The sequence below is a fragment of the Thunnus albacares genome, chromosome 3 (assembly GCF_914725855.1).
Source record: "Thunnus albacares chromosome 3, fThuAlb1.1, whole genome shotgun sequence".
NCBI classification, from domain to species: Eukaryota; Metazoa; Chordata; class Actinopteri; order Scombriformes; family Scombridae; genus Thunnus; species Thunnus albacares.
Genome location: NC_058108.1, coordinates 15,134,035 through 15,278,213, shown reverse-complemented (window position 1 = coordinate 15,278,213; position 144,179 = coordinate 15,134,035). Strand labels below are relative to the sequence as shown.

Genomic DNA, 144,179 nt, shown 5'->3' with positions numbered 1-144,179 from the left:
AACACCTTTCCCAGAGCAGGCCTGTATTTTGTGAAAAAGAATTATATGATGTGTAATGTATTAATTAATCTCTTGAACAACATGATTAATGTGTGTGAATGCATCAGTATTGGTTCTAATATATCATACTCTCAGAAATAAGGGACAAACCACCTCATCAAGCTTATTTGCCAAACACATACAGCAATCACATACACTTTGTATTGTTGTAAGCCCGTTTCAGCAGAGAGAGTATTCTAGACTGCATAACACACACTTTCTCAGGATGGAGACACTGCACAAGGCAACTTTCCTGAATGCCAAATTGCCACAGGTGATATCTTTAAGCAGGAGGTGTGAGTAGCCTTTTGGCTGACAGATGTAGCAATTTTCCCTTAAAAGAAACCTGTAGGTTTAAGTCTATTTACTTTACACCAGCGTTTCCCAAACTTAGGCTCGCAACCCAAAATGGGTAACAGTTCTATGATATGTGAATTCATTTTGAAAATTAAAATAGAAGATGAGTGTTCAGCTCAGATGCTGTGTGTGTCCCCCCCCCCTCACGATCCTGGACGATCCAGAGTTCATAAACTTTGGTTTCACCAAAGCCATTCTAAATGCAGAGCAGAGGCCTCAATGTATTTTATGTGGGGAGATGCTCAGTAATAAGAACTTTAAAATGAACAAAGTCAAAAGAATGTTTCCTCTGCAAAGAAGAGATGTTCAGGAGACAATGTGTTGAATTTAGTGGCATCTAGCAGAACAGACTTAGCAGAAATGGAGTATAATATTCATAAGTATGTTTTAATTAGTGTATAATCACCTGAAATTAAAAAGCTTGTGTTTTCGTTACCTTAGAATGAGCACTTTATATCTATATAGGGAGTGGGTCTTCTTCCATGGAACCCACTATGTTGCACCGCCATGTTTTTACAGTAGCCCAGAATGGACAAACCAAACACTGACTCCAGAGAGGGCCTTTAACATTTTTCGCAAGTTTCACAGCCACCATAGATTCTCCTACAAGCGTGGAAGAGGGGGTCAGTTTGTTGCAATCTGCGACCTCACTGCTAGATGCCACTAAATCCTACACACTGGTCCTTTAAGGTGACAGTATTTTGACAGTGGAAAAGTAAGTTGTGTTTGTGTAGCATTTGAATTGTTTTGTGTGTCTGTTACTTTCACTGGTTAGATGGTGACTAGTATGTATGTTGCTAGCTAGCTAACATTACTTGTCAGTGTTAGCCATGATGGCTGACGTTATCTTGCTAGCTGCAACTGACATTAGCCTGCGAATTGGAGATGAAATAAAGTTAGCTAGCTAGCCATAAAGTTTATTTTTTTTGTAATGTCACTTTTCGCAAGGCTCTCCTGTATTTGCTCATTTACCAAACTGGCTCCGTGTCGCAGCAACAGCCAACACCACGCAACAGTCATGCACGACATTCCGCCCCTAACTTGCGGACTTGTCCCTAATGCGGATTAGACAACAAAGTGCATTTATTCAACATTGTTTTGACAGTGGAAGAGTCAGTTATGTGTTTTTTTATGTTTGTATTAGTTAAGTGTGTATGTGTGTTAGTTTCCATGCCAGTCAAATGTCAGAAATTCTTCGTGTGTGTGTATGTGTGTGTGTGACTAATGTGATGGTGACCAGTGAGAGTGGTGATTTTTAACGATAATATCCCCTCTTTCATCTACTAGGCATTCAAAGGGAACAGAGCAGCACTGAAGGAATCATACCAAGTCAGCCTCCACATTGCCAAGACAAAGAATCCCCATTCCATTGGGGAGCAGCTGATAAAACCATGTTAAAAGATGTGTGTGTGTATGTGTGTCTCTCTCTTTTGGGTGAGAAAGCAGCAAACAAAGTTGAGTCTGTCAAGGACATGGCAGAAGATATTCAAAAGTCGGTTACAGAGGGAATATATTGAACACAAAACATTTTCACTGCAGCTAGATTAGTCATATGTTAGCATAACATAGCATAACATTGCACATGGCTAAGCACAAGAATATTTAATGTTGTTGGTGTACATGTTTTGATTTGATTTAACGGTGTTCATTGAGCTTAATTGTACAATGTCTGTTCATAATTTAGATTTTGGATAGTGACGCCGCTGAGGTGATGTTAGTTTATACTTCACACATGTATTCATAGGACTGGAGTTACTAACACATTTTGCATTCACACTAACTAACATATTTTTTAACTTGGCACCGTGTCCTACAGGAATTGGCTTTAAACACAGACAGAGAGGAAACTCAAAGTTCCCGCTTTATAAACTCCTTTGTTTCTGACCTGGGAGGCAGGACAAAGACACACACACACACGACCTGAGACGTCATTTTGGACATGAGTCCATCACTTTGTCAAACATTTTGAATCTTTTGAGTTTTGCTTGCAATTCACACAGACACACACACACACATATTGTGATTTTGGTTGTAGTTATTAAGTTAATTGTTAATCAGAGTTCCCTATTGATGGTTAGTATATTTAATTAGACTGAAATAATTAATTGGTTATCAATTTTCCCTGTCTTTTACAGTAGTGCCCTGAAGAGGACTTAATGTAAATTAAGTCATATTACTTAATAGAATTATGAATTATTTCTGATAATTATTATTTATTTCTGATAGCCAAATTTAATCTAAATGCCCTACATAAAATGGTGCATGATCCCTACAACACAAAAACAACAGGAGAGGATATTTTCAGAGTGGTGGACTCAAATTTGAAAGACTTCAAATTGGAAAGGATTAACTGTATTGCATTGCAAGCATTACAGCATGACCTAGGAGAGGTTTTTGATGTAGTTGTGAGAGTAGTGAATCTAATCAAAAAGCAACCACTACAATCAAGGCTCTTCGCAGAGATATGCAGGGAAATGGGGGCAGAGCATGAGCACCTGCTCGTTCTGCAGAGAGTGTGGACACAGAGGGAAGAGTTCATGGCCTACCTCAAGAATGAAGACCCTAACCTTGCCAAGCATTTTCAGGAATGGCAAGATTTGCCTATATCTTGAAGTCATTTTTAATACGCTCGACACACTGAACACAAAGGAAAGGAGAACAACATTTTGGAGCTGGAAGATGGAATTCAAGGATTCACTGCACGCCTGAATCTGTGGCAGTCCCAGCTGGGTACAGGAGAACTGGCAATGTTTCCTGTCCTCTCTGCCTACTAAGAGACCACAGGTGTTCCCCTGAGTGGTAAACTTTTAGTGGGTGAAGTATCCCTTACAAGCTATGTCATCACTATAGCTGGTTTAAGTCAGACAGAGTTAGAGGCACTGGTCACACTGCAGCTCAACTATGGCAGTAATGCCTTTTGAGACAATCACCCTCTCACAGTTTTGGATTGCTCATTTCCAGGTAGAGTTCTCCTGCTTAACTAGGAAAGCTGTAGATGTGTTGATTCAGTTTGGCACCGAGATACTAAATCTAGGTTTTCCAATCTAGCATACCTGAAAAACAAATACAGAAATAGACTAAATGCACAGCATGACCTCAGACTTTCAAAAACCAAGCCCAGAATAGATGTGCTGGTTGAAAACTTCAACTAACCACACACCTCTCATTAGATTTCATTGTGCCATTGAGGAAATATTACAGCCCTTCTAGCATCAGAATGTTGCTCAGTGTTGGGGTTTAAGGTTGAGGGACGGAGGGAGGGGAAATGGAGAAATGGAGAGTTGAGAAAGGAGTGAGAAATAGAAAGGTGAGTAGAACATGTTTGTTCATTTAAAAGTGTTACAAAATTGTATGTACATGTTTTGAGGTGGTGAGAAACTTAACATTACACTCAGCAAATTTGATTATTGTTGTCATGCACTTTTATGATGAAATAAATACATTTCATATACATTTTAAATTCATGGTTTGTTGTGTTCTTTATCAGTAGTTTAAATGTAGATGTTATGGCAATTCATGATGTAATTTTTTTTCTTTTTTTCTCTTTTGGGTCTCAAGCTGAAAACGTTTGGGAACTCCTCCTTTACACCAGTGATATGCAGTAAATGGAAATACAGTATCTGTTGAAGACAATCCAGTCAACAGCATTGAGCTGTCACTGGATAATAATTCATATTCATATAATGTTATTAATGTTTACAAATAGTTCTGCCTTGTTTTACTTAATGGGGCTCAGAGACCAAGAGCTTCTATTCTGTTTATGTTGAAGCATCTCAGGTGTTCAGATGTTTGCCATAGTTACTTTAAAATATTGTTTTGAAGTTGGCTGTCATATCTTGGTCATTTGCCCAAAGGTTCATCTGGTGTTACTGGATTTACACACCAATCTTTGAATGTACTTTCATTCTTCATTTGTTCTTTTTATGTCCAGATGTCAGTTTTGGAATGTTGATGTTGATTTTTTAAAGCAACTTTAATAGAATGATGAAGAAAAACAAAATACTTATACACAATATGAGTGTGATTGTCAGAATAGCACATGTATGTGCTGAATATCATGTCACATGGAAGGGATATGGCGCCATCTTGTGAAAGCAGACTGTGATTTCAGTGCTGCTTCGCATGCAAAAGAAATGATGTTGATGGGATGACAAGTAATTTCAACATGTTTTAAATGAATTCATCTTCACATTCTCAAAACATATGCTCTGACATCACTGATTGTAATAATAGAAGAAGTGCGACATGCTTGTTTCAGCATATACACATTATCCATGTATAACTGCACCTGAAGTGAGATTGAATTCCAGAACCTTTGGTAAATACACTGTCTCTCTTGTTTTGTGTGAATCTATTTCCATTTTTTTTCTCCTTTCTTTAGAAGGAACAACCACAGAGCAACGTGAAACATTACCAGCTGGTTTCCTGCTGCCCCACAGTGAGGACAAAGAAGAATAAAACAGCATAAAAACAAGACAAACAGAGACACAATAAAAAATTGACAAGTTAGACAAAATCATTCTTCATATATAGGGGCTAAACAACAGACCCATTTTAAGAGTGAATATTGAATAACAGAATACAGCATTTGTCAGGAAATAGCAAGAAAAAGTAAATGTATACAGGCAGGTCACACAGAGTTCAAAGGGAAGAATTTTGATTCTGTATAAATCTGACGTTTATTCTCCCTTATTTCTTTATGCCAAAATAATTATTGTTAATGCTATGAATGTAAAATGTATTTTGTAGATCAGATAAAACTTGTGTTTTCCCAATAGAACTAAAAGTCTCATACACCTACTTGACAAGCAAAGCAAAACACTGCACGCTGTTACACTTTGGACTTTGGACACTAACACACTAACAACACCTTTAGGTGGAGGACTTTGACAGACCTAAGTTGACTCATTAGTTAATCTCTGGTGTATTTGTGACTCTCGCCAGCATTCAGGAGTCCTATTTTGACAAAATAGTTTTTTAAAATGACTTCCTGTCTCATTTTGCTTTTTCTAACCACTTTTCACTGACACTGATGGAAAACATCATGAGTTGAAGGAAAGATAAAGAGATAATTCATAGAAATAAACAATGGCAAAGTCCACGTAAAAAAACTATACACATTTAAAAAAGTTATACTAATAAATTGTACTCAAGTAAATAAGAACTAAATACCAAATCAAATTATATACACAAAAACACTAGATACTAGAGGTCAAAATCTTCATATTCATGTCTTCAGCATAGCCTTTTAAGAACATAAAGGTCAGGCTGAAATTTGTCAAAATTTCTTTGAGAAGCCCCGTGTATGGCAGATTGGAGTGATGAGGTTCATGGCTCTGAAATCTATAACATGTATTTACTGGACAAAATCAGAAACACCTGCATTGTGAGCTGGAATTAATTCTTTCCTTTTACACAACAGGAGACTCCTGTTTCAGGCTCTAGAAGCACTGCAGCTCCTTCCTCGTCCTCTCTGACTAATTCAACCAGCTTTTATCATGGCAGCCACTTAGGCACTTTCAGGTCAACTCACTCTGTTTGGAAGCCTCCAAATTGACTGTCCTCACAAACACCCTGCCTCAGTGTGCATCATCACATCCTTTTGGGACCCACCTTAGCTGGAACATGGTCATCACACACAGCAGCATTCATAACAGTACACAGAGTCTAACATCCACTTAGTTACACCACACTTCACTTTCCTCACTGCAGCTGAAGTACTTTCAACTACTTTGCCCGTCTGCACCCCACAGTTAACTTTCTCCACCACTTACGGCTGATTATGTGTTCCCTTTTTTGAAGTCATGTTACTCATGTTATCATTCTAAAACACCTCTTCATGTTACTTTTTGTTCTTTGGATTATTCAATATGTACAGCATGTGTAATATGTGCACAAGTGAAGCCTGCATGCAAGTTCACACGGATTACTCAAGAGGCAATGCGTCATGCAAATGCATCCGCTGAGCTTACATAAGACCATCTCCAATTCTGGGGTCTATTTAAGCTGTCAAACTCACTGCTCATGTTCTGCTGCTGCCGCTCGCCCTGCTGCTGCATACACGTCACACACATCCACCACCACCACACAGCATCCACCTGTGGGCTGTTTCTCCATGATTCCCCATGACAGGCGCTGCACTCATCTCTCCCTGCTTGTGCTTTCTCTGGCTTTATGTTTAGCTTCTCAGGGATTCTTGTTTTCAGCCGTTGTTCTACCCAACCTCTGATATATTTTGGGCCTACAGTTTGGTGAAGAGCATTTCAGATGCACCATTCTGTGTAAGATGGGGTCTATTGTAACTAATTTAACTAATTTAATCCAAACTGTAACTGGAGGATAAATGTATATGAAATATATCAAATATGAAGTTTAGTGTTACAAGATGAATTAAAGGATAATCCCTTTTTTTTAGCACTGGGCCTTATTTTGTTCATCATTCCTATTGTATCCATCAACCTGATGAGGCAAGAACCAGTCAGACAGGCAGACGTAAACAAAGCCCCAGTTTAGACAATGCTTTTTTTGGAAGAGAAAATGATAAAGGACTACCGACCTGTCCATCCATCATCCATTACAGTTTACAGACAAACTTCCTGGTTTAACTTTGACCTTCTACACAGCCACACAGCTGTGTAATGATCGATTATTGCTGACATTTTGGATGGGCTTTAGTATTGAATTTCCACCAGGTTGGCAGGCTTGCAAGAGACACATTACAAAAATAAGCAGATGTAGCAGATATTCTGACTTTTAGTCCCTAGTATGGATCTAACTCCAAAAAGATTTTCCCATAATGCATCTTAATAGCTTCTTCCATTAGACTTCCCTGCCTAGTGAAAGCAATTGAACTTGTGTTCCCAGATCTAGCTTGGTGAGTGCAATGTTATTAAAACCAAAAGAAATTATAGCAAAAACTACAAGGCAATTGTAATGATGAACTGGAAGTGCTGAAACAAGATAACATTAGCGTACCTCCCATATTCTGGATCTCCAGTCGACCCACTCCATTGCTGCTGTGGGGAAACAGAGACAAGCACACTGGCTTCCATTTCTGAGAGGAGAGAGACAGAGGAAGAAGATGCTGGTTATGACAGAATAATACTAACTACAATATAGCGTGAATGTGTCACCGACTAGTTACATAGTTGAAGCTTATGGTGGATTAAATACTTTTCTCCTCTTCCTGAGCTATCTAAACACACACCCTCAACCTAAACATTTCGTCATGGATATGATAGTTTTGATCCTCCCACGTGTTACACAGAAAGTAAATATTAGTCACATCCTACTGTATCTGTGTAATCTCTGACACAGTCCTCCTATCAACATAAAAGAAGAAATGCATGCCTATTCTTATAAGTTTTGTAGTGCTGTTAAGTAACAAATATCATGTTAACTTTTAAACTTATATTATAGCACTAGAAGTCACTGACATATCCTTTATTTTATCTGATGCATTTAAATACATTTACAGTGATTTGTAATTGATTATGTGAAATGAATTCTTAGCCTTTGCATCTCTAAAATTACTTTAGGTGTGATGGTTGAGACTACAATCAGTCAGTGCACTGATAGCACATTTTGTGAATGCGTGCTTTGTGTCGGTGCAGCGCAGGAATGTGTTACATGGATACTGAGTTGTGTTCCAACTTGTCCACTTGCTCTGGTTTCTCGTTAGAGCAACACACAGAAAGGCTCAGAGCTTTTCAACCATAAGTTTCGGCTCGTGTTTCACGAAACTATGACAAAAGCATCGAGCAATGTAGTAATTTACTGTGGGCCAGTAAAACGGTATATCATCTTTCTGAGTCACTTATTAACTATTTATGTTGCGTCAAGTCAGTTTACTGAGTTTTCCTATCAGGTTGATATGATAATGTTCCCATTACTGTACTCTTAATACTTAACAATTATTAAGCGCTGTTAGCAAACAAGGTTCAACGTCATGTCATCTGCTTGACTCTGGAATGAGCACTAAAAGCAACTCACTGAAAAAGAACAGCAGACTAGATTATAATATCTCTGTACTCACTTTGCCAGCTTTGAGTGGTTGGAGGTAAACCTTCCCTGTTTTGGTCTGAGAGTCCATCTATGACGCTTGAGCACTTCACTGCTGGCCTTTGGATTCAGAATCACATATGAGGATTTCTTTTTTTCCCTTTTGGTGAATAGCAGGGTCGGGGTGTGTCCATAGTCAAACATTCTTGAAATATGATCCTCATAGGTGTGCACACATACGCACGTATAGGTGTAACCATGATTGCAACAGTGAGGGAGACAGATCTAGTTTAGGATAGATAGATAAACGTATTCACAATTTACATGTAAATCATTTTATTTATTTAAATTAACACATTTAAACATAGACCAAAATGAGTTAAATATAAACTTAATGTAGTCCCACTTAAGGTCTAATCATCATAATAATCACAAACTTTGATCTTTCTCACATTTAAATATACTGATTAATTTAATATAAATATATAGGGTTGCTCTTGTCTTACACTCGTAAGTACAGAAAAGAGAAACAGTTTAACAGTATAATACAATGCAATACAACAGAAAGGTTTTCTCATTTTGTCCACATTTTTACTTTACTTTTAATAATTTCAATTCTTTCAATGCCTTTGAGCATGAATTATACAAAATGACACCAGGTTATGAAATGTGCTGCAGAGAAAAGGTCACTGCTAAATATAATGAGGATCGAAGTTCACATACAAAGGAACAAAAATCGACTGCTATATATATTCATGCTTCCAACAAAAACACTTCCTCTTTTCTGTGCAGATTTTCACAGCAGCAGGAAGATAAATGTCAACACTTTTTAATTATTGTTGACACAGTGTAGATTTTACTTTAAAAAATACCCTTTTCCCTTTTGAAAGATTGTAAAGTATAAAATCAGAGTTTTTAATTTTTTTAATTTAATCGACTTTTGGTATTTAATAGCTGATGAAGAGTTGGGTCTTGGGTTTGCTTCTTATTTGCCCACAGATCTGGGAAAAACATATCTGGTTGCAGTCAGATGTGAAGGACTCTGAGATGACACACAATTCTTGCACTGTCAAACCTTTTCTCCTGGGAAATTTACTGTGGGCTTGAGTATTGATTCTCTGCGTGTCCACCTCATTCCTGACCATCGACCATCTGATGAAATGATCAATTGAACTGCATGAATACTATTCCAGTCCTTTCCAACTGCCTGTTTTTATTTACACATCTACTTGTGTGACTGAAAGCTACACATCATTTTCCACAAGGACACATGTCCAGGCTGGTTCTTTTACAGCTTCCTTATTCAGGGATGGTGTTTGAGAACCCTGAAGGTCATAAATCTAACAAACTGAACTCCAGTTGGGTGAAGCATTTACATTCTTTTCTGCAGATGCAAGACACTACTCTTGATTTCAAGACTGGTCATGCTGCAGTAAACTGTGATTACTGCAGTGCAATCTGAGAGGATTTGGGGACACTTGTGTCATCATACACAGCTACAGCAATGTTTTTATGGACTTGGTAATTCGTTTAGATATTCTGGTTGTTTCTTTAGAATATTAGGTTTCAGTATTTTTGTATAGGTTTTTATTGAAATAACTTCACCTTTGAAGAATTGTCCTGTTTTTTTGTTATTTGTAGTTCAGTTGGTAGTGTGTTGTTTGTGTATTACCCCTTTTTGTGTCAAAATGGTCCGATCAGCCATTACATATGTTTCCCTTTGTGTTCAGTTTGTTAAGTGGCATAGCCTGAGTTTAGTTCTGTTTAGTTCTTTTATGGGCCCAGAACCTTTGTTACATATTTCTTGTAAATTTTTTGAAAACTACCTGTGACTCCTCATGCCTGCCAGCTCCGTCCCTTGCACTTCTTGTAAATCTTAGCTTAGCTTTTTTTTCATCAGTTAATCATTTTATTATATAATGTTGCTCAGATGAATGGTGAGGAAAAAAAGATGTACACACCATAAAGCAGATATATATATATATATATATATATATATATTTGTTGCCTCTTTGGGGGGCAGTAAAAACAAGCTGTTAACAGCATTGTCACTATCACCTTTATAAAGTTGCTGTGGTGAACAAACAGTCGTGTCTCTGGCCCCCTGGCAAATGTAAATCCATGCACTCTCCTTCTTCTATGGTCTCCATCAACTCCTGAGGGAAATATCTGCAGCTCTTTAGCTGCTAAATGCTCCTCTATGTTCACCAGCTAGTTGATTACTGTTTCTGTCAGCTGTTTGGTGCGGGGGCGGGTGACATATAGTGGTTTTGTCAGAGCTTTGTCGCTGAAAACAGCTGTCCGCTGTGGCTGAAAACGAGGTTGATGAGAGCAGTGAGTGTGAGCCGGTTTGATCCATTGTTCATATAAAAATGTTGATTAGTGTTGCTTTAAAGAGGACAGGGTGATAGGAAGATAAGAAAGATGATGATGGTTATACCTCCATTATCAGGGAAGAATAAAGATAGCACTTTACATTGAGTCCCTCTAGCTAACATGTATAATCAGTATACAAACATTTAATAACCATAATGTAGTTATAAGCAGATATAAAGACATTATAAGTATTTATTAATGTACAGCAGTTACATAACTTCACCTATGAAGACGTATTTTATATTATTACAACTGTTTTACTATATTGTCATTCATTATCTGTTTAGCATCCACTTATGGATTCCCACATAGGAGTCATAGTACAAATACATTAATAAACACTTTTATCTGCTTATAACTACATTATACTGTGTTATAAACCATTTATTAAATGTTTACATACTGCTAATAAATGTTAAAGTGTTACTGAATAAAGCAAACACAGACAACATACACCTATTTCAGAGTTCTGGGTAACAAACTGTCTGTGTCATGTGGTCTGTGCCCCAGAACGATTCTCTTCTCATTAGTGGTTAAAGTGTCTGCTCTTGCTGGCAGATTGACTTTTTCTAAGCCATGGAATCTTAATGTACAGATGTGTTGATTTGCATCATTAAAATGTACTGCGCCTCGATAATTTGGGTCATTTTACCTTATGGCATCCTTTGTTAATGTTACCTCGAGGTGACCTATTCATGTGTCAAGATTAATCACAGAGACATCTTATCATGTATAATTCCTTAGGAAGCACATCTGTGAAAGATCCTTTCTAACCAGTATGTGGACAGTTAACTTCCTGCCACTGGGGAGGCAGCTGATCAGGCTGGGCGGTAATTCTATGGGACAAGTCAGCATGGACTAAGCAGTCTCTTAAATCACAGTCCCACTTAGACACACCAAAAAAAAAAGAGGCTAATTCAGTGTCTGACTGCAGAATGTGCCACTTTTGCTTAAAAGCAGATTTGATGGCATGAGAGTGAGCAGAAAATGTGGTAATATGAGAAATTCTTCCCTTTTGACTTTGGATCAGTGCAGGATTTTTTTTAGTGCCTCCTCACAGGCCTCATTGATTCAAAAGGATAGAGAAGAGGAGGGATATCTGCAGGTTGAAGAAACCACTCTTTCATACTGGCACTGACATCCTCAGTAGATGAAATTAGAGGAAGAGATGTAACTGCTGTTATATGAATTCAGAAAAATACATGTTGACATGCTGACATTAACACCCCCCCCCCCGAGGACCCCAGATCTCCTGCACTGCCAAACTCCACCCAGAAACAGATGACCTTCTCTTTGATGTATATCAGCTTTGAGGCTGGTGCAGCTTTAGATGGAATTAATAACAATAAAAGGAGGCTGTGACTGGAAGGCATGGGCAGACTGAACAAGCTACCTGCTTTTAGATAGCAGAGTCTGTACAGTGTGCATTATATAGTAGGTTAGTTCCCTACTTTGGAACACATCAGTGATGTGATGTAACTGCTAATGATGAGTGTTTGTTTATGAACAAAGAATGTTAATAAAGTGTTGGCAGCATGTTCAACTCCTGCAGCTGTGGAGGGGGCAAGGAGAATAAAGGAGAGAGAGAGAAACCACAGAAGAAGAGTGTGTGTGTTGCTGATAGAGAAAGAGAGAGAGAGAGGCATAACCTAGGATTCGTTCAACATTTCACTGTCAGCTGGAGAATGGCCTAAATGAGGGTCATCCTTCCCTTAGAGGAAGGTCACCTCTATAGATTCACACACACACACACACTATGTGTATGAAGTGCCTGCTATTTGGTGTATGCGTGTCTAACATATCATGACTGTTTTTCTCTTCTGGCTCGTCTTTCACAGAGACACAAAGAGGATAATGGTTATGTGATACAGATGAAATAATGTTTCTTAGTGGTGACTGTGATCATTCTGGCAGAGTAGTGCAGAAACCTGATAGAATCTGAGTACACTTGCCACAGCAGTTATTAATGTAGCTGCCTGCTGCTGTGAACCATAAAAATGAGCCGAAAGACGTTAAAATACTCTGCACAGCTGAGGAGAACTGCAGAGCCCGGTGATAATTATTTGTGGATTTTAACGCTGAGTGACATCTTTCACATTATATATATTATTTGATCCACCGTTAATACAAGAAGACTAAGAGCCTACAGCCATGCTAGAGGCTCTGTAAGGCTGCACCTAGGCACAGCAGTGCTTTGAGCTAAATGCTAATGTCGGCATGCTAACATGCAAAAAGAGTTTGTTTTCACGTGAGCCCCATATGTTCACAACAAATGACTAATCTACAGAGAGTTCAGCCTAGAGAGAGCTTCCAAGGCTGAGTGACACTAGATGGTCATGTAAGGCATGATGCTGTAATCTGATGGACAGTTTCGCTGCTGTGCTGTGTATCCTCCTAGCGACGTTCTAAAAAGTTCTGTCCGTCTGACAAGTTGCAGTCACCCTGTGAGAGCTGAGAGGGAGAGAGGAAGAGAGAGAGTGGGATCTGTGGTGACATGACTTCCACTGCTGGTGAGTGAGGGATGATAGCGCAGGTGCACTGTAGGAGCATCATCTGTCAGATTTTGACTACTGACTAATTACTGTTGATTTAAAGAAGTGCTTTCCTAATCCTGTGACACATTGACAGGGGTTTAGGCACTCCATCTCAAAAGCAGTATCTTTTAGAAAGAGCCACCTTGTTTTCCATTCTCAGTCATAATCGGGCTGATTTGAGCAATGAGCTGTATAAAATCAAAAGGCTTGTAGAAAGATATTGATATGGAGTCTCCGTTTCTGTAAGTGCACTCAGCCGTGAGTTTTTGTTGCTTGAAAGAATTTCCCTCAAACATCCATGATAGTTTGGATTAGTGTTGTATAAAAGCATGTATGATAAGATGATTACTTTGAATAACTAACAACATATTAGCCTTACATTGTAATCATATTGTATACTGTAGGTACGTACTGCATATGGGTTTATTAAACTGGGGCATATGCTCTACACAGAAGAAGCAGTGTGTTTGTAGAACAGCATGCATTGATGCATTGTGAGCCCACACTCATTGCTGTACCTTTGGTTTTGTGTTCATTTTGAGTTGATGTGTTGAATTGTTGTGGGACACTCTTTGACTAGTTCTTGGTCCCCTCTGGGCTCCCATTAAAAAAATCCTAGGATCACCCAGATGAGACTCAAGTCACCCTGGAATCAGATGGCATCAGTATCACCGTTGACAGAGTGTACAACAACTTTAAAGGGGCAATATGTAAGAACTGTGAAGCAATTTACATATACTAATGGGTTTTTATTGCAAATGAGTGAACGGATTGTAATGTAACTTAAAAAAATGAGACCTTCACTTTCTCACTTTCTTCATTTCTATGTGAAAGACTCGGGCTGTTTTTTCCATGACAATCAAAAGAATATGATGTTTTTGCGCACTCCTGAGTGCCTCGCCTCTCTCCCGCTGTCAACAAACGACCAACAGCTCTCCTGCTAGGTTGGCTGGTGGCTAGCTGCCTAACCATGCCAGCAATCACTGTTTCTGGCTATAGTACCTTTGTTTTTTGGGGGGTTGAGACGGCTAGCTGCTTCCGCCAACCACCACACATTTAATAAGAAAACCGCAGCACGTTGCTCCCCGGCGACAGCTCGCTGAGCCTACAAGTGTTTAGTGAACACACTAAACAAAGTTGGAGGTTTTCAGGTTGGGCTCAGGTGGTTGATTAACATATATTTTTGCAGGTTGGGCAGTGACGAATGATCTCATAATGGGGCAGGTGTATGCGGGTATTAAAAAACTCTGACCCACACATCACTACCAGCCAGTGGCCACAGCGCAGCAGGGGCCTCTGTGTGTTTGCTCTGTGTGTGTGTGTGTGTGAGCGAGTGTGTGCACGTACAGTGGGGGGGAGAGGCTGTCTGACTGGGAGTGAGAGATGCTTTGCTGAAGCCCAGTGCAACACATTAGGGATCTTTTATTTTATTATGAGAAGTGTAAGCAAGGAAAAAGACATCACCTGTAATATTTTCGCACCGCTGCTCACTCGTGCTGACAGAGTGCAAGCATGCGCGCTAATTTGAGCAACAGGACGCTGACTGCAGCTCACCTAATGGCCACTAATGAGAAGGACTTTCTGAAATTTGCATATAGAACCTTTAAAGTTGATCAGAAGAGAAAACCAATAACATAGGCTTCAGTATTCATAACAATGGATTTGTATTGCTTTATGTGTAGCTGGCTGCATAATTGAAACTGCCCAATTGAGTACAGAGAGTGTTTCCAAATAGGGTAAATGTGCTGTTCTTTCTGTATCACTACTTCATCACACAGATGGATGCAGAGCATAAAAAATATATTGATTTAAATACTTAACATACCAGTTTTACCTGAAATTGTGTTAAGTTGATGAATTATTACCAGTTTCAGTGTTGATTCAACATTAATTATATATTGGTTCCATGTCTTCTAACTAGACATGGAATACATTACATTACTGGCTTCATCTATCTGTTGATGTTATGGCTTTTTGTCATTCAGACATAGCTCTCTGTTACGTATCTGTTTGCTATGACTTTATTCATACATGACAGGACTGATAAGGAAAGAACCACAAGGCTTGCACAATATTTGGCACCATGTACACGTGGTGGAGACTGATAATGACTGACTTTATATACGTATATTTGTGCATTTAAATGATACATTAATTGCAGTGCGCTCAAGAGAGCAGAACATGTGCATTTAATCTCTGTGCATATTTAACCTTGTGCTTTTCTCTGTATGCACTGAACCACCATTGTCTCTGACCAAATCAGTAGCGTTTAGCAGCGGAGCTCCACTTATTGGTGACTGAGAACACTGTTGTCAGTCATGAAACATTGATGATGTTATAGCTCTGTGGCATATAGTTGTCTGATGAGCTAATAACGTTGTAAACAGTGTTTGTAGAGGCCTAGTTTTGTACTACTGAACTGAAGACAGAATCATATGGATGGTGACTCGTTCACTAACTGATGTATGGACTGAGGTCCATTTGAACAGAGATGTGATCACTTAGTGTAGGAAATAATGAACGAACTACACAGGATAGGTTGTCCAAGCTAGGTCCATACAAATATAGTGCAAATTAGCCAACTTTCCAGATAATCTGAAAAAGAAAATTTGAACAAATGCATGTTTCCATCCACTGCAGTTATGTGAATATTAGGAGTTGGGTCGTTGAGCTGGTGGTGCAAATTTCTCAGTCAGGGGCCATTAAAAGAGCACTAGTCCAATATTCACTTGAGGAGCGTTAGTCTTTTTATTAATCTACACAGATCTGATGTTTTCATCTTCTGCTTTTTTTTTGACTCTTCGGTGGAAGCTTGAGCAGATGTTTAAGTCACATGCCTTTTTGCCATATTTTTTTGTGATTTTCTGAATTTCCATTCAGGTTCTTTATGAGTAAATTGAAAATGCAAATAAAAATGGGTGGATGGAAATGCACCTATAATTAGAAAATACAAATCTTTGACCTGAACTGAACAAAACAATTCAAGTGAGCAAACATTTGTAACGTACCCCTCTAGGTCAGACTTGTGTTGTATTGGAAGAGTTAAGGAAATGTAACTAGGTCTGATTGAAAGGTAATCATAGCTTTTACTTGGGCATTTATTCGGACATGAGATCAGCATGTAAAATTGCCATCACATTTATTATCATAAAGAAATGCATGTCTGTAAGGGGCTTACAGTAGGATGGGTTTATGCAGGTACAATGAGGCAGGACTGGTTGCACTGTCACAACAAATATTCATTTGAATCGTATGAGTTTTGAGAATGGATGAGGAATTTATTATTTTCCAAATAAATATCTCTCAAGTCATGGGACAACAAAATATTAGTTTCAGGAGAATAGCCTTACAAATGGAGATTTGACTTTAAAAAACAATTCCAAATTCATCTACATTTCTGCCACAAAAACAAATCTCTTGTTTAGGTGATATTCCTAAATTGGGATAGCATTGAGAAAATGGCCTCAGTGGAACACGATTATTTATGGGTTAAATGCTGAAGGTGAAGATGTAGGATTTGGGTGGATGGGTCACAACAGGACAGGACTGTGGAAGTACAGGGAGTGGATAGAGCAGGAGGTAATAATTGCTTGATTGCACGAAGAGTTGACAGGAAATGTTAAAAGTTTCACCATATTGCGCTGTAATACCCGGAACCTAATGTCTAATTCATATCTTGCACATTAGTGAGAGGAGGATGAGGGATGAGTGACAGCGGTGCAGAGTGCAGCCATCCCCAGTGTTCCTCGTCGCCTTTAACATATTGGGACACCAGCGCCTATGCCCTTACACTCCTCTCCTCCCTCTCTCTATGTGTGTGGTTTTTCTTATTTTTCTGGTCCACTTGTACCACACCTGTCTACATCCTTGAGTTTCATGCTTCTGGTCATCACTTAACATTTTGGCTGTTTGGTACAAATGATTTTGTTTTTATTATTTATTATAACACTTTATTTAACTAGGTGAGTCCCATTGAGATCGCGAGATCTCTTTTTCAAGGGAGCCCTGGCCAAGATAGCAACAACACAGTGTTTCAAACATCATAAGAGAAAACAATTAAAAACACATAAAATAAAACATACAGTAGCAACTCACAGAATCATATGCCTAAAAAGACCAATAAGAGGAAATGGATCTAGCTAAGGAAGCAATTACAGATTCCAATTGAATTTGCCTCTAAACCCTTCACTACATTTTTAAATGCCCTAATCGGGATCAGCTCATCTAGCTGCAAATCTGTCTGCAAGTGGCTCCAGGCTGCAGGGGCAGAGAACATAGAGGAGTGTTTCCCAAATTCATTGTAAGCCTTAGGAACAGACAGTAAGAGGGTGTCATTTCAGCGCAAACTATAATTACTAGTTTTGAGTGAGATATACCCACAAAAGTAAGAAGGGAGCAGACCAAAGATGGACTTAAACTAAATATGTATCAGTGAGTAAGTCTGCTTAAGGCCAGTGAAGGCGACTGAACTCTGGCATATAGGGTGCAATGGTGAGTGAGAGCTATGCAGCCTGTGACAAACATCAGAGCGCTGTGGTACACAGTGTTTCCAGTTGCTGACCACGTTTACTTACAGCATTTTTGCTGCTCTCAACTCAGTTAATTTTGCTATATTCTTCATTACTGTGGAAAATTACCCACTTTACATTTAAACTTGCACTAGTTCTGCTCAAGCACTCTTAGCTCTCTCCTTTTAGTGACTTTTCTCACCCCACAGTTGTTATTTTAGCTTAGCAGTTAGCTTAGCAGCTAACTTAGCTAAGCAGTTAGCGATGGCTTCTCTCTCTATCCCTCTCACTCTCCTGCTCTCTCTTGCTCGGTGTGTTATATATTTAGCTATTCCTCTGCCTCCTCTAGTGATAATAGTATGTGTAATAAATGTAGTTTATTTGCAGTGTTGGAGGCAAGGCTCAGTGAACTGGAAGCGCAAGTCTGCACCATGGAAAACCCATCATTAGCTAATGTAGTTAGTCAGCCCCCAGTAGCCAATGCGGGCTGACCTAGCATAGCTCCTACTCCCCCGGTAGTTCCTGAGCAGCCAGGAAGCCTGGGTGGCTGGGTGACTGTCTGAAGGAATCATAGCCCTAAGCAGAGGCCCACAGGTCACCACGGTGTGTACATATGCAAAGACAATGACGGACTTTGTTAGTTTTCTCTGGGCCCCTGCCAAATCTGACCAGTGATGACATGTATAGCCACATGTTATTATTCAACCGCTGGCTGTTGAGGTGGTGTCCAGCAAATGACGTGGGCTTCATAGACAATTGGCAGACTTTCTGGGGAAAACCTGGTCTGATTTGGAGAGACGGCATACATCCCACTTTGGATGGAGCTGCTCTCATATCTAGAAATATGGCTCAGTTTATTAGTAGACCAAAACCATGACAACCCAGAGTTGAGACCAGGAGGCAGAGCTGTAGTCCTACACGCTTCTCTGTGCTTCCATTAGTACAGTTACCCACCCAAAACCACATAGAGACTGTGTGTGTCCCCCGACCACTTAAATCAATTTAATCTTAAGTAAACAGAAGAGGATTCATTCATAAAAATCTAATAAAAATTAACACCACTACTGCAATAGTACAACAAAATAGGATAATTAAATGTGGACTCACATTAGATCACTATCATCTAAAGCCTTATTAATAAATGATCTAATCTCAGATTATCATATTGATTTATTCTGTTTTACTGAAACCTGGCTGTGTCATGAAGAATATGTCAGCCTAAACGAATCCACTCCCCCCAGTCATATTAATACTCACATTCCTCCAGACACAGGTTGAGGAGGTGGAGTTGCAGCCATTCTCAACACAAGCCTAATTATCAACCCTAGACCTAAATGTAATTATAACTCATTCAAAAGCAAGGCTTTTGAGTTCTTAGTCTCTCTCACCCAACCTGGAAAGCTTCACAGCCAATTCTATTTGTTATAGTGTACTGTCCTCCTGGCCCATACATATATTTTTATCTGAATTCTCAAGTTTTTATCAAACTTAGTCCTTAGTACAGAAGAGGGATGAGGGATGAAGAGATGAGGGTCGAGGATGAGGGATGAAGGAATGAGGGTTGAGGGATGAAGGGATGAGAGATGAGGGTCGAGGGATGAAGAGATGAGGGTCGAAGGGTTGAGGGATGAAGGGATGAGGGTCGAGGGATGAAAGGATGAGGGTTGAGGGGATGAAGATGAAGGGATGTGTGTGAAGTGGGAAGATGTGCAGCTCATAGATGCAGGGATGACACAAAAACACGAGGCAATTAAGATGTAGGGAGCAGGCACGTGGGGAAATATAACCTGGCCCTAGCTAGGGCTGAAGCAGCCGCGCCGTGGTGGCAGCAGGATGGAATCATTGGTGTGCCAGTGCGGGGGGGCGCTGGGTAGGGAACTCGCAAGCGAGTGGTCGGCTGGAGTGGTGGTGGAACTAGAGGCTGTGCAGAACTGGAAAGCCTGGCTTTGTAGGCTGTGGAGGGGCGGAGTGGCGGAGGCCAGAGTGAAAGTGCTCATGGGCAGAGGGTTAACGACGGCTGGAGTGAGGGGATCAGCAATGGGGGGTGCTGAAGACACAGAAAAAAACTTTTGGGTGTTGGGGAAGGGAGGGGAACAGGGATAGAACAGTAGGAAATTGAGTGGGTCCATCAGAGGGAGCACCGTGGCTCGGTGCAACAGTTGCTGTGGTAACAGCAGGACCGGAGGTGGCTGAGGCAAGAAACATAGAAGGAGCTGCTGGAGCTGAAAGTGTAGAGGTAGCTGCAGCTGAAGGAAGGAAGAGGAAGAGGAAAGGATGAGGGGATGTATGTGCAGGGGTTGATTGTGCAGTCTGCGGACACGAGGATGAGAGAAAAGACGAAAAACATGAGACAGATCAGACAGGGAGGGAGCAGGCACAAGGGAAGATACGACCTGGCCCTGTGAGAGGGCTGAAGCAGTTGGCTGCATTGTGACGTCATTGATGTGCGGCGCACGGGTAGCGCTGGGCGGGGAACCCGGAAGTGAGCGGCCGTCAAGAGCAGTGGTGGAGGTGGAGGCAGAGAGGAGCAGGAAGAACCTGGCTTTGTTGTCGGTTCTGCGAAACGGGATTTGTATCTGGAGATCAGCCTTGCCTTCAGCCGGGGCTGAAGAAGTCTGGGCTTTGTTGTTGTAGGTGGCGTTGTGACGTCATTGGTGTGCGTCGGCCCGGCGGCGGACAATGAACCCAGAAGAGCGGGAGGATTTGAGCTGGCGGCGAGAGGGTTGATGGAAGTAGAGTCTGCATAGAGTTGGGAAGTTTGTCTTTATCATCGTTTCGTTGGAGTGGGACGACCATCTCCCGAGTGGGCCATTGCGTGGATGAGTGTGGAGCTTCTGGATCCCAGCTGATCAGAAGCACGGTGTCTGGAGGAGAAGGGTTCCATGTGGATGTGGTAGTGAAGGAGATATCATGTTGGTACTGCTGTATCTAGTCGTGGGCAGTATGTTGCCGAGGAACGTGGATCATGAGGCATGGGCGGGAGATAAGCGTTTGCGATGAAAGCGTGTCGTAGGTCGCGTGAGAACTGAGACCAACGGGAGAGAAAGGGGTTAGACACACTTATATAGGTATGCATGGATGACTGAATTAGTGAGGCACAGGTGATTGAATTTAGTGAGAGAGAGGGGCGTGGTCTTGTTCCTGAACGATGGTTATAATAATAACTCCATTTAAAGGGGAGTTTGTCCTTGCCCCTGTTGCTAAGTGCTGCTCATGGGGGAATTGTTGGGTCTCTGTAAATTTAAGAGTACAGTCTAGATCTGCTCTATGTGAAAAGTGCAATGAGATAACTTATGTTATGATTTGGCGCTACATAAATAAAATTTAATTGAATTGAAAAGTATTCAACCAATGCAAGCATTGGGTAGAGGCATGCATGTACAGTTGATCACCATAGTCAAGTAAGGGAAGGAATGTAGCCTCAACCAGTTTTTTCCTGACACCATAGGAGATGCAGGATTTGTTTCTAAAATAAAAACCTAGTTTGAGCTTCAGTTTCTTTACTAAAGTTTCAATATGAAATTTAAAGGTTAAATGATCATCAATTAAAAAACCTAGATACATGTACTGTGACACTAAGTCAGTCTGACTGTTCTGTAAGGTTACAATTTTAGGAAGAGAAGCTAAAGTCTTCCTGGTATTAGAAAACAACATCAATTTGGTTTTTGTAGCATTTAACACAAGTTTCAGATCAAACAACTTGTGTTAAATGCTAAATGATACAGGGTTGTCATCAAATTGACCCTGTCTTAGGTTAGTGACCTGGTAAAGGGGTCTGCCATTCTTTGGTGCACAGGAAGTCCAGCTCCTTGCCAAATTCCCCAAATGATCTACCAGAAGTGGGGAGCATCTTTGTTCACTGTGCTCACTTACTGATATCACTACACTTCAACAGATAACCATAGATGCTTTTTACATGTTAAAGCAAGGTAAACACAGCTGCAGGTAATAACATTAATTATGTCAATGCTCACTCATTAGCTTATCTGAACAAACTGTAATTTAGTTTATGAGCTGCAGCTGTGTTTCAATGCTATGACACCTCTGTGAAAAAACTCCTCTGAGAAGCAATTGTACATATTGTTACGGTGACACATGTTAACTCACAGTTTATTTATTTTTAATGACTTTTCAGACCAAATTCTGAGCTCTACAATGTGAGGTATGTGTGTAAGAGGGATATTGTATGGTCCGATCATTGTTACTTCCAGTGTCATGTGTCAAAAATTACTGCTGTTCAAACGAGTGGAAGTAATAAGAAATATTATTAGTTACTTTAATAATCTTATTAAATGCTGCAAGAAAAAGTGTCAAATATAAATATAAAACACAAATGAGAATGATCTGAAAATTTCATTTCGTACAACTGACAATTACAGCATGCTAAGTGGATTATATGGATGGGATGTAAGCCTATTTGAAAATGAGGGTTTGCAGAACTAAATTGCTGAGAAAAGATGCATGCACATAAAAATATTCCAAAACACTCATCTATGTGTGCATAAAGCATGTATGTAAGTGTTTGGACGGTTTTGTGTTGGCTCTCTACTCCAGCTCATTGTATCTGTATGCCTCTCCGTTTTAACTTGAGGGTGTTTATATCCACATCTGATAAACCGTGTAGAAATTTTAACTCTTTTTATTCTCATCCCCAAAGTGTAAAAGGCCCAATTAGTCCCACACTGTTCACACAAATATGGATGTAAACACCCCCAAACACCCTTAAAGCTGGAAGTCACCACTGTCATTGTTTCACTGGAAAGCCAGTGTGCTGGTTTAGAGCCAAAACAATGACAAACACATCTCTCCCCAAGTATACTGTATTTAAGGACTGCACTGTACTTGCCTCAGGGTGCTGTTGATTTAAATCTGAACTTTAATCAGCATCACTCCTCTTCCCACGCCTACCTTGGCCACATATGGCAAACTGACATCAACATAGGCTACTTTACAGTCGGGAATCACAACCACATGCGTCTCTATGTGATCCTGCCTAACAGAGCAGAATGACAGAGGGAGCTAGAAACAGATGGAGAAAGAAACTGAGACGGAGAAGAAGGGAAAGAAAATGAGGAGGATGCCAGGATAGCAGGATGGAGAGCTATATAGGGACATATAGACACAGAGACAGGAGAAAGCTTAATAATGCATGGGTGGGTGTCAAATTTGATCCAGCTCGCTGGACTTCTAATTTCAGATGCGATTCAGCTGGAAAAATTAACAACACTGTAGATGATTGGTTGAACTGTCTGTCAGTCATGCCAATCCGGAGTGGTGGGCGGGTCTCTCTGCCCCCGTGCTTCACGAGGGCACAGAACGAGCCCAGAGCAGAGTCTGAACAGCTGGCGCGCGCTCCGTTCGTTTTTCCTTTTTAACCTTTTTTCAGTTATCTGTTTTACTTTTGTATGATGCGCAGCTTCCATGTTGTGTTTCGTCCTAGTAATGGGGATGAACAGACTGCTGGGTTGTTTTTGAGTCTCTCTGTTGCCACAGTATGCTTTTGAGTTGCCCCCCGCGTGTTGTGTGACCACAGCTGGAGCACGAGCGCTGTTCGCGGTGCTGAAAGCGCTAAGAGCCGCGAGGAGAGCAGCCTCTGGAGAGAGATGAGGAGGAAGAAGCACTCTGTGGCGGGCTTTTTACTCGCCTGGAGACTAGCACTGTTACTGAGGTAAGACATGGCTTTATGTTTAACCTACCTGACTGTTAACTTGTCAGACAGACAAACAGAGTCGGGAAAATGGTGGACCCCAAAAAAGTTGCTGCCATTATATTCCACTCATACCATAACACACACGCACAAGTTATAAGGTAACCTAGCACCTTTTTAAAATATAAATTCCAGCTATAACTTATCATTTCTATGTATAACTAAATTGTTTCAGATTGATGTGAAAAAGCATATTTATCCAATGATATCAAGTTTTTGTCAAAATTTAGCGATGTTAATGATCTGCACCTGGGCCCAATTGCAGCAGGGCGTTTTGGAGGGTCATTTGTCTCACTGTTATCGGCGATGTTATCGGCCAAAATGAGCTTGGCACAGATAGGCTCAATGTCAGTATTGGCAGAGCTAAATGATGGGGGAATTGCAACATGACAAAGCATCACATAGCCTATATGTTTAATACACCTCATTTTACTTTATGTTTTCTTAATTTTATTTGACTGTGTTTGTATTTAGCAGCATTTAATTGAATTTACAGTGAAATATTCAATTGTACTTTATTTATCCATCGATTTATTTATCTATTCATTTTATAATTTGCTGTTCATCTGCACTTTATCTTGTATAATTGTCACTACTCTTGAAGGATCCTTTCCAAACATGTTTACATTTATTACATCTTTATGGTAAAAATGAACAATATCAGCTGATACTATATTGTCTTCAGATTTCTTTAACTTTCAGAACTGATATCTGCCTAAAAATCTTTTGTGTTGTGTTGTAGTTTTTTTTTTTTGTTTTGTTTTGTTTTACCTACAAGTACATATTCCAACACCTAATACTCTGTCAGTGTGGCTTTTAAGATTGGGGTATGTTTGAAACAAACTAGTTTGTTCAATGCGTCATTTGACAACGTCTAACCTCAAAGATGTTAATAGCTGTTCTGAATGGACATACTCTTTCGGTGGGGTGAAAAACCTGCCGTCACAGAGAGGGGCAAGACGCGATGAATTATACAAATGGGGAGAATGCTGCAAGCATCCCTCCTCATTCATTCGTATACATGAAGTGACAGAAGAACACTTGATGGCCACTTTAATTACACCTTTCTAATGGGTAGGACTGTCATTTGCCCCCAGAACAACCTGAATTCTTCATGGCATGGATTCAGTTAAGTGCTGGAAACATTCTGCAGGGATTCTGGTCCATGTTGACATAATGGCATCATGCAGTTGCTGCAGATTTGTCAGTTGCACATTAATGCATCTGTCTTATCGCATCCCAAAGGCACTCCATTGGATTCATATCTGGTGGAAGCCATTGGGGTACACTCAACTCACTGTCATGTTTGTGGAACCAGTTTGAGATGGCATGTGCTTTTTAACTGGGAGTAGCCGTTACAACATGGGTAGACTGGGTCCATAAAGAGAGGCACCTGGTCAGCAACAATACTATAGGCTGTGACATTTAAGCAGTGCTTAACTGGTATTAAGGGGCCCAATGTCTACCAAGAAAATAGGACTTGACCTATACTGCAGCCAGTAACCAGGGGGCTGATTGAGATGTTTTGGCTTTACTTTTGGAGGGCTGTCAAGACGTCCATACTTATATTCAATCAGTAGTATTGAGCCATGGATTCATGTTGTTTATGCCAAATTCTGACCCTGCATGTCTGTCAGACCAGGCAGCTTTTTTCCACTCCTCTGCTTTCCACAGTCTTGGTGAGCCTGTGTCCATTGTGAGGCCTGTTTTCTTTTTATCAGCTGGCATGAGTGGAACCCAGTGTGGTCTCCTGCTGCTGTAGCCCATCTAGAACTAACTTGCTGGTCTATAAACCTCAGAAATAGTAAAAAAAAAAAAAAATACATATGCATTACAATTTCCTAGAGCCCAAGATGGTGTTGTCAAATGTCTTCTTTTGTGCAACCAACAGTCCAGAACCGGAAATTATTCCATTCACTATAATGAAAGATGAGGAATAGCAGCAAATTCTCACATTTGAGAATCTGTAACCATCAAATATTTGGCATTTTTGCTTGTAAAATGACAAATGATTAATCAATTATCAGAATAGCTGCTGATTATTTTTTTGCTGATCAGACTAATCATTGCAGCTCTCAACACACCCACTTCTAGGTTCAATGTGTTGTCAGTTCAGACATGCTCCACTGCATTGCTCTGTTGAAATGTCAGCTCGTCTGGCCATTCTCCTCTGACTTCCTCTGACAGCACTGCTGCTCGCTGGATGTTTTTCGCACCATTCTCTGTAAATTCTAAAGACTTGTGTGTGAAATTCCCAGGATATCAGCAGGATACTGGAACGTCCCTGTTTGGCACCAACAACAATTCCAAATTCAAAGTCACTTAGTGTAGATCACTTTTCTGATGTTTGGTCTGAACAACTGAACCTCTTGACCATGTCTGCATGCTTTTATACATTTGATATTCGATATTTGCATTAATGAGCAGGTGTAAAGGTGTACCTAATAAAGTGGCCACTGAGTGCAGTTTTGTGATGAATAAAAAAACAGAGCTTGAGCTTGAGTGAGAAGTTCAAATCCTCCATATTTTCACACCTCTGCACACTATTGAAGTTTGCTGCTGATTTTTGTTGCTCTTTCCCTACTTTATTTGCCTACATTAACCATAAACCACAAAATAGTTGCTTCCTACAGTGGAATTTGTGACCACACAAGGATTTATATCATTAAAGTCTGTTTTATATAACCCTATTGATCCTTATACTTGACTACAAGTGCCTATTTGAAGATGGCATCAGAACTTAGGAGGTCAAGGGAGTAGAGATCAAATTGTCAAATGTCATATGTTGATGAATGCCATTGGTCAGTGGGGACAAAAAATAGCTGAAAGCTATACTTGGGTTAGAAAGTATGATGTCCATAATGTTCACACATGATGTGAAGCTTCAGGCTTATGAGTTTTTGTCTTTGAAACTCATAACAGTAACCACAAAGTCCCAAAAGGCAGGTCGGTGCTTGGTAATATTAACAAGACTCTATGTCCTGTCATATCTACTCTTGCAGCACACCCCCCTCGGCTGTACTATCTATATTAACGGGCTAACTTTCCATAGGAGTGCGTGGTGCATTTAACACGGTTGAGTGAGTATTTTAATTTTAGGCTTTTTAAAAGTGAAAAGTGTGATTTCCGAGAAGTTTGGGCAAGCTTTAGCATAAAAAGCAGCTGAAAAGATCAAAGCCACAGTAAATCTTCTTAGAGGGTCATGGATGGATTCAAAGACAAAATTTAACAGGCTTATAGTCTGTCATTCAACAGGAGCTGGACTGGTTCTGCCTCCAGCTTGTCATTCCTTTATAATACTCAAAGTCTTTGTTTTTCCCTCTGTTCTCTCTGGTTGTATTTTTTTCTGTTGTTTTTTGTGTGAATTCAGAGGGACATTATCCGTGGTCACTGGTCACATTGCACTACAACACTGGCTACACCGCGATGTATTACATTAAGCAGGCATATGCATTCTTCCAACAACACGCTTGTCTGAGTATGTGTTGTATTTTCCACATGAGTGAAGACATAGAAATTCATAGTACTTTTATGGTTTTCTCTACTTTATTTTTATTGAAGTCCTCTGCTATGTGTGTAGAGCAGGCCATTAGGAGGTTCCACTCCGTTGGTATCAGCCTTAATGAAGCTGTATTCATTGTTGCACTCTGGGTACAAGTTTGAACCACCTTATGTTTAGGTAAGTATGTTAAATGTTTATTCTAAAAAATATTCTCTTTTTAATTAGGGTAATGATTGTAAATTTCTTCTGAAACTAGAATTCATTTCAACTTTGTTCAAAAACATCATCTCAGTTCTCATCATTTTATTTTATTTCTAAGGGTTACTTTTGCTCGTTAGTATGAGTGTAACACTTTACACTAATTCAAAAGTCCTGTAGAAAGCCATGTTTCAGAAAATTTAGAGAAAATACATTATTTGATTTGCATAAGTTTCCTGCATAATGCAGTACACGCGTGCACACAAACAAACGTGTCTCTCTTTAATGTTTTAGTATTTGCCTCTGTCTCCTCTCTCCATTACAAGCCATTGTAAGCCTCTGGCCTCAATTTTATGTTTTCTGGTATGATCATGGCAATGTTGAATTTTAATATTCTGTGTGCTAAATGCTGTTTCAAAGGCCTTTCCAACCAGAACAACCCTCTGGGCACGCACACAAATACTTCACAAATAAAAGCTTGATAGATCTAGATTAAATCCAAAACATGTCATTCTTTTCCACAGAGACAGAAATCTTATCTGGTCTTATGACTATGCATGGCTGAATGAAAAGGCTGATAATTATGGCTTAAATGTTAATATGAACAAAAATAAACATTACATATACAAAATGATGTCATGTACAATCATTTCAGCTGTTGGGTAAGCAAGATGTCATAAGGAATTAAAACCATTTGCAGTAACACTTTATAATACAGCCTGCCATTTACAGCATCATTTTGTTGTATGTATGACTCAGGTAAAATACTGACGGGTTCCTACTGGTACTTAATGAAGGTACAGTGGAAGAAAATAAGGCCCAAAATGATGACAGTGGTACTCACCAATGCTGGGGCGTGGTGTAATGTAGTTTTAGGGCATGAAGCTTGAATGATGAGGTCAATCATTTATGAAGTACAGCGACACTCTTATAGTTGATTTTAACTGTGAAATTAATCACAATTACTGTAGTTTATAAGCTCTGCAGAGTATCAGTGTTATTGACAACATTTTCCTCAAATTTCAGTACCCAGTATTTACAAAAATAGTATAATTTATTTCTTCTTTCCACTAAAATGTCCAATTCCCCGTCCTCCCTTCTTCCCCATAGTCTTGTTTTCTTCTACTGTACCAGCAGAAACCAGCAAGTATTTCATTGGTACCTGATTCATTCAAACATTCAACAAAACAATACATTAAATCGCAGGCTGTATTATAAAGTGTTACCAATTTGCTGCCCCTCGTTATTGTGACATTGACAGTGTTTGACTATTCCTCTGAACTGATTCTTTCATTCTGATATCAGGCAAGAAATCCTCTGCATTTGTCCTAGAGATGCGACACCTCCTGGTGAATGTGGACCCACTCACAATCTGCCTTTAATTACCTGTTACCTGTCACCAGTGAAATGTTATCATTTTAACAATACCAAGTTTATTTTAATTTACTCTGACATTATGCTTTTTCATCCTTCCTAATAAAAGGCTTTATACTTGTTATGACATACTGTATACTCAGTGTACATACTATGATATGTCATGAGGGTTTATGTCAGCCTAAGGAGGATGTCACAAAAAGTAGAGAAGATAGTCCACACTCCAAAATCTCCAAAGGCTCCATATTCTTTCATCTCATTTATGAGCACAGGGGAATTAAAGCAGTACAAACATTTCAGCCAGAGGCCCTCCTCAGTGCGCTATCAGTTCATGCAGCGTATATTTATCTACCAGATCATAGCTGCTGGCATTTGACAATTCAGTTAAAATGATACAAAGTATAAACAGATAGAGAGCTAGATAATAGTCTAGATCAACCACTGCATCAAATAAAGTCAAACACATTTAACCTGGAGTCACAGTTTTCAAAATCTGCCTACAGATTGCATTGTAAAAGCGAAAGCAGGTGTACATTTTTATGTATGCATACCTGCAAGTTTATCCTGTTCATCAAGTAGTAACTGTCATGATTACAAGTTGAACTGTAAGCTGAAAATTTAATTGCATATTGATAGATGAATATAAAGGTCTGTGTGTAATGTGTGCACAGACATATGTGATAATTATTATGGACCCAAAAACAATTCTTTCTGCAACATTATTTTTTTGTTAAAAAGCCGCCTCTCAGTCCTCCCCGCTGGCATAACTGGCAATGATACTGTGTATTTAACACTGTATGTTACTGTATGGATGATATCATCACGTGTGTGACATTCGTTTTGTTAAGTAGGTTTTAATATTATGCTATTACTTTGTAAACATCTAAATTTCCTACATTGAACTAAAGTGTAAAGGATGTCAATTGCATTTGTTGTTGTATTTTTACTCTTGCTTTTGTGCAGAAGCTCTGTAATAGTAATCATTCAATGAAAGGTTCACATTTTCTTAAAACAATACTTACAAGTTCATATGCACATCATTTAAAGTTATTGACTAATCACTTTAATCATTCCTCTGGTCCATAGAGGCCACACAGTGATCCATTCCTAGTGTGACTCCAATGTAACAGATGGGGGGTCAAAATCCACAGTCCTTGTTCTGTGCAAATGCACTGTAATGTTCAGCGTAAGCTAATATGAGGCTTCTGCAGTCTGAGTTAGTCAAATCAAGTCTTATCTTCCAAAGTTAAGGTCTTTCTAGTGTGAACTTCCCTATTTGTGTTACTGTCGCTCCACTGCAGCTCATAAAGAAAGCACGCTTTATTTGCTGTCATCTTCATACTTTCAGAAAGAGTCCTGTAGCTTCTAGTTAAAGCATTGTCAAGTCAAGGGAATTTTAACCTATTCACAAATCACAAATTTGCCTGAAGAGGCTTTACAACAGCAATACAACATCCTCTATCCTTAGACCCTCTGTTTGAAGGAAAAACTCCCAAAAAAACATTTCACCATTAAAACATTTCAACATGCGCTGATGCCTCTGCACCTTTAGGCATAGTAACAAATTTTGTGCTAACCCTATCAGCTGGTCAGCAGTAGGACAGACAGTCTGCTTACTTAAACATCTGTTCTGTCACCTCCTGTTCTCAATGATCACTTGTATTTTGTTATATCACAACCACATTAAGTAGTTGTCGTTGGCATATTTATCCTGTTGATTTTGTATGTTGTCAAGTAGTGAATATAACTCAGAAGTTTTACCGGTTAACCAAAAAGAATTGTTACTCCCACATTGTTGCATTGATGTTGATCAAATCACTATTTGATCACTATTCTTATGCTGCAAAATTGTCTTATGTGAACGGCTATATTGGCATTCAGACAGAGCAATCATAGTAATAGTTGGAGGCAAAGGAAAGTTTAATTCTTGACATGACAGCCATGCAGCACATGACTGTATCCATCACAATCTAGAACCTGAAAAAGATGTCATATCAGTGCAAGTTGCCACTTCTGTATTAATAATTTATACAACAACAAAAAAAGGAACTACGCAGTATCCATCATATCAGACTAGGATTATGTTTGTGTGTGTGTGTGTGTGTGTGTGTGTGTGTGTGTGAGCGTCTGTCTGTCTGTCTGTCTGTCACTGCCTCTGTGACCAAAAGAACACTTGTTACTGCTGAAGAAACATGTGGCTGAAAAGCACAGTTAAGTGGTGCTCTGCCTGGTTGTGCATATGTGGTGCTGGGGAAGTGATGGGGGGGATGAAGCGGGGGGGGTTAGTCTCCACACTAAGTTAACATTTGGCTGAAGGCAGTAGTCGACCCCGTCCCTGTCACAGCACTGGGCTGTCCGAGGCTGTAATGCCAAAAATACCCCAGGGGTAGCTGGGAAATATAGTGTTTCTGATGTATGTGTTAATCCAGCAGCTAATTAGTCTAAACAAGTACCACAGCAGCAAATAGACTAGAAAGGCAACATATTAACACAAGAGAAATCAAAAAAAAGAGGGGGGGCAGGCAAGAACTGTTTTCATCTCAAAGTCGGGTCAAGTGTCTTCAACCCTTAAATGGAAATATGCACACATGAGTTGTCCCATCATGACTGAAAATGAGTTACTTACCAATTTATATGTTGAATAAAGCTTTCATAAATTAATCCACAAATGATGACTAAAGGATTTTTGAGTTTGATGGACATTTTCTTGGGGAGGTAGCTCTCTTTACAAAATGAAATTAATGAGGTGACAGTGCATACACATCTACAAAACATTTTAAGGCCTCCCAGTGAAAATAGTCCATAATAATAGTATAGTAATAGTAATAATAGTAGTAGTCAGTAGTAGTAGTCAAATAGTCTATCTGTATGTTGTGATATGAAATACACAGGGGGCACATAGAAAGAAGCAAAAATGTCTGTTGGTTTTATGTGTATTTTCTTAAGGCCCATCGTTCCCATTTTTTTCCCCCTCAATAAGAAGGTGATCAGCTGTTTGCACTTGGCCAGGCTTTCTGTTTGCATGTCTGAATTCCCCTACGAGGAATATCCTTGAACTATGGCACATTATGCAATGATACATTATGCAGTTTAAAATCTGGCCCAGCAGAACGGCCTGCATTTGAGGTAACAGTAAAAGGCCCGAAGCAGACGATCACATATTACGAATCTGGAGAGCAGTGATTGGAGACTGTTATCATGTTAGTGCACCAGCTGATGACTATGTTCTCACTGAGCACTGCATTTCCATTCACACAGAAGAGACGCGATGACGAGCCAGATTGCTTTGTCTGAATGCCCCAATTAAGTTGTTTTGCTGAAGCATAACGACACGCATCCATATTTCAAGTTAAACATCAAGTCTTGTTTGTTTTTTGGGCCAGAGATAAAATGATGGAAAGATATACTCCAGGCAAGATAGTCATTGGTCTCTTAGGTTTTCTTCTATGTGTCTTCAACTGTACAAAAAAACACTTTCACCTTCAGACGGCTCAAAATGGAGTTTTGGTGTTTGGAGAACCTGCTTGACACCGAAAGCAGCTAAACAGTACTAAATAATTTGTAATCCTGCAATTAGACTCAGCAGCAATAACAGGCTAACAGTGAGGTCGACACTGTTGGCTTGGAGTAGAGCGTTAAAGCAGTTCAGAAACTAAGAGTGAAAGACATGCAGTTGAAATTGTCAGTATTTTAGTTTAGATCGTTTTATTGCATGGTACTATACTGGGCCTCATTCACAAATGTTTTCATATTTTCTCTTACAATAAAACATACATTTAATTAAGAAAACCCTATGACATATTAGTTAAATATGTGCTGGTCATTTCCTTGTACTCACATGAAAAGGTGGAATAGGTGAGAAATATGTTTTTACATAATTTGGGTGAACGTCCCCTTTAAGTTAACATTGGCATGACTATTAATTCTTATACCGAAATGTGTTGATCTAAGCATGTTCTGGCCTGCATGCAAACGATCCACATTTGGATGCGTGTGGTCATCAGTGCAGTGTGTGACAGCAGTGTCTCTCTGAGTGCTGTTGTCCCCTCTCCTCCCCCAGCAGCAGTAGCTCTGCTTTTGTGTTCTAATGCACTTTCTGGTCTTATTTTTAAAATCAGACCACTTTTTCTGTATTTCTTCCAGCTTGTGCTCATAACGTACATGACTAACCGCATCAGTGACCCTCTGCCACTCTCCTTTTTTTCTTTGAGTTTGAAATGCCACTGCACAGGCCTCCAGACAATCGAGTTTTCCAAAGCCATAATCACTGAAATTGTACTTCTTCAGGGTTTTCACTCACCAGCCATCATCTGCAATATTTTAACAAATTACCCTTTTCCTACTCACACAGTGCTACTATAGTTTTAACCTAGGTCAGGAAACATTAGATTACCTAATGAACTAAAAATGTCACAACTATTAATGTGTTAATTATGGACATTAGTTTAACATGAGTAAGTAAATATGGGACTAGACACCTCATGTGCATGCAATTCCACACCTGCCAGATTTATTCAGATGTATGCAGAGAAGTGGGTGACAACAGTTTTTTTTTTAAATCTAAAGAAAATAGTTTTGAATTTTATTTTGTGATCTCTTTAACATAGTGACATATTTTTTTAATTTGAGGCATGTAAGCAAAAGGTAACTAAATTAAATGAGGTCCAACCAAGCGGCAACCCCCAGGGCTGAAAACTGAAGCCAATGCAAAAGTGCCAAAACCTACAAATGGCCACTTGAGGCTGACTCCAAGAGCGAGTCATTCCCCATAGACCCCCATGATAAAATGCCCAACTTCACAGTAGAAATAAACATGTTTACAGCCTGGTACAAGTCTCTATAGCTAATTTCCCTTTCATGACAACTGTACCAGGGGTGAATTTTTTAATAACTTACTCGTTTAAATTTTATTAAGCCGTAAAGTTGTGCATAATAAAGGACATGGCTGCTTTGAATGACAGGTCTGCCAGCCGCTAGGTGGCTTGTTTCAGCCATTTGGCCCACCTCTTTTCCCATTTTTGATTGGCTGGGAGTGAGGCAAGGTCACGCACTGCCAAGATGGCAATGGCAGGAGCCGCTCACTTTGAGTTTCAAAACCACTCTTCAGAAACCAACGGGTGACGTCACGGTAACTGTGTCCATATTTTTTATACAGTCTATGGGCCCAACCCACAGAGCTGCAACATGAGCTCTGATTGGTCAAGTGTAAGGAGTGTGGATACAAGTGATGAGAGAAACTGGAAGATAAACAGACACATTTGTAAACAGAAAATGAAAAAAAAAAATTAAAAGCCTTTTAAAATACATTTGTGATCCATTTTATTTAAAATTACTTAATTAAAATTGAATTATGCATTCATGATTTAAAAACAGAATAAGGCAATGGCACATTTGTTTTTTTATATATGAATAGATGTATTATTGTGTTTATAAATGTATGATGTATTATATTTATGAATTAATAGTGGCTGCAACACCTGGCCTTTGATTTTTCAGCTGACAATAGAAACAAAAATCAGTCACAAATATTTTAGTCCCTGTAAAATGCCCAAAAAGACAAGTTTCGTTCATTATCTGGTTGATACAACTCTGATGCCTACTATGAATTAAAATTATGAAAACTCTTACTAGTCCAAAACAACTGAGAAATTTAGTCTAAAGGTAAATCTTTCTTAAACTCAGTTTCACGCTGAGCAGAGGATAAGGAGAAGTTGTGTACGTCTCTTGTGATAAACTCTTGCTGACAGTTCAGTCTGAACAGTCCTGTGCTCCAATATATTTACCTCACACTCACACACACCCACAGAGCATATACTAGAATAATGGATTCTTGAAAATTTGACTTATTCTGTTAAAGTTTTGTTGAGATTGGGTTGCTTGCTTGTCAGCGTGCTGATAGAGATAGGCTGTTACATAATGGGAGGGATAAACCAAGGTCTCCTAGGCACACTCGGTATGGCCAGATGTAAAAGGCCTCTTCTCTCTGTCTCTTTGTGTCGGCTTCATGGGAATGTTTTGTTGCATAATCAGAGAGCTAGTTATAAATAATTCTGTCAGCACTTCAAACCAAACCTCTCCCAGACAGGGTTGGGCTTTTTAGTATCTTAGTTGCAGAGAGCAGGTGATACGCTGTTTGTTCAGATGGATGCTGATGCTGAACACTGTTGAATTTGTGAGTCCAATATGACTGTGTTACTTATCACACTAAAGTTTAGATAAATAACTTCTGTTGTTTCCTCATAAGGAATGTTTCAAATGGATCCTTCCACAGGTCTGTGCTCAGTTCTGGCACTGCACACTTTTACAGGATATCTTGAGCAGCTCCTTGATTCTCCGTCAGCTGAGGAGTAGAGAGTTATATGTGATAAATATTGTTATGAAACCACTGTGTGTTTTGGTGGCTCTGATGCAGGAACCAGGTGTTGGCTTACAGGGTTACCTATCCAGGGTTAAGTATCTTTTCCAACCCTGTTGTGTAACTATGATGCTGACAGGCTGGAATAGTAGTCATGTGACGTCACTGTCTCCCAAATTTCTGCATAAAAGTCAATGAAACAGTGTGGAATGGTTTTTGTCTCTCTCAGATCAGTGTTTTACAAGAAGCCTGTGTTGCTGAAGATAAGTGCTATGCAGTAACTCAGTAAGCAGAGCTGTCTCCCACAACCTGAGAGTGGCAGCTGCTGGTTGTGTGATGGGCTTATGGACCAGTTATTGAAGGTGTTTCTACTGTTTTAGTTGCCCCCACCTCTCAATGGTATGAGTGTGTTATGTGGAGTGTTGTTGCCTCCCTCTGTAGTGTAACTCATGGATTTTGGCCTCTCGTCCAACGTAAACATGGGTAGAAACTTATGGAAGTTGCTGTGGGTTGGGCTAACCTGCATGGTTTAGTTAACAGATAACAACAGACACATTGCCTATTCTTTCCAGGTCGAACTCTCAAAGCTATGTTTCACACGTACCGAGAAAAAATGGAGAGGCTGATAGAATGCACTGTACCGAAAACAGGTTCAGTACTGTGCATTTTGCTATGAATACAGAGATCTGTAATACAAATGGTATGGTACTCATGTTAATTATTTATTAATATGAAATAAATGTTATATTGGGATAACTTTAAAAAAAGGGTTACTGAGAGGCAACATTAAACCCTCAGTGGAATGACACTTTATGGATACAGCTCTCTGTGAAACTAATTATAGATGTACAAATATTGACATAATGGCTTACAACAGATGAAGTGGACAAATTCACTGCAAATGAATACTTTGTTTTTGCTACAGTATGGTTATGGAGCCAGGTGCCCCGTCCTCTGGCACATTGTCAACCACACTGTTACAGCTGTACCAGCTTGTCAAGTGTTTCAGTTTATTTGGCTCACATATTCATATGACTACTTTTAAGTTTGCTTGAAAAATGGGGGGAATCATTCACATTTTATAATAATGTCAGCACAATGTGATTGCCTTTGCAGCATCTGTCACTACTCCTGTGTTAGTTTTTCTTCCTCTCACTGCTGGCGTCTGCCTCTGACTGGCTCATACATGTTAAGACCTAAGATTAATAAGAAACTGGGATCATGTCAACTTTATCTTTCTGATCTTTACCATGTATTTATTGTACATTTTTACAGTTTCTGCAAATGTAATTAAGCAAGTGTTTCACATAATTTGAAAATAAACGTGAATGGCAGAAGGTGGCTGGAATTAGGTTGTGTAAGCCAACCTGGATTTTAGTACAGTGATAAAGGTCATAGGTCTGTTTTCAACCCGTTGTTTCAAAGAACTGAAGGCCGTTAGCTTATTCTAAGTGAGCATTGTCTTCACTCATGCATCTTTTATAAGGATTTTAAAGGATCATATCATGTTTTTGTATGCTATATCCTGCTTATTACTTGGTTTTAAAAGTCTGCTGTAGGCTGTTCTGTGTGTGCGCGCATGTGTGTGTGTGTGTCAAGTCTAGACAGTCAGCCATTGAACAGCAGACTTTTAATAGATGCTCCAAACTTCACAATGTTGTTTTGATTATGTCCATTTTTGCTTATTGTTCATCTTCTTGCTTATTTCACTGAAAATGTAGCTTGTCAATGAAATGCTGTTCAGTTACTGACACTTAAGTGTTGGATGTATGCTTGGCCACATACAGGCATACACAAAACACATGTAAGTGTGACACATTTGTCTCTGCGCTAATCCACACCACATGTGTAATGTGGCAGCACAACAGAAAGGACCCACAAAGGCACAACCTATTAGCATTCCAGTTTAGATTAAAAAAACATTATAGGGTGAATCTCTTTAACCAATTAAAGTGCGGTTAAACTATGCTAGGCTCAGTGGCTGTCTTCCTTAAAGTAAAGTTTCACATTTTTGATTGTGATGATACAAGAACGTGACATTTATGGCCACAAGCAGTCACATTAATTGGATTTACTATCAGAATCTTTGTCCTCATGTACTTCAAACAAACATCGTGCTTTCAACTATATGACCTTCACTGTTGTTATTATGAGCTCTTGATGATCACCTGTAGAAATCTGTGTAGAAATCTCAAAGTATCAACATGGTGATTGACTTGTGTGCTGCACATCCACACATCAGTAGCTTGGTGTTTTATGCAATTTAAATCTAAATGAGAATTAACTAGTGCGTTCACTTCACCCCTCCACTTAGAATCCACTAGTGCATTTGTTATTATTGGTAGTATGTAGTAGTAGTAGCAGCAATAGCTCTACTCGTAGTAATGGTCATAGTAGTAGGAGCAGATTAAAACAAGAAAGAAAAATACATTAAATATAATCCCCTCTTCCCTATAGATGGCCTTTTGTGTGAAAGAGACAGTAGTTCTAGATTAAAAGCTCATCCATTATTGATAAGGATCGGATGTTACGCTGTGTCTCTCTACATCGCTTCCTTTTTGTTCTCTCATGTTTTAAAGGAGGAGAGTATAGGAGAGGAAGGAGGTAGAAAGAAGAGGAGGACAAGAGATTGTAAGAGAGGAGAGGGAAAGAGAGGGGAGGAGAGCAGAAGAAAGGATGGGGAGAGGTAATGCTACAGCAACCTAAGCAGCTTAGCAGCTGATTTAAGATGCTTTGAGCTGACAACTCTGCATGAGTGTTACTGTTAACTGTACAGTCCAAAGGAGGAAACTGAAACAAAATGGATACAATGGAAACACTGAGAAATTAAATGATAAGACTAAAGCATTTAGTTTGATTTTCTCTCATTTTAAGATGATGATGGGCATTGATTGCATTGTAAGACACTAAAAAAGCTATGAGATTAGTTTAGAATTGACAATTCGTCATGTTTTACATACAAAAGTTCCTCCTTGTCCATGTTTTTTCGAGGTTACAGGCAGTGTGGCTTCAGAGTTCAGGCAAAAGTCAAAAAAGCTCTCGCACTCTGAAAGATGTCTCAGAAATCTCTCTTTTTATGAACTTACATGGCTGAGCATAGAGTAATAGAGATTTCTGAGAAATCTTGCAGAGTTAAAAAGCTTTTTTGGCTTTTGATTGTTTCCCTTGTGGTGTGCTCCTGACAAGTACCTGGAGTGCAGTTCTTTTGAAAATTAGTTGAACTTCATAGTCCAGTAAAATTATTTTTTTAAAGAAAAAGAATTTTTTTAATATCCCATCCCTATTAAGAGAAATTAGACTCCATAAAGGTGACAAATGTGTGATTGCAAGAGACAAATAAAAAACAGATTTTCAAATGTGTATTACAATTTGTGCGTAATTTATGGTGTTCACAAATGCATTGTCCAATTGTGTCACTCCTCTTTCAATTTCATGCATTGTCAGTTTCACTGATACCGATCACCACATTGAACACATCTCAACCTTTGGTTTAACTATGTGTTATTTCATAGAGGACGTCTTCTTTTGGTGCCCACAATCCCACAATAAAAAAGTTAATGTTTTTAGCAGAAAACTGCATATGACAGTGGCCGCACTGATCAATGTTAATCTTTCACCTGTTGTATAATAATTTCATAGTCCTGGATGCAATGTTTACTTGAATGAAAACTTGGTAATTCTGATATGCATTTTCATGCTTTTTTCATTGATTCATAGACAATTAAAGAATATAAAAACCATGATACTAGACTGTTCAGAGCTTCCTCTTTCATAATACACATATGCTGTTATATAGTCCAGTGTCTGACAGATGACTTTAACTAGTTTTAAATGAATTCATCACTACAGAGAAAGCTGATGAAAACTGAGGAAAAATTACAAGCTTCTTAGAGATACTAAACTGCAGTTTTGTAAAGTATTTTGCACCTACTTTGAAAGCTGTTAACACATACCAGCAATGCAACTTAAGAGAATCTTAATTTTTTTTAAAGATCCTGGACTAAATTTTAAAACGTGCACAAATGGAGTAACAATTACTTGATTAAATATCTAAGTAAATCAGATAACATTTTACAGAAGGATGCACAAAACTATTAAATTTGTCACTTTGTTCACTGAGTTAAATTTGTCATTGAGCTGAACAGTGGATGCTGATGGATGCACATAGAAAACGTTGTATCTAAACCAGACTTCTTACTCCTTATACTTATGTTATTCATAACACACATGAGTCTGTAACATAAGCAGGATTGGTACTCACCCTTGTACAAAGCCACAACTCCAGTGAAGAGACATGTCAAAAAAAAAAAAAGAATTTCGTTAAGCTATACCTAGGATACTAATCGAAGTTCCTTCAAAACAAATTCACACCATGTCTTGGTTGTTTGCTTGTATTTTGGCAAGAAACTGTTAAATTACTTACTTATTATCTGTTAAATAACAGATAATAAGTGCATTAGCTAAAGCTGAAAAGTTCCCACAAACATTGTGTTAAATGCATTAGATACTGTCACAAGAGTTAACATTTATTCACTTTACATTACTGCAGTCCACGGTATAATGAATTTTTAGCATTACCTGCACTCACTGGTGTAGCTTTGTGGAGGGAAGAAGCACGCTGTGGTTAGGAAGCAGGCAGGATGTGGACAGTTGTGTGTAGAAGTATGTTCCCACTCTGAGGTGCGTTTCCCTCCCGTTTGAATTTTGTTTTGGTTGAGGTTAGGGCTTAAGTTGTGGTTAAGGTTAGGGTTGGCAGAGATGACTGGAGAAAAATTGTTTAAACAGATGCTCTTTAAATCATCACACACAGCAGACTGAATCTCTCTTCTATGGACGTGAGTCAGTGAATTTGAAGTTGCTAAAGTTAAAGCCACGACACTGGAATATTCCATGTAAAAAATACTTGGTTAATTGTTGTCTAATGAAAGGGTGACGAGCTATTTAATCTTTTTCGAAAAATTTCTTTCCCATTTTGAAATTAGGCATGAATGCGCTGAAAAGCCGCATGTCCGAGTTTTCCACCAGCACTTAAACGCAGCATATGTTTGTGGATTGGAAAGTTTCAATATGGTCTCAGAACCCCACAAACAGACAACAAATGCAAAAGAACTTGTAATACACATTTATAAATCTGTTTTTATTTGTAAATCATGTAACACACATTTCTCATCTTTATTGAGTCTAATTTCTCTCCATACATCCCTCACCTATTTACTCATGTGCATCATTTAAATCATAGGAAATTGAGTCCCACTCTGCCATGATGTATGTATGTATGTATGTTTGTGACACTGAAGAAAAGCTCAGCTCAGCAAACCTATTAGGATTCATCCTGGATTCATCCTGAAAAACATGAATATTTCGTGGCAGTATGGCCAGCGGTAAACAAGGACAAAAAGAAACATGTTTGTTACAGGTACAAACACCTGCATCGACTGCTAGTGTTGGCAATGGAATTGAACCAGTGCCCACATCCACTGCCAGGTAGAAACAATGTGTGGGCTGTTGTCTCAGAGAGACAAAAATAAATACACACACACACATACATGATGTGGCGCATGACTCACACACTCCTAGCAGACACATCCACATCCATGAGCACAGACAACGAGTATGTGGTGATGCAACAACCAGGAAGCAGATCTACACTCAGTTCCCAGCGGCTGTGTCAGTGCTCTCTGGCTGAGAGCAGAATGAGAGATTGTATCACTCCCAAGCTAGATGATGCTGAAGTCAGACAAGACAATGAGAACAGATGTATGTCTGAGTTTATATTTGATGGTATTTTCCTCCCTAATCACAACAGGGATTTGTATCCAGAGATGATGAGCTTGACAGGGAAACGGTCTGCTGTCTCCTGCTGTTTTTCTTGATTCAAGGGCCAGAAGGGCCAGTGTCATGAGATCTGAGGACATACATGATGCTTCAAGTGATGAAGGAAAGTCAGAATAACTGTAACATAATCAAACTTAGTTTTTCATTCTTGTAATATTTTGTAGGGCAGCAACTAATGATTTTTTTCATTATTGATTAATCTGCTGCTTATTTGATGGATTCCTTTATGAATAGTTTGGTCTATAAATCATCAGAATACTGTGAAATATGTCCATGATAACACAAGGTCATGTCATTAAATGTCTTGTTTTGTCTGACCAACAATCCAAAAGCAAAAAATTTTCAATGTATAATGTGAGACCAAGAAAATCAGAAAATTTGAGAAACTGGAACCATCAAATGTTTGCCACTTTTTCTTGAATAATTACTAAAATGATGATTAATTATAAAAATAGATGATTAATTTTCTTTCAATCAATGGTTGCAGCTCTAATATTCTGTATTCTGTCTATTCTATTCAAGTAGGTTTTGACATACAGTCTCAATGCCAACACACTGTCAAGGTCTCACTGGGACTATTTCTTAGGTAGAAAGTACTTCCAATAAAAACTGTTATCACATGCTGGAGTCATTTGCGTATGCGTAGAGTATGATAGATGTGATATCAAGATTTTTATAGTGTGATGCTTGGTTTTCAGATAGTCACATTAAAGTAACATGAATCAGGGGACATTTGAAAGTCAAGGCCAAAGTAATTGTGAAGCCTTCTGATGTTGCTGCGGAACAAAGCATAAAAACACAGGGCCACACATGCCAGTTCTTTTATTTTCAATTCACAAGTACACAATATCCAAAAACTAGAGTACTGATATATTTATTTTTTAAGAAGTACACAAGCCATTAAAAAAAGATTTAGTTGAACACATCTGCCCTTCTATTAGTCATCACTACTTGTTTCTACTCACTTGCATGTAGTAGAATTCTACTCAACTTCCTCTTGTCTCCAAGTCGCTGAAATCGCTCCTCCAGCTGTCGCCTTCTGTCGCTCTTTGTCTCCCAGAGCTCATTTGAAATGAATGAGTACTCTTTTTGTCTCTTTCTGTCACTGCCAGTGTGAGTGCACATTTAAAAGAGGTTAAATGAGTAATCAAACTCATGATAAACACCCTTTTTCTGTTCTCAGGATTGTATAAGCCTACTCCCTGCTGGGTTAAATGGTAGCAACCTCCAAATGCCAAAGTATAGGTTGATTATCCTGAAACTACACATGGATGTTGCTGAATAGGGTGTGTGTGTGTGTGTGTGTGTGTGTGTGTGTGTGTGTGTGTGTGTGTGTGTGTGTGTGTGTGTTTAGCAGTGCAACTCTTGCAGTGAACAGTTATTTTTGGAAATGTTCTCTCTTGTCCCAACCAAGTGGCAACAACCACAGCTTGAAATTGAAGTCAGTGCAGAAGTACCTTAAAGGTGGCACTAGGTGCTGGCTCCAAAAAATCCCTGACTCCGACTGACTCCCTTTCAAAAAGCATCAACTTCTCTCATGAAATACTAAGTCAATACATTTTTCAATGAGTTATTCTGGTCTCCATCGCTAAATTCAGGCCCTCTAATAAGTGTGCTGGTGGTCATTTTGGAAATTATTGCTCCATTAATAAGATTTGAAGACTTACAGCAGCTTTGATGTATTCAGTGTGGACGTTGATTGACAGCTGTGATTGACACTTGGCTCACCTGCTGCTCTCCTGGTTCTGGGACTCACACTGAGTTGGGCTATTGTCGCAATATTTTGCTAAGTTTAATGTTACTTGATAACGATACCAGTCATGTTAGTTAGCTAATGTCAGCACAAGTCTGTACCACTAGTGTTCCCAGTAAGTTAGCATTCACTTCAGTCCAAATTAACAAGGCATGTTTCCACACTCCTTATTTGAAGGTCTTCGCTCTAAACGAAAAAGATGGCGCCGACTGTAAGCAGCAACTCTGGGCTTCAAACCGGCGCCAAGGAAACCAATGGGTGTTATATACAGTCTGTGCCCACAACTCTTTCTCTCTCTCAACCCAACCGGTCAAAGCAGATGGCCGCCCACCAAGAGCCGGGGTCTGCTTGAGGTTTCTACCCGTTAAAGGGGAGTTTTTCCTTACCGCTGTCGCCAAGTGCTTGCTCATGGGGGAACTGTTGGGTCTCTGTAAATTAAAGAGTACGGTCTTGACCTGCTCTATGTGAAAAGTGCCTTGAGATGACTTCTGTTGTGATATGGCGCTATATAAATAAAGATTGATTGATTGATTGATTGAACTGACAAACACACATATCCACAAGTGTGGTTTCAGGATCATCAAGCTTTACCTTGACCTTTAGAAGCTACTACCCATTCATCCCAGGACACATACACACACACATTGTTGTGCCATGTCTGTACAAAATGTTGTTGTTAATTTAATGCCAACGATAATGACTAATGTTACTGACATGATGATCACAGAGACTGTTTGACAGTGAGCAACAGTAAATGAAGTAAAACATGACATAAAATAGCCTGATATACACATGTACACCAGTGGTGGCTGACTCAAAAAATTGGGGAAGACAGGAGGAAAACCAACACGGAATCTTACAATCTTATACATCATTTACATGTTTCCTATGTATTTTCTTAGTATACAGAAATATATAAAGTACAACAAAGCTTATGAACTGATACAGGTACAGATCAGTGCTGAATACTAGAAAGATTGAACACTAAAAACATTCACAGATCTAAAAGTGTAGGTTCACATCAGGAAGTATTATAGTCTGTCCATAACTTGTACTTACAGCTGTTTGTTTACTTTGTCTTGAACGAGACATTAAATTTTGCAATTAATCCACAGTTCACATGCGTGCCGAACCGTTGGGCGCAATCCGTACGGATCACGGATCAACTACAATGCGTTACACCACTAGTTAACACTTGTTATTCTAGTAACTTTAAGCTTATTACTCAATATACGACTCAGCTTAAAAACGAACTGAAGAAACTGTCACAGGCAAGCAGCCAGACCTCCTGCACACTTATTCACTAATCACACATCAACAGGTGACTGAACAATCACTCAATTAAAAACTGGATCAATTCCAAATGAATGAGACGTTCAGACAGCTCACTGTAAACAGCACATTATATGATCTCTGCTGTATTCTTGTTAAGGAGATAAATTCACACAGCCACAGAGACATTTAACCGTCAGAGATGGAATTAGCGACCAAAGAGACAGAGAGAGAGAAGCTGTATCTGACTCACGTTCTCTGACGTCTTCTTCTTTCTTTCATGGAGATGAAGTATTCATGTCATAATGTCCATTTGTGGCTGTTGGTCATCTTGTTTGTTAGTTAACAGAACTTTGTGGCTGCTGCTTAACCCATCTGATATCATTAGCAACAATGACAAACAAGCTGACTCTCCTGGTTGTTTCTCCAGTGGCTTCTTTCTCCAGCCTCCCCAGAGGCGTCCTGCCACTGCTGCATCGCACAGTCCAAATCCATTCTCCCGTTAGCTTAACAACAGTCCTTAACAGTCCTTCCATGGATGTATAAAGAGTCCCTCAGGCTGCTACAACAAGCCAACTGTTGTATTGGCTAACGCAAGCAGCCATCTACTGCTGCTACTCTGCCTTACAGTGGAGAGAATTGAAGATGAATTCTAGAAACTATCATTGGACCAACATGATGTCAATATTGCATTCGCTGTTGAAGCATTTTAAACAGAATTTCAATAATGGATTTTTTCCATAGAAGAGAGAAAAAAATATTTCATAAATAATACTGAGATTTGCTAATGGTGTATTTCAACCAAATATTCTTTTTTATATTTTGATCTCCCTCTTGCCTCTCAAAAGATAGAGGAGGAGCAACCTCCTCTGCCTTTATGGACCAGCCTCCACTGATGTACACACACACTGACAAACTGCACCGAGCACAAAGCACACCTCATGAAGCATAATTTTGCTGATGAAGCATCACACACCACAGTGTAGATGTTGCAGTGTTAGGTAATAAGAGTTAGTGAGTATTTATCTGTCAAATAAGTAAACAAATATTACACAACTATGTAAGAAATATTAAGATTAATTTCATTATTACCCTAGAGGGAAATTGGTTTGCAGTGTGTACACAAAACTTAACATACACATTAAAAGAAACACACACTAAGGAGAAGAAGTGGACAACTTTGGCTGATGTGGACATTGTGGATGCTGGATTCACTTTTTTAGAATATATTTATGAAATACAGTGGACAGCATACAGTATTAATCAGTATTGAATGTTGTATGACTTTTTGAAGGCAGAAATTTCCCAAATGTTTCAAGTATTTAAGTCCAGATACATGAATGATTCAGACTCACATGTGATCAGTGTTATTCCAGGCCATGTTCTTTCTACCATGATTCAAACAAGGCATAATATGATGGGCAATGGAAAACAAAAGATAGAACTGTCAGCTTGATTCCAGGTTTTTACTTTATACCATTTAAATCCCAACATTTAAAATGTGTTTTGATTCATTAGAGCTTTGTGGTGTCTGGTGAAATTCACTGGCACATCCTCACAAAACAGGGCTAAAAACTTGGTGACTTAGTGACAATTTTGCCCAGTAAAAATATATTTCTACCATCCACTCCTGTGTCATAACTGACTGCAAACCAAGCCTCTTTTATGTAGTTAATACTACAGCAGAGCAGCTATACAGCTAATACGACAGCTTCCTCCATTTTGGATTTTCAGATTTTCTTCTGTTCCTCAACTCTCAGAGTTCCTGAGAAACGTTTCTTAAATCATACAACTCCTTGGTTGGGAGTTTTAGATTCAAAAGTTGTCTTTTGAAGATATTATCCTCAGGGTGTTTGTGAATCTGGTCCCAGGTGTTTTGAATAGCAAACATCAAAGCTGTCATGAACTGTCGATAACTTGACTCATTTTTTCTTACATTAGTTGACAAGGAGAGAAGCACAATATACACATCCTGCTGTGGAAATGTCACAGACAATTACTTGTATTATATGTGTCTGTTTTGTTTCTGTGACAGTGTGGGTCAAAGTAAGGAGGTGGACAATGCTGCAAGGACACGGCAGGCCCCAATGTCTCCTTCTGATTTTCTGGACAAACTGATGGGGAGGACATCTGGATATGATGCCAGGATAAGACCGAACTTTAAAGGTACCTACCAAGCCATCTAATGTATGTATTGTGTTTTCTACAGGAGCAGACAGGGCAAAGTGGAGTTCTGTGAGGCCATGTCCACAGTAACATGGACAAATGTAGAAACTAGGGATGTGCAGAGAGCCCAGTATTTGTCCTCTGACTTGTCATACTTGATTGATGTTTGTGTCTGTACTTTAGGTACTTCTATTTCTGTAACTTTTTAGAAGGGCTTTTGTTTCTGATGTAGTGTTGGTCCTTTGGCATTGAGGTTTCCTCTAGTTTGTCGCATTTGATTGATTTGTGCTTGGATTTGCTGTAATTTATTAATTAGGAGTAGTTTGTGCTCTTTTGTTCCTGATATGGTGTTGGGGGTCTGGCACTTGTGTCAGTAGCTCAGCTTTATCTCTGGGGAACACCCCCAACTCCGAGAGTGATGTCCAAATAAGGAAATGTGCGTCATGTAGCAGGTGGATGTGATTTCCCTCGTTGAGACCTGTTGATAGACATAACAGCGGAGCAGGGGAGAGAGATAGTGATGTAACCGACCTGCATGCTGGTATTTGACATGTTTTTTTTGTATTCAGGCTCACCCCTAGCAGAAACTCTTGTGTAACAACGAGATAATGATTTTTTTTCAACTCCATTTTATTTTATAATTTTTGAGAGGCAGCCTCCCGTATTTTTGATCAATAGAGCCCCATGTAAACACTTGCTAGAGAACATAACCTTTCACCACTACTTGAGAACAGCCCCGCCAACATATTAAATTTGTCAGGCACAGTTCTTCATACCAATACTGGTACTGTGCCCAGAATCAGATCCCTTACAAACTTTAAACTCCAGTTGCTAACATTGAACTCTTCTTATTAAGATCCGAATCCAGTTCTCTTCCTTTATTGTTCTCTCATTAATCATACATCGTACAACATTTGGTTATAATAATGTTAGCAAACCTCAGTGGCATTCTCAACAAGTGGCTTCACAATAAAGTGCTTCTACATTAAAACACATTTAATGCTCTTCAAAGACACTGGATATAGAAACTGAAAAATTAGATATTCAGTACCTCAAGTCATATCACGTAAAGACAAGTCAAGAGGAAGAACAAGAGGAAAGCAGAGTGCATTTTTGTTCTTTGGATGGCCCCTAATAATGTAAAACTAGATAGCAAAAACCTAATATGCCAAATTTTCACCATTTTCTTGTTATGACTCTCATATTTCTGCTATTTCACCTCTTGTCTACAACCCCTCCATCCTCCCTCCTTGCTCTGCTGTCCTAAGTAAGTTTGAGCCTGTGTCCCTTGCTCATATGAAAGACATAGTCTCTCACACTAAGCCAACTACTTGTCCCTTAGATATTGTTCCTACATGCCTGTTAAACGAAGTGTTTGGCACTTTAGGTCCTATTTTCTCTCATTATAAGCAGTAGTGTAGCTAATGGTTGTGTTCCCTCTTACTTTAAACATGCGGTAGTACATCCCATTATTAAAAAGCCTAACCTTGATGCAACTGTTCTAAATAATTTCTGGCCTATTTCTAAGTTGCCATTTTTATCTAAAATCATGGAAAAAATAGTATATTCTCAGCTCTTGTCCGTATTTAGAAAATAACAATATTACAGAGAAATTTCAGTCAGGTTTCAGACCACATCACAGCTCTACTTCAAGTCTCCAAAAATCTACTGCTGTCTTTTAACTCTGGTAAATGTGCCATACTAATTCTACCAGACCTTAGCTCTGCCTTCAATACAGTTGACCATACTACTCTCCTGAACCGTCACGAGCACCAGGTCAGTATCCAGGGTAGTGCCCTCCAATGGTTCCCCTCCTACCTAACAGACAGATCTTTTTCTGTCAAAATTGGAAACTTTTTCTCCCCGCCTGCTCCCGTTACCTGTGGAGCACCTCAAGGCTCCATTTTAGGGCCCATATTATTCACCTTATACATCCTTCCTTTAGGCTTCATCCTCCAAAAATACAATATCTCCCAGCATTTCTATGCAGATAACATTCAGCTATACCTCTCATTAGAACCTGGTGATAATAATAATAACACAGTTAGGTCCTTCCTTGACTGCCTTCAGGATGTGAAATATTGGATGGCAAAAAATTGTCCAATTAGATGATAGTAAGACCAAAGTGGTCTTATTTGGTTCCTCCAACTCCATTGGGGGTATAGCTAATCACTTAGGGCCCCTAGTGTCTAACCTTCATGCTCATGCCAGAAATCTTGGTGTCATCTTTGATCCAGTTTTAAAATTTGACAAAAAATTAACACTGTTGTGAAAGGTTACTTTTTCCAGCTAAGAAATATTGGCATACTCAAACTATTCCTCTCATTTAGCGACCTGAAGATTGTCACAAATGCTTTAATTTCCTCTCGGCTGGATTGCTGCAATGCTATTTAATTGGGTATTAGCCAGTCATCCTTGTCTCACTTGCAGCTGGTGCAGAATGATGCTGCTAGATCACTAACTGGTACCAGGAAGGGAGACAGCATCACACCTGTACTAGTGTCCCCGCATTGGCTACTGGTCAAGTATAGGACTGAGTTTAAGGTTCTATTATTTGTTTTTAAAGCTTTACACAGCCTGGCGCCCCAGTACATCTCTGAACTCCTCTGCCCCCTTTCCAACCCTAGATCTCTCAGATCCTCACACCAGCTGCTCCTGGCTGTCCCTCGACTGAGGCTAAGGGGCAAGGGCAATCATGCGTTTTCAGTAGCCGCCCCAAAGCTTTGAAACAGTTCACCATTTTCGATTACATGTTCCCCCTCTGTAGACATTTTTAAGGCCAAACTTAAGACCCACATGTTTTCTCAGACCTTTAAGTGTCCTTAAGGTTTTATGCTTCCCTTTTACTCTTCTATGTTTTCCAACTGTTCCTTTACTTATTTATTTTTGTATGCTTATGGGACAGTATTGTTATGTTATCTCTACTGCTTTTTTTGCTGTTACCATGTTATGTTATGTTATTGTATTGTACAGCACTTTGGTCAACTCTAGTTGTTTTTAAATGTACTTTATAAATACACGTGATTGGATGATTTGATTTATGTGTATAAGGTCTTATAGGTTATGTAGTTCAAGGGTGATACCCGACAGTGAAAAACATTTGTAACACAAATATCACCTGCTACAAACTGTGTTGTTATAGATGAAACTCTCAATCCAGCCATGACAGTGATAATGCACACTGGTGGTTTAATTCAAGACCACAATCATACAAAAAACTCAATAAACACAACTAAAGCACTGGCCACACCACTAAACGAAAAAAAACTCTACTCAAAAGAAGTTGTTAGAATGCAGTCAACAGGCGCTCAGTTCCAGCCTCACAGCAGGAGAGCTAAACAGTTGTGATTACTGATTACCAAATACCTGCAGCCTCTGCCACCTGCTGTTGTCTCTCCCACCTCAGACAGATGGAGAAGCCCTACTTTCTCCTCAATCCAATACATATAAAGACAGTTCTTGCACTGATTCTAGTAAAGTCAATAGTCATAGTTCTTGCTAGGCATCCTGTACATATTCATTATTGAGTGCATTTACATGGACATTAGTATCCCAGTTTTGATTGAGTTTTTGGAATTTCCTGATTAAGTGTTTGCATATATGAACATCCTATCTTGGTGTCAGAAAATCCCTGTTTTTAGAAATCAAAATATCCTACTAGAAGTGCTTGTCAACTACTGTAGTTGCAAGGAAACATAGACTCACTGAACACTTTATTAGGAACTCCTGTGCAATCTAATGCAATCCAATACAACAGCTCAGGTATTGGTAATAAAGTGCTAGGTGAATGTATTTTGATTATTTTTGCCTGTAGTTTATTGTTAACTATTCAACATCTTTAAAAATATAATTTGAGTATGAAGAGAAAAATGAGCTTTGCTTCAAGAAAAAACATCCAGAGACCATTCATTTATGCCTCTTCAGGAAGCCTCCTTGACTCTGATTTGGCTGGCTACACTTAGAATCTGTTATTTTGCCAGAGCCTTGTGCCATTTTTTAAGATATAAGATTAAAGACTGAAGGCATACACACTGGATGCATTTGTAATTGTCCAGCACTTGGAAACTGTGCAGTGCATCCTCTAAGGCAGTGCGAAGCAATTATCATCTGCTGAAGGGCCGAAAGTTCACTGCAAAACAACTTCAAAGAAACAAGTCTGATATACTCTTGCAACTTTTTTGTAAGCTATATTATATTATTTACATTACAAATATCTAATCATTCTGCCTCTCCCTCTGCAGGTCCTGCAGTCAATGTTTCCTGTAACATTTTCATCAACAGCTTTGGCTCCATTGCTGAAACCACCATGGTATGTAATAAAGATACTGCATGAAATTACAGTAAATTAGCATAATGCTTGAATTAGCATAAAGACAGTTTATACAAAAGCTTTGCATAAACCTTGTTTTATCAAAAAGCATTCATAATAAATATTCAAATATGCATAGTCATGTACAGGAATCCACTTGCTGTGCTTTTATTCTGTGTGGAGTGGTTCCAGCATCTTTGATTGTTGATCTTTATTTATGCTGCATGTAACACATTTCTGATCCCAAAATGAATTTTTCATTGATGAGGCACTGAACATGGCAATGTTATGTGCATTAAGCAAGTAAGTAAGTAAGAAGCGCTAGTCTTCCTGCTTATGAAAATTGAAAGGCTTTCCACATTTTGCAGATTGACTCAGACAAACTTAAATAGACAAACTAGATACATTTGTGCTTGACAGGATGCTCAGTTAAATAAATAAATCTTGAGAGTTTTGTAAAGGGCTGAATATTCTGCGTTATGCTCAGTGCACAGAAAGGCTGCTGTCATGCTTTAGTCCGGTCAGACATCATTAAATCAAATTGTGGACCTTTGAGGCATTAAGGGCAGCAATGGAGATTTAAGTTTTTGATCACTGCTCCTTTTATTAGTGTGTAGGGTGTAGATTCTTCTCATTCATTTTATATATAAATGCAGATTCACTTATATTTTAAAATTCACATAACCTCCTGACACATTATACTGCTTTCTTTTAAATAGCCCTATTTACGGTATCATTTCTATACAAAAGCAGTGGAAATGTGGACAGGACTAATCTAGTCTAATTTAATCTTAGGTACTGTAGAAGCCAAGTTCACACTTTAATCAATTATATTTTAACATTTTAAATTGTTCTGCATTGAGAAACTCAGTGCTCACCTTTGCTTTATTTGGGTTTTCAAAACCATGTAAAAAACAGATTAAAAAAAGAACATCAAAAGCTGTGAGAGTGATGTCACGTGCAGATAGTAAAGGCAAAGTATTAGTCTGTCAGTCATTATCAAACCTCAAGATCTGCTGTAAATTATTGAATACAGTTTCAGAGCTTTCACATCATACCAAGATTAAAAAGGGAGTGAGGTGGGCAGAGCCAAGTTCAAAAAAACACTCAAGGCAACAGTTCAAGGTAAAGTAGTAAAAGGTTCCATCAGCTAGAGCACTTCTCTCTTATTAAGACAACACATTGACTGGTGGGACGACTGAAGAGTATCTAGTAAATCCATAGTGATCTTTTAAAACAAACAGGTGGTATGATTTAGTTAGTTAGTATTACTGAGGTAGTATTAGACTGATTAGTATTATTATTGACCAATTAACAGGGATTTCTTTGTCCTGGATATGTTCAGGGCCACTCATTATTAGCACCTACCTGAAGGGCAAATCATTTGCAAGAGGGGGAAAGAAAAGCTTCAAACTGTGACCAGGCAGGAAGACACCCTGACAAATAGAGATAATGACAGAGACAGGCAGGCAGACACAGACAGAAATCAGAAGAGACAGACAAGCAGACAGGAATAGCAGATGTGCAGTGAAGACATTTAGTGACTCTGACAGCAAATACTTTAAAGTGACATGAAGTCAGCTGAGGCGGCACACAAGCTACTTTGTTCATACAACAGGATCAGGAATCTTATGGGTTTCATGGTAAATTTGCCCTGATGTTTACAATAAGCCAAAATTATGAAAAATGTCTTAACTGTCGCAAAATTCTCACAGTGATGCACATTTAGTCCAACTTTCAGACGCAGGGGTGAAAGCAATTTATCAACTTTCTTAACCTGTGAAAGTCACTCCATCTCCTCTAGGATTTAGGAGAGCTGCAGAGCTGCAGAGCTGCAGATTCCCCTGGCCAGGCACAAATGACAGAACAAACAAGAAATGGAAATTTCAGTATGTGTGGAAAAACAGAATACACCTCAAAGATTGAGAAAATCAGCTGCGGTTCAATCCAGGATGTCCAGATGCAGAATTTAACTGACTTGTTAAACATATTCATGCACTCAAGAGGAAGAGATCTTTAAGATCTGGTAATTTTATCAACTGCTCAGTAGGCCAAATGTGTAATATGTGGCCTTTAGGGGTTGCAACAGGTATTAGTCTTCTAATACTCATATTATAACTAAAACTCATTGACACCTCTGATCGAAAGATAAATAAACCTATATATTCCTGTGTGTCTGTAAGTCAGTAATGATTGAACATGTTTGCGATGCTTCACTACACTCCAACACCACTTCACTTTCTGCCGCACTGTGTCTCTTGCATAATTAGCAGAGCAGAACTGATTGTGATCAGTCAAGCCTTCTCTAAAGATGGATGGATGATTGAAGCGACAAGGTCTAAGTGGTTTCTGCACCGCTGGGAGTTGTTCTGAGTTGTGTGTATGTGTGTGTGTATGTGTTTGCCTGCCACGCAAGAACTGTCATGAGAAATTTCAGGATGTACAATATTGCTTTCATTTGATTTGTATTATTTATTGGAGCCAAATGAACTTTTCATGACTGTGTGCGTGTGCATGTGTGCATGTGTGTTTGTGTGTGTGTGTGTGTGTGTGTTGTGCACAACACTGAGCTGGGTTTGTGAACGTGTCCTGTTCCTCCCTGTGTGATTTCTGTTTTCAAGTCTGTCTGTACTATCCTGTTCCTCCCTGTGTGATTTCTGTTTTAAAGTCTGTCTGTACTACATTACTGCTTTCTTAAATTTTTGAATTTGGATTTCAATTTTAGTCAGTTTTCAAGATACATTTTCCATTTTTGTTTTAGCTTTTATTTGAGGATGTCTGTAGTTATAAGTATGTTAAGCTATGCTAGTGGCATGGCTCCAGGGAAGGGAAGGTCCACCTCTTTGGTCCAGACCGAATAATGTCAACATCTATCATCACTTGAGCACCTAGTTGACAGGTATTCTCTCTTGTGGCTGCTCCATATGTAATACTGCTTCTGCACAGTTGGTGTTATTTAACAGATTTATGATGGAATCAGTCCTTATCTTCTGACTGATCTGTTGGTATGGGAATTTAAGCGTATGAAACAGGAATCAACTGGGAAACATTGTCAAGGCAGCGGCTGTCAGACATTTATAAGAGGCAAGTCAGACAAAAAGCTAAATCCATCATATCAAGTCCAGACCATACACTCTCTCAACAGGTTCAAGTTTTCATTCATCCCATATGTAATAAGTGCTGTACATTCTTGATTCCTCACACAGCTTAGCACTTTATTTTTTTCCTCTTTATTCATCTTGATGTTTCGTCATTCTGATGTTCCTTTATTCTGAATTGTGTGTATAGTAGCAGCACATTTAATGTATTCAATTGTTTTATTGTGATTTATTGTGTTTATGTTTCATGTGTTTGTGTATTTATGCTACCTTGCTGCAAAAAGCTCTAAACTGAAGTGAACTTGTTCTTGGCCGGGGAACAGCTAACAGGCCAGTGTTTGAGAAGGATGTAGAAGGGTCATACCTTACAAGACTTACATATCAGACATGTGCTGAAGGTCCTAATCCACTGAGTGATTTGTAAACTAAGAGCAGGATCTCAACCTCATGTCGGCCAATAAGGGGACTAAAAACGGTCATAAACAGTGAGTATGAGTGAGGGGTCAATGCAAAGGCAGAGGTTGTAATGCACAGTTTATAGTGAGAGTGGTGGAGTGAGAGAAGCACAGAGAGATATATACAGGGGCCATATGTCACATTAGGATTAAAACCTTTCTCTCTTCTCACCATCTGTCTTTTCATCTACCCACTCCTCTTTTCAAACAAGAGAGCCCACTGACGTAACCTCAACACATCACCAACACACTGAAATATGTTTTACTGCCATGACAGGAAATTTAATTGTAGCCGGATAGAACGTCAGCTGACACAGATATTAAGACAACTAGAGTAGAGATAGTGAATGGATGGATGGACTGATAACTGGTGTCAAAAATAGCCTTCTTATGTTATATAGTTTGAATTGTTTCTGTCACCATGAATAATGATAATAATGTCATTGGGAAGTTTGTGGCTGCAGTGAACTACCTGCTGTAATGTGGAGGAAGACTGTAAGCTTTTCATATTTTTTTGTTTGTTTGTTGATTAAACTGCCTCAGAAAAACATTGTTGTCATTCTAGGGTGTGGGTTTTACACCCACTTGCCTCCAGGTGGCTGTTACTTATTGATTTCCATCCCACTGCTACTTAATATGGCTTCCTACTTCATACTTTTTCTTATGCCAGTGTTTGAGAAGGATGTGCTCAAATTGCAACAATTACTTTCTAGGCTGCACGTGCACACATACACACACACACTTGCAGGGAAATGGCAGCATTTTTTTACTTAAAATTAAGCCAAAGTAAACAACCAGATACATTCTGTAATTTGCAATTTTAGCTGTTTAAACAGTGAAAACAGTTATATCCCTAAAGACTGCATGTTGCCAAAACTAATACACCTGCTGAACACAAAGAACACAGTTGTTATGAAGGTACTCTTCCTCAACACCTGATGAAACAATGAATGAAAGAGATAGATTCCTGAATTTCTGTGAAATGCGTTTGAAGTGTTATTATGAAAAAACAACATTGTGTGAGTAGATCTTGCGATATAGTGAAGGTTAATCACTTAAATTCACTTTAATCCCTCTTGTTTTCAGAGCTTAACTACCTATACATTATCAGAATGTACATTTATGGTGAATGCAAGGTAGTGGTCTTAAACACATTAGCTTTAAATAAAGATCACATTTACTCAAAGAACATTTTAATTTTAATATAAGCATTTATAATGCTGATCATTTTGTGACACAGTTTTCCCTGCTTTGTTTTACCACTACGTCACTGAAGGAGAAGAGAAAAACAGAGAGGAGGAGAGATTTAGAGTTCATTTTGAAAGCCCGGTGCCACACATGCAGTATGCACACACATACACACATAGACACACAGACACACACACAGGGCTTAGAGCCAGGTTGGTTCACTCTGGTCTGTACACGCTATCTATGTTAAACAGATTTACTACTGTTAGACTCTTTTTTCATTTGTTCACTCAATCTCTCCATCCCTCTTAATCCATTCTCTATCTGTGTGCGAGCAGTGTTGAGTTTATCTGACACAGGGAGAAATGATAACCAAAGGTTGTCCTCACAGAAAACCATTTCAAGTTAAAACCTGCTGCAATTTAGCTGTTTTGTTGTTAGCAGCGCACCTGTATTCTTGTTGGTTATGCTAGAGCATTAAAGCCGCATTCATGGATCTTTGGCTCCCGGGGGCCAACAAGTTATAAACACAACATTTACAGTAAGAGACCGTATTAATATTGCTAACAACTTTGCCTTAATGGCAAAACTGTTTGTAAAAAAATTCCTATTTACAAATTCATTCAGAAACATAAGTCCAGTATTTATCTCTGCTTTTATGACTTCTTCAGTCTCCACTGACTACTGAAAAACATATCTTTTTCTTTCATTCTTTAAGTGCTAAATGCTCCACTTTACCTCACCAGCTAGTCTCTAACTTTGTCTGTCTGTCTGTCTGTCTGTTTGGTGCTGGACAGCTCGTGCACAGTGGCTGTTTAGAGATTTCTGCTATTAACAGCTGTTGCAGCTGGAAACTGAATCAATGAGAGCAGAGTTTGTGTGTCATAAAACCAAAACAATGAGCTCAAGAGACTAAAAAGCTCTGTAGAGCTGAGGGGAACTCCAGAGTTGGGTTTGTCACTATAAGTGACATCATACACATTACACACTGGTCATTTGATCCATTGATAGGGATTAGTGCAGCTTTAAGCTACATAAACTGATAAGGACAAAGACATTCAAGGCTCAGCTTTAAGATAGAAAATGTATTTATATGTTTTTTTTTTCATGTGTAATTACTAGTATTATCCAACCATTTCATAATGATGGTGGTAATGGACAGTTTCTCAGCACAATAAGTCTCTCAACAGAAATAAAAACACACAGGAGCTTGGGTCAGTTTTGTTCATTCTGGTCTGTACATACTATCAACGTCCATGCTTCATTCACTCCCCTTTTACTTGAATGAATACTGGAGTGTCTTCAAAACCAAACTGCAAGTCCCTTTACCTTTCATGTTCTACCTCTAGATATACTCGGATATGCTGGGTGTTCAGACACAGCGGTTATCGATAGACAACCAGACCATAAGTGATAACTGAATAACTGGAATGTAGGCCAATACCTGTCAACAAAGATCACATCTGTAGGTATGGAAATTCATGATAACCTCAGGCAGCAGTGAATCACTGTACAGTGAATTGTATTTCCGGCTCTGATTAGGTTTCTGCATCAGTGATCACTGAGACACTGATGAATCTCCTACATGATAATGACATCACAACAACAACATATCTACAAAGGGTTTAGACAACCTATAGTGTAAAAGGTAAAAATAAAGAATAGAGAGTAAAGTAAATTTACATTTGTAAATTCAGTTTGGTCATTTGCTCTACAGTGCTTTTCAAGGGGACTCTTGTTGCATCATAAGAGCAGAGAAGACACAGCTCATTAAATAGGGATTGCATGTTTGGCTCATGTAGGCCAAAAGCATCGGTAATAGTTAGAATTACTGTCACACCTAAATCAAACTTAGTCGTGTTTAATTTCATTAGTCGCATCTGTGTCCATCGTGCGATGACTCTGAAAAGGCTCTGCTGGAAGTGTAATGAAGTGGAAGAGTAGTGATGTCACTTCCAGTCAGTGAGCATAGTGAGCAGAGATGCTCACTGCTTTTTATAGTGCATTCTGGGAATTTTCTAGGGAGCTAAACTTCTAGTGCAATGGAGTGATACTGGCATCAGGACACTCGGTTCACTATCTAGGGACAAGTCTGAGACACCTTGTGTTCACCCCAGATGCGTATGCTGCTTTTATTCACATGGACAACTGAAATAATTTTTTTTAAATGGCCTAAATTTTCACCAAAGCTTTTCCTGCTCCACAAAGAGGAACATTGAACCATGCATAATACCATTCCCGAGTTATGCAAAGAAATCCCCGTCCCCCACCTAAGCCAGGCTTATCTCCTCTTATTGTTTTTAATTCCCACATAGATAAGTATCATTACAATAAACAGGTTCAAGCAGCTGGTGGGACAGTTAGATGTCCTTATATGATATGGCAAATGTGGTGTTGTCATCAAATGCCTTAATACTCAATATGACCCCAGTTGGTTTGTTTAATAGTATTTAAATCAGAAAGAGGAGTAGGCAAGTCACTGTGGAAGGAAATGATGTGATGCTTTTACTAGGAGTTCAGCTTTATTGTCAGTTTTCTGTAACTTTCCATAAATATCATCATTAATTCTTGGTTAGCCCTTAACTGTTTCACTTGAGACAAGGTGAACCATCAGACACCTTAGGGACAATCTGGACTAAATTATGGTTTGCTTACCCAGGGGAAATAAACAATGGCTTGGGGGCATGACCCCATGACAAACGGGGTACTATGAGCTACTTGATAGGGTCCATGCCTCCATGTGTCTGTGCACCATGTATACTGATGATAATGTCGAGGCTGCAGCTGCCTACAAATGTGGTGTTGTGTCTGTGCATACAGAAACTGAGAATCCAGTTGGAACATGTGTACTCATATACAATATGATCCCACCACTGCTGACATGTTTGCAGGCCTAAATCACCAGGTCCCGAACAGCTGATACACAGCTCTCTAAATAATTTGCATGCCTCTGCCTCATTAGTGCCCACCTTGAGCAGGTTGCAATCAGGATGAAAATATTACACACTGAGCAGCATGGATGACTAATTATGGGAATTAAGATTCCAGAAATTGCATGAAATGAAGAACATAGCTTTATTTATATTCACCCTGTGGTAAGCTGTTCCTGGAAATTGTTCATCCTGTTAGTGCAGTAGGAAAATTTCAAAATTAAGCATTACATATACAGATGGATAAAGGTGATCACTCAGTACAACTTTGTATTGATTTGCAGTGACCCTTCCTCTAAGGGGACAAGTGGACCCAAACCATGCCAGCAAAATGCCCTCCACAGCATAACAGAGTCACCAGATCCCCTCACTGTAGGGGTCAAACATTCAGACCTGGACCAGTTTTTCCTTTAATTTGTCACCCGTCTGTACATGCAGTAAGCTTCAAACATTTACTTAGACTAACCATGTCATTTCCAACTGTGCACATCACTGTCATTCAAATCTATTCTATACACTTTTTGACAGTTGTCACCCACATTTAGAGAATCTTACATGACACTTGGACTGAGCCAAACTTGTCTCATTATACAAATTTATTGTTATGAATCAACCACTTTTTTCAAGTTTCATAAAAGCGTTCCCACAAATACCTGTGTCTGATATATTCATGTTATGTTTTGTGTCTGTAGGACTACCGGGTGAACATCTTCCTCCGTCAGCAGTGGAATGATCCCAGACTCGCCTATGCTGAATACCCAGATGACTCTTTGGATTTGGACCCCTCTATGTTAGACTCTATATGGAAACCAGATCTGTTCTTTGCCAATGAGAAGGGAGCCCACTTTCATGAGGTCACAACAGACAACAAACTGCTGAGGATATTTAAGAATGGGAACGTTTTGTACTCTATAAGGTACGTTTGAGGGAGGACGCTATTTAGCTGGTGAGTCACAGGGTTGGCAGTGAAATAGTGTTTCACGAAAAGGACAAAGAACATCCCTTTGTGACACAAATGTGGTCAGTCATAAGTGAGTGAATGCAGTCCAATGATAGGACAAGATTGTTTCGCATTTGGCATTTGTTGTCACAAAAAGGGTACTGACACGACTTTAACCTCTGATAAAGTCTCTTTTGAACTTTTTTTCTCTTGAATTTGACCAAACTGAAAATATTGGGCCATTTATTCACGAATCAAGGAGCAGTGCATAATGTGCACACATGGTGATGCACTTTTAGCATTTTCATGGCTAGAGGCATACAGCGGACCTACAGTACAGCTGAAAATAAGTGGAAAGAAGATGAGATTTGGAGGAATACATAATTTGTGCTGTGAATACATCAACCTCAGTTATGTATGATGGTACACCATTAGGATTTATCTTTTCACGGGGAGCTTGCTGAAGAATAAAGAATGTATTTGTATTTTGTTCAAACACAGCATTGTGTGCAATAATTTTTTTATTTATTTTATCTAGCGATATTATTCATTTTTATTTACAGTGAATGCATCAACAGCATGTTTACTCCCAACAAAATGCACAATGAACAGTACAACCCAAAATAATGCAGAGTAGACTATATCGAAGACTATACTTATTTGTAATATAGTAAGAATTTCATTTAAAATTTGGTTTAGAATTTTTGTGGCCAAAATCTAAAATGTTCTTTTTTCTGTGTCTGTATCAAGCCCTGACACGAGATTCTTCTGAAAATGCCCAATAATGTGTTCAAATGTCTTATTTACCCCTAAATGTACTGTTTATACTCACAACTCTTTGGTTTTCTAACATTAAATGCTGAAAGTGTTTCTCTATAGCTGTATTAGATATTGCAGAGAGGTTGTGCTTCTGTTTTGGAACTTTGACGATATCCCACCAAGTGCTGCATTAATATAAAATAAGCACAGATGAAAGTACTTTTATACTGTACATATGTACAACATTTATGGATGACTTTAAACCATGTCACTGTCTTTGGCTCATTTCTCACTTGTTCTCTCCTCTCTCTCTTTTTACTTTCAGACTAACATTAACTCTGTCATGTCCCATGGATCTAAAAAACTTCCCTATGGATGTTCAGACATGTATCATGCAGCTGGAGAGCTGTAAGTACAGTATAAACTCACACATTCACACACAGTGTTGTGACGTTACTGTGCCAAAACTTTTTATGCATATTTGCATATTAATATCTTTGCACAGATTTTACACCTATATAATACAACCATAATGAACTGATACTGTTTGTATTGCCACAGAACTGCAGCTAACTAAAGCGATCTGCTATGGCTGGAAATTAGGGAAAATATTTTCCTTATACGTATTGTTTCAATTACACTAGATACCTGTTACAACGTTTTGTTTTGTTTTTGCATTTGCTTATCGTAATTTGCACAAGGAGTGTTGTGGTGCATATATGCTGGTAAACAACATATACCCACCTCTGAGCAGGTAGAGTTACCATTTACCATTAACAGCCACAGATCAGTAAAGGCTGCAGGCATCCATGTACAATCTGTCATGTAATCTGTGCACAAGAGACTTTTGTTCTCTGACTTTAGCCTTTAAGGCAGTGCCTCCTCTCAGGCAACATAAGAGTCCCTGTAAACTGGCACCAAGTCTAGGACTTAACGCAGTTAACCCAAAGTCTGGTTTTTAAAAGTCTCTTCACTTGCACTCTTGTTCCTTAACTCACAAGCTTCATGAAGGGTATGAAATGGAAGAGCATAGTTATGACACCAGTAGCTAGCTAATTGGATGCACAACTACAAATATGAAGTGAACACACCAAGGCAGATCATTCAAATTTGTCAAAACAAAAAGAAACAGTCTACCCATCTGTCAAGACTCCACTAAACCACATCAGCTTAGTTCCAGATGATATAAACAGTCTTCAACCTTTGACACCTGAGCAAGGTAGTCTGTTTGACGTCGGTATCACATTCAACTGCATGCTTCTGTCACTAGATTTTTTCTGCATCACTATTGTCTCCGCTTATTCTGATTTATTATTCATCATATTTTACCACTTTTACAGCTCTCATGAATAATTTTGAGGAAAAAAAAGTTACTCATATCAGTGTCCCACAAATCAACAATGTCAGACACATATTGTCGATTAATAAGTCAACATTGCTCAGCCCTCATTCCACCACTCCTGCCTCCTCCTGCTCCAGTTTATTATTCATCATAATTGCATTGGCTTCTCGTCTTCGTGCCGCATGTATATTCCATACCTCAGTGATGTGGCTGCTGGGGTCCGTATACCCATGGGGACATGAACTGTGCACGGCACTGAATGCATGCTGCTTGGATACATACAAGGAGCAAAAATGTGTAGATAGGAACTGGATGCTGCAAAGAATAAAATGAATTTGAAGTGTACGTTGTATAAACTCAGGTACCTTGGTTCCCAGTGAACTATAAATGTGTATAAAGATATGCAAACAATTACAGATACCATATTATGAATAGTTTTCCATGCAATCCTTCTGTTTATTTTGCCATGTATTTCAAATACCCCGTTCGCAATAGAAGGCCAAACAATTCAAAAGCTTAACCAAACTAGACACCACCGATCCAGCTGGTCTAGGGCAACACAGATGACAAATGACAATGGCAGAATGGTGCTGTCCATATTTCTACTGGTTGACTCCGCGGGAAGTGAAGAAGCAGTTCAGTTCATGACTAACTTCGCTGAAAACTTAAGCCAAAATATGAGATATTCATGTCTTTTTATGTTTGTGGTGAATGAAACTCACAAGAATTTTCTTTATTTTAGCTGATATTCATCTGTTGGCCTTCAGTAAGAGGTTACTTCCGGTTACTCCCTCAACACCTATCCGTGGCACGTGCAATCCATCTGAATGGTACCGCAACCTGACTCCACAGCACAGCTGTACAATTTGACAGCATGTGATTTGCTGTGGTTGGCGCAGCTCGACTGAATAGTACAGGGCAGCTGGATAGGTGGTATCTCTACCTACCTGACCCACCATAGTTCACCCCTCGACTTCCCCACAGTATTTAAGCAGACATGTATCTTTTTAAAGAAATTCAATGTCGTGTTTAATAATGTCGATATGGGTATGATGACTAATACGTCCTTTGTCCAATCAGAAGCACAGCCTGCCCCCAGGGAACAGAGAACACTTGGACAGATTATTTGTCTTCATTGGTAGTTTTATTCTGCTCTAGCCCACTAGCCAGAGGCATTACCATACATAGATCAACTTGCTTTTTTTATGTTTATATGTAAGAGATTATTTTTATTGCTCTGTTGCTGCTCTCTCTGATGTAATGCAGGAAACATAAAGACACGCACATACAGACAGAGAGAGAGAGAGAGGATGAGAGGAAATGATTCCAGTCATGACATGATTCATGTTTGATCCAGCTCCATCTCCAATTTAATTTCATATTACCCATTACAGATAGATGTTTGGTCTAAATTACGTATGGATTTGTTGTTCATATAGGTTTCATTTTGATGTGGCATTCATGCAACAATGATGCTTTGATTTATGCATTGTGTTTTAATGGATTAAGGGTAAAGAAGGGTGATGGGATTTACAGATTGTCCCTGCTCAGGTTATTTAATTGGATTATGATATGATATGATGTTTTTTTTTGTTTGCTAGACTGAAGCAGCTGAAATGTAAATTTGTTTTTGAGTTGATGCAGTTGGTGTGAACAGCAGAGGTTGTAATTGCTCTGAGTTGACAGGCGGAGACATTGTTACCACCAGCGGTGATTGTAGATTTAAAAACAACCAGAGCCAAGCACAGATGCTTGTGTGGAAGGCTGGGGGCATGGTCTCCTTTTTTTTCTTATTTAGTGTTTTTTTTTTTTTAACAGTTATACATACATTTTTCACACACTTTTAGCCGAAGCTTAAGAGGCAAGATGAACTAAATCTTTTGTGTATGGCTGTAGGCTTGTACCAGCATGTACCAGCTGGTTTCTGCTTTTATCAAAACGCCCTACAGTGCACTGGCTGCATGCATTTTATGTTGCTTTCACTTAGTGTGTGGCTTAGTTATTTCTTCCCCTACTCTTACCCATTTTTAATCTTCACCAAGCATGGTCATCATGGTTGGGAGATGGAACATAACCATTTAGCTGATTATAAAGATATGAGCATGTGAGTACTTGAGACAGCATGTGACTCAGAATCACAGTGTGTAGAGAAACAGCTTGAAATGAAATATTTTTGTCATCACAGTAAGCACAATAGTCCCATTCGTGCCAACATAAATGCAACCTCGCCTTTTTCAAGAATAAATGATTTGTCTGGGTTTAGCAGAAAAGAGATAGTAATTGTAAATGGGCATTTCTGTTTGGAAAAATGTTATCAGACTGAATTTAAACCCAGTAACATGTCACTATAAACCCTCTGTATTCAACTAGGCCGCCCTTATATGTTGAAAATGTTGCAATTGACCAGTTTTATGAATGAGTTGCAAGACTAGAGTAGAAAATTGGTTTCCAATACTCCTAATTCTGTTTTTAAGATTTAAAAACTGTACCATTTTTCATCTTATAATTTATTGGATTTAGAAAAGTTTTTTAAATTCAGGGATGCAAGAAATGCTAGAAATGCAAAAATGTTCATATACTCAATACTCAATACTCAATCATTATAAACACAGGAAGGTGAGGGCCAGCATACATTTCCTACCCTGAGGTACTTGATAAATACAGGCCCAGGGACAGAATTACTAATAAAATAATTAATTAATAATAGATTTTTAAGAAAACGATAAATAATTAAAATGTCAAACAATCATGAAGCCTTTGCTCAATATTTCAAAAATAATTTCTACCCCATTAGCTTGATGATTATTGCTCATATGTTTCCTTTTCCTACCAATTGCTTTTTGCAGTTGGCTACACCATGAACGATCTGATCTTTGAGTGGCAGGAGAATGGACCGGTCCAAGTTGCCGAAGGGCTGACACTCCCACAATTCATCCTCAAAGATGAATCAGACCTTAGATACTGCACAAAGCACTACAACACAGGTAAAATACACACACATTCATACACACACACACACACACACTGCCGTAAGCATTACAACACAGGCAAGATGCACACCGAGTAAAACAGTTGCCACATTTCATCAAGCATGATTGTGCTGCTGGGATCAAGTTGAAACTGCAAGAGGAAGAAAAAGAAACAGACTGATATTTGGAGTGATATTGTCTTTTCATTAAATGGGATATAACCACAGGCGGTACAAAAACATGGATGTGGTGTCTGTGACCTGAGCAGGAGATTCAGGGGGTGGGTGGAGACATTACATGATTCAGGATGCTCAGAGACGGACAGGGATTATAGATATTTATAGATTCAGACCTCAACTCCACTCATGAAGAGGCCCAAAATGTGTAGCAACTGTTAAGTGAATAAAGAATGCCTCTTGTTAGTTAGTAGAACTAGAAAATCCAAATTTGGGGAATGGAGTCTGAAGTGGGCTGAATGAACTCTTGATTGAGACATTGAGAGGTGAAGAGAGTCGACAGTGTTCTGTAATTGTTATTATGCTGTATCTGTGCCATGTTGCAGGTAAATTTACTTGCATTGAGGTGCGGTTCCACTTGGAGCGTCAGATGGGCTACTACCTGATTCAGATGTACATCCCCTCTCTGCTCATTGTCATTCTGTCCTGGGTCTCCTTCTGGATCAACATGGACGCTGCCCCAGCCAGAGTGGCACTGGGCATCACTACTGTCCTCACAATGACAACACAGAGCTCAGGCTCCAGGACTTCACTGCCTAAGGTCTGTGTGTGTTTATATTTCATTATTCATCTGCAAGGGTTTCCTTCAGGTACCTCACTCTCCTCTCACAGTCCAAACACATGCAGGTTAAAGCTCTAAAATGCCCATAGGTGTAGATGTGAGTGTGAATGATTGTCTGTCTGCATTTGTCAGCATTGTGATAGTCTGGTGACGTGTCCAGGATTTACCCTGCCTCTCACCTAATGTGTGCTCTAGCCCCCTGCACAGGATAAGCCAGTGTACTAGATATTGGTTGGTTGGATAGATGGAAATCTACTCAGCCTTGTGACCCTGATGATACGCATGAGCTGGTTAAAGAGCGTTAGTGTTAACCTGGCCATTTCAAAACATTACTGCACAATAGTATCAGTTTGAAACAGTGCAGGAGGCTGCATGTGCACACCCCTGTTTCTCAATCCTAAAACCAAACCAAACGATAAAACTAATGGAAGAGCAGCCTAATAGACCACCCATTAAGCTGGATAGTACCAGATTCCACCCAGGATAACAGTATTCAAACAGCAAAATTCTTTATAAATATTCTGCTTAGATTGTTGCTGGATTTGAGATGTACTAGAGTATAATGGTGAAATAGTGTGAGGCAGAGGAACAACAACAACACACTGTGGTACAGAACAAGAAAGAGGAAATGGCAGTAGTGATGAACGATTTTGAGCAGTTCAAGTGAGAGACAACTATAGTAGTTCCTAGAACAACACTTTCCTCTTTGGAGACTTCACATCTCTGAACAAATAATGGAGTTCAAGTGCATTTCGACAAGGTACTGCACTGAAACCTTAACTGGGTCAGACTGAGGCTGTTTTTGCTTGGTTTTCACACATTTTTATAGCAAGTTTATGGCATTGTCACTATGTGTCTTAGCTAGGCATGTCATGTATTATTTTCACATTGAGTTTGGCTAGTCTAAAATACCATCATTTGACATGTGTTACACATGTCAGTGTCCATGAGCTCTCAGCATACAGGAAATATCTGAATATGAATGGATAGAGGAGAGTTATTACTCTTCCAGCAAAACAAGATCCAAGTTGATGGAAAATTCTCAGCCTTAGGAATGTCCATAATATACAGATAGTGTGAAACCAAACAGCTCATTTGATTTTGTTGCTCCTGTTGTTTTTTCTTTTATAAGAGAATATAATTTGATTTGATTTTGCCACCAGTGTTCCCATCAGAATGTGGGTAAGGTAAACAGGAAGTGTATCCTTGGAGTCTGTTAGCTGTGGGCTACACATGGGGCCTGTACCATGAAGCAAGATTAGTAGGTTAGCCAGCTATCTTTAACTCAGGTTTTCCGGTATCACAAAGCTGGGATAAATCACCATGGCAACTTATGCTCTACAGCTAACCTGCTCCGAAGCAGGTTAACTTCAGAGGATCCGATCACAGCCTGTCAACACCCAGACCACTGACCAATCAGATCACTAGAAAAAATGCGTCATCATTCCTACAGGATGGACAAAAGTTTACATTAAAATGACAAATAAAAGAGAGTATATATTCAGTGGAAACATTTTATTGTTCCAGACTTTCTATTTCCACTCTGGTTTTAAAACAGAGCTTCTAACAAACAGAGAGATTGTTTACAACACTAAACACATGATGATGATTTTAGCTGCATTTAATTGTGCAAAGTTAATTTTATCCCCGGAGTGATAGCTGACAGTGTGGATGATTTTACACTCTGATTCATCACTGCAGCTCAAAATAACATGAGACAACTGTGTGATGATAACTGGAAATAAAACAAGAGATTATCTTTTATTAGAAAAATAATCCACACACTGTTAATTGGCTCCCATGATTATAAATGCAACATTTGGGTCAGATAGACCTCATCAGTCATTAATTACTTTTCCACTCTTTGCTTCGGTAGCAGAAACAGTCTGGCATTACGTACATTTTTTTTTTTAAAATTAAAAACTAAATAGCAAGAAATACTTACTCTACACTTAAGTCATATATAATAATTCCTACATGTATTTTAAACCTTAGCCTGCTTTTAATATTTGGAAATTATTTCTAGTGTTTCTACATCTTATTCTGTTGCATGATTACAGGCTTGTTTACATTTCACTTCGTTGAGTATGACTTTCTGCTGCCCCTAAAACAGAATTTTTCCACTGCTACTTTGTATCACCGTTTGAAGTACATCATTCATGGTTCTGATGATGTCACTTGTAATTAACAACCCCCCCTCTTTCACATGAACATGCTTGTAACTGGAAAACCCAGAGAATGAGCTAGTTGATGACCAGCTTTGTGATACTGGTTATCCAGGACAGCCAATGTTAGGTTCAGTGAAACCAGCTGACCCAAAGAGAGCCAGACTAAGATGAACTTCCTTTGTTATACAGCCCTCTGAACCCCACTTTTGTTTGTCTGTCTTTTAGTGTTTTTACATTTGGTGAATCTGTACCAGAAAAATCCTTGCTGTGTTAGCTGCAAGCAGTTCCTGTTTGTACTGTAACCATAGATGCACAGACAGATTGTGTCCATACAGTTGGAGGATTTAAACTCCCAGGCCTTTGGTACAGCACATATACAGTATATATATACATACACTGGCAAATTTAGGAGGACATACTTTATATACACTATATAGGTAAGTGACTAGAGATGAACGCAGACAGAGAGTGCGTGTGTGTGAGTGTGTGTGCATGTGTGGCAGCATAGTTGATTTATTCTCTATCCCGCGACCTGAATTGTTTTTTTTCTCTCCATCTTTATCGGCGGATGTTTTGCATGAGCAAGCACAAGTATGTGTTGATTACACACATCATGCATCTGCTAGAGCGTGTGTGAGAAAGAACCCCTTAGTCTTGTTCTGGTATCTTGTATGCATGAGAAAAAATCAGACATGGAGCACTTTGTTACATAACCCTTATTAGCACACCCATCTCTCTCACACATACTGTACACATACACCTCAACAACACAGTTGAGCCTGTGTGTGTGTTTAGAGATTAGGAGGTTTCTCATGTTCCCAGTGCTCAACAGAGCTTTGCACTCCAGTATGTTACGCATGTCTGAATAAGTCATTATTTCATAAAGAAATGAGGTTACACCATTTTGACACCACAGGCATCAGTGGCACAGCTACAGGGATGTGTGTAGGGCGGCAGCTGCAACCCTACAATAGTGTCTGTAGTAACTGTAGGATAATACGAATGCAGAATCAATGATGTCACCAGTGTAGTATATAGTGCCACACACTTATACTGATGTGATGAAGTTACCAATTTGGAGTAACACAAGGAGGTTCTTCGTCCAGTTTAACACAGAGTGCATGTAACATGGAATACAAGTGTCTTCAATAAATGTCGAGCTCATGCAGTTTAAGTTAAGTCTCTGAATATTCATCTTATCTACCAAGTCCTCCAGTCATATGAAACTATAACAACCAGAATCTTTCTGAATGGATGTTTTAAAACTCAAATTGTGTTTACTGCTCAGTGCTAACTTTGCCGGTGACTGCCTCAACTGAATTAATGGAATATCAACAAAGTCATTATGATTCATCCACTAATGACCATGCCAATCCATCCAAACCAGCAGTTAACTTACATTGTTGTTCTTAAAGCTTGTGTAGCTAAATGCTAAAGTTCACCAGTGGTCAGCAGTACCTATATAGATAATGTGTATGAAACACAAAATCATTGAAGCAATGTTTCATTCACAGTGCCAGGAGCATCTATACTAAGTTTACAAGAGGCCTCTAATGGGTTAGGGTGTGCAGATTCACACTTAATATGCGCGCGTGTGTGTGTGTGTGTGCGCGCGTGCATGTGTGTTGTTTACAGGTCTCTTATGTCAAGGCCATAGATATCTGGATGGCAGTGTGTCTGCTCTTCGTCTTCTCTGCACTGTTGGAGTACGCTGCAGTTAACTTTGTGTCAAGGCAACATAAAGAGCTGCTGCGATTCAGACGGCATCACAAGAGCAAGAGCAAGGTACTGAAAGATCTTACAGTACACTGTTAACACTACATAATACAGTGTTCAAATCAGACAAAAAAAACTGTGTATCTATACCCCTATACATACTGTCTGCACCTGCACACAGGCATGTACATATTGTACATTCAGACTGACTTTGTGAAAATGTTCTCTGGTTTGAGGCTGCCATCTTCTGGTGACATGTTACTATTGCAGTTTGCCACTCAGGAATAGCATGAGACAAGAAAGAGGAGAGAAGCTGTTAGAGACAATAATTTGGAAAACTACACCATTCCTGATGTGTGGTAGTAGATATAAAGTGTCAATGTTTTTGACTGTGCATGTTTGAGTTTCCAGAACCACCACATCTCATTGACAATATTAATGCATGATACAGCATGGCTGTAGCTGCATCTATGTGGTTTTATGATTCTTTAGTTCACATTTGTGTTATTTCTCAGACAGAATGTCATCCAAACAGAGGATGAGCCTGTTGTCAATGCATGATTAGGATCTTTGTGGGTTTGGAAAGGTTCAACTCAGCATTCAGTCAACTCATATACAAGAAAAAGAACAACAACAACAAAAATTAGCTTTCTTTTAGATCAATATACATAGTCATTGTCTATTCAGGTTAATTTCTTCTTAAATAAATTACAGGGTAAAGTATCACAGATACCAATGAAAACACTGATTGATGCCTAATTTTACAATGTTCTTCCAACTGGACAAAGCTTGCTATGTTTTAGTTATAGTGTAACACCTGTACTGATCTGACTACAATTCATAAAAACAAGTGGATATACTATATACTACTATAATTTCTATCAACCCTACATGTATCTCCTGAATGTATGTTCAGGATAATAATCATAAAGTGGGATGAAATAACTACATTATATAGTATTTTGTCCAGATCCCAAATACCACATGAAAAGGTCTTCTTATCTGGTCAGGAATCAGGTCCTGTGGGATTCACCATCAGGTGTCCACCACTTGTTTGTATATTGTTTGTGGGTATATTTGTATATGTTCAGCAGCAGAGATGTGGCCATATTTTAAGCCCATGAACAGGTTCAGACATAATACACCCAAGAAAAATGAAAAAATGCACAAAAATGTTTATTCAAAGTAGGTTTTGGCAGATATGGATTAAAAGTAGAGCACAGTGGAACACAATACTTGCAAAAACAAACGCATTAAAGGCTGTTTTTATTTTAGAGCATCTTTACCTGACCTGAAGTTTTAATAGTGAAGTTTGTGTTTTCAACATGCATGAGCTAACATTATCTGTCAGTTGTTCTATATAAAGGTAACTGAATTGTTTAGAATTACACCCACCTATGAAAATGGAATTGACATCGTTGTCATTAACATTTAACACATAAGTTGACTGAATGAATGGGTGTCCCATCCCTGTTTTTGGATGCTATTTGTTTTTTTTCTTTTGCTTTCTGTCTGTTTATTATTGGCGTGCATGCTGTCAACTGATAGAACAGTGGAGGTGCAGTTGATCCAGAGGAGCTAGCTGATTCCCTCCATCGTGTTAACATTGACAACGGCCTCAAACCGTCAGACCCTCTCTATGGATCTATGACCAACTTCTACACCAGCAACCACAGGGTAACAGCACAATACATTCAGTGTGTGTGCATGTTTGCATGTGCATGTTTCACTTGCATTATCCAACCAGTGTATTGTAAAGTCTTCCCCATGAGTTTGGTTGTAAGCTGGTTAAGAGGAGAGGTGGACATGGACACTTGGTAGGTGGTTAGAATGATTAGGTCAGGAATGATCATGATCATAACAGTACAATTTAACTACAACAACAATAATGATATTTATGTAGCTCAGTCACAAAGGACAACACAAAGCACATATCAATAAAACAGAAAAACAGAAACACTGCTCCACTACACTTTATGGTAAATCCAAATAGAGCCTGTCTGCAAATTCCCAAACATGGTGAAATGGAAGTGTGACACATAATATATGACACTTGTTTTTTACCGAAATAATGGGGAACTTACAAAAAAGCCTCTTCCAGTAAAGCAGTTTTATTGGGCAGTTCTTGTTTTATTAGGGCTGTTAACATGTTTGCTGTAAAAATAAATAAATAAATAAAGACAATGACAATGACAATAAACATTGTCATTATAGTTTATCAAAGCTATAGATAGTTTTATTAAATAATATAGATAAGGCTTGTAAGCCAATATAAAGCATTCAAAGGGCTTACAGGCAGATCTAGATACAAAAAAGAAGGCACACTCAGAACTGTTATGATCAGTAATGATTATAAACAGCCATTGGTTGGTATATTTTCCAATTTGATACACATATAGTCCTGGTCAGAGACTAATCAGATATGAAGAATGGCACAGATGTGTGACATAATGCTGACTTTAAGTAACAATAGAACTTAAAACAATCATCAATTTTTGATGACCATTTAGGAATTTAAAAGAGGCTGTCAAAAGGTATTTGGTATGGTATGGAACCGTGTTTTAATGAACCAAACTGTGGTTTCCTTTTTTTGTGTGTATATCAGGGTTTGAATGATTTTGCTAAATTTATGAAAGAGGCGTTTTCAAGATAAAACAGGGTGTTAAGTTGCTCTGCAATTGAAGGATTTTTAGAGGTCTGAAGAGGTGAGAGTGTTTCACAACAAAAGGAGAAGAAAATTAATAGAAAATAAAAACATAATTTTGTATAACAGACATGTTATTGTTCTTTCTTGTCCCTTTGATCATTTTCTTGTCCCCTCAAATTTATCTTGGTAGAAAATTGCACAAAATTTGTAGTTGATTATAAACTATGACATAGTAAACGGTCAATTTAATTATCCAGGCTGTAAAAGCCTCTTGAGCTAAATGCTAAGTATAAATTCTAACACATACACATACATGCATACTCCTGAGGGATCATAAGTATGTATAGGTATAACACTCCTAAAGACAACACGTGCAAAATTAGTCAATTCTACAGTAACTATGCAAAAATCCTTATATCTCATCCAAACCAAATCCATTTTCAATAAAAGGTTGATATTGTACTTGTGTATAAACAAAGCAGTACATTAATTTAACCCTTGTTCAGTGCCTTGCTCAAGGGCACATCACAAGCACGTGCAGTGCATGAAGATATTCTGATCTGTGACCCCCCCTCCTCCTCCTCCTCGTCTCTCCAACAGGAAGGGGAAGTGCATGAGAGCAGGCTGACCTCCGCAGCTGCTGTGACCTCCACTCCCAGCAACAGCAAGGACTCAAAGGCCAGCACCAACAATACTGTTACTTTAATGAACACCCCAGGAGGCACAGCAAACACTACCCAGAACCCCCCTGGAGCAGCAACAAGTGGAGGGGGTAAAAGCACTGAAGAGATGAGGAAGTTATTTATTGACAGAGCCAAAAAGATTGACACTGTGTCAAGGGCCGGCTTCCCCCTGGCCTTTCTCTTCTTCAACATATTCTACTGGGTTCTTTATAAGATACTTCGACATGAAGATGTACATAAGCAATAGAAAAAGAAAGAGCATAGATTATTCATATACAGTATGGGCGCACACACACATCCTTGTACTGCTGTTCATATGAGGACACTTCATTGACTGTCTTTATTTCCCGGTCCCCTAACCCTGACCCTGAGTACCATTCAGGATGACCTCACTTTGCAAAAATGTCTTGATTCTGAAGACGGAAAGCTTACTCACCAAAACACATGTACAGAAAAACACAGGCACACACATGTATACAAAAGAATCAAGAGTTTGCAAATCAAGCTGTATTAACTCTGCACTGGCAGAATAATGAGATGACTTTTCCTTCCTTTAAGTGTACAGCAGGGTGCTTCAGAGATTAACTGAAATTTACAAAGTCTGAAAAACTGAGGTTATTATTTACACTTAAGGACATTGCCATCTGAATTTTAAAAAAGCCCAGAGTAGTATACATAATCATATCCAGCATATGGATATGTATAATGCCTCGAGTTAAAAATAATCTTCCTCTAATGAACAAGCTCCAACTGACTCAAACTCCATTAATTGAATCCATTATTTCCACTAGAAGGTGTAAAAGCAAAAAAAAAATAACCCTCAGTAACAATCTGTGACCCAAACCAGTGTTTCCCCTGTGTTGCTTTCTCAAAAAACTGCATTTTGTTTGAATAATCACTGCAGCAGGGGTAATCTCCACCAGTCACAAGTGACCCTATCAGCCAATGTGAGTTTGTGTTTCATTGAGTGGACTGAGCAAATCATATATTAACTACATGATTATTGCTCAGGATTAAAGGACCACATATGCTGTATAAAATCACCATGAAGTCTCAGGCGTTAGCTCAGTTTGATTATATTGGTGTCTGTTTACTGACATGCACACTGTTCTTAATTTAAGTCACTTAAACAAGCAAATTATACAAATGCAAAGTCTTCACAGTAAGTGGTCACACAAACTAGAATTTTCCTGCTATCATACTAAAACTGACGTACATTTAGGTCACCCAACGTGAATAAATATGCATTTTTATACCAGATGTAAATACTACAGACAGTACAAACAGTACAAACATGAGAGCAGTTTGATCCTTTAGAATTCCTGCTATGTGACATTCAGTGACTCATAGATAGTTTCCTCTTGCACAGTTGGCTCCGACCCAGTCAGATACAGTGTATTAGTCAACTTGGAGTGACTGTTTTATGGGTAAGATGATGCCTACAATAGACAGACAGACGAGACTTAACTAATAAGCCAAGTTCTGTAGATGTCCAGTAGCAGCTCAGTGGAGGCATATCATCAGTATATTAATGTACAAGTCTGTACAAACTAGATTCACAATTTGAAATGTAACAGGCAGGGTGCAGCTAAGCTCTTGGTCCTGGTAGAGATGTGGCTACCTTCGATGTTCACTATGTGTAACTCAGCAAAAGAATTCTATAGGTGGCTCTTTTTGAGTTGAGTGAGTTGATACTGTGTGTACATGTCATAAACAACAAGCAGCCTCCTTATCACTTTCAGTCCATGTTGATGGGGTTGTACCTGTCTGAACACTATAATAAGATGTAATAGCCAAACAAAAACCTGTGCTGAACATATGAATGGAACAATGTGAATGGTTAAGATGATCATTACCTAAATATTTATATATAATTGACCTTCCTGAGTCAATAAGGGCAGATATTTATTCATCTTTTCAGTGTACCGAAAGTCATGTGTTTGTTATTGTTGGCTGACAGTGGCTTTCTCCACCCTTTCCACTACCTACGCAGTGATGTATCAGCACCGAAGTGTGAAGCGTAATCAAGTCACAGTTGTTACACAACCCACACATTAAAAGAAACACCCATGCAGGGTGGTACTGTTCTTTGTAATTGGTGGAGATTACCATTATAATCATGAGTCTATGACGAAGGAGACTTGCAGTTTTAGAGAAGCATGTGACATATGAGCACATGGTTAGTCACGTGAAATAGTTCCATAAATAAACCTGGTGTCAGTGGTAGACAGAAAGTCATGATGTAATTCAAATGGAATATGGCATATTTCATAGATCTTTAGGGATAATATATTATAAAATAATTCCAAGTCAGACTCGTCCAAGATGGAAAGGGTTCAATCCCTTGAGGGCATGAACTTCTTCTGTAAATTTATCATTATATACAGTCAGGGGTTGTTACAATATGTTGCTCTGGACTAAATTGATGGATGGAGGATCAAATGGACCAAGTGATTGATCAGTCAGTCAACATCATCATCCTTTGTTCTCTGATGCTAGTGAGGCAAAAAAACAAGACTAGGTCAAAACCTAGTATATGTTTGGACCATGTATGAAACACTAGAGGGTTTTTAATTTGAAACAATCACCTCACCTCGGTGACACTCGGCCGAGGTGAGTAATGAAGCTACATTATTGGTCGGCCAAAGTCTGTCAGTCAGTCCCAGACTTTCACGTTTATAGGTCTGGCCCCTGCAGGCCAGCCAAAATCTATTACAATCATGATAAAGTCTTTGTACTTAAAACTGTTGTTGACCTGCTGTGGTGCTCCGTCTGACCCACAGAGTAATCTGCCAAAACTCACAGTATCCCAGAAAGTGATGTACTGGAGACAACTCCTAAATCCATGATATTGTGTGTATATATTTTAACAAATATTTACAAGATGAAATTCAGTCCTCATACTGTGTTATCTCTACTGTTGTCTTGCTACTGTGAGACATCTGCGCTAACCTGCAACTTTTCAGTCCATTCAAGACTTCCAACACTGTGACAGAGACCAAGAGGAGATGGGATTAACACTCACCTCCATTTACATACAATCTCTAAAAAGCTCCAGATATGGAAAAACAACAATCATGAAGGATTATCATTACAAAAATCACCCATGATTAAAGACTACAATCATGGGTAAATACTGCAGTCAGTGGGAACTGTTGTGGAAGGCAGCAGACATTTTCCTGTAACAGACTGTAGACAAAAAGAGACTCCTCAAAAGAGACTCACACACATGAATAACACACTGTTTCGCCTACTTGTGTCTTACAGCTCAGCTGCCAATCTTGTGTTTTTGTCCCCTACGCTTTCAGCCCCACCTCGAACTTCTCATTAAACCCACACACACGCACACAGCTGTTACCACACACTGTACATGGCTGTTTTTATTATGTTATCAGAGCCTACTGTAAAATCACCACTGATATCCTGTTCTAACTTGTTTACACTCTGAGTAATGCTACAGCTTCTATCGTACTTTTCACTTCACCCTTTTATCTATTCATCTTATGGTGAAATATCAAACACATTTTTTTTCTGACTTAGGAATTTGGGCTGAAAAAGAGATTAAAAAAATATTAAATATTGAAAAGTAAGTGAGAGGAGGACAGGTGGTGTGTGATAAACGGTAAATGGACTGCATCCATATAGCGCCTTTCTAGTCTTCCAACCACTCAAAGCGCTTTACACTACATGCCAACATTCACCCATTCACTGATGGCGCAGCCTTCGGTAGCAATTTGGGGCTCTTGCCCAAGGACACTTCGACATGCGGACTGGAGGAGCCAGGTATCAAACCACCAATCTTCTGATTAGTGGACAACCCGCTCTACCTCCTAAGCCACAGCCGTGACGGATGTAAAGTTTTTCCCTCCAGCAGGTCCATATCCTGTTTTCATGCAAAGTCATAAATATTTGTATTACTAAACCACAGCTACAATGTTGGTCACAAGGTTTTACAGATATAGTCTCAGATAAAGTAATGTTGACAGATGTGTAGGCTGCTATGCCTAGACAAGTCTGTACTTAAAAAGTATTTTGTCACTATACAATTAGCTCAGATCTCTTGCCAAATTAATGCTTTTTATGAAATTTTGACCCTTGAATCTTCACCATTTCATTGGAATTTCATTGGGTTTTCTAGGAAACAGTTTGGCTCCCACTTTAATTACTATCAGCTGTTGACATTACATTGCAGATACTGCAACATTGAGTCTGTTTGTGTTTGAAACACTGGAACAGTCTGCAAAGGTTACTCTGTTGCAGTATTACATCATGCATTTTCTCCCTACCTAGGTAGTCATGAACACTTTAAACTTTTGCCACACAACTTGAAGGGATCAGCACTGTACTAAAAATTACATTTAATCTTCCTGCTGACCTTTTTCCAAAGCATGCTGCAGTATTTTAGTGTTTCAGTTCAGAATGTCCCTCAGTGTGAAATCAACTTGTAGAGACTTGAAACTTCTTGTTTGAGATATGGAATAAAATATGGAGTCATAGTGATGACAGTGATTTGATGGTCACTGTTTTAAGCTTCCACAAGTTGATTTTCTTCTGCTTTATAAAATATATACTAGTAATGTGAGGAAATAGAATTGGCTAAAATATGCAAAAACATGAGAGGAGTGTAATCCTTTAGAATTCCTGCTATGTTACATTCAGGGACTCATGGATAATTTCCTTTTGCACAGCTGGCCCTGACCCAGTATCTACATGTCACACTGAGCGGTTCAATGGCTGGTTTGTGCTCTCTGTGTGGCATGCTGACAGAGGAGCCTCAGATTTTACATATTCTCATGTTGAACACGGGCTTGAAAACCTGTGTCCTCCAGTAACTGACCAGTGGTTCCACTCTTATGCCTTGGAGTCAGTCTTGGACTATGAACTGGGGATGCAGCTGTGTTTACATGGTTAATGTTCAGTTGGTGCACAATTTGTTGCAAACAGTTATTGGGCACAATTAAAGTAAGGAGCAGAAACCAGCCTCTAAGGAACATTTATCGCATGTATTTATCACCACTGATGTTTTCAAAGCTGACCGCACTGTTTTACATTTTTCAGTGTTTGTCCTACTATGCAGGCAGTCATCTGTCAGTTATCTGTTGTGCGATAACAATATTTACATATTGCACATTTCACTTCCCTGTATGTTGATTTTCATAGTATACAGTCAGCAAGCACAGTAAATGGAAAGCTGTGTTAAAACGATTACACTAACGATTACAGAGCATAAAAGTTAGTAGTTCTATGTAGCCTCATGATACTGAATACGACATGCAACAACACAGGTGTGGTCCTGTAAGAGTTGAATGATTAACAGATCAACTTTCCCATTCAAAGTCTGCTGTTTTCTACATACTCTGTTTCCAGTGTTTCCTGGGAGGATGTTCAGTTAGCTTGTAAATATGAAGCTTTTCCATGCAGTTACTGTGCTTTATTTACACCAGTGTTTCCACCCAGAAATATTTTCACGGTTCTAATGAAAACAACTTCTTGCTGTTTCCATTATGAAGTTTATGTTGTCCACTGGTATGCTCCCACCAAGGACTTATGTTTGTTCAAAAAAGAAAGATAATCAGCATTTAGATTTTTCAAATTGAATATTCCCAGATTTGATCTATACATACTGATAATATATGGCATGTACTTCATAGTAGGTCAAAGTATACTTTTATTGCAATTAATATACCAGAAATTAATGTACTGCATCATTTTATACTAGTAGGAAATCAAGTAATATGTGTTGGCAGATGATGGATGACAATCGAATTTTGACTGTCACTGGCAGTTAAACTTCAGATCTTCCTTGAGCTGGCTAATTCAGTCATTCATTTAGTTTCCACTGTGAACACACTACATATTCAAAACCTGCTTGGAATTATGGGACAAAGCTTGTGTTTGTGGGTCTGGGTAAAATCAGCAGAACTTAAGCCATTCAAATTTCCCATTTTAACATATCCATTCCTGAAGTGTCCTATATCTCTGTCGACTTTAAGCACCACAGGGAAATCAACTGGGTTGTAACAACTTTGAACAGGTTTCAAATTGTATTCAGCAAACTAAATGAATGCAAATCGGTGGATGTCTGGCAGGAAAACAGATTCAAAATCTAAAAACTGTTTGGAAAATAATTGGAAGTTATTTCAAGTCTACATGGTTTATTGTTAATGTAATAAAATGAGCATTGCTTTAGTGAAACAGTATTTTATTACATATTAAAGCTCCTACACTCCCACGGTGCACCTGCACTGGTATTTTCACTGGTGTTGCCTGATTAGCGCTCCTCTCAGGACTGTTTGGGCGTCTTCACTCTCTTGTTGGATATGTTCCACCTGTTTAGGCTGGGAAACCTTAAAGCTTTATCATTCTGATCAGTACCTGTGCAGTAGTTAGATGACCTCATGTGATTCCCAGCATAGCACCTCATTAACCTGTAATGAGGTCTAATTGACCAGAAGAACTGAAAACACCTGTATGGGTGTGTTCAGTTTTTCTACTTGGGGCCTTGTACTTGATGAGCTGTGTTACGGCAGTCTTCTTCACAACCTCACGAACAAAACTGTCTCTGTGATGCTGTTGGGAATGCAGGCAGATTTCAGTGGCAAGTTTTTTACGTTTATAGCACTGTTTTTAACTCTGACACACAATGAAAAACTACTCTATACTTACATGTACATTTTTACAGTAGATGAAAGAGTATTAATTTTGTACAAAAAGGTCAGGTTTTAAATGAATTCATTTAATACTGATGAATATTGGTCATGGATCTCTGACATGTGCGTTTCTGTCCTGAGTTCAACATGTTCTTTAAGCTGCTGTTGGGAAGATGCAGCCAATGAACCAGATGAGCATCATCAACACTTTAACGTATGCCTTCCTTTAGCTGTTTTCACAAAGAAATATAATTCTGGTGATGACGTTATGAGTTGATTGGCTCATAGCTGAGTGCCACAGTTTTTTTCAAAAAAACCCCCAACCCAAAGTACTGGAGCCATGGCTTTCCTCACTAGATTTCCATTGCAGTTTTCCCCAAAAGAGTTTCAATATACTGTATGTAGCAGCTATATATACATATGCCGAAAATTGTTTCACAGTTTTATCTCAACAATGGATTTTGAAGATGTTATGTTTGTTTTGTATTTATACTTGCATTGTGGTTGAAATGTGGTAAAAGTGTGTGGATTTGTGGAGAATACTTTGTTAAATTGAGTGCATATCACAAGTCTTAGTTCACTACAGTGTACAAACTCTGTGGAAAATCTTTCATGGGAACACTGGTCTTGGACAAATTTCATATCTCAGATGGAGTTTCTATTTCATCATGGATACATTTTTTTTTTTTTAACAAAAACTCACTCCCTTGATGTTGTAAGTTCTCCCTCAGAGTGAAGCATCACATATCTTTCCAAACACACCACAAGAAATAAGTAATCATATACTGTCATGATCCTGTCGAGTTTAAAGGTGAAAACATACACAACCAAACTCTTCATATGCTGAGTACAGAGTTGAGAGCACACACACTATTTTTTGTAAAATAAGATGTGCATATTTTACATTGTTCTAATTAAATTCTATTGGATTAAATTAAACTTAGTAGCCACTTCTTAATGTTGGTTTGTCCTGTCTGAATTTTTTTGTCTCTCAGTCTGCCTGGATAAGTTATATAACACTGCCTTGCTTAATGGTACAGTAGAGTTGTACACTGGCTCCAGCCATCTATTGCAGAATTCATATTTTATCTTTTTCCATTTGAAGTGTTAATTAATTAAACTCAATATCAGTACGTGGCCTGCACCTGGCTCACCACAAGAGGCCTAAATCTTAATATTAATTTAAGCTATTAATGAATTAAGATTGCAAAAGGCTCTTAACTTATGGCCCAATTAAACACAGCAGTGGTTAGAAGAGACCCTTTGACCAGATTTTCCTTCATTACAATGACACGTTGTCAACAGCTTTCACTGTACTTAGGCTACATCTTAAAAACTATGTAACTTAAGCTGAACAGCAACCATTTGGCCATAAATGTCAATGTTCTACAAGGCTACAGTAAGTGTGATACTCTGCATTTTAAGGATTTGGGGTGGTGTCAGCTTTTCCAAAACCAAAAAGACTGGCAAAAATTTAAGGAAAGGATTAAACAGTGTGTTTATCTGTTCTAATTAGACTAGCATGTCGTGCTAACTAGCTCACTATCTGCAGTAGTAAGCGTTGCTTACAAGGGCAAGGAGCAAATCATTAGGTAACTACATTATTGTCAGATGAAGCAGGTTACATTATAAAAATCCCAGTTCATGACTCTCACCCACTCTAGTATTTCTCCATTGTGTGGAAGTGTGTGGAGTGTGTGAAAATGTTTGCCGCTCTGCTAACGTCCTGCTCTTGATGAGATTTGGGGAAGTTTACACTCAGGCAACCCCAGCTCACATCACCTGAGACAGACTTCTGTTTACCCAACACACTGGTTAGTGTCCTCATCCTAAAAGCTTTTTTTCTTATAATGTTAAAAGTGAAAACATACTGTTTGAGAATACAAACAAGTATGTAAGCTAATCTTACATTTTTCCATATTATACCATACTAGCACTACTGAAGCACACTACACTGCAATAAAAGAATTGAATAATGCTGTTTCTTTATTTCATAGTCTTTACATGGAAATCATGTATGTAACATGCATTTTGTTTTAAAGTGAGTCAGCTTGAAAAAAGAAAAACCTGTTAGCCAGCTAGTTACAGCTGATAAAATCTAAAATCATTTCTGCTGGCAAAGTCAATGTTAGCTGGCTATAAATGAGAAGTTGCTTCATCTACGCCTGAAATCAAGGAACCATTGCTTAAAAAATTACCAAGAATTTCTAGTGGTATAGTATTTGTCACATTTTACATTGGAAACAGCATATGTGATGTGCAAGAATGGAAAACTTGGTAGGCATAGCAACAGTAAGGGGGGGGGGGGGGGGGGGGGGGGATTAACAAGCAGTCAATTTGATAAATGCTGAGAAAATTGACTCTGCTTGTACAGGAATATCTAACAAAACTTTGCTAACATTAGCCACCATAAAGCTACTGATTATACCAGACCAAGAGAGGGTTTGCTGTGACTGGTATCTGCAAAACTGCTGGGTGTATTGCAATGATAAGGGTGTTTTATTGCTTTTGAATTTAAGTTTTTGAATGTGAAAATGTGAAAGTGAAAAGAATTTTAAAATGTTTTTTCTTCTTAAAATCTCACATAAGTTTGCTTTAAAGTGCTTTAAAATACCTCCAAATAAAATGTACAGGAACATAATCATACAGCTATTATGTAAAAGGCAACTATTATAAACTACTGCTGGACAAACAATCATGCAGTTACTTTAATTATGGAGCATGTGTTGGTCTCCCACTTCAGGTCCTCGGTAACCCAGAAACCTGCAGGGGTGATAGCGCTGAGCATGTTCATCTCCAAGTTCTTGTTGGAGGAAGGATGTCAGATGAGGAAGAAGGAAGGAAGGGTGTAAAGGAAGGAGAAGGAGGGAAGTGTAGGGATTTTCCTGAAGATGAATATGATATTCTGCCCAGTATAAATAGGTTTATTTTTAGGTTTATTTAATAGGTTTATTTATATACAAAAACTTGTTCTATCCAAATAGTAAAAAGTATTTTCTTTATTAGAATGACCGTACAGAAATTCCCTAGAAGTCACTGAGGTCTAGCTTGCTTTGAGGGCCAAACCGGTATTTTTACATGTTTTAGCAACTTGTTTGAGGCTAACAGCTACTGGTTTCCATTCATTTCAGTACAGTGTGAAAATCAACATGCAGAGACCTGAAACTTGATGTAATGTATTGCTGAACAACGTTGCACGTTGTGTAACAGCAATTACACAGAGGGCACACAGTAATGTGGATGTGGTAAAGAGGAGAAGCTGAGTATGACAGCTCCTTAAAAAGCTGCTGTCAAAGGCATATTGTTTTCATGTCAAGAAATACTTTTTTTTTTTTATACAAACAGTGACGTGTTAAGAGCCCAGGTGTGTAAATGAAACAGGAGTAAGAGGAGTGAAAGAGTGTAGAGAAGGGAGGAGGTATAAAGGAAGTAGGAGGGAGCATGAGGGCAGGTACAAGAAGCTGGATAAAACCTGTAATTATTATCCTACGGAGTTTACTTAGCCTTTACTCGATCTCTCTCTCTCTTGTCTGACACACATGCAGTGTTTGTATAGACTGATAAGCTCAGGGAGAGAGAGCAAAAGAGAAAGAGAGAGAGAGAGAGAGGGAGGGAAGAAGGGAGGGAAAACACAGCCCAGCTGAAAGAGTGAAAACACACACAGGGGTGAGAAAACCTATGATTGTGTTACAGAGAGAGAAGCAGTCAGATAGGTGCATGAATACACTGAAGCAGACAGAAAAAAGACAGAGGAAGAAAACTCAGAGTAATTGAGACTCTGAGAGAGAAAGAAAGGTAAAGTGTCAGAGAAGGAAGGAGGAAGACGAAGTGAAAGGAGATCATGGCTCTGAATGGGAAGGTGGCTCTGGTGACGGGGGGTGCTCAGGGCATTGGGAGAGCTGTGGTCCAGTCACTACTGCAGAGCTCAGCCAAGGTCAGTACTGCTCGGTCTGCTTTAGCTTCATAACTTTAACATAAGTTTTACTGCTTTGACAGTTACTCTCTTACTTTACAAATGTCTTCATTAAAAGTGCTCAGATTGATTTAGAGTGTTTCAGTTTTACTGCTTTTGTTTTCATATTTAACACATTTCCAACTGTACATTAACAGCTGAAATTCTTATTGAACTGATCTGACTGTTACGTCTGCTGCTCGGACATAACCTGTTTTGACCTCACTGCTTTGACTTCACTTTGCTGGAACTGTCTGCATGTCTGCAGTGGCTTTATTGATTAAATTTTAATGGTTTTGACTTTACATCAACACTGTTTTAAGTGCATAGCTGCCGTAGTGTCCTTGTTTTAACTTCATGACAATTTATTGGAAGCACTTTCTCTGTACTACATTATCACATTTGTTTTAATACTGATCCTTGATTGTATCAGCACTACTGTTTTCCTGCTTTTAAAGGGTGTTTAAGGTCAGGATATACAGTGAGTAGAAATGGGGCCAGTGTTAACTTGTGATAGATGATGAGTCTAAAATAATAGTATAAACACACTGTGTTTTAACCCAGTAATTAGACAGTGAAGGTAGCATGCATTTAAAGGCAAGGCATTTAAAAGAGATCAAGTCTGAGAACTTTCTTCACACCTTGTGAAATGAGACTAATTGCGGTACAGCACTAAGACTAACATGTCATTAGTCTTGTATTTTTTAACGGTGCACCAGTGAAACACACACATATCAGTCACACTTGTCAAACCACAGTGGTGACAAGTGTGACTGATTAGAAGTAAGCAGCACACAGTAGCCAGAATATTGTCTCTCTTCATGAAGACAAACTGCAGTGTGTCTCACTACTCACTCACTAACCAGGTTTTGTCCTTCAGGTGGCTGTTGTCGACCTGAACAAGACCTGCGGTGAAGAGTGCAAGGCAGAGCTGGATGCAGAGTTTGGAGAGGGCAACTGCACCTTTATTCAGTGTGATGTGTCTAATGGAGACACACTGAGAGGTAATCCTTTCTATTGACAAATACCTTTTAAATCCCTTACATGATGAGTGACACAATAATAAAACTTTAAAGATACACTGTAATCAACACATTCAGTCTGCTTATTAACTAGCAGCTATCCAAGCTGTTGTGTAATGTAATATCCACTTATTGTGAGTCTTTATGCAAGCTGCATCGTAGGATAATTGTACTTTGCTTATTCATTTTAGACTTCATGATGAATCAGGGGATGACTTCAACAAAGAGCTTAAAACATAGTGACTATTCCTGGCAGGCATTAGAAACTTTTTCCTAGAGAGAGTCACCGTTGCTGCTCTCTGAGCTGACACCTTCATTCAGCGGGTGTGAAAGGGCAGCAGGTCCAGTCAAAACAGATGGCAACAGAGTATCTGTGACATTTGTCAAAATTGCTGGTTCTGGTCACTCATGTATCTCACCAACAGTACAGATAAATCTAAGCATGTCTGGTCTTGCCTTGTAGTCACATGATTATTTGTTTGACAGTTTCTCAGTTTTTAGTTCAACATACTTCCTCACTACTCAGCACTGCTCTATTGCCCCTCACTTACCTTCTCCTTTTCTGCAGATCTGTCAGTGTTGCTTTGCTGTTTCATGTCCTCTAAAATGATGGAAACACAACTGTGTGTGTGTTAATGTGTGCGTGTGTGTGTGTGTGTGTGTGTGTGTGTGTGTGTAGGCGTGTCGGGGTGAGAAAGAGAGAAGCAGAGAATTAAAGTGTGTTTAAGTGAATAAGTGTGTCTTAGAGAGAGCAAGAGAGAGGAACAAGGTTTCATTGTGTGACATTGAAAAAGTAAATCCCTGCAGGCTAACGGCTGTGGAATGCTGTTTGGTGTTGCTCCCCAATGTGTGATAGTACTGCTGTTGATGTAGATACACAATGTAAGCCTGTATGGAGCCGATGACAATGTGTGTGCGTGTGTTAGTGTGTGTGTGTGTGTGTGTGTGTATGTGTGTGTGTGTGTGTGTGTGTGTGTGTGTGTGTCTGTGTGTGTGTGTTTTCTCCATTTGTGGTAAGAAGAAATAGTGCATCTGTCTCTGCAAACATGCACTGTGCATGCAGTTGTTTACATGTTAGCATATGTGTTTTTCTGTATGCGTCTTCAGTGTGTGTGACTCATGTGTGCATGCACAGGTGGGTGGGTGTGTGTGTGTACGTGCAGGCATGTGTGTCAAGCAGATGAGCCTGTTAAAAGCTGGAATGTTTGTTTCTAATTGAGGGGTATCCAAGTGTGGAATGCGGCAGGTGATGACAAATGCAGGTTTTACCACCTCAGGTTTCTCCCTTCAGCTGTTTATGCAACCTCATCTGTCTGCTCACATGAGGAGATGGTTTGCATTTCTCATTATAGTACCCTTAAAGGAAGTCTTGGGGCGTACTACTGCATATGTGGAAAAAGTAGTACAGTGGAAACTGCTTATACTGATCAAAAAGCTCAGGACAGAATCATTCCTATACAAATGCTGTTTAAATAAATTCACTTATAGTAATCAGGTAGTGTTCATACATAAACATATGGAAAAAAATGAATGGAAAAATGAAAAACTACGGTTACTCTATTTTCTTTTTACCTTACTCCCATAGTACACCTACGATGTGTAATTAGCGAATGCGGCACCATTATCAGGCATTGCGGCGCACCTCCGCAGAGTTATGTGGAGTTGTGGGGTGTGGGCATGTTTATTTGTAACCGCCGTGAAACACGTTTTCTTCCTCTCATTCACTGGCTTTCTCTCTACCATCACTTGCTCTCCTCATCCACTCTCTAGCTCGCTCGACCACTGCTTCTCTCTCTCTCTCTCTCTCTTTCTCTCTTTCTCTCGTCTTTTTTACAATGAGTCGAGAAGTTGACATTAAAGCCTTACTTTACTTTTAACATTACCAAACAAAGAGAAATGTCCTCCCCTCCTCCTAGTAATGTTTTTGTTTTCCTTCATGGCAGGGTTGTGCAGTGTTACAGGTTGTGTTTCTCCAAAAGTTGATTCTGGTTCAACTTTCTCGCTGCGGCCCCCTCCCCCGCAGCCTAAACACACAACGCATAACCCATCTGCTTCAGGCTGGGAGGCTGCGTGCACATTGAAATCGTGACAGGAGAGGAGCAGCGAAACAAGCGTTTAAACAGCTCTACTGTATTTTGAAACAGTCAATCAAATTTATATTATTTTATATTTATTTATAATAATCATCCGCTTATACTGATCAATTTGACCCGGACGGATGTGATCACTATAAGCGGTTTCCACTGTATAGAGTCTTCTGGGAGCTGTGTGAAATCTGATTAATTGCCTCAAGTGATGTCACTTGAGTCAGTGTTGGTTGGGGCTGAAGACTACAAGTTTGAAAATGAAAAAATCTGAGGGTGTGGAGTTAGAAAGACTTGAGGTTAACACGTCAGAATAATGTGGGTAATGTAGGTTTTGACAAGGAAGAAGAATGTGTGAAATTAATCGCAGCATTGATTTAGATTTTTTTTTTCAACTGTTCATCATGAGTACATGCAATCAGTGGATTACTCTTTTAAGGTCATTCACTGATGGTTTTTTGTTTCTGTGGTTTAGACACCTTCCAGAGTACGGTGGACCTGTTTGGTCGCCTGGATATTGTCATCAACAACGCCGGCATCAACAATGAAAAGAACTGGGAGAAGACCATACAAGTCAACCTGGTGAGATGACAAGATGACAGTAGGCCAGATGAAGATTAGTCAAGTCAGTTTTACATATAAAGCCCAAAATAACAAATTTGCCTCAGAGGACTTAACAATCTGTGGAGTATACAACACCCTTTATCCTCAGAATATTTGGGTATTGCATATGTGGGTAGGACTGTTTGTACATGTATTAGTATCTACTTAGTTTGAGGCTCTCAGTGACCCTCAAGACCATGTCACCCTTAGGGAGCGAACAGGTTTACCTGGCTGTTAGCTTAAGCTCCCTGTCTTGTCTGCCTTATGAAAGCAAGCATGTGCCTGCCTGCCTGCCAAATATGCAGACAAAACAATATCACTTAAATTACAAAAACCTTAACTTAATCTTTAATTGTATGTGAATACATTGCAGGGGTCAGTCTTACTTGTAATAGATAATAAATGCTTTCTCTGAGACGAAGAATGTAATGATTTTTAAATGTTAAAATACTGTTTTACTCAGATTCCTCACATGCGACTGCAAAGTTGGATCAGAGTGATAGATAACATCCAGGTTTCATGCCTGCTATACAGTGTCCTGAAATGTGTTGTTAATTGTGAGCAGTTTTTCTATTCGCTCTCAGGCAATAATTTCTGTTTTTTGCACAGTTAAAATTTCTCTCTTCATGCCATTTGACCCATATTTTCCTGTCCAGCTGGGACAAAACCCAACAGCCACTTAGGCAATGAAAAACTAATCTTCATACAGATCATTTACAGTCTTCTTTGAAACTTAATCCATTTTCTGTTTATGTATGTTAACAGTGCCAGTCAGCAAGTGACCACTTGCTTGACATCACAACCAAAGATTTGATGACTAGCAAACAATGCTTTTGTTACAATCAAATATTGTTTTGTTTGAAAGATATGGAGCTTCCATGAGTCCGTTTTGAGTTTCCTCAACCTCATCTTGAAACACAGGCAAATAGAAACCTCAGGCAGGAAGATGACCCTAACCCAGATACCGTCTGACATCAAAAAACCAGGGATAAAAAATACTTTAGCTGGCCCAGTTTCCCAGCAGAAAATGGAAATCTAAGGTCTAGTTTTTTGTCAGCAAGACACTGGTACAATTGGCCATTTTTTCTCAAGCAGGTACTGAATCTCCCATTATGAATATTCTCCTGACTTGCTCAGCTTTGACTACCACCAGTGTAATTTATTGATCCACTGGAAAGGGTGCACAGACTAAGTTAGCAAAAATAACTGCAGGAAAAGCCATGAGGATATGCTAATATACAAATCAGACACTCCAAATATTGTAATGATACCATAATATCAGTAAATACCAAAAACTCACTGCTTAATAACCGCAGTAGAGTTTAGGCAAGCAATATTATAGTATATGTTCTGTATGGTATGGTATGGTTTTAAATAAACAAAAGTAGGACAAAGTCACAAGGAGTAAACATATTACTTAAATTTCATGAAATATAAGATTTTTAGTTTTAATATGTAAATACATATTGTGGTAAACTGAAACTCCACTAAAATAATGTCATGTTTAGCCTGTTAATCTGATCTGATCATCACAACCAGTTCTAGCAAAAGTGCAACAGCTTATTATGCTGATAATATTTGATGCCACTGCCATTAAACTGGAAGGCCTCATTGTGTCTAAAAGACCCCAGTGTACAACACCCCCTCAAGTCTGTTAAGACTGGAGGTGGGAACAGACCACTGGCAATACAAGTACTTGATAGTGGTCTGTTCAGACTACTCCATTACATCAGCAGGGCCCTCTGTCCCTCATGACACCATACCAAGCCACAAGCCTTACAACTACATTCCTGCTAAGGAATCTAGTTGTACTTGAGGTTATGAGGGTATACTGGGAGACTGCCAGCAGGCACCAGACAGGTACACTGGGAGACTGCCAGCATGTCTCCCTGTGGACCCTCATAACCACACCACTCAACTGTAAAAAACAAACAAACAAAAAAAAAACAACAGAAAAAAGTCACTTAAGATGACACAGTTCTTCAGCTGCTCTGCTCTTCCTCTTATTGCACTGATGGACTCCTAAAACTACTCATGTGTAGATCTAGGTCTAAAGACAATTATGAACTGGTAATTGTAATTAGAGATGTAATAAAGACAAAACAAGTGAACAACATCAGTTAGATTTAAGCCCCATATTCCCACCATGTAGATCAAAACCACATCACTTTAAGTACTGAACTCCTTCATAGTCCTACCTGTCTTGTCACAGTAACGTCAGCAGAGCAATACGTTTGTAAATCAAAGCTTATCCAAAATGACATGCAGAGCAGCACAGCACAGGAGCAACTAAATAGGCTGATTTCAATAAGACATGACCAAGCTAACTCCATTGTTGGTCTGGGAAGGGTGTAGACACTGTACCTCTGTACTTGCCAGTGATGAGCATCAGGAGGTTTTAACATGCTGGAAGTTCACATGATCTTTTCTGAGGTTTATGTGTTCATTAATTCGGATCCCCATTAGCTGTTACCAGTCTCCCTCAATGCAGGTGCCCCAACACACCAATAAGACTTGCATGATCCCTCACTGGCTTCCCACCCAAAAACTCCAAATTATGAGGGTTTTTTATAGCACACTTGAATGCATGATTTAGCTACAAGGAATTGAACTGCATGTATTGGGCAAGAATATTTGCCACCTGTGGACCCAAATGTACAATAAAATATATTGTCACTGTCCAGTGAAAATCATGTATCTATCTCAAAACTATTCCACATTAAGCTAAATGAGTCATCAACATTTTTCTCTACCAGAGTAGTCTATGTTACTATTAGGTTGTACTATTGGAACAGCCATAAAGGGAGAGTGCCTACAAGACATACTGTGCTCTATTTCAGGGATTGCTCTCTTCAAAAGAGCAAGCCCTTCATTTTTCTAATACATCTGAAGACTGGCAAATTGGAATGGGGCAGCTTTGTTCACCCATTAGGATCTTGTCACTCTTGAAATGTAGACTTCAAATGAGTCACAGTATAGAACTGTCTGAAAAGGCGATGTGACTTGTGGTTGATATATGTCTATTCTAGGAAGTCTGCAAACTACAGCGAGAGCTGCTTAAAGGTTGTGCACTTCACTTGCAACAGAAAAAAGTCTGTTGAGTATTTTCCCTTCACAGAGCGTAATGTCACTTGCACCTTGTCACTGGAGGGTAATCCTGTCTCCCTCTGGATCAGAGTGCTGGGCTTGTGGAGATTTTGTTTAAAGTTAATGAGGTTTCATTTTTACCAAGTTTTTGTGGAAATACTTGTGAATCCAGTACATGTTCTTTTCACAGAGACCTCATTTCTACAAATACATTAAATTGTATATTCTCGGTTTGCATTGATGTTGGCAACACCTTTTAAATGTTATCATCTTATCTGTCTCTCTGTTAAAGCTTTGACAATTTTTAGAGGAAGAAATTCCTCATCATCAAAACACGTTATCAGCTGTACGTCCCTCAGGTATCTATCTGAGATTCCATCTTTGTTTTCTTTTACAGTATGTGCTCCCTCTTGGTGTCATAGTTGGTCCAGATATAGTCTGATACACTGTGAAGCCTTATTACAATAAGGTTTGTTGTGGATATATGTGATCCCCACAGGATGATGCAATTTTCTCTAGAACATTGGACCTTTTCTCTAGAACCACAATCAGCCAAAAATGTCTACTTCTGCATAAAATAGCAATATCTAAAGGGTAAATGAGCATGAAATTTACTGAGCACATTCAGGCTCCCAATTAGATAAACATTGAGAGTTACAGGAAAAAACATTTGGCTCTGTAACAATAGCTCTAATAATAGCAAAATCACCAGTGCTGTATGTTGTTATTCTGCCCTACACTTGGTTCTTGTGCAGTATAATGAACACTGCATGCTCATGCACAACGTTTAGACATCTTGAGATATATTGTGTAGTGCTAGGTACAATAATTATTCTTCTACCTCATCCAACTTACAACTTACTTTGTTTTGCAGGCAGTATTGTCTAAGTCAGCAACAGATGTCCTCAGTGAAAAATAATGTAGAACTATAAATAAACGCACCGATCAGTAGTTTCTTCACTTTCTGTTTCACTTCCTGCTTGTGTGTGCTACACTTGTTAAACTGTGACCTTGTTGTCTCTTTATTTTTATAGACCTCAGTAATAAAGGGGACCTACTTGGCACTGGAACACATGAGTAAAGAGTATGGCAAAGAAGGAGGCATTATCATCAATGTATCCTCTATGGCAGGTAACACATAAACACACTAACACACACGTTTGTATGCACATATTTATTCAACTGGAACCCCCCCCCCATCTCTCTCTCCCATTGGATGTATCCCAAAAATGTATTTTATAGATAGATTCAATCAGAGAATCATTTCTTTTTAAGATGCCAGAAGTACTTGATATTTTTTTAAAGTCATGGTTATGTATTTACGCTACTTTTTCTTTGCAAACAACAACTGTACCCCAAACTCAGCCACTAATAAACAAAATACTTTACAATATATTATATAGGCACACAGTATTTCATTTTGAAAGGTTATTTAATGATACCAATGCAAACATATTCTGCACAGCATATTTGCTGCCAGACTGTAGTGGGAACATCAGGTCAGTTTAGCTTATGCTTGCTTGTGCTTTAGGAGGAGAACTATAGGAGACATTGGCTGCTTGGATAGGTAGAATTTAACATTGTTCCTCAGTACATTTATTATATTTTGGTCACTTATTACTACATATTTCTCAGATTTAGGTTGCAATCTACCAGCACTGTAAAGGTCTATGGTCCTTTGTTGTGACTTCCACAGAATTTGTTGCTAGTTGTAAAGTAGGTTGACAAGTAGTTTGATAGCACATAGAGGACTGATTTAGTTTTAGGCAGTTATACAGCATATATACTGTAGATATGGGCATGTAATATAGTCCAAAGCTCCACTACTGCAGATTATTTAAGAACAGCATCGCAGAAGTGACAAAACCAGAGCAGGTGAATCTTTAACTGTATGACATTGCAACACAGACACACACACACACATCCCTTTGATGGGATGGAGAGTTCTCTGAAATTTGGGTTACATAACACTACAGAGTTCCGACGATGACAAACTGTAGGAGAAAAACATGACTGTGCAGTGACCTTGAGGATTGACCTGGTTGGAAGGTGGGAAGAAAAATATGCTTCTGTTTCCCTCAGAGTCCAGATCTGGCACTTTGCTGCATGCTAACCATTTAAATGGTCTCAAATCACAGCGTAAAGAATATGAGTCAAAAGTGACAGAAAAAAGCCCACATTTCACTTTTCAGAAAAAATGCAAATATGCCAATTCAAATGATAGTGTTGGATATGAGACTAATGGAAAATTTCATTTGCTCCATCTGTGCTGTCCAGCATTCTGTATCAGCAGCTGTACAAATGTCAAAATGATCATGCGCTATGTCACCTAATTTAATTTGTGTAATGTATCTGTAAGATTTAAATATCTGCAGAGGCCCTGAAACTTCAGTGATATTTCAGTTCTAGTTTGAAGCACATGACTCGGGAATTTACACTCACCACTCTCCAAATATTCTCCTTTCTTGAAAGAGAGACACATGGGGATTTATTTATGTCAAAATGTCACAGATGATGAATTTCTCGAAGCCTCTGGAAGCCAAGCTTATGAAAACAGTTCCCATCTTCCTTGAGAGTGTGTTATCTGGGAAACACACTAGACAAAAAGCAACCATGACAGGTTGGCAGGCATCCACTATAACTGAAACTACTGGATCTGGATCAATCTGCACCTTAGTCTCCGTCATGGAAAAGCTCACGCTCCTCCAAAATCTTCACAGTTACTCACACACTCACACACATACACGCACACACACCCACACACACACACACACACACACACACACACACACACACATACACACATACATTTTGCAAGGTAATTCCTGCTCTTTTATGGTTGTATGTTGTTCTGATGGGCCAACATTTTTCAAGCCATCTCTGTAAAATCTCTAACCTTTTTCTGAACTCAAACAAAGCCCTGCAGAGCCACAGCAGCTCTGAGGAACTATGTGATATATGTCACAATGTGATTACAGTCATTGTTGTAACCATTTTAAAGTCAACATCACCTTGTGGTGTGACCTTCACGGGCTCTATATTTATTCTGGAAATGTCACTACTGTAGTTTTTTCCCCTCATGAAAGGTTAACATGCCATTCTTAATTTAAACAATCAATCACCACACCTACTAGATGAGTAGATAAGAGAGTTATTAGCTTGTTCCTGTTTCCTTAGACACAAAGCCTCATTATACTGTTATGACTCCCACTCGCTCCTTACCAAGTAACATTACCACTGTGACCTGGAAAAGGGTCCAATTACAGACCTCCCTCCAGAGGCCCCAGGATTGTGAGCCAGTAGGATTTGAGCATGAGTCGTAGTGTTCCGTTGTATGAAGTACATAAACGTTCGCTTATTTCACCTTAGCAGTCTACCAAAATCTGTTTCTGAACAAATTTGAGGCAAAAGCAATCCAGTCACTGAATTTTCATTTATATAAGATCTACAAGGCCTAATTTAAGAGTTTGTTTCAACTTTCGGCACTACTGCACTGCCAGCTGCCACTGCTTTTTTGGCCGTGCTTCAAGCTTGTGGGAGACACCAAAGCAATGCAGCAAAGCCTGAAATGACTACACATATAAGTAACGTTAGTCTAATACTACTTTTATGTCATCAAATATTGCAATATTATTTATTATTGCTGCTTTGATTGAAAAGTCACTCATTCATATTAATATATTAATGATATAAATACATGGGTATTTGTTTTTGCACATCAATCATTATTTTAATAACTAATATTATGTATGTTAATATTTGTAATACATAATACAGTATATATAGTCCTCTATATTTATAATTAGATTTATAATATGTAGTTTTCATATAATTATATTTTGTGAACTATGACCTGGCAATTGACTTCTGAAAGAAAATGCAATACATCCTCCAACCAGCAGGGGGTGATAATATCTGCATGAGAGGGGCCTGAGGAGAGAGGTCTGAGGGGTCTGAGAAGAGAGGTCTGAGGGCTCTGAAGAGGGAGGTCTGAGGTGCTGCAGTTGGACCCTCTTGGGACTATCAAGGATCCAAAGTTAGCTTCTCTCTGAAACCTTCTTCCTACAAGTATCATTTTTCCTTTTTCTTGCTGTTGTTCCCCTGAGAGGCCTTGGGTCTGGAGCAGAAGGGGCCATGCAGGTGTTGGTCGGGGGTCAAAGATCCTCCAACAAACAGCTGAGGTGCTGCTACTGTAGACAAAGTAACAATATTTGTCAATTGTGACAAAATCATAGAGTGACTTTGCCTCTAAGTGTCATGTCAGCCTGTGATGTGGTGGAGTTTGCTATACAGTTGTGCTATCTCTACTATAGACGTGATGCCAGCCCTTGCATTCATGTATTGCATCTTAGCAAATACAATGTAACGGGTTTCAACATATGCTATAAACTACCTTATCCTCTCTGGTAAACATAGGGTACTAAATAATCCTTTGACATGCTGAAATGTAATGTTTTTAGCTAGCTACAGACATTTTCTTCCCATTTCAGCTCTTGGTTGCATATTCAATTGTTTTCCTCTCTGGTGGGCGTGGTTTTCAGAGTATGATGTGTTGCTCTCTGTCTCTATATACATATGTGGAGGCTGTTCCTCCTGAATGTGATCAAGTGAGCTGTTTGCAGCTCAGAAAAGCAAGATGAAGCCTCATCTGTCTGCGGTCAGGCCAGCCAAAGTGTTCTTATCTCTGACACTCACTGACTGGCAGAACATCATAAGATGTACCACCACAACCACCGTTTATGTTTTTGAGCATCTGTCAACACATTCAGTTAATACTGCCTGGATATAACTTCCTGTTAGTTGTCTTTTAATGTCTGACCTGGGGCCTGCCCAACCATAAGCCTAGAGAATTAAGGTGAACTCCGCAAGACATTGCTCATAGTGACAAACCCCCAGAGAGTTTTATTAAACAACTCTGCATTCTCTCCACTTTCATCAGCCTCTGTTGGCAGCTCTGATAAACTTGCTGTACACCACCCACCCAATAGTCCAATATTCACTCTCCTTTTAGCTCTGTTTTGGTGTCCACCAACTCCTGAGGGAAACATCTGGCTCTTTAGATGGTTAATACTCCATTATATTTAGCAATTAGTTGTTAAAGTCCCCCTCCACTCAAAAATGTGTTTTTCTTCTTGTTCCTACAATTGAATGTTTGAGACTCACTGTACAGAATGATGTATGTGCAGAGTTTGTTTTCACCTTCATCTGCTGAAGACAGAAAGTTCCTCTGTGCTCACTGAAAATTTGAAATTTACAGGGTAGGCCTATTAGCATGATTTGTGACATCACAACTAGTTTGGAAGCCAATCCTGGTCCAAAATGCAACTTACACAAATGTTAGCCTCCAGTGCACTGAAAATACACATTCAACCCGACAGGAAAAGTTTCTTTGTGCTGAATGCCGACAGAGCATCAATACAACTGATATATGCACTATATACAATACATATACTGTGTTTGTGTGTGTGTGTGTGTGTGTGTGTATGGGTGACAGAGGGAGAAACATGCTAATGTAGTGATGCCAGCAAGCTTTTAATTAGTTACATGTTTGTTTGGCCAATGTTACACCTTTAACAGTAAAACATATAGTAATAAATGTGACAGCACTTCTAATTTGAAAAAACTCATCTGTTGCAGAGCTTCCCAAAATGCTAACAATGGAGTTACTACATCCTAAACTAAATCATGTTCACCAACCCACTTTTATTTCTATACAGCCATCCTTTTTCTCCCTCACTTTAAGTGATTTACTCAGAAATTCATATTAAAAAGTCCAGTCAATGGGCAGATTTTTCATGAAACAGCACTGCTCAAGTAGCTGTTCTGTCAACCCTTACTAGCAGATTACTGAGCTATCAATAACACACTAAAGGTAACAACGCCTGAGGTAGAGCTCTGCTCCATATCTCACCTTTTTATCTGTATGACGATCGCATCAATTTGCAACTGTCAATCCACTTTTACCGCAATGTGGTTAGAGTATCAGTTAATCATGAAATACAGATACATAGACTTAAAATGACCTTTATGCAGCACGTCAGGAATGAAGCCGAAAAAAACTCTTGTATATATATATTTTTTTCTTTTTTGCAGGAATTTTTGCTGTTGTGTGTTTTGAATGGAATTTCACTATTAGTTCACATCTAAAATAAGGTTGTCATATAATATATTCTTGCTTTAGAGCTGCGTGTTGTTTAATGAAATTCTAGGAGATGTTGTTGGTTCTTACAGTCGGACACAACATCTTGCAGATCTAGGACAGTTCTGCCTCAAGTAACAGCAGACATATGGTAATCATTTTTCACTTATCTCACTTGTGATAACATCAGTGTGTGTGTGTGTGTGTGTGTGTGTGTGTGTGTGTGTGTGAGTACATGCCATTCCCACGACAGACTTGTCCAAACATGGTCAAGCATATTGTTTTGGGGGGGGGAAAGAATGTGTGTGTATGTGTGTTTGTTGATGTGTACGTGTGCTGCTCAATGCAAGTGTTTGTGTGTATACTTGTGTTTTGAATGATGTCATTATCAGATTCTTTTGGAAGTGGATTCAGCCCACATGAGAGTGATTCAGTTTATAGTCGTGTTTGTCTTTGCAGGGATTCAGCTGACTGCTTTTATAACATCAGCTGTCGAATGTTCTTACCTTAAACCGTCTGAAGTTTTAGCTATGTTGTTAACAGTATGCTCTAACTGTAGGTGCAAGTTGTAGTTGCATTTTTTTTTTATTTGGAAACTGCATATTTTCATAGTATCATATTTTGCTCCTTGCAATTCATGTTATTAGGTTTCCACTATTTCTGTCATGTTTGTCTTTGCGTATGGTCCTATATTTCAGCCCATGTGTTCATATACACCTTGAAACAGGTGTAATAAAGTAAAAGCAACCATCACACTCTTTGATCTCACAACCTGGCCAGAAGATGCTACTTTTCCTGAAGGAACTTAACTCATTCACACAACACTTTTTTTTTTTCTCTGTGAAGCTTGTGAGGAATTCAACTCCTGAAAACTCACCCTGGAGGCCAAATTGGCTGCCCTGTCATCTAGCGGGTGCTTGCCATAACCTGCCTGCTGTGAGTGGCGGCTCTCAGCCATGACAATAATCAAAAGCAGCTGATTAGCCTCTTAGACTACAGAGAGAATGAACTGCTGAGGATCTGCGTGAATGAGCCAGAGGGAGAGGAGTGTGATTTGAGGTCAAGATTGTTGCAATGTTACACTTTATGAATATTGAAGTTATTAATTGAATAAGGGACATGGAGATTATTTGAAAGCAGAAAACATAAACAGACATTAAAAAAACATCTGCAGAAAATGGTTTATTTTAAAGCACTGTGCATCACTTGTAATTAATTTTATGAATGAAAAACACGATTTTAGATTGATGATGATGCTCTGATGAAGCTGTGGGAAATATGAACTGAGCCTTATCTCACTAAACCTGGATCAACTGACACTCTAAGAAGCTGAGAAGCTGGTGTTCAGACGCAGATGCAGCTGTGTTTAGGAACACCCGAAAGAAAGCCCTGTTGATCTTCTCAAACACTCTACATGTTTAAGGCTTACAGCAGGTTAAAGGTTAAGCTCAAACTAGGAGCAAAATATGGCTGACAGAAATCTTCACAGAATAAAAACATTGTATATAAGACAAAGAGTGGAATTCATTTATTTTCGGACATTGGCTGTTCTTTGACCTCAAGCAGTTTCTTGTGAGATTCTGCGTTGGTGTCAGTAACATGTTTGTCCTCTTGTCTCCTCTTGTTCTTTATATTTCAGCCTTCATGCATTCCCCTCATCAGCCTGTCTACACTGCTACTAAACATGGAGTCATTGGCTTCACTAGAGCTATGGCGGTAAGAAGCATAAATTATAGTTATTAAATTTCACTGTGATTTATTAAATTCTTACACAAACTAAATAATGAAGTGTCAACATTAGTATTTTTTAGGATGGGAGATCACTCTCTTGTTCTTGCAGGACGCGTCCTCTCAGGGTGACTATGGTGTTCGTATCAACGTCCTGTGTCCGGCCTTCGTCGACACTCCTCTACTGCACTCAGTGGAACACGAGGACAACATGGGAAAGTTTGTCAAGTTCAAGGATGACTTCAAGCGCAGCATGAACAAGTTTGGAGTTTTAAAGTGAGTTCACTCAAACACTAGAACAAACACAAACACATTGATACTCACTCAGTCCTGTGTTTAAATCATTCCTTGTCATTGCAATGGGATTATTCCATCTGGCATGAGATAACACACTGACTTTATTGGTGAGATCACTGAAAACAAATGCACAATTTTTACTGAGACAAAGGCTTTGTATTATGTAATTAAGAATCTTAAAACTCTTTTTCATTGATTAATACAGTGATCCAGTTATATTTGATGGTGGTGAGCTCCCATTTCATGTGATACAGGAGCAGCTGATTGAGCATAATATAGCCAATAAATTTAAAGAATTAATCTCCGGTTCCCTCATGGAGAACATGTGAAAACAGTTAAATTCAGTTCATTGCAGCACTATTGAGCTAAATGCTAACAGGTTCACAATGACAATGCTAACATGCTGATGTTTAGAAGGTTTACCATAGCTGTGTCCCAGTTCAGGAGTCGCATCCTTCAAAGGCTGCATTTGAAGACCGAATGCATCACTTTGGTGCAACAAGGCTGTCCCATTTTGAAGGCTCCTTCAAATGTGGCAGAGAAATGCGGCTTTCTTTTTCCAACTTTGGAGGATCCAACGTCTGGTCCTTTGGGACAGCCAAGTATCCCAGAATGCAGTGTGAATTATGAGTGCCACTGCTAAAATTTCACATGATCATTAATATCAATGGGCTACTAATGATTTTCACTCACACACTATTCGATCCTGATAACACCCTACATTATCATGGAATTGTTGTGAGTCATCAACTAATGCATGAAATCTCAGGATCCTCCTCATTCTTCAAAGGACAGCTACATGAAAGGTACTGTTATAAAAGTAGAGTAGCGTAGCTGCTTCAAGGAATAGGGCAGTGCGAAATGTGTGCATGTAGCAAGTGGCAGAAAAGTGATGATGAATGCAAGCTCAGCTGGGGAAAAGGTTAGCAGTAAGTTGTCAGTCTGGCAGTAAATGTGCAGTACAGACTACAGTGTGTCAGTTAATAAATGCTGCAGATTCTCAAGACCAAGGTAAGTCTTGTCTGTTGTTTCTCCAACTGCTGGAAAAGTGAAGGTGGTTAGCCCCATAGACTGTAAAAAAAAAAAAAAAATGGACGTAGCCACCACGATGTCACCCATTGGTTTGTGGATTCCTGTTTTGAAGACTCGAGTTTGCATTTGCCAGAAGTGACCATATTTCAACGAGAGAGTGGAGCTGACCCTAACGCTAGCTGCTAGCTTTGTTAGAATGGTGCATTTACAGTCTATGGTTAACTATGATGATGCTAATGTTTATGCTAATTTTTGATAGCAAAAAACAGGCTTAAAACCATCAAAACAAAATGTACTGAAAAATTGAACAGCTGACTCCTTAGAGGGTCTTTTAGTGCAACCAAATGCCGAACAAGACTTTTTCGGTGACCAAAATTTCACAATTAACTTTCATGAACTGAAAACACAGTGAAATAGTGACGGCTACGCCTGTACTCTGTGAATCTGTGGTTACGCCATGGTTACGTAACATAATCAACGTTGTCACTGCGGTAGCGACTTGTCAATCACAAGTTAGCCATGACCTAAAGCATACGCTGCTTTATTGTCTATTTTACTCTAAATGGGACCATAGTTTACAAAGTGAACATCATACTGTATTGAGGACTTGAAACTACTGATTGAGACCATAGTTTCATTGGGAAAGTGCTTACTGAAGTAATAAATCAAGTGAGAAGTAGGGTCATTTCCCAGACTTCTATACAATTGGATTTCTTTTTGGAGCCAGTGGAGTGGCCATTAGAGAGAATGCAGGTTTAAATTACTTCCACATTGGCTTCACTTTTCAGACCTGGAGCTACCTGCTTGGTTAGCCCCGAGGTTAGCAACAATGGGTTAGCCTAACCTGACCAGGCTCACTTAAGGTGGACTGACCTTTAAGGTGGACCAGCTATTCTCATTTTAGTGTCAATCTGCCACTCCTAAACAGAGAACAGAGAAATGTCTGACTGCTGAGTCTCTCCCAGGTTTTGCTCAGCACCCCAGCCACCGCCCCAAAGCAGTCAACCTAGGGGAAACACTGGAATGCATTTCACACCAACTGGCAGCGATGGCAGATATTTTGAGCCAGACTAAAAGCTGTTGTAATTTTCAATCTAGGACCATTATTTTGAAACTTTATTAGGTTTTAATATCTTCTTCATACAAGAAAGTAACCATTTAGATTCCCAATATGTAGTCAGTTTATCCAAATAATGCCTGTTTGGAAATTTGCTCCAACATTTTTGGAGATGTGAGGAGTCACTGGCTGCATGAGACCAGCATCATCTCAGCTGCTAGCAGCCCAACTCCTGAAATGACTGGCCAGTCAACATCTGTTGTCGTCCTAGGGAGAACATGATCTGATGAACTGATCTGTACAGCTATTTGGTAATTTACCACTGGCTCTAATGTCTCCGTGTCAGTACAGGGTCTGGGCTGGTTTAGGGAAAGCAGAAGAAGAAAAACTGTTAAATAAGCTATAGCTAGATATTAAGTGTGTGTCTATCAATCTATCTATCTAGCTATCTAGCTATCTATCTACTAAACCTGTTTTAGCTGATTAATAACAAGACCATTTTTTAAATATTAAAGTAAGGTTAGTTATTAAAGTAAGGTAGCGTTATTTTAAATATGAAATTATATTGTCAAATTCAAATGATATTAGCCATATAAACTATGTTAACTAACTGTTGTTAACTAGTTAATTTTAACATTACTATTGGCTAAAAGTACACAGCTTAACTGATCTTAATCTACTTGGCCATGGTCCCCTCTCAGCCTGGGATACATCACACATGGCAGTGAAGCATCTCCATTTCCTCTAATAAATGCTAAAACAAAAAAAATATATATATATATATATACTTACAATATCTGGCTACATTTCTACTAGCTGTGTCCTGATTGCCAACTGTAGCAGTCAAGGTTGCTAGGTGAGAGGAGTTGTGCTTCGGAACGCAAGAAAAAGGGAGGGAACAGCTGGTGACACAAATAGGAAATCCTCCGTAAACCAGACCGTCTCATTTAACTACTCTCGGTTCAGCCTTCACAGTCTATGAAGGACACACCTTTATAGACTGCGTCCTTTGAAGGATGCAGCCCCTGAATTGGGACACTTACCATCTTAGTTCCATCTTGACATTTGCTAATAAGCACTAAACACAGCTGAGGCTGATGGGAGTGTCATTAGTTTTGCAGGACTTTGATCATAAAGGCTTAATGAAGCTTTTTGATAATTTTAATAAAACAATTAGGGTGTGCAAAGATTTTTACAAAAATCACAAAATAATTTGAGCAAATTATCTAAATATGACTGAATGTAAATTATACCATGATATAAGATTAATAAACACATGAAATCAGATTCTTAACTATATATAACTTATGATATATATTTCTGATATATTTTACATGTAGAGTTTTTATGTTGTGGCAGCACAGTGTGCAGGATACCATGTCTGTCTGTCTGTAGATACACCTGTTTAACACAGTAACTCAAGAACAGTAAGCTACACAACAGAAACGTTTCACAATATACCACATGTCCTGTGCTTGTGAGACACCTGTAGCTCCTTATTGTATTACAATGTGGACAGTGTTATGTGACTACAAATAATCTGAAATATCAGATGGATTAATGCTTCACTAGTAGGTGTAATGACTTGGCAAAGTAAATCATCAACAAAGTCTGAGATCAAAATTCTACCGCCAAGACGTGTCAGACAGAGGACGTCCAACAAACTGTTGAACTGTATCTACTAATGTGCTAACAAATTGCTCTTTCTACTCAGGATGTCAGATCTGCTGATTTGTTCTGTTATTGATTTTCTGTTTTGCTTTTTACAAACACGAAACATATGTGGTCTTGAAAACACTCAGTGCCACTCCTCTCTGGCCTTTTACTGTCTCTATTCTGACTTGGCTGTGGAACAATGCTCTGCTTTCAAGAAACTTGACAGGTGTTTATTTGGAACAGTTCTGATAAGTACAGATATACTTTGCCTGTCTTGTATTTTCAGACATTCAAAAGATGAAGTGACCAAGCTGTGTGTACTATGGCTCTGAGAGACCTAAATGAATGTACTTTTAAAAGCTTGAGTTGTGCAACTCAGAGACAAAGGAGGAGGGACTCACATTAGTGTCAGAGGAAGTTGAGGCCAAATGACTTCCTGAACACACACACGTACACACACACACACACACACAAACACACACATTTTGATTTTAAATAATGGCAGTACAGCAGGTTTATGTTGTATTGTTAGGATAGGAAATAACTAATTATTGGATCCTGTTTCCATGTTTGTGTGTGTACCTTTGTGTGTGTGCGTGTGTGTGTGTGTGTGTGTGTGTGTGTGTGTGTGTGTGTGTGTGTGTGTGTGTGTGTGTGTGTGTGTGTGTGTGTGTGTGTGTAGCCTTTGAAATGGTTTTACATCACATGTAATCTCATGTAATAGCCCTTTTCCTGCTGTGGCCTCCCTCTCCTCCCTGTGACCTGCCTCTGTGTTTATCTCCAGGCCATCACTGATAGCAGAGGGCATGATGAGGTTGATCATGGACACCAATCTGAACGGAGCAGTGATGAAGATTACCTGCTCCAAAGGAATCCACTTCCACACCTATGAACCCATGTCTGCTTGAGCTTCAAAATGCTGAACTGAGGAGGACTATGCAGTGCTTTAACCTGTCTGACCGCAACACACCAGAGACTGGTTCAGGACAACATCTGGCTGCTGGAATTCATATCAGAACTGCATCAGAGCAACGGATCTTACTGGAAAAACTGACCTGAACAACACCTGATCATGTATATTCACCAAATTGTAACAGCCTAATTATGCTAATAATATGATCCTGATCATCATTGCTATTAGAAAACATCCAATGTTTTCACTGCCAGCCAAGATATTAACCACTGGCAAACCAAAATTATAAATGTGTTTTTCAGTATAGTGTCAGTAAATATCTGACAGTCAGTGTCACCCACCTCAGACACGACTGATTATGCAGCTTCTTTGATTAAACAGTGTTATTATAAGAACTGTAATCGTTATTTAACAGCTAGTTGATATGGTTTATACAAAAAATTTTAAAAATCCTGTGGGATAGTTTGATATGAGTGATATGGGACTTTTATTTATTGATCTTTTAGTAACAAGACTGTTCCATGAGCACTCTTGCAAGTGTTGAAGGGAATAACACGGGTATCATATCAGAGTACTGCCAGAGAAAAGCTCACTGAGTGTCCAAATGAAAGAGGTCGATTTTCTGGGAAGGTTGAAGGTGCTCAGTTTTAACTGTCTGTTAGAAGTTGATATTTTTTGGTCTAAAGGTAGTGCTAGAGGAAAGGTCAGAGGGTCTTAGGGAGACCTACAAGACAGGGATATTTGGGTGTGATGCAGTGTAGCAGACTGGTTGTTGGATGGCACAGAAGTTGTAGGGAGGTGGTTGGGGTGGATGGAGTGTGTACAAACACAGGACAATGACAGCAGAGAGAAGGATTTGCATTCTGATCTTGGTAGAAAACTTTGTTAGTTAATATTTCCTTTTTGTGTTGATTTTGAAAAACTATTCAGGAGACATTATGTCGCTCTAACAAACAAATTGGCTGTTGCAAAAGTAGTAATATATAAATGTAATTCCTAGGAGAGAGGGCAGTTACCTATGTTGCTAACAGATTTGTTACCTACAAGGCATGCTAAATTGTAAAAATGTTAACAGAGGTAATCAGTTTGTTAATTTATATTTTTAATTCAACATGTTTAAATAAGTATAAGGATGGAATTTAGTTAAGAAAAAAATCTACAGTTTATACATATGAAAAGTTAGTAGTGTAGAGAATAGAAGTTAATTTGAATATTGGTGACTGTCTCTGTGAGATCTGCAGGGTCATGGTTTTAGTTCTGACATTCTATTCAAAGAATATGCTAAATCTTGATGATTCAGCAGTGGAAGTTTGGTATACAGCATAACAAAAGTGATGTGTTTATTATTAGAAATGTGAAATCAGCTCATTGTGCTACGTGGGTTGTATGCACATGAATAAAGAAGCATCAAAAACCTGTTATTTATTGTGCTGCTGTGGTCCAATTTTAATTGTCCAATCCAAATATTAGTATGATTTTTAAGTTGGATTTTTACATAACATTCTCATCTTCTTTTGTTTTTCCTTCATCTTTGGCACCAACCTATAGCAGGTTTGTATTTTATACTACTGTACCCTCTATATCAATCAAGAGCAGCATTATTCAAATAAAAATGTCAACCAGCAGCCCTACACATGTCCTCACTCAGAGAGTGTAAAAGTCAACCTGCTTCTCACACACACACTCAAACACACACTGCTGCTCTTCCTGTTTGGGTGAGCGCAGTGGTAAACACACCGCAGAGCCTGGACCCAGTACAAATATTACACGTCCAACAATTCCTCTCAGTTAAACATTATGCTAGAAGAATAACAGAGAAGACTAGCAGCACTTAGGGAGTAATCTAAATTATTAGTGGCACGCAGGTCAAGTTTGCTACAGTCTCACAGGACTGCAAGCTTTTTGTTTTTTGGGCTGGCTTTTTCAACCTTCTCTTCTGCAGCAATAATTAAAAATCAACATTTTAAAGATGCACTAAGCAATATTTTGATAGAAGTATATTGTATCAGGTGCAGAACAGCCAAGAAATGGGAGAAAGGCAGTAGTAGTAGCAGTTGCAGAGTAGTGAGTTGTTCAAGTCAAGTCAAGTTGATTTGTCCAATGTCAAATGTAATGTTTCTTTACACAAACTACTGAACTGTGGACCATGATACAGTGTCAGTCACGTCAGAGCACTTCATTCAGTGTTAACATACCTCCTAACTCCTCGATCAATTAGATACTTTCACATTATTGAACATCTTGGCCCTTTCCCAAACCGGTCTCTCCCCAGGAAGCTATATAAACTCTGTAGGTTGATAACAGCTGCCAGCATGGTTGCCAGCATACTCTTTGCGCCATCCAGCTGTCATTGCCTTCATTGTAAATGCAAAACAATATGTTATTAAATGTTGCAACAGCACTAAACCTTCTGTGACTTTGTTTAAAGCCATCTGCTGTAAAAAGGCAGTGTGAGGAAAGTGCAACAAAAGTTCATGTGCATGACTAAAATAATACAGAATTAGGATGTAACAAAACTGTTTGACATCTGCAGGGACTGGTGTTGCAAGTCAGCATGGGTACACACTTCCTGTCACTGGGTTCTCCACTTCCACTTCACAGTCATTAATCTTGTACGGCCCTCATGAAACTTCCATGCTAAGCACACAAGTGGAGGCAGATTGTATAGGCTGGGAGGGTAGTGGCCAGAACATGACTGAGCTATTGTTTGAAATATTTGTATTTGTGGATCTATCTATGTACATTTCCCCTCACCTGTGTAACTTTGCACACAATAAATGTGAATGAAAATGCAAGAAAAAAAAAATTCAAACTTGCATGAAGTGGAACAATTATGTTATCAGTAAAGTGAAGAGCAGCATGTTGTACTATATTTCTAATAAATGATGACATTGTGGGACCTGCTTTTATGTCTTCTTTTGGTTTGTTTCCAGCGGTGTAGACTGATAGTGTAGCATCAGCAGCCCGACACAACATGCCTCTGCTCCTCCAGAAAATCTCGAATAAAAATAGAAGCAGATAAACATGGAGCAGCTGTAAATTCTGATCAACATGGAGTTACAGAAGAGTTACTAGTGTTTTTATAGCCACACTAACTGCATGGTTTTAGAGATGGCAACATGAAATATCTCTGAAATGTGGTACAGATATTCTTGTTCTATGGAGGATGAACACTTTAAAGGGGACCTATTATGCTTTTCCTTATTTTCAGTCATATATATAATGTTCGGATGTCGGATGTTCGCGTTAAGTGGCCAGTGTGTCAAATAATGAGGTAAAGTATGTAGAAGTAATCCCTGTGAGCAAAAAGCACCTGCTTCAGACTGCCCTGAATGCTCGGTTTCCAATGAGTTTTTCTACTTTCAGCCTGAGTTGACGTCGGCTCGTGACAGATTTCTTTATGTAGTCATCTGCTCCACACAGAGCATGCCAGTTCACTGCTCCGCTTCACTAAAATTATGGCATTTTTCCATTGTTTTGGCAGTAGTCACACCCAGTCATGACTCAAGTTGAGCTGGCATGCTGGTGTTTTTCCATTTCACAGCATGGCAAAGTACAATAACCTGTTGGAGGTATGCTGGTCATCTGCAGCTCTTCATCAAACATCACATCATCACTGTGGTTGTTTCGGCTTGTGCTACTGCATTATTTCTAACTGATCTGCTGAACAAATAACTCCAAATATGTCCATATTTTGTCATTTCAACCAGTTAATTCAGTAAGGAACATGTTTCACTTCCTGTAAATTCTTCACAATAAAAGTCTCATGTTATGTAGTGATTTAAAAACTTTTAATTTGAAGCAGTAGAGCAGGAAATATAGGGTATGTATCAGCTGCAGCTTAACATGACTCTGATACATGCTGCACCTCAGCGCCTTCTGGAAAGCTGGCCAATCAGAACAGAGTGGGCTCATCAGGAGGAGGGCCTTAAAGCGACAGACTGCCTGTTAAGAGACAGAGGCTGAACAATCCAAAAATAAAAATATAGAGCTGAAAATTAGTATAATAGATCCACTTTAATCATCCCCTGACTTAGGTGTAAGCACCACCTACAGGTCAAAATTAAAATAATAATAATAATGTTGATATCATGCTGTGTGCATGTTGATATGCATGTTAGCATTCAGCTTTTAATCAGGTTCATTTTAACATTCAAGTTGTAAAATTCAATATTTTTCTGAACATCCACATCTTGGTGGTAAAATCAACATTTCTGAGCCCACCATACAAAAGATAAAACTCTTTTCATTTAGTTAACAACATGGTTGTTACTCTGGTGCCAATTCCTTTTACAGTTTTTGTTTTGTGTAGCATCTATCCAACAATACATTTTCTGGTCTGATCTTTACAGCCTCACAGGGCAGCTAAAATGGTTAGATCTTTGCTACTCATGTTATCTTTTTATGACAGGCTCAAACTGATTTATATTCTTCTTTTGCTGACTTCTTGTGGCAGTTGGGTGGATAGCATAGCTTAGCATAAAGACTGAAAGGGGAAAGACTACTAGAGGTCACTGTTTCTGGCTGTTGTTTGCTAGAAAATAACTCAAATAAAAAAACACAAATTGTTGTTTTTATATTTCAGTTTAATTGTTAATTAGTAAGCTTTAAAGATCTTGGTGGATGTATTTTTGATCACTCATCATAGCTTTCCCTCTATTTCCAGTCTTATACTAAGCCAGTTGATTGCTGGCTAGTATGTAGCTTCATATTTAGCATATATTAGTGATAGTGCATTGATCTTCTTTTCTAGTTATTGTCAAGAAAGTGAAAGAGTATTCCCTAAGATGTCAAAATGTTCCTTTAATTCACCCTTTTTGTCACAGTTAGCTAAGTTGGGGTCTGTTTGATTTACCATTTATGAAGCAATGAACACTGATTGTCCATTCTTGCAAACAAATAAACATATTGTTACGTCCCTCATTAAGCAGATGATGAGACATTAGCCGGTTTTCACTGCAACTTTATTGTGCACAATAACACAGGCTACTGTGGGCCATAGGCAATGCCAAAACAACAAAAAGACCTGCTGTAAACTCTATTTTCGATTACCCTCCTCGTATCTAGATTAATTGCTGAGTCCCCAAAACAGGAAGAAGAAGCACAACCCCCTCCAACTCTCAGCCAATTGCAAGTGCGCTATGTCCCACTGATCACTGTTACAGGTAGCTCACATGATGGACAGGCTTCACAGTGTCTAAGCTGACAACAACATGTTCACTGACAGTCTGGAAATATCAGTACTGCAACTCAACAGACCTTATGTCTGAACTAAACTAACATTTCTTACAGTAATAATCATAACAGTTAAACACTAACATGAACACACTCTGTTACACTCACCCCCAAGGGGCCAAACAAGGTCTTTCAGGTATCCTGGTGGCCTGTGGTCCCTCTGAGGCTGTGTCTGACCTGGGGAAAGGAGAAGAAGGGCCGGGGCAGAGTCTGGGGAAGGCACAGGGTAATGGGGCAAAAGTCCAGTACTGGGGGGGTCAAGTGTGGTATACGAGCCATTGGAGAGGGCTCGTATACCATTGACATGGGGGAGTGTCAGAGCAGTGTCCAAAGTTCCTTGTGTCCCACACCCCGGACCTGGTGGGGTGGCCCTACCCTGATAGGGGGCAAACCTGTCTCGATGCAGGGCAACTCTCCTTCCCCTTGGCAGCAGCTCGACCCTATACACAACCTCACCCAGTCTCTCTAGGACCCTGCAAGGTCCCATCCATTCGCTTTCCAGCTTTGGGCACCTGCCTTTTTTCCTCTGCGGGCTGTGCACCCAGACCAACTCCTTGGCCTTGAAATGCTGTCCTCTGGCCCGCACATCTAAGTTCATCTTTTGTTTTGCCCCTGCACTCCGTAGCTGATCTCCCTGCCAAGTATGAAAAGGGCAGGAGAGCAGGAGGTGGAGTCCTGTGCACAGACCAGTACGCCATTAGCACAAGGGGCACATGGGTATCCCAGTCCTGTTGGTGTTTAGCTGTCACAATGGCCAGCTGTTGTGTCAGCGTGTGGTTAAATCTCTAAACCAGCCCATTGCTCTGAGGGTGGAGGGGTGTGATGCGGGTCTTGTGGGAGCCCAGTTTTTCACACATGGCCACAAACATGTGGGACTAAGAGTTCCTGCCCTGGTCAATGTGAATGACTTTGGGAACCTGAAACCTGTTGAACATTCCCTCCACCAGGGCATCCACTATGGTCTCTGCTTCCTGGTCCGGAAGGCAGTATGCCTCAGGCCACTTAGTGAAATAGTCCGTGGCAGTAAGGATGTAGCAGTTACCTCCCTCTGTGTGGGGAAATGGACCGAGGACATCAATGCTCACTTTCTCCATCGGGCACCTTGCTGGAAACTACTGAAGCAGGGCATGAGATCTGTCTGTGGGCCCTTACAAGCCATGCAGCTGTCACAGCAGCGGCAATAGAATCCCTGACAGAGGCAGCGGAGCATTTTGCCAACCTCGAAGTGACCAGATCCCAGAGCTCCATGCACCACCTGAAGCACCACCTCCCACAGGGCCCTTGGCACCACCACCTGCCAACATGTCTCTCCCGTAGCTGGTTCTTTCCACCCCCTCTGCAGCACTCTGTCACACAGACGCAAGACTTCAAACATTGACCAGAGTCCTTTTGTGACTCAAGAACACATGCCAACCTCCTCCCATGAGGGTTGGAACTGCATTGCCACCCATATGAGTACTAGCCTGATGTCAACATCCTCCTCCTGTTTGAGCCTCCACTCTGCTGCACCCACAGCACGCTCAGCCAGCTGCCGCTCTGGCCCCGCTGCCGCACATTTCACCTCAGTTTGCAGCTGCTCAGCCTCCTGTGCCTCCTTCTTCTCACAGTAGTGGCAGTCATCAGCGACGCAGGGCCGGCGGGACAGTGCATCCGCGTTTCCATGTTGTGTAGCTGGCCTGTGGACCAAGGAGAAGTTGTACGCCTGTAGCTCTTTGATCCAGCATGCCAGCTGGCCCTCCGGCTCTGTGAACGACATGAGCCACTGCAGGGCTGAGTGGTCAGTCCTGACCGTGAAGTGGAGACCTCCAAGGTAATATTTGAACTGTTGGATGGCACTGATCACAGTGAGTAGCTCCTGCCTAGTGACACAGTAGTGACATTCAGCAAAGCTGAATGTCTTCTGAGATATGCCACCACTCTTTCCCCTCTTGATGTCACCTGGGCCAACACAGCCCTCGAGCCAACACTGCTAGCATCAGTGTAAAGGACGAAAGGCAGGGCAGGGTCAGGTGGGGAAAGGACCGGGGCCTCCATGAGGGCTCTCTGTTGTGTGGTGAATGCTGCCTGACACTCCTCTGACCACAGAAACGTCTCCCCTTTCTGCAGCAGACGGAATAGGGGTGCAGCTATGCAGGAGAACCCCCTCATGAACCTCTTGTAGTAGGATGACAGCCCCAGAGAGCTCTTCAGATCCTGCACAGAGCTTAGGGTGGGCCAGTCCTTTACAGCCTGCACCTTGTCGTCCATGGTGCTAACACTACCACCTCTGAGCCTGTGGCCCAGGAATGTGACCCTCTGCGTCAAAAAGCAGCATTTCTAGGGGTGCAGTTTCAGTCCTGCTGCCACCACCCTCTCCAGCACCCACCTAAGGACCTTGAGAGCCAACTCGAAGGACTCACCATGAACAAGAGTCGTCTCAAATGTGGCAGGGGCATTACAGAGGCCAAAGGGGAGGACCTTTTGGGTCTGTCCTCAGGGGCATGGGGGGCCTGCCGGTATCTGCTGCGTAGGTACAGAGAAGAGAACCAGGAAGACCCCATCACTGTGTCCAGGGCCTCATAGATGTGCGGGACGGGGTATGGGTCCTTTTTAGTCACCTTGTTCAGGGGTCTGAAGTCCACACAGAACTGCCAGTCATCCTTTGTCTTTTTGGGGACCATGACAACTGGGGAGGCCCAGGAGCTGGTGGAAGGCTCAATGAGTCCAGCCCGTTGCATCTCCTGCAGGGCTTTGTCCGCTGCTGCCTACCTGGCCAGTGGGAGGCGTTGAGGTCTCATCCTGATGAGTGGTGCGTTCCCAATTTCGATGTTGTGTTGAATGAGATCTGTCCGGCCAACATCATCTCCTTCAGCGAAAAACAGTCCCTGAACTCCAGAAGGAGCTGCCACAGCAGACCTAGCTCACTGGGAGTCAGTCCATCACAGTTTCTCTGCCAGACCTCCCTCATAGCCACAACTCTCTTTCCTGGGTCAGGCAGCATGGCGGACACGGGGTGGGGGTGTAGGCCCTCGGTGGGCAGGGTGGAAAGTGGAGCAGGTAGTTAATTGGAGGGGGTGCAGCAGGTAGCTGGGAGAAATGGATGTGGCTGTAGACCAGTGGCAGGCGAGGTGGAGGGCGGTGTAGGTGGTTTAGTGGGGGGGTGCAGTGGGCAGCAATGTCGGTTGTTGTCTCGGCTGCTAGCACCGCAATGGTGTGGGCTGTGGTGCAGCCCGGCTGGGGCGGCCACTTAGACTTCTGGATGATGTTTCCCTCTGGAAAAGTGAGTGTTCCTCTCTGGTGTCCATGACACAGTCTAATGCCCAAAGAACATCCAGCACGAGTATACAGTCCTCCAGATTCATAACCTGTCTTCTTTCCTACCCCCAGAGTCACTAATGCCTCTCCCACCATCGGGGTCCACTCTCCAGTAATTGTTTGAAGTCTCACTATGGTGGGGAAAACCATTGTGCCTTTATTCACCACATCGGGTTTCACCAGGGTTGCTGAAGAGCCTGTGTCCACCAGTGCAGAGCAGTGTGTCTCCCCAATAGTCACTGGGGCTTACCAGCAGTCCCCTATCCAGGTTCAGCCTAGTATCACAAGTCGCTCCAGCTGACCATCCACATCCTCTGCCAGTTGCACCACCCCCACCTGCTTGTGCTGTGCTGCATCTCTGCCTATGTAGGGTCGGGACACCACCTCGGGGATCCACATCATCCTGATTATGTGGTCCCCATCCCTTTTCCCTGCCCCGCAGGGACATTGGGGCACTGCCGAACCAGGTGGCCAGGCTGTCCACATCCCCAGCAGATCCTTGAGCGTGGCCTGGTCTGCTGCTTCTCCCGAAGTGAGGCAGCATGCACAAGCTGCATTAGTTCCTCCGCCCAGGCAGGTACTGCTGCATCCAAATCAGTCCCACTTGCAGTCCTCACCTTTAGTAAATTGTCCAATGTGGGCCCCAGGGGACCAGCACACAGCATCTCTCTCTACCAAGGCTAACTCCAAAGCCTCTAAGAGAGACCTGGGATGAGCCAGTAGCATCTGGATACGCAGGTTGGATGGTAGCAGTGTCTTGAGGAAATGGTCCCAGGCTACTTCACTCTGGATGGCAGGGGGCATGTGAGCATAAGTCCGGTGAACCAGCCCCTCAATGTCATTGGCAAGATCCCTCAGTTGCTCCCCCGGTCGTTGCTGTCGGCTGTACAGCTTAGACTGGAGCAGGCTAGCCACTGAGTATTCTCCAAACCGCCTCTCTAGCATTCCCACTAAAGCATCATAGTCACTCCTATCATTTGGGCTTAATAGCAGCAAGCTTGACAGAGCATCACCAGAAAGGCACATTGCTAGCTGGTGGGCTTTCACTTCATGGACCAATTGCTGGCCTGGACTAACAGTTCAAACTGGGCATGAAATGCCTCCCAGTTGGCCTTGCCGTCATACCTGGGAGTCTTTACTGAGGGTGGCCCCAGTTCACCATGGGGTTTGATAACTGTAATCCTGGCCACTGCTGTTTCCTCTTAGGTGATGCGTTCATTGTCAGAGTGGCTGGGGCAGCCAAAGCCAGCCTTGGCAGCCATTTTGACCGTCATCTCTCTCACCCGCTCTCTGGGCTCTGCCGCTGTCTAAGCCTCAGCAGCGCCGTAATGATCTCGTTCCTCAGCTCCCCCCATCACTTGATTTTTGACCAATCTCCTGGCAGCATGTTTCACACCGCAGAGCAGACACAGCAATCTTCTGTTAGCTCATTGTGGATGAGATGTTAGCTGGTTTTGACTGCAACTTTATTGCATACAATAACACAGGCTACTGTGGGCCTTAGCCAACGCTAAAACAACAACAAGACCTGCTGTGAACTCTACACTAGCCTCTCACTTAGCCCCCTCATAACCGTTAAACACTAACATGAACACAGTCCGTCAGTATTTCTGTAGCTCCAGCTGTGTTTATGTTACTACTAGGCATGTGTTATAATTGAGATGGTGAAATTTGGCTGTGGGCCTATATGCATCAAGATAATGCAACATGTGAGTTGTTCCTTTAACTCCTGTGTCCTATGTGTGTGTTTCAATCAGTGTATACAAGGATTTAGTGGTTTGAACTGAAAAGTGAACTGTTATGCAGATTGTGACATATGGTTTGATCGCAGATGGGGTAATTTTTTGGGTTTTCCCATACCAGTCAAACTATCATTCTTTGTGTACTTTATCATTAAACAATTACATTTACATTACATAACAATTACATTGACCTTTTTGTGATGAAAGCACAAATCCAAAGGCTACATCATGTACATCATGTGTAGTAAATTTTTAATTCTCTTTAACACCTTGTTCTGCCTGTATACTATTTTGCCAGCTGCACTACCAATGCTTACTTAAACTTATGCTAATATGCCATCATATATTACATGCTATAACATTATATATCACTGGTAAATGATGATTACAATTCTTACTTTCCATGTCACAGCAGACAACAGAAGAGGGCATAGACATGCTTAATAACTCATGATGATGGAGATGCTCAACTGTTCTTGCATTTGCTAAAGAATTGTTCTTGCATTTAGATATGCATGAGTTCTGTTCATTCCTCTACATTACATGCATGAATTAATGCTTTTTCATTATTTTCATAATCTATTGTCAGTTGCCTTCAGGCAGAAGATGCTGCTGCATTTGTACCAAGAGCACGTGTAACAGACACTTTCTCTCCTCAGGCCATCTGTAGGCTCAGCACTGTCTGGTTTTATGCACTTACATATTCTGCCCATCGTCTTTTACTGCTACGGTTCTTTGTTACTGGTGTCATTTATGTTTTTACTATATATGTCTTATTTTTGTATCAATATGAGTGCAAAAAATAAGGACAAGTCTCAGATCAATATGCAGTGGTTGCTTTATTCCCGTATTTATTTATTTTTTTACAACAATAGAAGAAAGTAATTCAGATTTATACCCTGTATGTACATGCTTGTACCTTGAGGAAACATTCACTGGAGTAAAGAGGGAAGTCTATCACATGACCCACATGTATGTTTCTCATTCAATTGGAATCCCCTTTCACAAATGATGCATGATGATTTTATTGGCTATGTGTTCATCACATCACAGCTAAGCTAACCAATATCAAAATCTACCAAAACCATGAGCTTGTTTGAAACTTAATCAGCCTCACAGCATCACAAATGTATTTGTTTGCTGATGTCACTACATTTGTTGGCTCAGTAAATTATAAAAACAAAACAGTTAGCTGAAGCACAAAAATGTAATTTTCAGCCCATTTTTCATTTTTCTTTTCCATTACTACACTACTACTATCTGACTTTTGTTACTTTTCCCCCTCAAACCTGTAAACCCTTCTGATGGAATGTCCTTTTTGTGTGTGTGTTTGTGTGTGTGTGTGTGTGTGTGTATGTGTGTGTGTGCACACGTGTGTGTTCGTGCATGTGCGTGTTTGTGTGTGTCTGTGTTAGAAGGGGTTGATGCGAACTCCTGTTCCCAGTGGGGAAAAGGGGTTGACTTTAGCCCACATTAGAGCATCGTTAAGGGAGATCGCTGATTTACCATCCTCCAGCAAAAACACTGGACCCTGCACATAAAGACAAAAACAGAAATGCATGAGAAAGGTCACACCTTGTCAAGACATAACAGCGTAGATACACACTAACTAATAAAACATAGAAACACACACCTGAATTCTGTGTCCAGTGAAACAGGACAGTTGCACATCTGAGTGGCTCGGCAGATTGGAGCCAGTCACATAATCAGCACCACACAAGACTGACACAGCTGAGAGAGGGAGGACACATGCTTTAATGGTTAAGGACACATAATATGTTCTCACATTTCACCTAATATTTGGCAAACACTCAGCTAACTTAATAGTTAATCCATTATAATTATTTATGGAGCCTTACCAGAGAATATTGCATTCTGCTTTCTGCTTCTTCTGCTCCTTCCTTCATTTCTCCCTCTATGCCTCACTTCTTGGCTCCTAACTCCTAATTTATTTCCCTCCTTCCCTGTATTGTCCTGTTAGTTTACAATCCACACTAGCCAATCACTAATCAGCATGCTTAGTCAAATTAGCTACACATGAGGCTCACTGCCCTTCTCAGCATCAACACTCTAGATACAATCAGAGCTATTATGACCATGACTGGGGTTTGTTGATCCAGATGTCTACACAAGTCTACGCAAAAATGTCTTTTATGATCAGTATTTGATTCCCATAAACTCTCCTGACAAACTGTTCAGAACTGCTATTTTTACCAGAGTCTGTTGGCTGGATTCTCCTCTCAAGGCAGCTGAACTCTTCTTTTTGACACTCTGATGGAGGACTGTTGAAAACAGACACACAGACAGAGGGACACTTGTGATGCTGTGTATATGCACATACGCAATGTAGAGGTATTATAGTGATAACAGTCGCTGTCAGTAAAACTATGCCAGTGAATTCAAAGATATGGTAGTGAGTATGCATATATTTGTAGATCTATATTTGATGTGTTACTGTTGGACAGACAACAGGACGACTGCTTCCATGAATGCCCTGTTCTTTGGGAAAAGATGTAGAGAGCAATGTTCTTCCTCATTACTGATTTCGAAGTGGTCTTCTTTGCAGCATTGGTGTCCAAACAGTCCACAATATTGATGCCACTCTTCCCTTATATGCCTGACATTACATATGCAAAGTCTACAGGCTAATTCTTGCAATTCAAAGTCTATTTCCTACACAAACCCAATGAAGTCTGTTAGCAGACTGCCAAGACACTATAGCTTGATCAAATGAAAGCCTCCATCTCCAGCCTCATTGATTCTAAAAAAGCTGCACAGCACTCCGAGCTCCTCCTTGGTTGACTTCACAAAAAGAAGTATGATCTGTCAGTTAGGCAATATCATGACCATCTTTGTCATCACATCCATCTCCAGAGGAGATTCAGAGGCTCTTCATGTATCTCAGGTCAGCTTAACTCTCTCCTCTTCTGTGTTGCCTTGGTAACTGGCCTCATCATGGCCTTAGCTCTTAGCTCTACTGGGCAGCTGAGACTGAGCATGATAACAATGCAGAGTCGTGACTATGACAACCTCGGCAGTGTTCCCCTCTTCACCATCTGCCTCTAAAGCGATTCTGCATCATTTACAGCAGATGGTTGAGGAGAAAGCTCAGCTACCATCTTCATCTTTAAACCTCTTCTCACAGTTGGTCTAATTGGTGTAAATGTATGTTTGTTTGTTTTTTTGCAAAATTATACTTCATGTATTGTATTAATTGTATTAATAACATTAATTTGAAATAACATTAACTGTGTGTGTGTGTGTGTGTGTGTGTGTGTGTGTGTGTGTATAACCTACTTGCTGTTACTTTGTGTGCAGACCCGCCAGGCATCCAGCTCCACAGACAGCTGCTCGATCTTCAGTGGAACACACACTTCCCTTCGTTTCAACAACTGACTAAGATACAGAGAGGAAACATGGCAGTTGCATTACAGACTCATTATTATTATTATTTTGTGAATAACAATGGTTACAATACAGGTGAGGTACATGAACACATAAACAACCAAAGAGAGATAACAGATGGTAAGACAAAAAGAAACAGGGGGGTAAGACAAACTAAGGAATATGAGTGTGTCTACGCTCAGTGGGCCCAAAGGAGACCACGGCCTTGCCTGGAGCTGCACCGGAAACATCGAAAGCAGTGCGACAGGATGCAGAAGCTGGGCAGGCACGGAGGAGTGCAAGCGAGGCTAACTGTGAACCCATACAAACTGGCAGTTCCTACAGTCATGCTGCCTAATGTTCTCTGGACAGCAAAATGGATTATTTCACTCCCCCATCAGTACTGGTCACTCGTTGACATGCAAGAGCTGTTAACATTCAACTGAGACATGTACTTTCTTTATCCTTTCTGTTGTTGTTGCACTGCTGTGGGCTGGGAGGAACAACATTTCGGGGGGGACTCAACGAGTGTGTGTATGTGTATGTGTAGGTGTATATGTATGCATGTGTGTGTGTGTGTGTGTGTGTGTGTGTGTGTGTGTGTGTGTGTGTTTGTGGGGTGTATGTGGGAGAAAAAAACATAAAAAACAACTGAGAGTAGAGGACAATTAATGATAATATGAAAAAAAAAGTTTACGAATAAACTGGATCCAGAAAAGAAAAAGGGAGGGGAAATATCTGCATACACACATGACAATTAAATATACATCCACAGTAATCAATATCATAGTCGTCATTCTATAAACATGTGTGTTTCAATAATGTAATAATAATATTCATATATTTCATATATCCTATCATTCTTAACTTTATATCAATGCTGGACTGTGTAATAATTCACCTAATAACAGTTTCTATAATTGCATAAAGATAATAATAATAATAATCAACATGGCATGACAGTACATAATGTATGTATAGATAATATTAATAGTTGTCATATTTTGCAGATAGACAATGGTAGAGGACACTGTACGTTAAAGTAAAAGTATAAGCAAATCCTTAGATGAAGACAAAACAGAATGATGAATACAAGGGAAAAAAGAAAAAGAGAAAATTAAAAAAATAAATAAATAAAAGAAGAGGTGGGGTGTGATGCCTGTGTGTGTGCAGGTGCAGATCAGATTAAGAATTTGTAGGAATCACAATGTAAATGGAGTAACAGTTATGTGTATGGGCAATGATAGTGTGAATATTTATTGTGGATGGTTGACAGGCAAAAAGTGGTTATGAGTATAATTTGTGTGGAGATTAAGAATTAAGACTGTTGATAAATGGATTCCAAATTATGTCAAAATCATTGTTTTTGTTTTTGATGGAGGAGATAATTTTTCCATTGATATGTATTCAATTAGTAGTAGTAGTATTTTTCCAAATTGTAATATTGATTTTATTCCTTGATTTCCAGTTCATGAGGATAGTTTTCTTGGCAATGGTTAAGGCTACGGAGAGTCTTCTACTGCATGTATTGTTTGGGTTGATGTTGGAAACGTTTCCTAGTAGACAGAGTGATGGGGATAGTTGGATGTGGCAGCCCAAAAGAAGAGAGGATGTCAGTGATATCCTGCCAGAATTGTTTAATTGGTGTACAGGCCCATGTGTCATGCATATAGGTGTCATTAGTGTTTTGTGTAGAGTAAGGACAAATTTTAGTGTCTATAAAACCCATTTTCAACATCTTTTCCCCAGTGTAGTGTACTCGATGAATTATCTTATATTGTATGAGCTGGATGTTCGTGTTAGATAATAGAGAGAAAATGTGTTTGCAGATTTGAGTGCAGAAGTCAGCAATGGGCTTAATTTGTAGATCTTGTTCTCATTTTTTGGAAGGGACAGATATTAAGTTGGACGTAGAGATTATCTTGTAGATTTCAGATATTAGTTGTTGTTTTTTTTAGTTGTGATGTTGATTAGGTTTGATGGTAAGGAAGGCAATTCCAAGTTAGATGATTTGATGTTGATTTTTGTTTGAATGGAGGACTTAATCTGTAAGAAATTCTAGAAAGTGATTCTCCCTAATGGCATACTTCTGGACCAAATGAGGGAATGTGACCAGAGTGTTATTATGAAAGATGTGTTTGAAATGTGTAATACCTTTACTAATCCATGATGTAAAGTTCATTGGTTTCCTGTTAATTAAGAAATCAGGTTTGTTCCATATGGGTGCGTGTATGGTAGGTGCAATTTTGGTGTTAGTTATTTGGTGAAATTCCCACCAGGCTGTCAGAGTTGTAGCTATTGTTGGGTTTTTGAAACAAGAGGGGCGAGTAATGGAACAGCTTATGAACGGTAGATCTGAAATATGGATGTCTTCGCATAATGTTTTCTCTATATCTATCCAAGAGTTGTCAGATTGATTTGGGTTGGACCATTTGTGGATGTATTGTAGTTGATGGGCAGTGAAGTAATGGAGGAAATTAGGTGCTTCCAGACCACCTTGGGATTTTTGTTTTTGTAAAGTAGTTAGTTTGATTCTGGGTTTTTTGTTTTTAAATAAAGTTTTGAGATAAATGAGTCTAGTGATTTGAACTGGGGATCATTGAGAACAGGTAATTTATCATAGGTAGTATAGTCATTTTAATTGTTGCAATTCTGCCTGTGAGAGATATTGGTAGATTCATCCAATGTTGAAGGTTGTCCTCTATGGTTTTCAGGAGTGGGTTGAAGTTAAGGATGACTAACTCTGATAGCCTGGGGGAAATGTTAACTCCTAAATATGTGATATTACCGATGCGCAAAGAGAGAGGTAGGGTTTGGACTGCCACACCCCCGCTATTATGGCTAAGTGGTTGAGTGATGGATTTAGACCAGTTGATAGTGGAATCAGAGATTTTAGAGAAAATGTTTATGAGGAAGATGGTTTGGGGTAATGTGGTGAAGGGGTTTCATAGGTAAGGTAAAATATCATCTGCATAAAGACTTATCTTATGATGTGTATTTTTTGTTTGGATTCCAGTGATGTTCATGTTTTGACGGATAGCTGCTGCAAGTGGTTCTAAGAATAAAGTAAAAAAAAAATAAAGATGGGGAGAGTGGGCATCCTTGCCTGGTACCCCTGTGCATAGTGAAGCGTTCTGATGTTAGTCCATTGGTGGATATCATGGCCATTGGTGATGTGTACAAAATCCTCACCCAGTGGATAAATGATTCACCAAAACCAAACTTTTTCAATGTGAAAAATAAAAATATACTTTATCGAATGCTTTTTCTGCGTCCATAGAGACAATGGCTGATGGTGAGTTGGTGTGTGATGTGTAGTAAATTATGTTGAATAGTCTGTGTAGGTTGCTAGATGAGTGTCTTCCTTTAATAAAGCCAGTTTAGTCTGGGTGAATAATGGATGTAATAACTTTTTCAATCCGTATTGCTAGGGCTTTGCTGATGATTTTTGTGTCTGTGTTGATGAGAGAAAGAGGTCGATGACTTGATGAGGAGGTGGGGTATTTGTCTGGTTTAATTCAAGAGTGATTGTAGCAGAGTTCATGTCTGTGTGTATTTACTTGGAAATACAAGAAGTGTGTTGATGTTTTCTTGGCTTGGTTTGTAACTTGATGAGTAGAGGTTGACATAAAAATCTTTGAAAGTCTTGTTTATTTCTTCTGGTGGACAGACTCTTTATTAATCCAATTTCAACCAGATTATGGCAGTTATTTAACAAAAAAAATCCTGTGTCAGCAGCCTGACGTCAGGCATCAAATTATGATTACAAACATTGCTGTACAGCTTTACCCAAATTAAATCATAGAGCTTCACTCAACATGTTCTTGCAGACTCATGATCTATTTAACAAAGCTGAATGATAAGCACAATGTACAAATAAAGGATTTATATCCACCAACTGGGAAGGGATCTAGCTGATGATGACCTAGCTCATGAGAACAAATAACAGTTGTGTGTCTACCTGGTGTATTCGTAGAGTGCAGGTACAATGCTGGAGTACTGTCTTCTAATGGCCAGCAGACCTCCAATATAACCACACAGGATCAGCAGCTCACTGCGGGCTCTACACACACACACACACACACACACACACACAAAGATCTATATGATGATCAAGTCTGATGAAGTAACATCATAACGGAAAATAATAAAAATAACTGCTAATACTAAAGTAATAATGGTTTTACTCAGTCAGTTTGGCCATGATGAGGCGGTCGGTTCTGATGTAGCTCATCAGGTCCAGGATTGGCTGAACACTATCCACTGTCCAAGCAGATCCAGTCAGCTGTTCTGGTAAGGATGCAAATTAAAGAGAGTTTCTGATTAAACACAGTTTTATAAAGATCGGAAGAGGTGATGTAAAGATTTAGTTTATTTTCTTCAGTTTAACACTACAGTTGTAATGCACAAGTAAGCACTAAGTGGTAGTTACTGGTGTTACTCTTATTATTGCATGTCTTTGAAGTCAGCAGTTGTGAGAAATGTTTGGGTTGCAATTACTATCAGGCCTAATTTTTTCTAGTGTCTTCATAAGGATTGTTTTAGAATGTATTTTAAAATATATATTAAATCTGCCCTCATCTGAGTGAAGAGGCAGGTGACAATTAACAAGGGGAAAGAAGGAGTCAGTATCAGTCAATGTCATAAGAGTGTTTTTCTCTCCAACTTTCAGGCCACCATGTCAAATCCAAGCATTTAAATATCCCCAATTTATTTCAGTTTCCAGGTCACTTGAATGAAGTTCATATTTAAAATGTGGAGACATTATGTTAGGTGGGTGCTGACACTGAGGTGTCAATACCTTTGACGTGATCTATTCCTATCTGAAGGGCGTTCTCAGGTTCAGAGCTCAGAAGGTGAAATTTAACAGCTGAGAACAGATCTCCTTCACACATGGCTTCCTCTGCCAAGGCCTTACACTCCTCTAATGAAGGGAGACCGCACTTGAATGACAAACAACACATAATCATAGTCACTGTAATAATCATTATTACTGATATCATTATCATCATCAAACATGGAGCCTCCATTCTGTTTTATCCATTTAACAAAAGCTTTAATGGTTGCCTACTCACCCTTTCATGTAATTGGTTGATGTCATCAGTGCTTCCTGGGTAAAATGCACACAGCTTAGCCAATAAAATGTCATTCTCAGGAATCATTTGCAGTAGATCAGCTGACAGCTCCCTAAATGTAAACACAGCAAAGAAAAGATAGTAAAGACTACACCTTACAAACAGCCACTGTGGATGTGTTGTTGTGTACTGTAACCCTGGTCCTATGAGCAAGCTCCTTGCTCATCTACAGTCAGTCAGACTGATGGAGGCAGAGGTGGGTTTTGGCCAAGCTGAAGAAAGGTTGGAGTTTATCCCGACAGGCTAACAGTTGGGCTACATATGTAGAAGTCAGAACAGGACTAAGGTTACAGTGAAAAACACAGTGTTATTACAGCTGGCTTGTCATTAAATTCAACTTCTCACATGAAGGTAGATATCATCTAGCTGGATATGAGCACATTAATGGTTGGGATTGCAACATGAAAAGATCAAGATCAAATTATTTATAAATAGGAAAAAGCAAATATAAGCTCACAGTTAAACAGGAAGGACTACTCTCAAGGATAACAAAGCATACACTGACTATGTGTAGATGGATACTCACCATGTAGGTGTGATCATGTACTTCCTGGCCAAGAGTTCAAGGCAGTAAGCAGTGCTCTGATTAGCTGCTTCTCCTAAGACGATACCCACACATGCGGCCAACTCCAGCTCATTACCTCGGATCAGACTACACATGGCTAACTGGAAACATGCACACACAAATACATTTTACACATCATTTTGTTGACATAATCATAAGTAATAATAAATGTAAGAAAATGGAAAAATATATGTTGCTGGTGGTCACATGCACAAACTCATGAGTGTACCTTGATGTTGTCCACAGCTAGGTGGCAGCACGCTGCCAGGACAGCGCAGCCATCCTGGAAGTACCACTCAGCTAGTTCCCTACATACCTTATGGAGGAGACTGGACAGAAAAAGAGCAAATAAAACCAGGAATTATGATCATAAAGCATCAGCTCACATTCTGGGAGAAATCTCAAAGAGTTGTTAAATTAGCCTAATTTTTCATAGCAAGGATGTCCAGCTTATTTAGTAACACTAATGAAACTTTTATCTGGGTGAGAAGGTATAGCTGACTACAATGCCAGGTACAATGCTGTTTTTAGACGCTGTGATTGTTTGATCCATTCCTCCGCACTACATCCTTATTCATCTAGATTGCACATTTAATCATCACACACAACTAGGTTACAAATATTGTACTGTGAGGACAAAGATTGGTAGCATTTAAGTTTTTATCTGTAATTTGAGTTTGGTTGCAGTAGCTATTTAAAGTTCTGCAAACTCACTGCTTTCAAAGGTATTTTAAATTCCTGTGACAAAAGTGGCCCTCAACAATTATGATTATGATTATTATGATTATTATGATTATTATTATATCATATTTTTTCATTTAAAGGGTCATATTTAAAGCAAGTCATAAGGTCGTCTGGCTCATCACCCTATTCCCTCTCTCGAACCTCAGGTATTAGTCTCCTATCCCGGTCCCAGGAAGTTTTCTGGACTTTTCCACATTTGATTGCTGTTGGCTGCTGATCTGCTGAGTTGTTTGCTTTATTCTGCCTCCTGCTTTAGTGTTCACTGAACTGCTTTTCACTCTACCTTCTGTGTCAAGTATCTACATTTGAGCTGTATCTCCTTTTGTCAGGTATCCTGAACTATAAGAAAGACATTGAATATCAGCACAATGTGTGTCCTAACAGCAGCTTCAGTCCAAAGGTATCTGTGTCAGACTTAAGCTGCCTAAGTGTCAGTTTCAAGTTCATTTCAACTTGCATAACAAAGGTAAATGATTAACAGAAAGTTAGCATTAGCATGTGTGTGTGTGTGTGTGTGTGTGTGTGTATGCTTTACCTCTGGTACTGTTGTCTGTTATCCACATCATTAGTGGTGTGGTTGACTGGAGAGCTTTGAGGTGCACGAATGTTTCCTTCACACGCTCCCTAAAAAAAAAGAATATTATTTTTTCTATTTATCTTTCTCCCATGACATATTTGTAAGTATACTTACATCAATATTATCACCACCATCTAAATTATTACTCAACTTCCTCATATCGTGCACCTCTCTGTTTCCTGTGTCCCACCACAAGCTACCATTCATCCATTCCTGAGGAAAACTACAGTTCTATCATCTCATTATTTCATTATTGTCCTTATATTTGGTATTCCTGCTCCCTCTCTGTACCTGTGCTATTAGCAAGGCTTCTAGCAGTTGTCCTCTGCCGGTGAAGAATGTTACAAGTTTTTTAATGTCTCCTGTGGCGATGCAGTATGGGATAGCGTCATCATTATCCTCAGCCATCAGCTGATCAGCTCTCCTGCAAAATAAGCATAATGAATCCAAGAGATAATGTATAACTATGAACAACATACAACACATAAAAGTTCATCATTTGAGCATTTCATCTTTAAAAGCTTCAGAATCTGTACATGAAAAAGGGGCAACATGACATCATGTTGAATGACAAGATGAATCATCCTGGACAAACTCTGACTATAGAAATGTAACAAAGTAAAGTTTGACACAGCTGTTCAGGGGACAATGTTTGATTAATAAACACTGCTGGAAACAAAAAGCCATTCATTTAGGTATGAGGTGTCAAGTCTGCAGAGCACACATTATGTTTTTTTTTACATTTTTTTACACTCTGTAGTTTATTATTTTAAATTATATGAAGTATTTTGCCTGTTTATATTATTGGTGTTCCTGTTACTGTCTCTCTGATACATCAGATTATTTCCTCGGGAATCAAAAATTGTTGAAAATCTCTTCTTCTGTGTTATCTATGCAGATCTATATTTGCACTACACTATACTGGTGTTGATCTTATTTTGTCCACCCCCAGTTTACCTGCATTAAGCAGTGGCATTCAGCACTGAAATGGCTCAAAAAAACACATCCTAGCACTCAACTGAACAACATGTGCATTGGTTGTATTTATCACATTTATAATCGAAAAGCTGAAATGGAGAAACTGAAACATGGCTTACCTCTGCATGAGTTTCTTCCAGTACTTCATGGAGACTCCTGGTGCCACAGATAATGCTTTCTCCCACTGCAAGAGGGAGAGATAATGCCCACTCTTCATTACTTTAATACATTGTCAATATAACCATTTTCTTTGTTTTCATTTCTGTCTGTCCTCTCATAATAGAAATAACATCATAACTGTGGCTGTCACCAAATATACCTCAAGATAATAAAACTGGCTGGTTTGATGCCCAGACATCACTCGCTATAACCTCTCCCCTCTCTCAGAAGTCCTACATGCTAATCCATCTTTTCTCAATTTCTTTCACCTCCTGGTTCCAAAATGTTAATCAGATATCATTAACATCAGTGGTTTGACAACCGGTGGGAAACTTTGCTTGGTTTAAGGTCTTTGATTCAGGTATAATAAACATGAATTTGCATTTGACATTATATAATTGGAGCCGAAATAACAGTCTCACTAGTGTCAGTTTTTTTTTAATTAAGAGGGAAACAACTACACATGCACCCTCACACATACTGTACCTGTCCCAACTCCACCATTAATTCACAGTATCGCTGAATCTGTCCCAGTCTCAGATGGATATCTGCTGCTTCTTTCAGCCTCTCCTCTTTACTGGGAGCTCCAATACCTCCTCCAAATTTAGACATCTTGACTATAGTGAGCTCCTGGGCCTCAGACTATGAATGAAGGAGAATGGAAGACAGTGGAAAAGAGAAGTAATACCCAAATACCTGCAGATTTAAACATTTTAATTATTGTCTCCAAAAGAACTTGAATGATGGAAAACTGAAAATTTGAGTGAAAAGTGACTCTTACTGTTTTAAACTTCAGCAGGTGTTTCATGTGCATCACTCCCTTACTGTAGCTGCCTGGTAGCAGTGAGTCATCCTGACCATTAATGACTGACACCAAGTCCCACAGGTTACTGCTGCCTCCTGGAGGCTGTAAGAGGATGAAGTACACACAAATATGCTCATCAATTCATCATAAATTTACATTTGTAAGTGACAGTATACTAAAATCTGTGTCTGCTGTTGTTTTTTATGAGATCTAAGACACTGGATCAGACCTATTAGATTGATTCTACAAGCTGCCAAAGCTTGTTAAAGGCAATTTAAATGTGTGTATGACTTTGATATGCACATATCAATACTCAAATAATAGTTTTATTCTTTATTTGTTGTTGTTGTTGTTGTGGATGCAGTTGTCCACCACATGCAGGAAACAATGAAAATTTGAGGATTTTAAGAGCAAAAAGCCGGGTCCAGGTGAAGTGGCTGGACATTGACTTGCAAACTGTATTTTTTGATCTGAAAAACATTCTGAATATCTGCTTGTGTCTAAGTGAAATACCTTAGAGTGATACTCTCACTTGTTTTTAATCTCAACAGAAATACAGAGCTGGACCTCTATTTACATGCAGTAGAGAGAAGTTGTATTAAGGCTTTTTCTTCTCTAATCCTTTGTTTGATTTGCATTTCCTTTAAGTCAACGAAAAATAAAGGGTGTGGAGGAAAGTGTTGACTCACCTTCCAATTGCGTTCCAAAGTCAAACAGTTTAAATGAGTTTCATACAGAATAAACAAAGCTGCACTTTCGTTAAGGCTCAAGATAATGTCGGGTAACCTCTGAATGCTTAGGGTAAAATCAAATGCATCTATAAACAATAACAGCTATATACTACACAGCTTCTCATCCTTCTGTTATTACCTTTTACCTTTTCACTACCTAATGTGAAAAATCGGTAACAAGAAGATTACAACAGTTTTATCTGCAATGTTTTTTAAAGCCTTAAGTGGCACTTCAAGGCCAGAAGAGGGAGTCAAAGACCTGAGTAAAAGCTATTGAAGCTTGATGGACTAGACTTGGGGTGCTAATCATGCTTCCCCCATTTCCTGACTGTTCTGCAGCCTTTGACCTATTCATCAACCAAATAAGGTATATATGATGTTCCAGCAACATAGAGAACCTTAAAAATTGATGTGCAAATCAGAAATTCAGATATACAGTACCAGTGAAAAGTTTGGACACACTTTCCCATTCACTAGAATGAGAAAGTATGTCCAAACTTTTCACTGGTACTGTATTTCTGTTTTATATCAGCATTTCCAGTTCTGAATTATATATCCCTCAGTGGGAAACATCAGCTTTGTACAGAATATGGTGGTTTTTGATAAATTACAAAGGACTCCAGAAGTTTAAGTGTGTACACATGCAGCATGTTTGTAGAACCTGAGGCTAAATCCTGTCCTAGCTGTGTTGTCTATCCTGAGATAAACTGCTGAAGTACATCAGAATCTGCAGGAACATTCAACAACTTTGACACATGATTGTCTACAGGCAGGCATCACGAAACTGAATTCAGTGTCATATCATCACATAACACCACCACTGTTAAATAAGTATTAAGAATGTAGTTACCGAAAAGCATTCAGAGAACCAGCGTAGCTTCTTGGCCCTGATGTCTAAGCTCAGTTTATCCAGATCCTGCTTGATGTCTCTGGACACTTTACCACAGAGCAGAGGTGGTGAGCCAGGAACCATAGCTGTATCTGCAGAGACACACATGCCCAGCATGGTTAAATAAGTCTTACATTAGAACACTGTAAGACAAAATAAGACCAGGAGTCTCTTCTTACCAGTGTTTCCTATTATCTTCTCCCAGGGCTGGTTGGTAAGGATGTTTAGTAGCAGTGGAGAGATGAGTGGTGTGAGAGACCACAGCCTCACTGTACTGTCTCTGCTACAGCTGGCCATGGTGAACGGACGACTCTGATGACATGTTAAACCTTCACACAGAGTTTGGTAAATGCATTGGTGGCTCAGGTTTAAAACTCAATGGCAACAAGCATGTAATAAATCAAAATTTCACTGGGGCTTGTGTGTTACTGCATGTCTGCCAAGGAGAAGAAGAAAAGAGTTTTTAACTAATGGAGCCATCGTCTATTTATATAAACACTTTGAGTAAAATGCAAATACAAATACAGTATTTTGCAATTTAAATACAACACAATATGGTGCCATTACTTTAAAATACGGTGCACTGTACATTGTACACCTGCTAGTAAAACACCATTGACCTAAACACCATGTTGTAGAGAACAAATGGCGGTCTCACAAAGACATGATGTCTCAGTTTTTTAGATTCAAAACTTCCAGTGGGCTTGCTCAGTTCCCAGTCCCTGAGGTAAATCTCCTTTAGGTTTCTCATTTCCAAAAGCTACATACAGTATGCAATATGTCTGGTCTTGTGAAAAGTAACACAGCACTGTACCATGCCTTTCTAAAACCATTGAAAACTGTATGTTCACATACATACAGCTCTAGAATCATACCAGCACATCACAGCAGGTCATATTTACTCAATTTCATTTATCTTAATTTCATGTAACTGATATTTCTATTGGATTTTCACTCAAGGACGTCATGCGGGACTTAACACCCGTCAAGTACCTCCAGTATTAATATTCTAGTATGTTATTCTTCCTATGACTCTGTCTTACCATAGACATCAGCTCCGTGGTCATAGACTGTATCTAGACATGTGCCGTCCCTTGTATCCCAAACTCTGATCGTATAATCCCAAGAACCTACAAACAAATACAGTATTTTGCAATTTAAATACAACACACTCTGATAATATGGTGCCATCACGTAAAAATACTGTGCACTGTACACTGTACACCTGTTAGTAAAACACCATTAACCTAAAGTACAACACCATTAGCAATAGCTTAACAATACCTTTCATTACTATATTGGATGTGATAGAGAACTGTGACACAGCTATACAGCAGATGTCTTGTGTGTTCACTACAATCCAATATTTAAGATTAGGTGAAATTACTAATAGTACTGGTTCTATGCAAAAGTGGACTGCAGTATATCAACAGGGCTTGCAAGAGTTTAAGTTCTCACTCCTCTGTCACCTGAATGGCTGCAGAGATTTTAAGCTTTCTAGACAGGACGCCTGGTTTGATGCAGCATTTAAAAGTTGGACTCTTCTTGAAACTCAGAAAAGCTTCAGTATTGATGCAGAGATGATATACATGTTGGAGAGACAAATTCTGATGTAGCTAACATTAGCTATATAAGCTAATCGTTATTTATGATGTGACATTGACTAACAGTCCACAAACATCATGACACTCTCCCATTGTGCTTAAACAGGAGGTCAACACATACAGTAGTTTAAACCTTTTTATTGTGCCCCACTTACATTAGCTTTTACAACTAGTCTACGTACCTGAGCATGTCACTACATTCACCTTGTACTCAGTATAGGTGTGGACTGATGTAGTAATGTTGAATAGATATGCTAAACATTGTTGTAAAATGTAGCTTCTTATCGAAAGCACTATATCTGCTGTGGCTAACAGGTGGTAAACCTGGAGTTTTTAAATTAAAGTTCCACAAAAACGCTGACAATTGCAGGTATATGCACTCACTGATATATATGTAGTTCCCAAAAGCTTTCACTAGATGTTGCTATAGAGCCATATTTTACTGTCTGGACCTTCTCCATTTCTGATGGTGTACTTTTTTCTTGTTTCCCCTCATTTTAGATATGGGCCATGTCTTCCATATCATTAGTGGTAAAAATCTTTCATCTAAGTTACTTTTCAACACATCTACTTGCTTCTTGCCTGTCTGGTGTAGCAAGATGCAAGTAGCTAAACAGTGTAAACACTGATCACATAGCAATCAGAACAGAAGATAACTGGAAAACAAAGCACAAGGAGAAAAAAAAAAGTTCTGCTGTAAGTTGACAGGTTTTTATAAGTGACATTACTTTTAGTGACATTACCTGAAATGAGGAGGTAAGGGACCTCTGTGTTCCACATTAAGCCTCTGACTGGAGCTGTGTGACCACTCAGCACATTGATACACGCATCCTGTGTGTAATCCCATATACGAACAGTACTGCCCAAACAGAGACACACAAAGATTCCTCCTTTTAATTGATTTAACATGATTACTTAAAGGTCTAATCCTTATTTTCTTCACCACATGAAATACAGATATATATATATATATATATATATATATATATATATATACATATACAAGTGCAGTATTTATATTCTGAAATTATTTGCATCCTTGTCTTCTTTGCTGTTCCTTTTCATTTGCTGCTACAGCAAACCATTAAATGTCCATCACATCCAGGAAAAAACATTTTGAACAGTCTGTAGTACACCTCACTCTCTGTGTCTGTACTCACCCGTCATCTGATCCGGAACACAGTATTCCCTCTCTGAGCGGAGACCAGCGGACATGGAATACTTTAGCTAAATGCCCAGTGAAGACCTTCAGAGGTTGGTCTGAGCTGGTGGCCAGGTAGTACACACGGACATTTTTATCCTCACAGCCTGTAGCAATCATATCCCTACAAAGAAAGAGAGAGAGGTTGGACATTATGTGAAAAACTGTGGCCACTTAGCAATTACCAGATGACACAATACCTTTATTTTTGACATAATGAATGTGTTTGAACATCACAATATGGAACAATTGTGTTACAATTATACAAAGAACAGAACAGTATTATACAAAGGACAGCTGTACACATTTTTTTTTACCATAATCCTGCTTTGTTTATCTAGGAATATCTTATAATTGTGTCTTTTTAAAGTGTTGTCTTTCAGGCACAGAGGTAATTATATATGAAAATACATGAAATAAGTAAAGCAATAATTAATAGGTCTACCATAAGTATCCAGTTGCTGCATGAGGTGACTAGTGATTGTAAACAGCCTACCCCCAATGAGAAAGATGACTGATGGGTTGAGCTCTTACTTGTTGTTTTGGCTCCAGTCACAGCCAAACACAGCCGCAGGATGTTTGTACTTATGGAGGATTTTACCATCAATGGTCCGGATGATACTGTTGTTAAAAACATGTAAAGAAATAAAGGAATTTGAGATACATCAATGTCATAAATTCTTTTTGAAAACGTCAAGTGTTTTTACATCAAGGAACAACTATTCTCACAATGGAGATGTGTCAAGAGAGATGTCCACTTACCAGAATCCATCTCCACTACAGGTAGCAATCCTCTTAGAATCCTTATGGCTCCATGATATACAGAATATACCATTTTTACCATGCTGGGGGAAGAGAGAGAGAGAGAAGTCATCACCATATGATAAAATATTTAGAGGGCTGTTTGAAAACGACAGAACAATATAAGAGCAAATTTACTTCAAACTTTAATTAGAATAAACTGAACTGGAAAAAAAAGAAAATTCAAAGTTATTAACTGTTGCAGCTAAAATAATTACAGTCTTGAGTCATTTGTTAGTCCTCTAAAATGTGATGCAGTAGCATATCATAAGTGACACTAGTGACACCACTAAAGAACACATTTAGGACCTTTAATCATTACTAGTGTAATAATCATAAGTCCTAAATGTGTTCTTTAGTTACACAGTTACACAGTTTTACAGCACTGAAAGTCAAAGTAACCTCATTGAAGCGAGTGATGATCTTTCCTTTCCTAACGTCCCAGATGAATGCTCCATTACGAGAAGTTGCCCCCGCGATGCAGTTCAGGTCTCCTTCAAAGCACACACAGACAGAAAGGTCAACAACTTTGACATGAGCAGAAGATGATATGATGTGGTGTTACAATATTCTTGCCGGGATGGGACTCATTTATTTACTGTAGACAAATATGCTGACTGGGATGTTTATGTATGTTTTGCATCACCGACAGTAGAGAAGATTACAAGTGATTCTACAAGTGATCCTGAAGTCATTCTTCAGTTATTTCTGGTTCTAGTGATCAAGTTTCAAACAAAGATTTTATCATATATTTGTATGTCTGTGTGTGTGTGTATGTGGAATTAATCTACCTGGAGCCCAGGACAGGGAGTAGACCACTCCTTCATTGCCAGGGGAGGTGTAAACAGCTGTTAGTGTGTTTGTGTCCCAGATTTTGATGGTTCCATCAAAACTAGCTGTGGCCAACAAGTTTGGATCATCGGGTTTAAACTTACAGTCGAAGATGGTCTCTACATGACCCTGGAAATGATATAAAAACGGAGAGAAAGAGAATTCAACAAATTAACTAGTCCTTCAGTTTAAGATATTAGCTTTCTTATAAAATTATAAGCCAAGAACACAGTGTGAGGCATGTTCTTGCATTACTTATTTCATTCAGAATACCAGGTCTCGTAGGAAGTCCCACTTCTTAGCTCCCATGTCATAGAGTCCCACCCCTCCATCCATGAAGCAGCAGACAGCATGACCAGGAGGAAGAGAGAAGGACCGGTTCTGTGACAGGGTAGGGGGAGGTACCGCCTCACTGGTGGAACTGGTATGCTGACTTTTACTGGGACAACAGGAACTCTGAGCTGTGGAGAGAGACAAGTACAATATCTGGTTCTCTTATTCTAGAAATCTTAAAAGAATTTAAGCCTTGATATTTCTTCATAGTCAGTCTCAAACTCATGCCAGGGACAGAGCCTTACAAGAGGAGGAGAGCTTCTGCTCAGTGTTTGAATGGCTGCTTTAAACCCAGACAGTGTAAATGCAGTATAATAACTAACATTAGCAGATTTTGTATCTCCTCTATTGTGTTTTGGTGCCTGACACAAACAAAGCTGTCTTTCAGGAGCACCAATCTGAAGATATAGATTTAGTGTAAAACTTGCACTTGTAAGAATGTACTTTGGCACAAGATTTTTAAGCCCCTGCAGCTTTCAACAGTTGTGGTTTGTGCATTTCTGAAGTTTATACTGCAAGTCTAAAAGGTCTGATTCTAAATTTGACCTTTCTTGGCAAGAGGGGAGTTGAGGACGTGTAAAGCATGAAATCCGGTCTTCTTCAATTTAAAGCTGTCCAGAGGAGTAGAGCGAGACACATTCCATATCCTCAACACTCCAACCTGAGAGTCTGACAGAGAGACAGAGACAAATGAGACAAATGTCTTTGCAGCCAAAGGTCTTTAAACTGGTCAGTAAACTTAATGCATGGATGGTATTAATATTAACTCAGTCTACTATCTTAAAGTCCTAAAATATTAAGTATTACTGTAGTTTTAAGAAAATAAATGTACTCATGGATATGCAAATACAAATGTATAAATACATAGACAGATGGCTCGGTGCAACAACATGTCCCACACATCACCTAGCTGGTATGTTGGAGGCTGAGATGAAAGTCCAACTTACAGCGGTAAAAATATTGAGGCAGAAGTGAACCCAGATCACACACATATCCCACATAAAAAATATGTTTTTTTACCTCCAGTGATGAACATGCCTGGTGCAGAGGGGACCCAGGCAAGACACTGAACTGATGCAGCGGCCGAGGGGAAGCAGAAGGACGTGATACAAACCAAGGCCTCACTGTCCACCAGCCTGATACCATTATGGAGGTTAGACACTGTGAGAGAGAGAATACATTCATCATTAAGCATCTGTGGTGGTTTTCATAGTCACAGATATTTATGTAATAACCAATGACTGCATGGCTTACAGTCATATTTAGTACAACTATGTTATTTCTTGGTACTAACTTGTAAATAAAAAGCAAAACTGGGCAGTAATTGTATCATAAATTTAAATGGTCCTTTATTCTTCTATTGTATGCCCCTTGGTGCTATTGACAACATAAGTTATAATATACTCATTTTGTCCAACCTAGTAAATAGTCAGTTGACAAAAGGTCCCACTCCAGAGCACTGACTGGGTCCTCTTCATCTGTCCCCTCTAAAGACTCTGGACGTAACACATGCTTTTGGCTCTTACACCCTAAACAAGAAAAGTTAAAGAGGTTAATAATAATATTTGTGTTTACAGGCATGACTCTTCTTATGCAACCTGAAGGAAGGCTCAGGATTGGGCATGTATATGTAATAGTTCAGCTTTGAGTAATGAATATTAGTCAAAGAAAAGTTGCCAAAAGGACACAGTGGCATGTGCAATTGTGTTTTAATTTGATTTTTAATGAGTTGAGGAAAACAGCTATACCTGGCTGAAAAATAGACAAACTTCCATCTGTGTGTCCAAAAACCAGTTTGCCCTTCTTAGTGGGGTGCCATCTGAAGAGACAGATATCAGACAGGAAAGAGTGGGCTTCTTTATGCACTGTGACCCCGGGGTCAGGACCTCCATAGACCCAGATATACAGCGGACCTCGCTGGGAGACAAACGCCACTCCGTCAGCTGAGTTCCAGCACCAACTGACTGACGCAGGAACACCTGGGAAAGAAAGGGAGACGCTGTAGTACTTTACGGATGGGAGGACAATGCAATAGCCTAACCTCTAACTGTGCCAATAAAAGCTGGTGTTGACCATCCATTTACCTTTAGTATTGTCCAATCTTGCTACAGCCTTTTGTTCCGCTACGTTCCATACGATGAGCAGGTTATCAGCAGAGGCTGACGCAAACAGATCTGGATTGTCAGGACACCAGCTGATGGCTGTTATGGTCTTCTTATGTTCTGACATAATGGACCTCAACTTAAATTCATTGTACTGCTGGTCCAACTGCAAAAAGGAGATGGAGAGAATAATATTGAAAGAAAGAATCAAATGAAAAGAAAAATACAAGAGGTTCTGATTTTTTCCTGTGATTGATAACACATACAATTTATGAAACCTCATGAATATGCGATTGCAGACAGTTCATCCAGAAAAACTGGACTAAACTGACATATCAAACCAAAAGACAAAACCAAAAATGCATTGTGTTTGAATGAGATTTGGGTGGAGGACTATGAAAAATTATATTGTATGAGGTTTGCAGTATCTAGACAACATGTACTGTGTACTGCTGTATTGACTATTGATCTCATGTGTATCAAGTCAACCATTCATCTCTTGCCTGTGATGAAAGCTAAGGTAGCAGTAAAATAACGGCAGCACAGTATGTAAGAGATGCTCCAGCAGGTAACCTCTAGCACATTTGCTTTCACATTCACACCCTCATGAAATCACACACACACACACACACACACACACACACACACACACACACACACACACACACACACACACACACACACACACACACACACACACACACACACACACACAGACACACATACAGTTTACCTGGTAGATGTATATAGCTAGAGTAGCACAGTAGGCGAAGCGGTCCCCACTAGCAGCACACACATCTTTATTCCAGGGCTGACAGCCTGCTGCCAGCAAACCCACCTGCTTCACCTTGGCCATCCTCACCTGGAGACACACAATAGCAAAGCATGCTCATTAAGTTTGTATTCAAGTAGTTTGACAAAGAGGAATCATTTGCACAGATTCAGTATCTTGTTCAGTGTCTGATAAGTGGCCATGATTTTGTAGACAAGCGAGTTAGAATTAGCTCAATTGTGAATGAATAAATGAATGGCAGTAATAAGAAAACTGATATTTTTAGAATAACTTACTAATAACTAGTATTCTCCTGATTCCTCCATCATGGCTAAAATGTATCTCACACTGTGTCCTAAACCCATTGTCAGCTCATTTATATTGCTTTGTATTGTTAGGTGTTTGTTATTTTGTGTCCCAAGTTCCAACACATTACAATCCAGCACACCAGTCACACTCAACTTAAACAACACAATTACATCAACTCATCTCTAACTAATATTTACCACAGCGTTGTGGTACTGGTTGCATTACAGTGTGCAGTTCTACTACTGCCACAGTAACACTGACAACACACTAACATACTACGTGGATCCACAGGTTGAAGAGGATAAGATGATTAAAGAGAAAGAGACATGTAGAGAGGATTGAATTAATCTGTGCTGTGATTGGCTAAGACTGCTGTTTATCTACTGACTGAGTACTGTTACTATGAGAAACTTGACTCACGTGACTCAGCTTACAATATGTCTGAATGATTAAACTCCACTTACACGTTCTCAAACTAAAATTATCCAACCCCCCTGGAGGAGATTTTCTTTCCTACCATAAGAATCAGAATTGATCTTGACATTTTTCTTGAGAGGATTTCAGGATAAGTGGATAGTTAAACCAGTCCTACGCATTTGCAGGATGTTTCTAGAAAGTATCTTCACTAGAGATGCTCTAAGAAATGATAACAGATTCATGAGTACCTACTATCTACTCACAGAAGCATGTTGAGTCCATAGAGCTGCACGAACAAATGTGAGCTCCATGTCTTATATTTAATCTTTTAGACTTTTATAATAAAACGTGGTTTTGAGGCATAATGGGTCGTTTCAGCCAAATCTCAGAGGAGATAAAGAGGTGGAAGAAGGGAAACACGGGAGCAGGGATTTCCTATCAAAGGTAATCTTCAAAAAGCTGTGGATGTGCCCCATAGCCAGTTACCCTGTAACGTCATCCTGTAAGGTGCAAATTGGCTAATTTACATATTCTCATTTCTCACCGTCCATTCTCTTTTTGATTGCATAATGGTGTAATCATTTAAAGAGCAATGATGTGCAATTGTCACAGTAATGACTGCACAGCACTATGATGGAGAAAAATATAGGCAACAAGTGGACCTTTTTGGGCATCCCATAATTACATTTTACCAATATTTGTTGGCAAGTCTTTGAAACAAGATGTGGTTTTTACCTCTACTTTCTCTTATGTTTTGTTAATTTCCTCTGGTCAAAATGCCACTGTCTTGATCTTCTATTTTCTGTTTTTTCTAGTGTTTGGATTTCATTTTTTTTGGGTCATTTGAGACATCTTTCACAAGAGTATTAATGTGATTGTTGGTATTAATTTGAGGCTGAAAGGCAACATCTGCATCAAGCCACAACCAGACTGATTTAATTACTCTAAATTGAGTGTATACATTAAACTATATCTTTGTAATAACTTGTATGATGATTGTAGGCATATCAGATTTCTACTATGCTTTTTGTTTTTAATATACAGACAGTTTAATTATACAAGATTCTTTTCAACCTTTTCAGCACCACAGACAGTAGCCTTAAACCTGTGTGTGAAATCACTCTGACTGCTGTTTTTGGAGATGTGAAAGTTCATGGAGTCACAGGTAGAAAACACTCCTCACCTCTAAGATCGATTGTTACTGGGAAACAGGGTCCTGAGAGGTTCTGGTCTCTCAACATGAAAGCCAGATTCATTAAAATTCAGTAGTACTCTTGTTGTTTTGGGAGCCTTGCTCTCACAGCGACACACACAGAAGAGAGGAGAAGAGGCTGAACTAGTGTTAGTGGAGCCTAATTAAAGGTAATAAATACTCACTTTTTGCAGATGACATGGGTTTTTCTATAGACAGGGGCTGTGGACAGATGTAACTTTTTTGTAGTAACCCATGAACTTAACATGTTCATGTAATCAGATATTTGTTACTTCTCAAACTTTTGTCAATAATTTTGTTGCTCTACTTTATCGTCCTGAAATAGTTAAGTATGTATCTACAGCCAAAGTAGCAGCATGGTTCTGGGGATGGCAATGTTGGTTTGTTGATGGATTGCTGTGAACATTCATGTCCCCCAGAGGATGAATTGCGATCACTTTGGTGTTTGGTGTTTCATCTATTGTCATCATCAGGTCAGAGTTTCAATTTGTAATAAAAAATACTTTTTGACCAAATACCTGCAAACTAAAGATATTCCCATCAGCCTGTACTTTTTGGCTAATTGGCCAATGTCATCATGCTCAACCTAAGATTGTGAACATAGTACACATTATGCCTGCTTAGCATCAGAATCTCGCTACCAGGTCAAAAGTGCATCAATTGCATCACAGAATATGCCGTCTCTTTAAAGAAAAGAGAAAGAAAAGATAATATCCATACATTATACTGTAGGTACACCATTCATTCAGTTTCAGCTGTTAGCACAGCATCAGCCTCTTTATCAGTTAAAGTGTCCTTTCTTAATTCAGTATTGCTACATTATGTGTAAATAAAGCAGCCTGTTAGGTACTGTGTGACACATAGACCCACTGAGACAGCCAGCAGCTTGGATATATGTAGGTGTGTGTCTGATTGGTGTCAGGAAAAAGGCCACTTTCTCTGGTGGAGTCCATTATTTTCTTCTTATTCTCCACAAATACACATTTTGAAATATTTTATGAATGTAACTTATAATATTATTTTGCAATTTGTAATATTTTATTGTATTATATTTATTTGACCAAGTATGTAATTTCTGTTATTGATGTTAAATTTAAAAAACAAGTCTTTTGGTTATAGACTTGCTATTTTCACCTCAATAAACTCATGAGCACAAAAGAAAAAAATAGACATTGTGACTTATCATAGCGGGAAGCCACAGATGGAATTATTAACATTAATGATGGCTCTTACATGAAGCCTCTCCAGAGTGGTACTGGCTCACCTAAATAGAATGCAGCCTTCATTCATGTTATCAGGTGGTGTGTGTTTTCTGTTTTGGCATGTCAAGATGTCTGCCATGGTAAAATAAGTCTATTACAGCTAAATATGTTCCCAGGGGGCCAATCAAGACTTCTCAGCCCTAAAGGGTAGAAGGTTGTCTCTCTCTCTCTCTCTCTCTCTCTCTCTCTCTCTCTCTCACACACACACACACACACACACACACACACACACACACACACACACACACACACACACACACACACTTAAACCTGTACACATACGGATGAGGCAGTGCTGTGGTCATCATTACTCTGACACTTCTCCTCGAGGTGATTTATTCTCCAGTGAGCAGTTTTCATCATTTTCAGGTGAAATGAAAAGACTCTCTCGCTTTCTAATACCGAGAAAAAATTGAGTGAAAGGTGAAAGTTGTGTTACACGTCTACATTACACATGACCGCTGTTTCAATAGCGTTTCATTGATTAATATATCAGCACATACGCGGTTTTAACCCAGACGCCAGGCGTATTTTGCACCTGCAAAACACCAAAATCGTGCTCACTCGGTGCTGATTAACCGAAGAGGCGTTCACTTGTCACAAGGAAACTAAGTGAATCACAACAACGTCGTTTTAGATACGATAATAATGTAAAAGATGAACGCTCGCCTCCACCTCCGTTAAATCAATAGGCTAACCCTGTTTGCAAGCTGCTAACGAGCTCTTTTCAACCCAAATTGCTGCCATCACTTCATTAGCCAACCAGACTCGGTGTGACGTTTCATTTCTGTCTGTTTCTATTTATATTTCAAAAATATGTAGATGCCATCAACAGGTCTCAGCAGCACAAACTAATCCGTGTGAAACTGTTTGTTACTGAGACACTTGAGTGTCGCAGATGTGGTCCGTCTGACACCACAGAACAGCAGACGCACATTCTGCAGGATTTATATCTGTTTATGTGTGCAGTGTGTATGTGTGTGTGTGTGTGTGTGTGTTTGTTTGTTTGTTTCAGCGCTAATGGGCTGCTGGTGTGTATAAGTGTATTTTCCTCTTACCGTCAGGTGTCGGCTGGCTCGTGCACCACGGACAGCTCCCAGGTGCTGATCTGTCCTCCGCTCACCGTCCTCCGGCGGCAGTGATTGGTCCGTGAGAATAATCACTTTGATCAGCTATTGGCTGTGTGGGGTGTCAATGATCTCTGTATTTACGCTCTTCTCATGACTCCAGCATGATGTATGATTATATTAGTGTGATCCAGCCAGGCTTCATTTCACTGGATCAAAACTTGTGTCTGGATCACTTCTACAGACTACAGACACTTCTACAGAATGACAGTTCAAATGTAATTAGCCGATTTAGGGTCAGTTCCGCACAGGGGTGGAAAAATGATCCGTAACTTAAGTGAAAGTAGTAATACAACAACCCAACAAATGTCCCATTACAAGTAATGGAGTATTTTGGAGTATTCCAAATATTGAGTAAAAGTACAAAACTATTATCAGCAAAATGTACTTTATGATAAATGACCCCTTTAATTGTTTGGGATATTATCACTTTACTGGCAGATTTGTTCACTTTTTATAATGAAATAAAACTTTAAGGACTCCATTCTATACTAAAATGACTTGATAAGAGTTCTTTTTTTTCACTGAACAATGAATAATATTTTACAAGTTACTACTAAAATTCATCTGCAAAATACAAAATCCACACATACACTGTCTAATCCACATGACTGCCATAAGGATCAGCCATAATCACCACTGAAATTCAGCTGACATCCAGCTGCGTCAGGCAGACATAAAGGTATGTGACAGCAGTTCTGGTAGTCAACAACTGTAGCAATTTTCTAATAATAGGCAAATCTTAGTGAGTAGACAGATTTAAGTAGGCAAACGGATGAAAGCGTGGAGCCCATTGTCAGTATTGTCTGTGCTACATTCTACATACTTAAATTATTACTTATTTATCCTTTAACATTAACATTAATAGAACATGACACTTTATCAAGCCCCCGTGACTGAGGGCAGTAACCATAGACTACTGCATACCTTCGTATCAATATATAGGCTATCACTTTCCCTTCAGGGGAAAACATCTAAAACTGATCCTAACTTGATAAACCAAGACATAACTTCAGCCAGCCTATTATTATAATTACCTTTAACTATACCAAGACATTCCACCAAGTGAACAGCTGACCATAAAAGAGGTATCATGAAAAGTAGGCCCACTACACAGTTTTCTCATTACAATGCAACCTTAATCAGTTGCTTGAATAGAAATTAGGTTTCCCCCCTACTATAAACTGCAGGTATGAGCAGATGATGTGCCCTTGCCCACAAGTGCTGAAATTCCTAATGGTCATGTGATGTGTTCATCATCATGAATGAAGCTGTTTTTCAGAGGGATGTTTCACTGAGTCCTTTAATTACAAATGTTAGTCATTTCAGAGGCTCTGGCTTTGTGGCCTTCTACCCTTTAAGCACCTAGGGCTGCTGATAGGCCTGTTTGACAACCCAGTCTACAGATCACACGACATTACACCCATACCGACCCTGTATGTTTGTAGTTCAGTCACTTGCATACAAGTCATGTGCACATGGCATAAAACCAGCTTTGACACATTTTGTCATTCCCTATGTCAGAAAGACCCCTGTTAAATATAGTCGTTACATTATAGGGTTGTACAACATGTCTAACTTTTCATTTACACTGAAGCTGTATGATTAGTTTGTGTAACCTTGGAGAATGCTTTTCCTGCATGCTTGAAGTACCCTCAACCTACAGATTCAGTACTTTACCCTTCGAGTGCCAAATTCATTACAGCAATACCATTATGAAATACTTCATAAATACCCAAGCATCCAATTAACTGACAGTCCACACAATTATAATCAATATACAAAATTTTATTACAAAAAAATTCGTTCTACATGAAAGTTTTCAAAGTTCCACATTAAAAATGGCTGCAAACATTTTAATCAAACTACAGATAAATCCTGGTAGTAAAATGACTGAAGAAACAGCACCACTGAACAGAACATAAGCAGTGCTTCCAGAAACAATAAATTCTTTAAAACTTGACTGATTTGCTGCTGCACAGTGCCTGTACAGGAGTTTTAGTCCATTGTAATATCAGTTTGGTACAGGAAATCCATATCTGAGTGCCCATTGAGATAGCAAAGAGGCTTGAAGATGTGACAAACCAGAGTTTAACAGAAAAACTGTCTTCATAGGGGGGACTAAGTGAGAAAATAAAAACTAAATCCCTGAATTTGAAAAGGAATACAGGTCTGGTATCCTACAGAGGCAGACCAACAGGGACAGCAGGCTATACTGTTGGAATCATCCACACAAAAAAAAAACAAAAAACAAAAACAGGAGTTTAGCTGAACAATGCATTGCAAACTTCACATCCTTTAACATATAAACCGCTTAGTCATCATCGTCATCATCGTCGTCATCATCTTCCTCCTCCTCATCGTCGTCGTCATCATCATCATCGTCATCAACTGGTTCTGCTTTCTTGGCAGAGGGCCTGCCCGGCCCACTCTTCTTACCAGCATCACTCTTCCCCATACCACCTCTGGCTCTGTAGGCAGCAACATCCTGGAAAAAAAAATACATTTAACATTAGACACCTGTTAATCATTCCCCCGGTTTGTAAGCAGTCTTCATCAATAAAGCAAGGTTTAAAAATGTATAAGCACATTAAATACAGCACAACCAACTCCTCAACATCAGTGAAGAGGCCGCACCTTCCTAGAGTCATGCAAAAATTAAACCAGGTGCATACCTTCTCATACTTTTCCTTCAGTTTGGCAGCCTTAGCCTCATAAGGAGCCTTGTCTTTGGAACTCTGTGTAGCCCACAACTCGCCAAGCTTCTTGGCGATGTCACCGATGGAGATACCAGGGTTCTCCTCCTTGATCCTGGGGCGGTGGTCAGAGCAGAACACGAAGAAGGCAGAGCTGGAGGGAAAAGATGGATGTGTTAAAGTCAGAAAGCACCAGATTGTACTTATGCACATGAGCACACTATATATTTGTATTTAAAAAAGAAAAACAAAAACCCTGCATGGGGGAGAAGTGTGGGGACTTACGGTGGCCTTTTGGGGGCGTTGGGGTCCTTCTTCTTCTTGCCCTTCTTCGCGCCCTTAGGGGGGATGTATGATTTCATCTCTCTGTCATATCGGACCTTGTCGTTCTTGGCCATTTCTTCAAACTTCACCTTTTCTTTGGCTGACATGGTCTACAAAAAAATTTTTAAATTATAATATATAAAAATAACAATCATGTACACAGCCTCCAATTAGTCTGAAAACAAAATAAAGTCCTTTACTCATTTTGCCAACAGCTGTTGGGCAACTTAAATTACACAATCCTTCGTGTTTTACACACTTGAGTACACCTGGGACCTTGTTCCTGCTATGAAAATGCGATACGCATCCAACAAGCACTTCAAATGCACATAAATTTCAGATACAAAAAGGAACTAAAATTATTTATGATTTTGTATAATTTCTAAACTGATTCCAACTTACCTTCCATCTTTCAGAGCATTTCTTGGAAAACTCGGCGAAGCCCACACTGGTCCCTGGGTGTTTCTTTTTGTGCTCCTCACGGCAGGTCGCGACAAAGAAAGCATAAGATGAGGTTTTACCTCTTGGCTTATTTGGGTCCTTAGTCATGGCTGCGATTTATCTAGAAACGATGGAAAAAGCATTGCATGAAACAACTCTGACAATACTAATCTATTAACATTTGTATAGTTAGAAACTCACTCTTAACTTGTATCTGCACAATAACCAAACTTAGCATAGTACACAAGCCTGAGTGTATCCTTAACGTTATGTTTAGTCAACTCAACGCAAGCAAATATTCACACATAAGTCGTCGTTCGACTCCTGCGACTAACGTTATTGTAACATACAGGCCAAGCAGACGCCCAAGGGTGTTTTAAGGCTCTAATCGGATTTCTGCCTTACTGGGACAAAAAGACGCGACTCCATTTTGTATCTTCCCGCCTAAACGAAACTGCGCCCAAACTTACTAAACAAAGTGACCTAATAGACATTTACTTCACTTTCACACGACTGGTGTTCTGCTATTACCCGGAGAACTACCAGCCACAACAGTGAGTCCGAACCAGAAGTTTATTTAGTTCACATAATTCAAACTTGAGCGCGTCGGAGCTGCCGTGATGTAGCCATGCTAAGCTAACGTTATCAAACCAAATGGCGTTTGAACGGCATGTTGCGCACTAACAGCAGCAGACTGGCGGCCTAACATTAGGTCACCAGGCCGAAAGAGTCAAAAGCTCGCTGTTCGTCGTTTGAAACAAGAATCCGACGGCTTTCATCATGAACACAGTTTACGGCAACGATGTGATGCAACATAGAAACGATTTCGAAGAGTAATAATCCATTAATAGATTTTAGTTGGCAAATATGTAAAAATACGAGATGTGGCTGTCGTGCACTTCAGACTACATTACCAAAGAAAACACAGGTGACTTTAAATAACAGAATTAGCAAAATATAATGGCCTGACACGACGCAGTCTTACCTGTTCCCAGATGGACGAGTTGAAACGACTGAATGAGGAAGAAAGCTCAACTGTTTTGTTACCGTCTGCGAGGCCCAACTAACTTGACTAAAAATACTTCCACAACTCCTCCCCGCCCTCAGCGGATTGGTCGGATTTAAGCATTTAGATTTGAATGCAAGGCACGTGACATATACACAACGCTGTGATTGGTTACCTTGTGTGACATGAAGACCTCAAGTTTGTATGTTCTGTCTGCACACTGATTGGTTGAGCTGGGGTTTTAAACACACGGCGCGAAAAGTCCTTTGTTTGCTTGGAGTCAAAATATATTGAAGTGTTGATGTGTAGCTGGGGCTCATTTTAACCGTTTGTTTTCCACATTCGATTGTCGGTGGCAGAAGCAACTACAAGACCGTTTATATGTCCTTTTATTCAACAAGTTGTGGCACAAATGGACAACTCTTAACTGGCATTTAGGTCAAGTCAAAAACAAAACTGCTTGTTGACATTTATGACTGCTAAACTGTCCAGAAAATGAAAATAAGATTCTCAGACTTAGTTTTCCTGTTCAAAATAGGAGTTCAATAGCGTTGTAACATACTCAAATCTAATAAGTTAGAAGTTGAATTAATAATCAGAAAAATAGGATTTTGTTTTGCCAGAACATATCACAATATATTATGACTATGTGATACCAAATAATCAATACCTGCTATAGGGTGACCAAGTGCAATATACGGCTGTGATGTAAGCACAGTATGATACTTTCATATTAAGACAGCCTCTATCAAATGTCAAAGCAGTGAGCACCTTGAAAAAGCTTAGTGCTGTAGCCCATGCATTCACAAAAGAATAAATAATCAGAGATTTTAGCAACTCCAAGAAAACTATAATTATGAGAAAATTATCTGAGAGATTGCTGATAGCATTGATGCATTCATCAGATAGTAAAATAATTTTCCCCAAAACATTTTTTTAAATATTAAAAAAATAACTTCATGTCAACTTCAATTAAGTCACTACAAAATTAAAAGGTAAATTGACCCGGTGCTAATCACTACAAACCTGGCCCAAGTCAGAAGGGAGTTAGGGAGAAATGGTGTGTTTGGAACCTCAAGCCCCTTCAGATAAGGAGCCTGAACAAGTTTTATCTGAGTGCAGGAAGACACAGCCTAGTGTTATAACACTATAGTGTTGGTTGACAGCCACTTCAGGTCCACTGACTACAATGGGTCCAGAGCCCACAGAACCAGCTCCAAATCCCTGAACAAAACTGTTTGGAGAGATAAAATAGAGTATAACAGTTCACAAATATGAATGCTACAATATAAACAAAATTAAA

General features: G+C 39.4%; 5 protein-coding genes across 11 annotated transcripts in view; 2 read left to right on the top strand and 3 right to left on the bottom strand.

The window, feature by feature from the left end:
- Window positions 1-8,584, bottom strand: part of dok1a (docking protein 1a) — a 12,418-nt gene extending 3,834 nt beyond the window's left edge. The window contains exons 1-2 of one of the 2 annotated variants that reach the window (XM_044339810.1): window positions 8,432-8,584; window positions 7,372-7,450 (exon numbers count right to left, since the gene is read on the bottom strand). In XM_044339810.1, the coding sequence (XP_044195745.1) occupies window positions 7,372-7,450; window positions 8,432-8,488 (136 nt within the window). In that variant the 5' untranslated portion in view covers window positions 8,489-8,584. Of the gene's footprint in view, window positions 1-7,371; window positions 7,451-8,427 lie in introns of both variants that reach the window. The other variant, XM_044339817.1, reaches the window with a different exon arrangement.
- A 14,553-nt stretch (window positions 8,585-23,137) lies between these two features.
- glra3 (glycine receptor, alpha 3) lies at window positions 23,138-79,587 on the top strand. Its single transcript, XM_044346774.1, has 10 exons — window positions 23,138-23,483; window positions 45,847-45,977; window positions 50,219-50,286; window positions 58,650-58,873; window positions 59,982-60,064; window positions 63,845-63,982; window positions 64,530-64,744; window positions 68,569-68,718; window positions 70,198-70,326; window positions 71,897-79,587. Exons 1-10 carry the CDS (start codon window positions 23,419-23,421, stop codon window positions 72,224-72,226), a joined length of 1,533 nt encoding a protein of 510 aa, XP_044202709.1. The 5' UTR covers window positions 23,138-23,418; the 3' UTR covers window positions 72,227-79,587.
- A 1,617-nt stretch (window positions 79,588-81,204) lies between these two features.
- On the top strand, window positions 81,205-105,095 carry hpgd (15-hydroxyprostaglandin dehydrogenase). The gene is made up of 7 exons (XM_044346685.1): window positions 81,205-82,563; window positions 83,462-83,585; window positions 86,163-86,269; window positions 90,412-90,508; window positions 97,156-97,232; window positions 97,357-97,520; window positions 102,071-105,095. Exons 1-7 carry the CDS (start codon window positions 82,471-82,473, stop codon window positions 102,192-102,194), a joined length of 786 nt encoding a protein of 261 aa, XP_044202620.1. The 5' UTR covers window positions 81,205-82,470; the 3' UTR covers window positions 102,195-105,095.
- An 8,195-nt stretch (window positions 105,096-113,290) lies between these two features.
- wdr17 (WD repeat domain 17) lies at window positions 113,291-140,077 on the bottom strand. Of its 6 annotated transcripts, none has more exons than XM_044346631.1 (33): window positions 138,341-140,077; window positions 134,043-134,171; window positions 133,292-133,475; window positions 132,956-133,186; window positions 132,626-132,736; window positions 132,228-132,368; window positions 131,754-131,876; window positions 131,148-131,335; window positions 130,835-131,003; window positions 130,446-130,537; window positions 130,005-130,087; window positions 129,777-129,863; window positions 129,202-129,366; window positions 128,785-128,900; window positions 127,481-127,567; window positions 126,617-126,766; window positions 126,399-126,529; window positions 124,794-124,919; window positions 124,499-124,654; window positions 123,973-124,037; window positions 123,167-123,299; window positions 122,990-123,088; window positions 122,834-122,922; window positions 121,784-121,883; window positions 121,516-121,655; window positions 120,930-121,041; window positions 120,656-120,797; window positions 120,042-120,144; window positions 119,816-119,917; window positions 115,768-115,866; window positions 114,685-114,752; window positions 114,104-114,201; window positions 113,291-114,001 (listed from the first exon to the last, which is right to left on the bottom strand). In XM_044346631.1, the coding sequence occupies exons 2-33, from the start codon at window positions 134,163-134,165 to the stop codon at window positions 113,882-113,884; spliced, it is 3,933 nt and encodes a 1,310-aa protein (XP_044202566.1). In that variant the 5' UTR covers window positions 134,166-134,171; window positions 138,341-140,077; the 3' UTR covers window positions 113,291-113,881. The 6 variants fall into 6 exon arrangements, 4 of the variants coding, with proteins under 4 accessions (XP_044202566.1, XP_044202568.1, XP_044202569.1 ...); XR_006402832.1 differs by lacking the exon at window positions 113,291-114,001 and adding an exon at window positions 114,330-114,444 and having other exon boundaries at window positions 114,114-114,201; XM_044346633.1 differs by lacking the exon at window positions 122,990-123,088.
- A 99-nt stretch (window positions 140,078-140,176) lies between these two features.
- LOC122979290 (high mobility group protein B2-like) lies at window positions 140,177-142,976 on the bottom strand. The gene is made up of 5 exons (XM_044346636.1): window positions 142,856-142,976; window positions 141,832-141,991; window positions 141,391-141,539; window positions 141,085-141,259; window positions 140,177-140,897 (listed from the first exon to the last, which is right to left on the bottom strand). The coding sequence occupies exons 2-5, from the start codon at window positions 141,976-141,978 to the stop codon at window positions 140,724-140,726; spliced, it is 645 nt and encodes a 214-aa protein (XP_044202571.1). The 5' UTR covers window positions 141,979-141,991; window positions 142,856-142,976; the 3' UTR covers window positions 140,177-140,723.
- Window positions 142,977-144,179: the final 1,203 nt, after the last annotated feature.

What these genes read in the sequence shown, in the direction of transcription:
- glra3 (XM_044346774.1), top strand. Translation starts at nt 23,419, where the DNA reads ATGAGGAGGAAGAAGCACTCTGTGGCGGGCTTTTTACTCGCCTGGAGA. An exon ending in CACAAAGCACTACAACACAG is followed by an intron (nt 63,983 to 64,529) that starts GTAAAATACACA and finishes GCCATGTTGCAG; the next exon opens with GTAAATTTACTTGCATTGAG. An exon ending in TCTACACCAGCAACCACAGG is followed by an intron (nt 70,327 to 71,896) that starts GTAACAGCACAA and finishes TCTCTCCAACAG; the next exon opens with GAAGGGGAAGTGCATGAGAG.
- hpgd (XM_044346685.1), top strand. Translation starts at nt 82,471, where the DNA reads ATGGCTCTGAATGGGAAGGTGGCTCTGGTGACGGGGGGTGCTCAGGGC. An exon ending in AGACCATACAAGTCAACCTG is followed by an intron (nt 86,270 to 90,411) that starts GTGAGATGACAA and finishes TTATTTTTATAG; the next exon opens with ACCTCAGTAATAAAGGGGAC. An exon ending in CAATGTATCCTCTATGGCAG is followed by an intron (nt 90,509 to 97,155) that starts GTAACACATAAA and finishes TTTATATTTCAG; the next exon opens with CCTTCATGCATTCCCCTCAT.
- wdr17 (XM_044346631.1), bottom strand. Translation starts at nt 134,165, where the DNA reads ATGGCCAAGGTGAAGCAGGTGGGTTTGCTGGCAGCAGGCTGTCAGCCC. An exon ending in CCCTTACCTCCTCATTTCAG is followed by an intron (nt 127,568 to 128,784) that starts GTAATGTCACTA and finishes ATTTGTTTGTAG; the next exon opens with GTTCTTGGGATTATACGATC. An exon ending in AAGCCTTGCTAATAGCACAG is followed by an intron (nt 123,089 to 123,166) that starts GTACAGAGAGGG and finishes AGTTTTCCTCAG; the next exon opens with GAATGGATGAATGGTAGCTT.
- LOC122979290 (XM_044346636.1), bottom strand. Translation starts at nt 141,978, where the DNA reads ATGACTAAGGACCCAAATAAGCCAAGAGGTAAAACCTCATCTTATGCT. An exon ending in AATGCTCTGAAAGATGGAAG is followed by an intron (nt 141,540 to 141,831) that starts GTAAGTTGGAAT and finishes ATTTTTTTGTAG; the next exon opens with ACCATGTCAGCCAAAGAAAA. An exon ending in TGAAGGAAAAGTATGAGAAG is followed by an intron (nt 140,898 to 141,084) that starts GTATGCACCTGG and finishes TTTTTTTTCCAG; the next exon opens with GATGTTGCTGCCTACAGAGC.